Source organism: Delphinus delphis, chromosome 5 (assembly GCF_949987515.2).
Source record: "Delphinus delphis chromosome 5, mDelDel1.2, whole genome shotgun sequence".
NCBI lineage: Eukaryota > Metazoa > Chordata > Mammalia > Artiodactyla > Delphinidae > Delphinus > Delphinus delphis.
The window spans coordinates 139084869-139205687 of NC_082687.1; the positions used below are offsets into that span (position 1 = coordinate 139084869).

The 120819-nt window shown below is 49.0% G+C and overlaps 2 protein-coding genes and 1 long non-coding RNA gene across 8 annotated transcripts; 2 read left to right on the forward strand and 1 right to left on the reverse strand.

The window, feature by feature from the left end:
- The first annotated feature begins 344 nt into the window (after window positions 1-344).
- On the forward strand, window positions 345-2465 carry TMEM271 (transmembrane protein 271). Its single transcript, XM_060011900.1, has one exon. It carries the CDS (start codon window positions 393-395, stop codon window positions 1488-1490), a length of 1098 nt encoding a protein of 365 aa, XP_059867883.1. The 5' UTR covers window positions 345-392; the 3' UTR covers window positions 1491-2465.
- Window positions 2466-23168: 20703 nt separating this feature from the next.
- PIGG (phosphatidylinositol glycan anchor biosynthesis class G (EMM blood group)) lies at window positions 23169-64082 on the reverse strand. Of its 3 annotated transcripts, XM_060013149.1 has the most exons (14): window positions 63812-64082; window positions 62701-62906; window positions 55128-55337; window positions 53635-53823; window positions 52578-52719; window positions 45658-45870; window positions 41679-41896; window positions 41238-41519; window positions 39553-40010; window positions 37069-37260; window positions 31781-32090; window positions 29986-30114; window positions 28048-28211; window positions 23169-24510 (listed from the first exon to the last, which is right to left on the reverse strand). In XM_060013149.1, exons 1-14 carry the CDS (start codon window positions 63963-63965, stop codon window positions 24297-24299), a joined length of 3081 nt encoding a protein of 1026 aa, XP_059869132.1. In that variant the 5' UTR covers window positions 63966-64082; the 3' UTR covers window positions 23169-24296. The 3 variants fall into 3 exon arrangements, with proteins under 3 accessions (XP_059869132.1, XP_059869133.1, XP_059869135.1); XM_060013150.1 differs by lacking the exon at window positions 29986-30114; XM_060013152.1 differs by lacking the exons at window positions 23169-24510; window positions 28048-28211; window positions 29986-30114; ... (3 more) ...; window positions 41238-41519; window positions 41679-41896 and adding exons at window positions 45344-45424; window positions 45500-45542.
- A 77-nt stretch (window positions 64083-64159) lies between these two features.
- On the forward strand, window positions 64160-70036 carry LOC132426232 (uncharacterized). 4 transcript variants are annotated; one of them, XR_011246494.1, is made up of 7 exons: window positions 64160-64461; window positions 64620-64782; window positions 66468-66532; window positions 67521-67651; window positions 68112-68266; window positions 68751-68897; window positions 69696-70036. It is a non-coding gene; the product is annotated as an uncharacterized lncRNA (long non-coding RNA). The 4 variants fall into 4 exon arrangements; XR_009519645.1 differs by lacking the exon at window positions 64160-64461 and having other exon boundaries at window positions 64472-64782; window positions 66468-66536; XR_009519644.1 differs by lacking the exon at window positions 64160-64461 and having other exon boundaries at window positions 64472-64782.
- The last annotated feature ends 50783 nt before the right edge of the window (window positions 70037-120819 follow it).

The window sequence follows — 120819 nt, forward strand, 5'->3', positions numbered from 1 at the left end:
GGGGAGGCGGCAGAGGGGTGTCCTAGGGGCTACGGGGGTTGGGGGGAAGGGGGGAGGGCGGCGCCTGGGCCTGGCGCGCCGGGCCGCGGGTGGTGGTGGGGGAGCTGAACGTCCTGGGAGGGGCGCCGCGGGCTGGGGAGTGGGCGCGCGCGTCCTGCGGTCCTCCGCGTCGCATCGGTTCCCTGCGCGGGGCCGCGGCGGCGGCGGGAGGCGGAGGATGCGGGCTCCGGCGGCGGCGGCGGCGGCGGCGGCGGCGCGGGCCCGGGAGGACGCGGGAGGATGAGGAGGAGGCCGGCGGTCCGGCCGCGCGGCGCCGGGAGGAGGCGCAGGCGGCGGGGGCGGCGGCGGGCGGCGGCGGGCGCGCGGGGTGCGGGCCGGCTCGGGCGCGGAGGATGAAGTGGAGCATCCGCGGGGCCTGCGCCGCGCTCTCCTCCTGCCTCCTGCTCGCCTGCGCGCTCAGTGCCGCCGCCGTCGGCCTCAAGTGCTTCTCGCTGGGCTCGGAGCTGCGCGGGGAGCCGTTCAGGCTGGGGGCGGCCGCCGGCGCCTTCTACTCGGGGCTGCTGCTGGCCGCCGGCCTCTCGCTGCTCGGCGCCGCCCTGCTCTGCTGCGGGCCCCGGGACGCCGCCCTCGCGGGGCCGGGGCCGGGCCCGGCGCTCGGGGGCCCCGCGGCCCCAGCAGGGGCTCCGGAGGCTGCGCCGGGCGAGCCGGGGAGCGCAGCCGGGCCCTCGGGGCGGGTGAACAGCCAGAACCTGCTCCTGCTGGGCGTTCTCGTCTTCATGCTCGGGGTCCTCAGCGCCTTCGCGGGCGCCGTGATCGACGGCGACACCGTGTCCCTAGTGGAACGCAAGTACTCCCACTACTGCCTGCCCCCGCGCGCGCCGGCCGCGGCCCCCGGCCCGGCCCCCGGCGCGCCGCGCGGCCGCAGCACCCTGGACAGCGCCACGTCCGCCAAGTGCCGCCAGCTGAAGGACTACCAGCGCGGCCTGGTGCTTTCCACCGTCTTCAACTCGCTCGAGTGCCTCCTGGGCCTGCTCAGCCTCCTGCTGGTCAAGAACTACAAGTCCTCGCAGGCCCGGCGCGGCCGGCGCGGCCGGCGGAAGGGAGGCCGGGCCCTGGCGCGGCCCCGCGGCGGCCCGGGGTTCCGTGCGCAGCCGCCAGCCTCCCGGGCGCGGCGGGGCCGACGGGGTCGGCGGGGGCGGAGGCTGCAGCAGCGGCCGAGCGAGGCTTCCATCCTGTCCCCGGAGGAGTCGGACTTCGCCGCCCCGGGGGACTGCGCGGGCTTCGCGGCGCACCACGCGGTCTCCTACATCAACGTGGGCGTCTTCCACGCGTTTGACGAGGCGGGCGTGGAGGTGTGCTGCGGGGGGCACCCGTCTGTGGAGCTGCCGGGGTACGCGCCCTCGGACCCCGACCTCAACGCCTCTTACCCCTACTGCTGCCGGCCGCCCTGCGAGGCGGCGCGCCCCTGGGAGCCGAGCCGGGCCTCCTGAGACCCCGGGCCGATCCGGATGTACTGCGGCCGCCTCCCTACCCGCCACCGCAGCGAGGGAGGTCGGGGGCTGGCGGGGCGCAAAGCCAGGCCTCTCCGTGGCGACGCATCTTCAGGGGCGGTCTGGCCCAGCGCCTCTTGGGGCCCCCCCCCGCCACGAGACTGGCCCTCCAGTATGATTATTTCTGTGTCTGGGAGGTTTCTCTTCTTTTCTGTGTCTGTTCGTATCCGGACTCCATTTTAAAGTTTACAATAAATGTTTTGGGGTTGGCTCGCCCCACCGCACTTCTCTTTGGCAAGTCCGTTCCCTGGGCGCGTTCCCTGGGCGCGTTCCCTGGGCGCCCTCCGAGACCCGAGTGAGAGTTCACCCAGAGGGTGATTTCGCGGCCGGAAGAACGCTCGCTGAGAGGACAGAAAGGCAGAGCAGCTGGTCCTTCAGGAATGGAAGTGAAGAAGCACCAACAGCAACACTTTGTACACGGATGTGCCTGCTTTTGTTGACACTTTCTTACTGTAAAGCTCTCCATAAACAGTGAAAATGTTTGGTAAATTTATTGCAATTTAAAATTGGTGCGTTCCTTTATTAAATGATTGCCATGTTATTGGAGATGTTCATCAAATTGGGTTGGAGGATGTCGACACAAATCCGTTTTGGGGGGAAATGATTGAATTTGGTCAGACGAATGTTGAGTTTGAACAGTTGTATTATGCTAGTTGGTTGACTAAATCCAGCCTCTTTCTGAGGCTAAATTTCTGTGTGTGTATCAGGTCCCATACATTTCTTTTTCTGGAAACTGGCGATGGGGTTTTTACAGCAAAGCTGACCTTATTTTGGTTAATACATATGAACAATCCGATCCTATTCTGGAAAATCACAGTCATAGTTTTTCTGGCAAAGATTATTATCCTGTTGATTAACTCATTAATCTGGTGATTTTGAATATTATAGCATTTCATTTGAAATATACCCCTTAAATAGCCTTAATTGATGTGAAGGTCATACTTTCAAATCATTAGGATATGCATGTGTGTGCGTGTTTACACATGCGATATGAAATGCGTCCAGATGATGGTGAAGTGTGTTTCCACCCAGTCTTGCAGGCTGACTGGGAGCCAGGCAGGCTCTGAATCTTGGGAAAAGGTGAGCCGACTCCCATGTGCTGGAACTGTGGTGGCAGGCAGGTGTGCCGCTAATTCTGAACGTGCTCTAAGCAGAGCCCCACCTTGACCCAAATGGTGTATGCCTCCTGCAGGAGGAGTTGAGGATACACTGTGCGCTGCTAGGGTGAGCACAGCACAAGACGCCTGAGGTGACGAAAGCTACGGAAATAACGCGTGATCTCTCTAGAGTGCACAGGGGTCCACTTCTAACTGTGAAAAAGTAGCCACATTTCGCGTTAATGTAGCTTCCAGGTGCGGGCTCTGGGGTGAGACCTCTCCTAAGCTCCCAGGTGCACTGCCTGCAGCTCGAGTTCCCATGCACCCAGGTGACCGAGGCCCACGTCCAGCCGGGACCTGGCCAGACTGCCCAGCGGCAAAGGAAACTGCTAGAGAGAGGAGGCCCTCTTTCTACCGCAGAAGCGCAGACCTGTCACCATTCAGTGGAGGTGGCAAAGCCGTCGTGCTGATGCTTGGACAATTACTTTGCAACCTGGGGATTCTGATCGGAGAGGCCATGGGCAGTGTCTTCTCCTTGTTATGCTGATGCCCCCCGAGGAAAAAGAATCATTCAAAGCCAATCTACTAGGTCCTCATCCACAGACCTCTTCAGATAATGGTCCATATTGGGCCTCGTTCAGCCAGGCTGAGGGCCCAGCCCAACTAGTCCCACTGCCGGTCCTTAAGGCCTGGGGCCCCCTGCCCCCCCACCCCCGGCCCACTGGCCATCAACGTAAGTAGAAAAAGCGATAAGTGGCAGCAAAAGTGACTTGTAAAATACTTAGCCCATCTACCTAAGCCAGATCAATACGGCACCAGGCGTTCCCTGCCCCCTGAGCGAGGCTGCTGCTCTGTCCTGGAGCAGAGCCCTCACTGGCAGCTGCAAGGCTTACCTTCCAGAACTGCACAAGGGGGCAGCCTGGCCAGAGTGTGCCCATTGGCGGGGCACACGGTGGGCTCTTGCGGAAGGCAGCTGGGCAGGGACCCCCGGCACGGAGCAAATACGTGTGCAGCACAGACATCAGATGTCAGACCCTCCCGCATCCTTCCTGTTTTCTGAGGTTCTGTCTTACACGGTCTGTGCAGCTGAAAACGTTAGATGCCTTATGAATCTTTCAAATTTGCAAGCAAAACCAAGTATCAAACTTTCCTTGGGATAGAGCAGAAGGCAGAACGGGGCGGGACAGCAGAGAGCATCTGGGGGTGCAGACAGCGGCTTCTCCCCTGTCAAATGTACGTTTGACCAAGAAGCCAGATGGAATTTTTAAAGATGTGTTTCTAACTCCATGAATATGGTTAAGTCCACGTTATAGAAGCTGATATAATGATGTGGGATACCAGGGTTTTAATTTTTAAAGTTTACTAGAGGAAAGAAAATCTCAAATGTCCCTACACTCAAATTGTTCCAAAGACCAGTACTCGGGGAAACGAGTGGAGAATCGTGAAGCTGCCCAGCTCCTTCTAATTGGGACAAACTTCCCGTGATGGCTCCAGCGCCCTGGAACGTTACCACCGCGCAAGCCCGTCTCATTCACGCTTGTTCTCCTTTTAGAGAGTTTAAGTTAGTCGTTTAGAGTTGATTCTTTATGCTCCTTGGAAAATAGTGCCAGTCCTTGGCGCTTTCTTGAAATATGGGTCTTATTCTATTTCTCAGAATTATAATAAACTCTTGGCCTGCTGGAGGCCAGACCAAGAGTTTATTAGCGTGGTGAAATACCAAAATTAAACTAAACACATTTTAGTGTTTTTACATCACTTAATGCTGAGTTTGTAAGTTACTATTTTAAACATAAAGGTTGTTTACATTTAAAAGAATAATTTAATTAACACACACATGACACAGTCACCAAACAAGCCGTGTTTTCTTGAGACTGATGAACCAGTGATCCCGGAGTGCCTGGGTTTACTGCCTCCTCAGGCAGAGCACGTGCTCTCGGCAACACAAATCGCAACCGCAAAACTGAAGTTTTGACTGATATTCAATTAAACAATCATTTAATTAAAAAAATCAGGCAGATGGTGTTTGTGGTGAAGATGAAACTGCTGGTGAGCAATGTTTTTACTCTTGGCTGGTGTCGTGACACCGAGCAGGTGGGAACCTCCGACGTGCACAGAGGCACACACATACGTGTGTACGCGCACATATGAACGCACACACATGCACAGCTATGTGCGATGCATGCATGCACATAGCGCGCACACACGTCACGTGAGTGCACACGCATAGGAAAGCCCACAACCGCACACGTGTGCACATGCATGCGTGTGTTCATACTCCCGCACATACACTGCTTTGCAAGCACATGCACCGGTGTATGAACACACACACACACACACACACACACACACACAGCCTCCCCGGCGAGGTCTGAGGGCCAGGCCAGTGGCCCTGCCTGGGGCACCCAGGAGGCCAGGTGCAACGTGGCGGGTGGAGTGGCCTGGCCGTGGGCTGCTGCTTCCCTTGACAAGGCATCATGGGAGCAGCGCTTGGAGGGCACCTGTGGGTGCTGAGTGGCACGACATAGACCTGCACGCTCCGTCACGTCCAGGAGTGGCAAGCTGGTGGGACGGCTCCTCACCCAGAAGCCAGCACAGCACAGCCAGCCACAGCAGGGCTACGCCGGGGTCAGGGAGGCTGGGGGCAGGCTGAGTTCCCAGGCTCCCAGGCGGCAGTGTTGCAGAGACACTGCTGGGCTTGGTGGGCACTGACCTCTGGGTGACCTCCGGGCCGGGGGAGGGCTGCACGCAAGCCCTCAGTGTTGTTATTGCCCCAAAGCACTGTTTTCTCACCGAGATATGCATGAAAATTAATAAATGAGAGACGAAGAAAAATGAATTCTGGCATACGAATAAGTAGAAAGTCTTTATATGCCTGTGTACCTGTTTCTATAGGAGACAGAGGCAGCAGCCTAATGTCCATTGGTTTATTTTCTAGATGATCCAATAGCTTTGCTTAATTTGCTACTTTTCAGCCTAGTGATTGACAGGAAAAACCCCACCAAAATGGAAAGAAAATGTAACTTTTGAAAACAGTGTCCGTACATCATTATGTCCCCAGTTTGAATTCTAAGGACTCACTGGGGAGGTGGGAGAAAGCCTGGTGGTTCCTGTTGCTGTTTCATCTAGAGAAGCTGCATGTGAGTTTCATGTAGAGAAGCCAAGATCTCCACTTTACCTTTTTATCTAGTATTGATCCCCAACAGAATGTCAATAGAAATCCCATTACTTTAGGGTCAGTGAGGTCTGTGTTAAAGCACAACACGTTCCGCAAAATGATCGTTTCCTTCCTGTCTCTGTGCGGCGCTTGTCCTGAGCGAGCAGACTGCGCGGTCACGACCACTTGGGCTGCACCAAGGGCAGGAGCTCCCGGGGGGTGCGGGGAATGGGGACGGCTCTGGCACCTGGAGGGGTGCCTTTCTCCCTGACCCCAGGCTGGCTTTGGCCATGCCCTTCCGCTATTCCTGCCTGCCATGCCCTTCCACTATTCCTACACTGCCAGCCTGAGCCCTTTCTCAGCTCCACTCCTGATACAACTTTCTCCTAAAACGTGTGTCAGATCGTGCTGTCCTACCCAGAAACTTTCAAGAACTGCCTTTTCTGAAGAAAAGTAAACCCTCGTGGACCTGGCCCAGCCTGACCCTTCAACCTTCTCTGTGGGCCACAGGGGGCTCCTGTCTGGTGGGACCGAAGTAGGTGTGGCGACCGAGGCTGGTGCGCTTCCTTGGGGAAGCTAACGGAGAGGCGTCGCTGAGTCAGACAGGAGAGAAAGGGGCGCGAGGATGTGGGCCTGGACCTTCTCAGGGGTCTGTGCTGCCTTGGGCGCCTGGACGTTTTAGGAGCTTATCTTAGTTTCCTGGGGCTGCTGTCACAAGGCTTCACAAACCACGTGGATTAAAACAGCAAGTATTTATTCTCTCACAGTCTGGAGGCCATAAGTCTGGGGTCAGGGGTCGGCAGGGTTGGCTCCTTCTGGAAGCTCTGAGGAAGAATCCATTCTGTGCCCCCCTCCAGGCTCCTGGGCGCTGGCAGTCCTAGGCGTGCCTGGGCCTGTGGACTCACCGCTATCTCTGCCAGCCTTTGGTGGCCTCCACCTCTGTGTGTCCTTCTCTGCCTCTTAGAAGGACACCGTTGGCTTTAGGTCCCGCAGACCCTATTTCCAGGTAAGGCCATGTTCTGGGTGAACAAGAATTTGGGGAGGACAGTGTTGAACTATATTGAATCCAATAGAGAACTCCGTCGAGGCTGAGTGGTTTGCTCCTTCCTTCCTACCTGGGGCCAGCTCTGAGGACCCCTGGGGACAGGCACCCCTCCCCTGAACCGGGGCACAGGCATGAAGCTGGTGGAGCCCTTGTCAGCCCTCAGATGAACATTCTAAAAGAAGCTGAAAGAGTAAAATTAATCCCCCGAGGCGAAAAACTTTCTGAAAATAAGTTCCATTTGGTGTATTTGCAAACATTTTCAGATACGAGCCCCGGAGACTGCGATATTTGGTGAATCCAGCCTGGAATGGATCACCCTCCTCTTCTTGGCAGGTCGGGGCGTGGGTGGCCTTGGTGTCAGAGGCTCTCCTCCTGCTGGGATACTCCACTCGTGTTGAGGTGAAAGGCCACGGACTGTGTGCTCCCGGCCCCAGGCTGCTCTGAAAGGGGGCTCTCCCATCTCCAGGCCTCTCTGCCTGGGGCAGCGTGGGACCCTGCTGCGGCCTCGGTGTTGCTCATTTTAAGGGCTTTCTCCCCACCTGCTCTTTCACCTGCCAGCCTTGGTTCCCACAGTCCCCTCAGCGCCTCTGCCCATCCCTGGACCCTTGTCCCCGCCCCATGTCATGGCCCCGCTGGGACGTAGCCTTTGCTGGGAGCGCCCCTCAGGTGCACCTGCTGGACCACCTGCTCCACTGGCCCTTGAGGCAGTGCCCCCTGCCCCTGCCCAGTGGAGCCGCCCACAGCTGTGAGCTCTGCCCCCCTCCCACCTCCCTCACCTCTTGCCATCCCCATCCCTTCCTGGAGGCTGGGAAAAGCTCCAGGGGCTGCCGGAGACCTGGCCCTCACCTGCCCGCGCAACTAGCCTTGACGGAGCCTGCGTGCCAGCCCCCGGGGGCCCACACCCGCCGCCATCTCTGTCAACACAGGCAGCCCCTGATCAACGGCTAACTGTCTTGAGGGCTCACCATGGGCCAGGCCCCCTGTGGCAAGCACTTTGCAGCCACTGCCTCCCCTAATCCTGGAAACGGCACTTTACGGGTGGGAAAACCGAAGCTGAGGGAACGTGCTGTGTGCCCGGGATGGAGCTGGTGTGAGAGCAGCGGTCTGAGCCCAGTGCTGCCTGGTGCCTGGGCCCCTTGCCGGCTGCAGCCACAAGCAGGGCCAAGGTTCTGTTCCCAAGTGGTGTTTGTGGGCATTTGTGGGCCCAGGTGTGGGGCGGGCGGTGTGACAATCTCCAGCTCCCTCCAGACCCCTGTGCCTTCAGCCACCGGCCTTCTCACTGCCCCCTTCAGGGTCTGCCGCGGACCAGCCAGACGAAGAAGACCAAACCGCCCAGAGCCAGAAGGGAAGGGCTCAGGAACGGAAGCAGCGCCGACGAATGGGGTCAGAGGACCAAGACAACTGCTGGCTGCAGGCAGATTGGATTGCACGACAGCCGCAGATTACACAGACTAGAAAAGGGAAGGTTGCCAGACGGTGCCTTACATCATCTAATGGCTGTCTCGGCTCAGGGTTAACTTCCCTGGGAGGAAACCCATAAACCCAGAATCATCAAAAATAACCTGCACGTGCTGGGGGGAGACAGCTTTGCTTGTCTCAGTTTACACTCTTTCTGATCTCTGGGCCCTGGTGATTTATCTCCCATGGAATGGAACAAGGAGGGGAACAAGCAGGGACAGTCCCCTCGGGCAGTGGCATGCCTGGCACGTCCGCAGCCTGCTCTCATGGCTGACTGCTTCCCACAAGGGTCCCTCAGGACCCTAAACTCAGCCTTTTGCCAAAACTCAGCATCTCCCTCTTCCTGGTTGAGGGACTCCATCCCTACGCCCGTCACCAAGCCCTCAGCTCAGCCTCTGCTAATTCATCCCAGTGTTCATTCAACAGCTACCCACTGGGCCAGATGCCGGGAATTCCGGAGGGAGCTGCGCGCTCCCGCCCTGCCGCTTGCCCTGGTGCAAGTGCATGTGCTCACTCTTGGGGGGTAAAGAGACTTTAATATTCTTTTTTTTCCATACTAAGTGCACAAATCTGGTTGTACTTTACACATAAGGCACATCTCAATTTGGACCGGCCACGTTTCAAAGACTCAAGAGCTGCCGTGGCTAGTGGCTGCTGACCAGCCTAACTTCGGACAGTCTCCTCCCCACACGCTTCCTCTATTTTGATCAGTAAAAATGTTAAACACAATGTACCTCAGGTAATATAATACACGCATATCCACTGTTTAGATTCAGTTTACATTGCATCAAAAATAAAACAGAAGGGCTTCCCTGGTGGCGCAGTGGTTGAGAGTCCGCCTGCCGATGCAGGGGACACGGGTTCATGCCCTGGTCCAGGAGGATCCCACATGCCGCGGAGCGGCTGGGCCCATGAGCCACGGCTTCTGAGCCTGCGCATCCGGAGCCTGTGCTCCGCAACGGGAGAGGCCACAACAGTGAGAGGCCCGCGTATCACAAAAAAATAAATAAATAAATAAAACAGAAAACTCTTAACAGTCTAAAATGTCATTCCCCATACTTGGTCCCCATTTCTCTTCTATTTCTAAAGATGTAAAGTGGTACATGGGCAGCCAGGGTGTCCCCCTTATCCTCTGGGTCACCACTCACCTCTTGTTGGTTGTGGGTCATGCCCGGGGTGTTTTCGTGCTTCCACAACAAAAGTGTGTGTCTGTGCATATTATATAGTGCGGCTTTGAATTTTTTTTTAATTGAACTATAGTTGATTTACAATGTTGTGTTAATTTCTGCTGTACAGCAAAGTGATTCAGTTATACATATATATACATTTTTTGATATTCTTTTCCATTATGGTTTATCACAGGATATTGAATATAGTTCCCTGTGCTCTACAGTGGGACCTTGCTTACCCATCCTGTATATACTAGTTTGCATCTGCTCATCCCAAACTCCCACTCCCTCCCCCTTGGCAACCATAAGTCTGTTCTCTATGTCTGTGAGTATGTTTCTGCTTTGTAAATGAGTTCATTTGTGTCATATTTTAGATTCCACATATAAGTGATATCATAGAGTATTTGTCTCTCTCTTTCTGACGTACTTCACTTAGTATGAGAATCTCTAGGTCCAACCGTGTTGCTGCAGATGGCATTATTTCGTTCTATTTTATGGCTGAGTGATATTCCATTGTATATAGTACTACATCTTCTTTATCCATTCCTCTGTCGACGGACATTTAGGTTGCTTCCGTGTCTTGGCTACTGTAAATAGTGCTGCAGTGAACATTGGGGTGCACGTTTTTAAACTTTACATAATGGTGTCATACTGAGAAGAGTTCCTGGACCCAATTTCAAAGACTGTGTGTGGAGGCTTCTTCACACCAAGCAGTTCTTGATGCCAGCGTGGAATCTGAGAATTCCACTCAATTCTGACACTATCAACCCCGAGGTAGAGTCTGATTTTGCCCTCCACTTCAGACACCAAACACAAGTCCAGGTTGTACCTCTGACCGACTGACTATCCATCAGAGGTTCCCATGAGTCCCTCCTCTGGTCGTTCCATTAATTTGCTAGAATGGCTCAGAGAACTCAGGAAAACCTTATGTTTACTCAGTAGTTTAACGATTTATTATTAAAGGATATTAAAGGATATGAATCAACAACCAGATGAAGAGACACACAGGGCCAGGTCCTGAACAGAGGCGCTTCTGTCTTTGTGGAGCTGGGGGCCCAGCACGGTGGCACCAGGAACCTTCCTGGTTCCCTGACATGGAAACTCTCCAAAAAGGGTCAAAAAGAACTCCTTTTTTTGGTTTTTATGGAGGCTTCATTAAACATAGTCATGATTGACTAAGTCATTGGCCAAGAGTGATTGACTCAACCTCAGCCCCTCCCCTCCCCTCCCCAGAAATGAGGGGGTGGGACTGAAAGTTCCAGCCCCCTAATCACCTGGCTGGTTCTCCTGGCAACCAGCCCCCATCCTGGGCTGGGATACAAAAGTCACCTCATTAACATAAACCCAATTGTGATAGAAAGGGCTTGTTACAGATAACAGGACAGCCGCTTCACCTTCATGGCCGTGAAACACTTCCAGAAACTGAAGACAAGAGGCCAAATATTGTAACAAAGGATACTCCCGTTGCTCTCATCGATATGAAAATTCCAAGGGTTTTGGGAACTGGAAGCCAGGAACTGTGGGTGAAGAGCAAATATATCTGCGAAACACATTTTCATCACATGCACATTTTGTAAATGATAATATCGCAGGACACGTAGTGTGTTAACCTCAACATCATGTCTTTGAGATTTGTTTGTGGTCTTACTGGAATTCTCGTTCCCGTATTCTAACTGCTGTGCTGTGTCCGATCGTGTAGCCAACCCTGAGCTCATTTGCCATTTCCCCACTGAGTCACTCCTAGGGGATTTCCTTTTTCCCCTTACAATCCGTGCTGCACAAAACCCCTCACCTGTCTCATTCCCAGGGAAGGCTTCTCTAAGCCCCACACTCAGGTGTGTTCCTGGGGCCTGTGCCTTTCTGCCCTCCCAGGAGCTGCACCATGGGGGCTCTGGGTAGGCGCGTGTAGGGCCTGCCCGCCCTGCAGCTCAGGGTCGTCTCCTGAACCTCCCTCAGAGACCCTCGTGTTTCCTCTTGTTAGTTGCTGTGAAATGGTATCTCACAGTTTTCACCTGCATTTCCACAGTTACTAGTGAGGTATTGACTGCTCTGTAACTCCTACATTCTTATTCTCTAGCATGAAAAAAAATTGCTTGTCTTTTTACTGATTGATTTCTAGACACATACGCTGGGTACATACTCCTTATCCCAGAGCTGAGTTGCCTTTTCGTTTGTTCGGGGTGTCATTTGTCAAAAAGTAAATCACATTTATCAATCCTTTCCTATATGGCTTGTGATAAATAAAGAAAACTCAGATTAAGTCATCAGCCGCTGCAGTGTTGACCGACACGCACCCTGAGAGGAATTTAGGAAGAAAGCAGGATGGGCGATCTGTGCTTTGGACAAGCAGTCTCCTTAGATCATAAGGTGCATGTCTCAGGAAGAATTTTAATGAAGCCAGGCTCTTGCATCTTCCCCTACATAGAAAAGCACTGAAACCTTTAACTTGAGATGCCTGTTCTTTGTGAATAGCAGTAGTCTTTTACCAGGATGTAAGCTTTACTGCGCGTGTTCCCAGGCCAAAGATGATATATAAACTAGGCTTCTCCCCTGACCCCTTCAGAGCAGTCTCTCAGAGCTACTGAGTGGCTGTCTCCCAGGCCGCTGTCCTCCGTAAGGTCCCTGAATAAAACTTAAGCTCACAACACATATGTTGTGCACTTTTCTGTAAGTCGACGCTTGTCTTCTCGTTTCTCGCTTAAGAAATTCTCCCTATCCCGGTGGCTTGTTGTTTTGGGATTTTTTTGTTTTTTTTGGCCCCCCAGACTCTTCGTTGCAGGGCTCGGGCTTCTCTCTAGTTGTAGTGCGCGGGCTAAGTAGTTGCGGTGTGCGGGCGTAGTTGCGGTGCGCTGTCTCAGTTGCCCCGCGGCATGTGGGATCTCAGTTCCCTGACCAGGGATCAACCCGTGGCCCCTGCATTGGAAAGCAGATTCTTGACCACTGGACCACCAGGGAAGTCCCTATCCTGATGTTTTAAAGATATTTTTCCTTTTCTTGTAAAAGTTTTACAGTTTTGCTTTTATATTTAAGTTGTTGGGGCCCAGGGTAGGCTGCCCCAAAATGTGCCTTAATGGCATGTGGATTATTTAGAATTAAAGTTACTTAAGAAATGGCCAATGCAAAAGGGACACTCCGAACGTCCTCAATGTGCCCTGAAAGCAGGAAATAAGTCTCCCATGTGAAGGTGCCCTCCCTGCATCTGGACATAGAAGGACACCCTTATCTCCAGGGACAGGGCATTAGGACTGAGAAGCCCGTCTAAACAAACCTTGTTACTTTTAAAATTTATTCCCCAAGCCCAGACTCTGCTTAAAGCAGATTCTTCACTAATTGAGCACTAAAGCCTAAGTTTTTTTGTCCTCTCAATCCTTCACAAAATTTATAGTTTCTTTGTCTAAAAAGTATAAAACCTGCCTACTTTGGCCACTTCTTAGGTACTATTTCTATGAGACCTCTGTGCACATGTATTAAATTTTGTTTCTTTTTCTCCTGTTAATCTGTCTTGAGTCAGTTTTATTACTAGTCCAGCCACAAGAACTCACGAGGGATAGAGTGAGAAAGTTCCCTCTCCCCAATAAGGCCTTTAATCCATCTGGGAAGTTATCTTTGTTTATAATTTAAGGTAGAGATCTCACTTTCTCCTTTATTATTAGATATAAATGTATGTGTTAACCAACATTTTAGAATCTGAGGTGAGACCTGATTAAAATAAAAAGGTGTTTATTTGGGGTTTGTTAGGTGTTAGGAGACACAAATTCAAGATTACTTGCATTGTGTTCTGCGAGACTACAAAACGGGGGATGCGTATGAAGGCAAAATCAGCAAGGTTACAGTTAGTTAAATGAGTTTTTTCTCAAGAATATAACTGGAGCTGGCAAGAAGTAAGGATGCTAGTTAAGCAAGGATTGATTGGAGTCCGAAATGTTTGCATAGTTAGAAGGGGAGACCTTGAGATCATAAGGTTACAGCTGGCAGTGGCCAGCAGATACTGTCTTGAGAACGGCTGGTGGTGTCCTTGAGTTTAATACGGTTCAGAAAGTTCACGTTCTCAGTGGTGCAGGTAGTGTCTGAGACCAGGTCCTCAGTGGTTGCCTGACTCCATTTTCGTATGCCTTGAGGCAGGAGATAGATGGGCCCCAGGCTGAGCAGCTGGAGTCTGTCCCCTGTGGGCAGATCCTGCCGGATGCAGAGGCGGAGGAGCTGAGCCCCGCCCAGATAAGAGGCCACGTATTTCTCATTCTTGAGGTCAAGGAAACCTTCCCGACTACACACGCACAGAAAGACTCCTTGGAGGTCAAAAAGGGAGTGATGTCAACCTACCCATAGGCCTCCTCACTAGAATCCATCTTGGCTAAGAGATGCACATACATGGGAGGATCCTGAGATAAAACAAATACGGACTCCAAATGAGGCAAAGGAAACCTGGAAGAAATGCCCCATAAAAGTGATTCAAACTACCACGAAGGGGCTTCCCTGGTAGCACAGTGGTTGAGAGTCCGCCTGCCGATGCAGGGGACACGGGTTCGTGCCCCGGTCCGGGAAGATCCCACATGCCGCGGAGCGGCTGGGCCCGTGGGCCATGGCCACTGAGCCTGCGCGTCCGGAGCCTGTGCTCCGCAACGGTAGAGGCCACAGCAGTGAGAGGCCCGCGTACCGCAAAAAAAAAAAACCCCAGGGCTTCCCTGGTGGCTCAGCGGTTGAGAGTCCGCCTGCCGATGCAGGGGACACGGGTTCGTGCCCCGGTCCGGGAAGATCCCACGTGCCGCGGAGCGGCTGGGCCCGTGGGCCATGGCTGTTGAGCCTGCGCGTCCGGAGCCTGTGCTCCGCAACGGGAGAGACCACAGCAGTGAGAGGCCCGTGTACTGCAAAAAAAAAAAAACCAACAAAACAAAACAAAAAAAACCCCAAAAAACCCCCAGAAAACAAAAAAAACTACCACGAAGGCCACTCTCTCTCTGAGCCTCCCCGTGTGCCTATTCACACGTACTCTTTTTCCTCCTAATAAACACTTCACTTATTTCACTACTTTCTGTTTCTTTGTGGAAATTCATTTTCTGCAAAGCCGTACGGGCCAGGGCCTTGTCACTGGCCACTGGTCTAGTGGCTAGGATTCAGCGTTCTCACTGCCGCAGCCTGACTTCAGTCTCTGGCCAGGAATCGAAATCCTGCTTCAAGTCGCTGCAGGCCAAGGCCGCCCAAGATCATAGCCTGAGCTATTGTTGCCGAAAACTTGGCCTCTGTGCACTGGTGCCGAATCAAATCTCAGAGACAGAGTTTTGTGTGAAGTAGAAAAGAAGAGCTTTATTGCTTTGCCAGGCAAAGGGGGCCACAGTGAGCTCATGCCCCTCAAAAACTGTGTGTCCCCACCCGGGAGGATTTGGTGAGGAGTTTTATAATGGTTCAAAGGCAGGTTGCTGGTAAGGATCAGGGTGTGTGCAGGGCCTGCGCTCCTTTAATCTGGCCTCAGGTGGTCTTCTCTGGAATGAAGAATGCTGACGTCTTCCATTTGTTGGGGGTTTTAGTTCTGTAAGAAGCTCAAAGATATTGGTGTTTTAAAAAAATTATTATTTATTTTATTTTTGGCTGCGTTGGGTCTTCGTTGCTGCACGTGGGCTTTCTCAGGTTGCAGCAAGCGGGGGCTACTCTTCGCTGCGGTGCACAGGCTTCTAATTGCGGTGGCTTCTTGTGTTGCAGAGCGTGTGCTCTAGGCGCTTGGGCTTTAGTAGTTGTGGCTCGAGGGCTCAGTAGTTGTGGCGCACAGGCTTGTTGCTCTGCGGCATGTGGGATCTTCCCGGACCAGGGCTCGAACTCATGTCCCTTGCATCGGCAGGCGGATTTTTAACCACTGTGCCACCAGGGAGGCCCAAAGATATTGTTATGTGTATCCCTTGAGGGGAACCAGGACCCTCCCCCAAGGCTGCGCTATTGTTTTTTGGCCACTCCTCCCTTGTCTCTGCATCCCCTCCCTTCCCTGATTAGCAACTATTTGGACCTGCCATTTAGGACTCAGGGAAGGTCATGGAGGCTGGAGTCTGTTCCCTATAAACAAGAAATAGGGGACACAGAAAGGCTTCTGTGTCCAGGAGCCCCACAGGGTCCTCTTCAGTTTCACTATGATTACTCTCTTATGATTTTAACTTGTCATCAGACGTGTGTGTGTATCTCTCTGTCGTCTGTCCATGTATCTCCTTTATCATTTTATCTTTATTGTATGGGTAGCTAATTTTTCTCACACCTTTTCTTTTTTATTTCAGTGCCTTTATTAAATCTATTATTTTTAGGCTGTTTGTAACATCATCTCTCACATAGGGGAACAAAATTTGCCACCCTAAAATGTGTCTCACAGCATATTATTTTAAGCTGGTTATTTTCTAAGAAACAGCAGGACATGGGGAAAACTCTGAAAACCAAGCAGGCATTTCCTTCCCTTTTGTAAGAAACATTTACACTTTTAAGGGAAGTCTCCATTTGTGAGGGCGTCTTCACCTCTGTACCAGGAAGAGGAGGGTGACCAAACCTCTAGAAACTCTTAACAGTGGAGAAGGCACTGACTTAAATCTGCGCCACAATCTTACCCTTGTTTACTGTGCTTTTCCTGTAACCGCCCGTAATTGACTCATCCCACCCTAAACATCCTCTTCTGTCTTTAGCTGAGGATGGTATTAAAGGTGAGGGCTTTGGCCATTTTGGTCAGTTTTCCTGGGTCTCTCCCTGTATACGTATTAGTAAACTTTTGTGAAATAAAACGCATATTTTATGGCAAGACAAGAAAAATTTAAACATAAAAAATTTCCTCTGCCCTTTGGCCTCCTCTCTGCCCTCACCGTGCTTTGTGGATCCGCATTATGCGTCAAGCAAACCTCCCCATTGGCAGGAACACCTGCTCAACCGTAAAGAGCAACGTTCTCCCAGCGCCAACAAGGCAACTCCCTAAAGATAACATTCCGTCTCGATCTTCTAAGGGGTCACATGCCCCATCACGATGCCGCTTAGATCTGGACTATGTGAACTGTCAATAACACATCTTTTGATGTATAGCCCTCTGTCTCAAGAAACGTACGTAACTATGCCTTGACTTCTAACAGGCAGAACGGTTCTCAGTTTTCTGAGATGCTCTTCATGGGTTATAATCCTCAAATTTGGAGCAAATAAAATTTTCCATTTCTTCCTTAGATTGACTAATTAACTTTTCATTGACAGTTTGATTTTCTCCTGTTAATTTGACTCATGTCAATTTAATTGTTAGCCCAGCGGGAAGAACCTAGAAGGGGCAGGAAAATTTCCCTCTCCCCGACACTCACATGTATTGATATTCTATATTTACACAAATTTTCTTCCACGTCATTCATTTTTCTCCATTGAACTGCATGTCCGATGTCTTTCTTCAGAATGTTGCTCTTGGCACTTTCCATGTGCATTTCAGATAAGACCGTCACGTGCCCTGCGTTACCTTGCCAGGGCGCGGGCTAGAATTGCATGGGTTTACACATTACTCTGAGCAGAATGCCATCCTGTAATTTTGAGTCCTTCCATCTTTGAATAGGTCTATCTCTCCACTTATCTGTGTCTTCTTTTATGTTTTTCGATAAAGCTTAATACTTTTCTTTGTAACTGCCTTGCCTGATTTTTGTTAGATTTTCCCTGAGATGCATTTTAGTTTTTGTGGCTATTGTAAATGTTGCCTTTTTAAAAACTTCATGTTCTATTTGGTTATTGCTGGTGGAAAGACTGTTACTGACCTGGTGTACTAATTTTGTAACCAACAACATTGCAAAAATTTCTTTTTAGTTCTAACTATTTGTCCATTTCCAATATCATCTGTGGCTAATAATGTTGTCTTCCGTCTGGTTCTACAAGGGCCAGGTCATTAACCACTGCAGTTGTTAACCTACTGTTACGGAACACAAGTCCACGTGCCCGACGCACAGTGAGGCCAAACAACCAAAACGTCGGAGTTTGGAGCAGAGAAAGGTTTATCGCGGGGCCACGCGAGGAGACGGGTGGCTCAAACTCCCCGATGGGAGTAGTTCCCAGCCAAAAAATCCACATATACTGACTGCTCCCCTACCTCTTCGGAGCAGTTCCTCAGAGCTACCTGAGAGACTGTCTCCTAGGCTATTGTGATCAGTAATGTCCCTGAATAAAACTGAAACTCACAGCTGTCACGTTGTGCATTTAAAAATTTCAGTTGACGTAAATGATGTCCTTGGTTTCCAAACACTCTGCAAGTGATCCAAGTGTTCTTGCTAAGACCTCTGCTGGGGCCCAAGGTAGGTAGAAAAATGTACCTCAATGGCATTTTAGTTAGTTTGAATTAAAGTTACTTAGGAAGTGGCCAACACACGAGAGACACTCTGACATTCCTCTCTGTGCCCTGAAAGCAGGAAATGTCTCCCATGTGAAGGTGCCCTCCCTGCATCTGGACGTAGAAGGACACCCTTATCTCCAGAGACAGGGAATTCAGGGCGAGAAACCTGTCTAAACAAACCTTTACTTCTTTACTACTCAAACCCAAATTTTGCTTACATTCCTTTTTTATTTATTTATTTATTTAGCTGTGTTGAGTCTTAGTTGTGGCACACAAACTCTTAGTTGTGGCATGTGGGATCTAGTTCCCTAACCAGGGATCGAACCCGGGCCCCCTGCATTGGGAGCACGGAGTCTTAACCACTGTGCCAGCAGAGAAGTCCCATAAATTCCTTCCTAGTCAAGCACCCAAACCTAAATTTCTTTGTCCTGTCACTGACTCTCAAATTTATTGCTTCTTTGTCTAAAAAGTCTAAAAGCTGCCTGCTTTGGCCACTTCTTAAGTCCTTTCTAAGAGACCTCTGTGCTCATGAATTAAGTTTCTGTCTTTGTCTCCTGTTAATCTGCCCTGTGTCAATGTTATTAGTCCAGCCACAAAAACTCAAGGTGGGTACAAGGGGAAAGTTTTCCCTCCTGGACATCTCCAACACAAAGTTGAGTAGAGGTGGAATGACAGGCCTCCTCTTCTTTTCTCTGAGCTAAGTCATTAAATATGAGGTTTGCCTGGAATTCTGGTAGATAACTTTTTTAACATTAAGGAAGTTTCTTCTCTTTTTAGTTTGCTAAGAGTTTTTTTGGGGGAATGGATTTGCTTTTTTGTGTGTGTGGTTTTTTTTTCCAATATAAATAAGCATTGAATTTATCTATGTATTTTTCCATCGATTATCATGATCATTTGTTTTGTCAACCAAAGAGGAAAAAAAGCCACATAAGCTTGCAACTAAGGAAAGAGTTTATCTGGGGTCTTAAGAATTATAATTCAGGAGGCACAGATTCAGGTAAAACCAAAAGCGTGTTCCAGGGAACAGAAAGAGGCAGAGGCTGATAAAGCAAAAGCCATGAGGCTGTGCTCTGACGCAAGAAAGAAGCTATTCGTCCTTACGTGACGGCTGTCATCAGGGTGAGGGTCAGATTAGCATCTGGAGTTTCCGGCAGATGCCTTCATTGGGAGCTTAACTGGTCAAAAGGTCAGATTCCATTCAGGTTGGGACCGTATAAGCTCCCGCAGTGGCCCCCAGCTCCATTTCAGAGCTCTCTTAGCAATACTGACTCCATTTTGATTTTCCTTCCACAGTTTTTTCCTGGATTAATCTGTTACTGTGGTAAATTATACTAATCCAGTGTTCAATTTTAAGTCAAGCTAATACTACGTCTAATTTGAAAGTCAATTGTACTGTTGTTTTATCTGTCTATTCATATTTCCACCCCTGTAAGCAACCATTTTCTTTGATAATATGCCTCCATATGTATGGAAAAAATGACTACTGTGCTGGTTATTTCCATTTTAGACGATTACTGATGTCTTTTTTTAAAAATTTTTATTGGAGTATAGTTGATTTACAATGTTGTGTTAGTTTCAGGTGTATGACAAAGTGAATCAGTTATACATATAAATATATTCACTCTTTTTTTTAAGATTCTTTCCCTATATAGGTTATTACAGAGTATTGAGTAGAATTCCCTGTGCTATACAGTTGGTTCTTATTAGTTATCTAGTTTATACATAGTAGTGTGTATATGTCAATCCCAATCTCCCAATTTATCCCTTCCCCCGCTGATTTCTTACTATTGAACATTGGGACTAGTTTTTTATACCCTCCACCTGACACACAACCTTCTCTCCCCAGTAGAGTTTCTGGATTTTTAGGGGTCAAATCAGTATTCTCCTTTATTAAGATCATAAACATTGTCCACAGGTGAGGTAAATGGGGTTCTGCGACTACATTCTCTTTCTTGTTTTTGTTGAAATTAACAGCTAACTGATGTTTTCCATGAACCTGTGGCCATGTCATCCCCAACTTTTAATTTTTTTCTTTTTAATAAATGTATTTAATTAATTAATTTTTATTTTTGGCTGCGTTGGGTCTTTGTTGCTGCGCGTGGGCTTTCTCCGGTTGCGGCAAATGGGGGCTACTCTTCGTTGTGGTATGCGGGCTTCTCATTGCAGTGGCTTCTCTTGTTGCGGAGCACAGGCTCTAGGCGCCGGGTTTCAGTAGTTGTGGCACGCGGGCTCAGTAGTTGTGGCTCGCGGGCTCTAGAGCGCAGTCTCAGTAGTTGCGGCGCACGGGCTTAGTTGCTCTGTGGCATGTGGGATCTTCCCAAACCAGGGCTCGAACCCGTGTCCCCTGCATTGGCAGGTGGATTCCTAACCACTGTGCCACCAGGGAAGCCCCACCCCCAACTTCTGACAGAAGTGAAAACATTCTCTCCATGTGTTCAAATGTTCCAAGTAATCCAGGATTTCTTTTCATACAGACCTCCTTCTTGAGCTCTCATCCCTCCTGACATGGGCTCTGGGTGGGGGGGGTCTCTGCACAGTTAATATCCAGGGACCTCCCTCTGCTCTGCTCAGTTCCCTGCATGCAGCTCTACACTGTGTCCCAAGATCTTGGTGTGTGGCAAGTGGGGCTGAAATCCCACTGAGCACACTAGCCAGTCACAGATGTTTATAGCAACTTTATTCATAGTTGTCAAAACTTGGAAGAACCCAAGAAGTCCTTCAGTAGGTGAATGGATAAACTGTGGTCCATCCAAACAGTGGAATATTATTCAGCACTAAAAGGAAATGAGCTATCAGGCCACAAAGAGACATGGAGGAAACTTACATGCATGTGACTGAGTGAAAAAGGCCAACCTGGGAAAGTTACAGACTGTATGATTCCAGCCATGGAGACAATAAAAAGAGCAGGGGCTCCAGGGAGGGTGTGGAGCACGAGGGATTCTTAGGGCAGTGAAATTATTTTATATGATGATATACCAGTAGATATATGTCATTATACATTTCTCAGAACCAGTAGATATATAAGACAAAGAGTGAACACTAATGTCAACTATGGACTTTAGCTAATAATAATGTATCAATATTGGCTCATCAATTGTAACAAGTGTACCACACTAACGCACAATGTTAATAATAGAGCAAACTGTGTGTGTGTGCAGAGAGGAGACTGTGACATGAGAACTCTCTGTACTTTCCACTGAATTTTTCCATACAACAAAAACTATTCTAAAAGATAGTCTGTTAGTTTAATATAAAGACAATGGTGAAGATAAAATGGAACACTAAAAAGTATTAAATTAACCCAAAGAAGACAAGAAAGGAGACACAGAGGAATGATAACAATGACCAAAAATGAAACAAAGAGAAAAATGGCAGCTCTAAATCCAATTGTATCAATAATTACATTAAATGTAAATGGACTAAATATTTCAATTACAAGGCAGAGATTGTCAGACTGGATAAAAAATCAGGATGCAAATTTTGAGCTTACAAGAGCCACTTTAAACAGAGTCACAGTAGGCTGAAATTAAAAGGATGGAAAAAGATATATGCAAACAGTAATCATAAGAAAGTTGGAGTGGCAGTATTAATATCAGACAAAATAGAATTTAAGACAAGGAGTATTACTGGAGATAAATAGGGATATTTCATGATGATACAAAGTAGATATATAAGGAAAATATAACAAACAGTGTATATGTGTCTAATAACAGTTTTAAAATATATGAAGAAAATCTAACAGATCTAAGAAACACATAAATCCACAATCATAGGTGTGTTTTTCTTCATTGTTTGAAGTATTTACAATTAAAAAATGACAAAAAATACTATTTTTCCTTAAAAAGGTGGGGTGGGGCAGGCCCTAGGAAGGTAAAGGAGGAGGGGGAAGAGGGCAGCAAAAAGAGAAATAAGAAGGTTCAAGGTCAAGAAAACAGTGCAGGAAAGCACAGCTCCATAAACCGTACCACACACGACTGGGCACTGCCTTGTGTGCAGAAGGAGCTGGTGCAGGCTGCAGACTAGGGCATCTGCTGAGGTGAGGGCAGGGCGGCACAGGCCAGGACCAGGAGCTTGGGTTTTGCTCTAAATGAATGAGATGAGCCCTAGAAGGGTTTTGACCAGGGCACTGTTGCCTGGTTTTTACTTTCAAAGATGACCGTGGCCTGCTCTATTCAGAACCCAGGCGAGAGACGCCTGTGACTGAGGCCAGGTGACGGGGTGCATCGATGGGTGGCATATGCCACTGAGGGGTGTGATGGGCACCTGGGGTGGGGGAATGCTGCCATTTCCGACACAGGGCCAGGAGGCGAGGTCTGGAGACTTCTCCTCTCACACCAGGTCGGGGGTGACCCTGAGCGTTCTCACACACTGCCTGCATCCCCAGGTTGCTCCTCCTCTGCATTCCTGCTGTGTGGCTGCTCTGCCCTCCGCTGGCCACTAAGCCCAGAGGGCCACTGACCCTGGACCAGCTCTCTTGCACTTAACTCTTCATCCCACGTCCTTCACCACAGCAGAGCCTCATAGTGTCTGCTCAGACTGTCCACACATTCACTAGCTTTGTGGCCCCAAACAGAATTTTCGGCCTCTACACCTGTTTTTCATCTGTGGTTAGTTCTGGTAATAATAGTCCAGGATGGTGGGAGGGTCACAGGCAAAGGGCCTTGCAGACAGGGCATTGCCTGCTTTCCTCAGCGGCTCCCCCTGGGGCACGTGCCCCTCCAGTACTCTGGTCAGTCCCCCTTTGTCCTGGCTTTGTGGCACTCTTGCAGCAGCAGCTGGCCAGCCCGCTCCATTCCCTCCGTTTGCCCATCTCCCTCAGCTCCTTCCTGCCGCGGGGCTGTGCTGACCTAGGTGTAGCTCGTCCTCGCTTTGTTCAGGGCTCTGCTCAAAGTTGCTTCTTCAGAATAGCTGATTGTGAACACCCTCTCTAAAAACAGCATTTTGGCCACTCTTTACACACTTCCCCTCTTTATTATTTTCTTCTCAGCAGGGAACAATGGATCTGAGTTTTATCTGCCTTCTTCCATTAGAACGTCAGCTCCATGAGGGCAGGGTTTTGCCTGTTTTGTTCAGTAAGGTTCCCCAGAGCTCAGGATGTGCTGGCACCCAGGAAGCAAATACTTGTTCAGGGGCTGAAATCAGGCTCTAATTCCTAGTACCTCAGCAAGAACGATCAGAGGTTCATTCTTTCGAATAAACTCTACAGGCTGCCTGTGATGGGCATCAAGCACATTAAGAACAACAGTGGGTCAAACCGCTATGCCTGTGGTCACGGTGCACCTCCCCGCCGTAGCTCAGCACAGGGGCACCAGGTCCCTTAGGACATGCTGGCAGAAGCGGACCGATCCCCCACGGAAAAGATCCATTCAGGGAGTAAGACAGATCAATGGATTTTAATGAAGCAGAGCATGAAAGTTCAGTGATATGGTTGCAGATTCCACAATGCAACTGATCTGTTCTTTTTTAAAATAACTTTTATTTTGAAAAGTTTAAATCTCACAAGTTATAAAAATATTACTGAGAGGCCCACGTACAATTCACCCAGCTTTCCCCAACAACAGTACCTAACATGGCCACAGTCCTTGTCAAACCTGGCAGCGGACATGGGTGCCAGTCTGTTCACTCAGGTGAGACCTGAGTAGGTCTTCCCCTGTTTTACACACGCTCATCTCTTCTTTCTCCAACTAACCTTTAAGAAACTACCACAGGTCCAATTTTAGTGCAGTATCAAGAAAGAACATCCATGATGATCAGAAAAGGATATTAAAGTACTCTTCCCTTTTCCAATGACATATCTGTGCGACTGCTGCAACCACACACACACACCACAACAGACAGATGCAGAATGCAACCACCTTCAATTAAGTCAGACATTAGATTTACAAAAATGTAAAGCAATGCCACTCTCCTCGCTCAATATTTTTGTTTTGGAAAAAATATTTTTCTTTAAAACGTTATATTAACACACAATGGGTTTATAACCTTACTTTCAAATGAATACATATTTTTGAATGCCTTAGTTTTAATTTTAAATGCCATAAATGCTGACAGACGTAGCCCACATAAACCCAAGCAGCTGGGGACCCCGGTAGTTCCTGAGCTCTGCGAGGGGACCCCGGCAGCAGATGAGCCCTGTCCCACAGAGCCCCCAGGCCCTCCGAGGCTCCCGTGCACTGTGACAAACCTGGAAACTTTTTATTCTTCAGTTTAAACAGATATATTTGGGTAACTTATCCAGAGGAAATTAAAAGTTCAGAAGTTTCTGGAGTGATTGTCAACAGGGGAATACAATTCGTATCCAAACTAAGTATTTCAAAATGACCTTTTTAAACCACTTACTATTTAGCCTAAATTCAAGTACGGTAGTCAAAGAAATGGAAACTATTATCAACATTATAGAATTCACACCTTGTTTTTTTAAGAAGGATCTTGCATTTAAACAGATTTCTTTCATTATACAAATCCATGAAGTAAACAGTAAAGTTTAAAAAATATATTCTTTTTAATAACTTAGTCTAAGACTTTGTGTTGGTTTGCTCCATGGCTGTGAAGAATACACAGACAGCAGCTGTGATGAGTAGATGCATTCCCTCATAGAGAAGTTTTGGAGAAAACACACTCCATATAAATAAATGATAACGCAGGGATGTCACAAAAATGATATATGCAGAAACTGGAATAGAACAAATCAGTGCGTAGCAGAAGCAGGCATGACTCAGCGCCGAACCGCTGTTAATAAAAAGGGAAAGGTGCGTTAGTACACGCCACTTCTGGCTCATGTGAGGCGTGAACACACACACATAATCGATATTTGTACTTTGACTACAGTAATTCCTGTTCCTGGGACTTAGTCTGGTGGGCACTGTGGCGCCCGAGGAGACGACAGCTGCAGACGGGCACCTCCAGTCACTTAGGGCCACCACAATCTGCAAAATAGTTTTGAAAAATGCACCCCCAAATTCTACAGTTATTTATTTTAAAATTATACACGTTATAACATATAAACAATGAAAAGAAAATCACGCAAGGATGAGATACGTGTGGTGGCCAGGGGGTGTCTGGTCTGGTCTGGGGACGTTGGCTCACTCCTGAAATAAGAACAGTCCCCCTCAAGCCACATGCACGCACTGCCTTTGTTTCCAAGCCATCCCCACACATTACATAAATCTAGCCTGTTCTTCAAGGCACCTTCCGGGGACTGTGACCATTTCGGGATGACAAATTCCACCACCCAGGCACCTTTCACTCCTCGTCAACCCACAGATCCTCGGGGGCCAGGCTTTCCAGATTCCGGTCCTGGCGCCTCTCCTCACACCCCGCACGGAGTCTCCGCGACATGCATCGCTGCTGCTAACCCCTCCTGGCGCAGGGACTCCGCCACGCGTGCAGGTGTCCTTGCCTGGCCCTAGCTGGCTCCCCACTGGGGCTTCAGTGCCCGTCCTTCCTGCTGGGCTCTCCAGCTGCCCGTCACCCTCAGTAGGCAGCACGCTCTGCTTCCTTCTTGACGCATCACGCAGCCTCGACGCCCACCTGCAGGCCCTCTTCTGGGATGCCGTCCTGACCCCTCACAGCAGTGCTGTGACTGGCTCATTTCGCCGCTGCCCCACCAGACCACGCGCTCCTGGAGTGACTCCTCATGCCCACGCCTTGGGTCCCACTTGGGATCCAGTCCATCCCGCAGGGGATCCCTGGAGAGCTGGGCCCCGAAGCATTGCCTCCTCCCTCCCCAGGGCCTTTCCCCCAACACCCAGCAAAGGGCACCCTAGGGAAAGGCCTAGTGGATGACGGGCCTCAGCGCGGGCTCTGCTGCCCTCTCCTGGGGCATCAGGGCGTCTGTGCTCAGCTGGGAGCCTGCTGACCCCACTCCCCTCTTGACCAGACAGTGAGGGAGGGGAGCTCAGGACACTCACTTCCTTGTGTTTCGATTTCACACACTCGGAAGACACTGACTGAGGTCCCTTCCAGAGCGACAGCCAGTGGGGTGACAGTTCCCGTAACCTCAACAAATGACAATTTGCGACCTAGGGGATGAACGAAGGACCTGCAGCTTGGACCACTCGGCTGTCCCTGCTGCTGAGCTCCAGACCGGAGGCCAGCTCCCAAAGCAGAGGGGCACGGGCCACCCAGTGCCCAAATTTTAAGCCATTAGAAATATGTTTTCTTTTTCTACCACTTTAATCTGGTTATAGTTTTCTTATTTTACTAGAAAAAGTAGAAACAATGAGTGAAACTTGAGTGAAAATGAAGAAAAACCTTTTCTAAAATAAAGGAGAAACATTCCTTAATTAGGGAAAACGTCATATAACACTCTCCAACCGATTAAAATGCTTCAACTCACTTTAAAGAAATGCTTTCATCTGTCTTTTTTCTCCCCAGTACAAGTGCAATAGAAGAGAAGCGCCAGGAAAATCAAGCTGTGAATTTAGCACCAGGAAGCTGCTCTTCACAGAAGCCCAGGCTCTCACCGTCTGGCCCTCACCCGCCTGGGTCCCCCTGCCCAGCAGACCTGGGGTCTGCAGACGCGGTACACGCAGAGAGCCGTGCTCCAGGGCAGGCAGCCCTCTGGGGCAGCAGTGAGCGCACCTCACCGGCTCACGGCCCCTTGGTCCCCGACATGCAAAGACACCTGTCGGTCAGTTTGGGCCTCTCGACCCCACCAAACCCACCCCCCGGGGCATCTAGGAATCCGCTAATGAAAGAACCCCCAGCTCGGCAGCGATCCTGCGCTGACGTGGGCTCACGTCCAGCACGAAAGCCTGGAAGGGCGTCCTGGGCTCCCCCACAGCGACCCCACGTCCGTCCGCTCCCGCCAGAGGCGCTCGGCTCGCGGGAGACCAGATAGGCAGCGGCTGATCAGAGGGGAGTCTGCCCACAGACACCCCAGAGGCCACACGCAGGCAGTCCTCGTCCTCAGGAAGCCTGCAGCTGGGGAAAGAGAGCCTCTCGCTGGGGAAGCCAAGGCTCAGCCATGGCACTTTGGAGAGCAGGTGGAGCCCACCGGGAGCCGCGGCCTCAGAGCAGAAGCCCACCCTCCTCAGGGGGAGCCGTCCCTTGCTTTCTTGCTCCAAAATCTGACGCTCACCTTCGCCCCGTCCACCGATGTGGACGTGAGCTTGGTGCAGAGGCAGAGGGTCCCGGAGGCCTGTGTCTCAGGAGCTGGTCTGGGGGTGACACGTGGGACTGAGAAGGACCCGTGAAGGGGGCCGAGGAAGCGGGGGCGGGTTCAGTGTGGGGTCAGACGTCACCACAGTGAGGCCTGTGCTGTTAACTCGGGCGGGGAGGTGCGGGCCCCGAGGGGGGCGGGGGCAGAAAGCTCGCCCTCCCCTCAGCTGCAAAGTGTCCTCCTGGGGCCTCCCTGACCCGCCTGACCCCCCGGGGTGCGGAGGGGAGCGTGTTAGGAGTTCAGAGGCACTAAGGGAGCCTCACACCCCGCGGCACCTCACATGGGCCTACAACCCATGGCGGCGACACCATCGCCCGTTTTACAGACCGGGGAGCCAGGGCCCGTGTGGGAAGCGCAGAATCAGGCAGCCACACACCACCTGGGCTGCACTCTGCCAGGTGGGCCCAGGCACCGAGGTCACTGTGTGGGTAGAAGCTGGAGGCCCCTTCCTCACGAAGCCCCCTTTCTGAGGGGAGCGGGTATAAACAAGGAAGGAAGCACTGCATGCGAGGGGAGGGGAATGCTGTGGAGTAAACAGGCAGGGGAGGGGTGGACGGATGGATGTGCTGGGCAGGACAGAGCAGTGGGCTGCCCCGTCAGTCTGCTGGGAAAGGAGCCTTTGGGGCTGGTGACCGTTGGACTTCATGGGGGCAGGACAGGGCAACACAGAGTCGCACCCTCATGGCCAGCCCCTCAGGACTGTCCAGGCTCCTGTCTCCCTCCAGCAGGGATCCTGGAAGTGAGAAGCAGCATCTCCTGTTCTCTTGTTCCAAAGGGAACCCCCCCTCCCCACCGCCATCCCCTCTGCCATCCCCCGCGCCATCCCCCCCTGCCCCGTGCTCCAACCAGGTCACCGGCAAGCAGAGAAAATGAAAAGAGACCTTCCTTCTTGTCCCTCTGGAGACACACCTTGGTATGAGCTGGAGAAAGCCAGCAGGGGTGTCTGAGCCGCCCCCACACAGACCAGCCCTGCCACGCACTGTGGACTGTTCAAGGTCAAGGAAACGGATGAAAATCGAGACCTTTGAGCCCTTGGGGTTCAGGCACCCTGTCTCTGGAACATGAGTTGATCTGCCATCAGATTAAAGACGAAGGAGCCTCACCTGCTGGCTTCTGAGGTCAGGAAGTTTACCAGGTGGCTGGCCCACAGCACAGGCCCCGTGTATGTCGCAAACGTCGTCAGGAGCATGGCTGGGATCTCCACATAGGCGTCCAGGCCCACGAAGCCTGCTGAGATGTCCACGGTGGCGATGTTGTTGGAGTTTCCCTGGACACGGGGAGAAACAGGCTGAGCCGGCTGGTCTCATACCATGGCCACTAGCAACTGTGAGAGCCGGTCACGGTGACCTGGACACACAGGCGCCCCAGCTGCCCGTTCACTCCTGGTTCCGGGGCTGACCTTAGATGCTGTCCCTCCACCTGCCCGCCTCACACCCAGGCAGGAGGAGCAAGTGGAATGTCTTTTACCTTCGAGAGACTATACAAATGTAAGTCTGATGATGAACTATGGAAAATTCCAAACTTCCCCAGATCTATTTACTTCAGACAGACACACCGACCTCCCTCCTCAGGGACCCAGTCTGGGGGCTGCACGTGGCATGGGGGAGCTGAGGGCGGTGTTGCCACACGGCTCGCTCGAGGGTGGACGCCACTGTTAGGTGGCGGAGGGAGGGCGGGCTGGCTGCCTGGCGTACGGCTCAGGTGTCAGATGCAAGATCTGGGCCAGTAACAGGACAGCTTGCCCCACGCAGGGAGGGTGGGGTTTTGACTCCCAGGGAAGGGTCTCACGAGGTTCAGTCCCTCTCCACTCTCAGTCTTTATTGACGCTGGGGGCCTTTTCTGAGACACTCATGATGTTTACGGGTCTGACGGCACAAATGTCTGTCCTAGCCCAGCGAAGGCCCCTCCCGGGAGCTCCTGACCCGACGGCCTGGGACACAAGTCCGGCTGGGTGAAGCCCACCGCCTTCTCCCTCAGCCGTGTGGCACTCCAGGCAGTCACTGGGTCGTGGTGCAGACCGCAAACATCTCAGAGCCGCGCTCTTCCCTCGACAATAACCTCCCTCGTGCAGCTTCCCCCTTGACCCCCTGCTCTGCCCACGTCCGCCTGGGCTTTCCCCCAACTGCACGACTCCCTCCCTGGAGAAGGAGGAGACCCTACAGCTGCTGAGAGGAGCAGGGGAGGGAGAACAAGAGTCCCAAACGCCACGCTGAGGGGAGGTGGGCCGAAGATGGAAAAGCGGGTCCCACACCAGGCAGGTCGCTGGAGGTCCCGCTGAAGCCGATTCAGCCGTCAGAGAGGGTCGACCTAAGGCGCGGCCTGCATGCTCTGGGGCTTTCCTTGCGTTAACTCTCTAGATCCTCAACAGTCCTGACACCGTGCAGGTGAGGAACCGAGGCAGGGAGAGACCCAGGGGCCCGCGGAGAGCTGTGGATGCCAGCTGGGCACCACGCTCCTGACCCCATACCACGAGGAGCTGGTGAGCTGAAGGCCGGAAGAAGGAGCGGAGAGCCTGTGATTCTCCTGCCGGGAAACCCGACAGTGAGAAAAGGGAGACGCCTGAGGGAAGGGCTGTGGGAGGGGAGATGAGCACGGCCCCAGGGGCGCTCTGCTCCCAAGGCCGCACAACTGCTGCTCATCTGGCCTGCTGTGGGGGCCGCCGTGCAAGGGCCGACCTGCGCTGCCCCCGAGGACCTCTAGCACGTCTGACGGCGCCGCTGCAGGGACGCCCGTGGCCGCTGGACTCATGCACTCTGGCTGCCCACGGGCAGCGCCTGAGACGCGCCAGCAACACACGCCGTCACGGAAGCTTCGTGCTCACCCCCGAGGGACGAGGCCACATGCCCCCAGAGGAGCACACCGAACGCCAGAGTCTGCCTCCCTGCTCGGGCGCCACCTGTGCTCAGTCTTCCTGACACTGAGGCCTCAGCGCGGAGCCAGGCTGCCTGAGCAGTAGCCGCCTTCTCCATCTGGGTTCAGAGGGAGACTGTGGGCACCTGCCTGATCAGGCCAGCAGGGTCTGCTGTGCCCCCAGAACGCACCTGCAGCTTGCAGACTGTGTGGGCGCTGCCGGGAGGCGTCCCACGCAGAGCTGTGGGGCTGTGCGCCCCCGGGCAGGGGTGTCCTGTGTTCTTCAGACAGGCCCACGGTTCAGCTGGGCCCTGGGGAGCCTGGAGAAGGCAGAGGGACGAGGCGATCTTCCGATGTGACAGCGTTCCCATTCCCCACCAAGCCACTTGTGCTCAGAGACAGAGTGACCATCATTAACTGACCTCCAGACGGGAGGCAACCCCCAGGAACAGGCCTGCAAGTGACGTCCAGATGAAGAGAGGAAACAGACTGACGTGGGCCATCTGGACATTTCTTGAAATGTGCAGTGAAACCTACAGTCCTTCCGAGGCCACACATGAGCTACGCCAACCGGCCGGCAGGACAGCTCTGACGCAGGCGCGCCTGGAAGAGGCACTCGGCCGCTCTCCTCCCTCCTCCCTCGGGGCCCACGTTCACGCTGGTCCCTTCGCTGTCTTCCCACTCCCGGCTGGTACTCCGCAATTCTGGAAACGCAAGCTCTGCATTTCCCCACATCCATGACGCCTGTGACCTTCTGAGAGGTACGAACAGCTGTGTCCTCGGTGGTAACACAGCATGAGGCACACACAGGAACAGAATCCGCGGGCCAGTGCTCGGCCGTCAGAGAGGGCACCTTCCCGTGACGGGCGGCTCAGACGCCAGGGAGGTGCGGTCCACGCCCTGGGTCCGCAAGGACCCCGGCTGTGGCGTCGCTGCGGGGTCCTGGTGACAACGGTAGGCACTGAAAGTGGGGGTCCTTGGGGCGAGGCTACAGCTGGAGTGAAAGGGAGATGGAAGCAAAGTGGGGCTGGAGGATTGGGGAGGCACAGACAGGGGGAGGGTCAGGTCACATCCCTCCAGGACTTACAGATTTCTAGTACTTTACCCCTGCCCACTTCTGGGCTTCAGGGAACAAAAGGAAAAGCCATGCAACTGTGGTGAGGCTGGAAGCAGCCAGAAACCAGGAGATGAGGAAGAGGCCCCAGGCCAAGCTGCCGGGACACGGGGCACCAGGCAAGCTCCAGGGTCTGGACAGAGGAGGGAGGAAATGCAGATCCTCACTGTACAGACGGGAAAACACACTCAGACGTTCAGTCGGTTTGCAAAGTTCCTTGGCCGGACAGCGCGGAGCGAGATGGGGACTCCGGCGATTGCGCTCCACCCTCAGGGGTGATGCGTGCGGTGCAGGTCGAGGGCGGAGCCACCTGACCCAGGGCGGCGATGCGGGAGGGCTGGGGTGGAACTCGGTCCCTCCAAGGCCGGGAGCTGGATGCTCTGTTCACCTGTCCAGGTGCTTCCCAAGTACACAGCTGCACACTGAGGTCTACCCTGGAGGCGGCTGGACTTGCCTTTATGGGCCCTTCAACACGGGAGAGGACGTGACAAGCACGGGGCCCAAGAGATTAATAACCAAGTGGGGAGCCCCAGAAATGCCTAGTGCTGACAGCCAGGGGAGCAGGTGAGAGCAGTCATCACCCACATCTGATAAAGCCACGGGAACATGATGCGCTGCCCTAACCGCCCGCTGAGAGCAGATCCAGCGCAGCTACTATACACCCCACCAAGGACGTCTGTCTTAACTAACTAAACGTACTTTATGCTATACGTGCAATTTAAGCGTGATTCACCACGCCATACTGACAGTTCTTTCACTAAACATACAGTGTAACTTCCTAGCTTATGGTAAAATTTTCTCAAAGAAAAACCAAAAGATAAACGACATAAAAAGTTAATAGTCTTCTACCCACGATGATGATGAAAGCCTACCTGAAAATAGAAGAACGCTTGACCGAACCAGTAATGCATCACGGTGACCTCAGCTGCGTCGTGCCTCAGGGGCCGCCAGACGAACTGAGTCATGATGGTCTGGATGACGAGGCTCAGGGCTAAGACGGGAAGATTGTGAGGTCTGAGGAGCAGCGCCGCCAGCAGAACTAACCCGCTGTGTATTTCCCAGAGGCCCACGGTCTTGACTGTGAAGTCATCAGCAGTGATCTGAGATTTAAGCAAGCCTTTGGTGCCCGTGAACAGAATGCCAAGGACAAAGACATAAACAAAACGAGCTTCGGTGATGCCCCTAAAGAAAGCAAAAGAAGTCAGATTCATTAGCACCAGCTAGAAAAATTCAAGCACACGTCATCCCATGAAAACCACGTGTCTACTGAGCTGACAGTACAAGCTTCAGGACCCACCCGCCGGGGGAGCTCTGTGGAAGTGAGGGCGTCTGCCTCTGCACATCAGCCTCCCAGGACGCCCCGCCCAGAGGCCGGCAGGCCTGTCCGCTCTGTGCTCACTTCTCTGATGGAGCCGGCTTACAGGAAAACTTGCTCCTGTGGCCCAAGGATCACCTAGGTGTAGGACCAGAGCCATTACTTGTAGCCGAAAGAACTGTCCACCTACTTTGCATAGTTAGTTTGAAAAACCACTGCAGTAGGATAAGGTCCAGCTCTGTCAGGAAATTCCGTAAGTTCATAAATGCTAAGACACAACCGAGCATGTTCACAACCAAGCAGATTTAAGTACGTGCTTGCATGTGTGTACAGACACACACATACAGTGGTGCGGTCCAGACTGCGGGTCTGGAGGAAGGTGGCGCCAGGTCAGTCTGGGCACTGCCACAGACGAGCTCTGCTGTTGGGGCAAGTTAATTACAACTTCTGATGCTCAGCTTCTTATTCATAAAATGAAGAGAAATGGTACCTACACCTCACAAGGCTGTCCTGACAATTAAACAAGAGAACGCACGTAAAGCGCTTGGCACACGGTAAATGTTAAATACTACTGTGGGTTAAGTACTTGAGCACAGTCATCATCTGTAAAGGATACAATTTATGGCACTATACATTCCTAAAACAGATTTCAGATCAATTCATAAATCAAACATTTTATACAGTACTAGAAAAGCTGATTATTTAAAGTGACGCTAAGTAAATCAAATTTTAAATGAAATGTTCACCTTAAGAATGTATCTGGGGACATCCTTGGTGGTGCAGTGGTTAAGAATCCGCCTGCTAATGCAGGGGACACGGGTTCAAGCAAGCCCTGGTCCGGGAAGATCCCACATGCAGCAGAGTCACTAAGCCCATGTGCCGCAACTACTGAGCCTGTGCTCTAGAGACCGTGAGCCACAACTACTGAAGTCCGCGCGCCTAGAGCCCGTGCTCCACAACAAGAGAAGCCACTGCAATGAGAAGCCCACGCACTGCAACAGAGTGGCCCCTGCTCGCCTCAACTAGAGAAAGCTGCACACAGCAATGAAGACCCAATGCAGCCAAAATTAAATAAATAAAGTAAATAAATTAAAAAAAAGAATGTATCTGTGTTGAAAACTGAATTTTCCTATATCAGATTTTCTTAGGAAAAGGTTTATACATTTTAAAAAAATAAACTTATTTATCTTCTTTATTATTTATTTTTGGCTGCGTTGGGTCTTTGTTGCTGCATGCGGGGCTCCCTCTAGTCGCAGTGATCGGGGGCTACTCTTCATTGCCGTGCATGGGCTTCTCACTGTGGTGGCTTCTCTTGCTGCAGAGCATGGGCTCTAGGTGTGCGGGCTTCAGTAGTTGTGGCACGTGGGCTCAGTAGTTGTGGCTCGCGGGCTGTAGAGCACAGGCTCGGTAGTTGTGGCGCACGGGCTCAGTTGCTCGGCGGCATGTGGGATCTTCCCGGACCGGGGATCAAACCCGTGTCCCCTGCACTGGCAGCTGGATTCTCAACCGCTGCGCCACCGGGCAAGCCCAGTTTCTGCGTTTTTAAAAAATGTTTTTTTTTTTTAGGATGATCAGTTTAATGTAAAGAGTGGAGCACTATCTACTGGCAACATGGAGACACGAGAGGCTGATATGAGGCCCGCCATGGGGCTCACCCTGGTGGAGGAGCTGGGGTCAGATGCAACCACGCCAAGGTGTGTGCTAAGCTGAGTGCTGATGACGGACCCACAGGGTCAAAGAGGGGGAAATGAGCAAAGGTCCAAGGAATCAGAGAAGTTTCCAGAAGAAAGGGGCTGGGTTCCGTATCAAGGAGGACTGACTGTGAACAGGAGGGGAGCGCCACCGGACGCCTTTAATGGGTCCACCTCTTGCCCTCACCAGCCAGCTGTGCCTTCACATCCAGAACCACTGAGCGTCGGCTTCTGCTCCAGCCAGGCCTGGGCTTCAGAGCGGAGATGAAAGTCAAGAGCTAAACGTAGAGGATTCTCGAATACTGATGGACAGCAGCGCCTGCGGGGGCTGAAAGGAGAGGAGCTGCTTTCAGGCAGACCTAGAATTAGGGCAGCTTTAGAATTGGGGCAGATCTAGAACCAAGAGGGGTCTAGAATCAGGACAGACCGGGGTGGAGAACGGAAGCGTTCTACGGGACGGATGTGAACCAAGCAGTGCAGGTTAATGAAAGGGTGCACTGGCCTATATTTTGGGCACCAACAAGGTACATGCTGTTCTATCCATGAAAGGTAAGGAAGTCATCGAAGTCTTGAAGTGAAATCAGGTGTATCCGAGAGGAAAGAGGAGTTTATTCATGTGTTGCACTTTGAGATTTAAACAAACACCCCTGGATTGGACGCCCTCACATGTGACATCCAGCCTTGACATCTGCCCAGAGTCTCAGACTTTGAAGTGAACAGTCTTTAAGATGTCTCCCACCATGCCCTCCCCACCTGACCTCCCTGCCTCAGGTGAAGGCCTGCCACTCTGCCGTCGCCTCAGCCAGGCCCTTGGCATCACCTTGACGTCCCACACCAGTTGACAGGTCTTGTTTCCAGGTGTGGCCCTTGTGCCCCTCAGCCACCCAAACAGCCGGGCCATAGCCCTCAGAATTCACCTTGACACCTTTTTAGAGAGTATAACACTTGCTTTTCTTTCTCTGATTAGGAAAGCAATACCAAACATCTAGAGAAGACTTAATACCTATCCTTCTCAAACTATTCGAAAAATTACAGAGGAAGGAATGCTTCCAAACTCATACTATGAGGCCAGCATCACCCTGATACCAAAACCAGACAAAGATATTGCACACAGAAAAATTATAGGCCAATATCACTGATGAACACAGGTAACAAATCCTCAACAAAATATTAGCAAACCGAATTCAGCCAAACATTAAATGGATCACACACCATGATGAAGCAGGATTTATCCCAAGGATGCAAAGATGGTTCAATAGCCACAAATCAATCAGGGTGATTCACAACATTAACAAACTGAAGAATGAAGACCATATGGTCATCTCAATAGATGCAGAAAAAGCAGTTCACAAAATTCAACACCATTTACGATAAAAAGAAAAAACAACTCTCTAGAAAGTGGGTATAGAGGGAACATACCTCAACATAATAAAGGCCACATACGATAAGACCACAGCTAACATCATACTCAGTGGTGAAAAGATCTAGATCAAGAACAAGACAAGGATGCCCACTCTCGCCACTTTTATTCAATATAGTATTGGAAGTCCTAGCCACAGCAATCAGATAAGAGAAAGAAATAAAAGACATCCAAATTGGTAAGGAAGAAATAAAACTGTCACTGTTTGCAGATGCCATGATACTATACATAGAAAATCCTAAAGACAATACCAAAAAACTACTAGAGCTCATCAATGAATTCAGTAAAGTTGCAGGGTACAAAATTAATAAACAGAAGTCTGTTGCATTTCTATAACTAACAACAAACTATCATAAAGAGAAATTAAGAAAACAATCCCACTGACAACTGCATCAAAAGAATAAAATACCTAGAAATAAATCTAACTAAGAGGTAAAAGACCTGTATTTGGAAAACTATAAGACACTGATGAAAGAAACTGAAGACAACACAAACTGATGGAAAGATATCCCATGTTCTTGGATTGGAAGAATTAATACTGTTAAAATGACCATACTATGCAAAGCAATCTACAGATTCAATGTAATCCCTATCAAAATACCCATGGTGTTTTTCACAGAACTAGAACAAAGAATTCTAAAATTTGTAGGGAAACACAAAAGACCCCAAATAGCCAAAACAATCTTGAGAAAGAAGAACAAAGATGGAGGTATCACGTGCCCTAACTTTAAACCATATTACACAGCTACAGTAATCAAAACAGTATGGTAATGCACAAACACACACACACACACATAGATCAATGGAACAGAAGAGAGAGCCCAGATGAACCTACACTTATACGGGCAATTAATCTACAACAAAAGAGGCAACAATATACAATGGGGGAAAGACAGCCTCTTCAATAAATGGTGTTGGGAAAACTACACAGCTACGTTTAAAAGAATCAAACTGGACAACTCTCTTACATCATGCACAAAAATAAATTCAAAATGGATTAAAGACTTAAATGTAAGACCTGAAACCGTAACTCCGAGGCTTACCCACTACTGTTGGCCAACTACCTTGTTTTTTACTCTGTGCAACTGTAAAGTAATGCTTCAGAGAGCATGCCCATATCCCAGTCTCTCGCCTCACCTCTGGTTGTATTTTTGAGATAAATTCTAGAAGAGGACACCCAAGTCAGAGGGTTGGACAAAGTCAAGGTTCTTAACACGTTTTACGAACAGCCCTCCAGAACAGGCTCTGCCCACCCCAGCCCACATCACCATTAAAAACAAAAAAGCTGCCACTTTGACATGCAAAAAGTGGTCCTGACGATTCAATCACCATGAGCCCCCGCTCCAGGAACTCACGTAAGTTACGGGAAAGTTTGGTTTTCTGGCATGCTTCACCCCCCAACTCCTAGGCAGCATCCACTCGTTATTATCCTCATTACTAGTTACTTCTTGATGGAGCAAAACTGAATCCTTTAAATTCTTTATTTTTAAAGAACCCCTTACTAAAAAACAATAAATAAATCTTAGTGACCTTACTTCCAGGTTATTCGTCTCTCTCCTTTCAAAAAAAGAGGCTAACAGAATTGGTTCACTGAGGCATTGTCAGTAACCGTTGACAAAATCACAATTCACAAAGACCAAACTCCAATGTTCTCAAGATTGCATGGCATTTTTTAGTACATAAAACATTAGAACAGATCTAAAAACAAGTGCTTGTGTCTGCCAGTACACTTACTTTGAAATGTCTTTGTTGTTTTGCTGCCAGGGGAACAGCAGATTTCCAATGGCCACCCTGTAGCAATAGATGCCCAGCAGGCCAAACGCCATGGCCACTTTTGATGCCAGGGAGCACCTCTTCTGAACCAACACAAAAATCATGATGAGGGAAACTGCGGCCAGAACAGACAGTTCAGCCTTATGATCAGAGCTGAAATGAAATGTAAAATGCCAACAATTACTACCAAGGATAACTAGCGATATTATGGATTCACACCAAGTGGCTTTCTAAGAACTGTAGTAAAAAGAGCTCATTTTCCTGAAAAGCAAAAAAGAAAATTTTTTGTTTTTTAAATTCAAACAGAGGTTCTTAAAGTGGAACAAATAAAGGGCCGTTAACCCAATCTCTCATTGCTCATTCACAACTGGTAGCTACCATCAGCTCTGCACTGGCCAGGGCAGCGATATATTCAACACTGCCCGCTGGCTGCCCTGGTGCCCCCTTTCTGGGGCAGCCTCATTTCCCCAACCACAGGTGAAGAGGCTGTGTGCAAAGTGCACATCTACCAGCGTGTGCCCGCTCACGGGAGACGCACACATCCTGGCACTGTCCTCTTCCATTCACTCGTCAGTGCACACAGACTCACGCAGGAGCGTCTGCCCCCTCCCAGGCGGGGAGACCTGGTGAAGAGGCTGGGCACGTGGCTGTCACAGGCCCTCTCTCTGCCCGGCCCTTGCCCACCGCTCCCTGCCACCTCGGCGAGCTGAGCCCTGGGAAGGCAGGGCTCTTTCCCGTGCTAGTCACTGCAGCTCACACTCACAAAGCCCACGTGTTCACGGGCCGTTAACCCGAGGCATGTATACGCCACGCGGAAAGACGAACTTGGGAAGATGCAGAGGAAAGGAGGCCAGTGTCAGGGCACGGGTCCCGGGAATGGCAGACGGTGATCGGGGCCACGCTGGGGCCTCTGGTGTTGCTCTGTAAGCTGCATGTTCCATGCAGATCCTGCATTGTCAATTGTCACAAATGGAAAATGGAGCATAGGGACGGTGATTGGGCGTCTCTCAAAGGCTCCGCCCTGGAGGAGGAATCACCGAAACTGCAGCCTCTTTACAAACTGACAGGGAGAATCGTGCTGCAGGAGGGGAGCGCCCTTGATGGAAAGGGGTGGGGGTCCAGTGTGCTGGAGGAGGGTCTAGACCCAGGAGTGGGCACAGCTGCACCCTGGAGAGTGGGCCAGGGGTGGTGGCGGCATCCCTACACACCATGTTAGTGCATCTGTGGGTGGAAATCAGCAGATCTTCCCGCAGTGCTGCAGCTTCCCAGGAAAATAAGAAGTGAGGTCGTTGTGCTGCCCCAGCACGCTCTCATCCTCACGTGCTCTGGCTCTGCCTGGTGCTGCCTCAGCTCCCCTCTGCTTTCACACCCCAAGCGCAGACAGGCCAGCGCCCTCTCTTCAGGGTTGCTGTGAAAATGAAATGAGTGGGCACACAGCAGGAACCTGAAAAACGCTACCTGTGATTACTATGGTTGCCGAAGGTTTGCTAGTACTGTTAACACTTGGTAGAAATTTATCATGAGCATTATTTGGCCAGAGGAATAAACAAGCTTACGGCCTTTGATGTACAATTCCAGGTATCTTCCAAAAGGACTGTGCCAGTGTGTGGCCCCAGGACTCCCCGGTGCTCGCCAAGCCTGGGTTTTTGTCCCCTCCCTCATCACGTATAAAACCGCACATTCTTATCTAACTGAAGTTCCCGAATCACGAGCAGGAGTGAGCACTTCCTGTTCTCTCCTTTGCCACTTCCTCCTTTAGGAACGTGTCTACGACCTTCCTGAGCCCTGCTTCCTGCTGACAATTCTTACAGAAGCTCTTCCCAGCGATCCGACAGTGACCCTTGTCACTCTTGGAAACACTTTTTCATTTCACTGCTCCCATACTTTAGTTTTCTAAGCCTTCACTGACAGAGAGTAAAACTTATGATATGACCAAATGCTGGTCTTTTCTGTCCTAGTTTCTTCTCTGTACTTCAATCCTCTGTATCTGCTATACTTTCTACTTCATTTCCCAGCCACTCGTGAGAGGCCTCAGAGGAGGCTGAAGGCTCACCTACAGGCTCCAGCCAACGCAGCTGCCCTTCCTGGTGGTGGGGAGAGAAGGGCGGAAGCACAGAAGGCAAAGCCACTCTCCCAAGGGCTCCTGGGCACAGGCCCTGCCAGCCCGTCACCCCAGCCTCGCACCAGCGGGGCAGGGCAGCGAGTGACAAACTACATCCTGCTGCAGTGATCATTTTAAAATTCACAGGTTCTCAAACATGAACACTTACAGGGATTCAGCGATAAAAAACCAAACTATCAAGCTAGCCTCAAATAAATTCACCTCTCAATGTCAAATCATGGGTTAGTTTTCTATTTCTTCAGATCTCAAATGCCATTTCTATCCTGAATATGAAAAACAGGCCTACGGAGGGTCTGGCCCGAGGTCACGGCTTTTGCCCTCACCTGGTGAGCCAGTGCCCCAGGTCAGGCCGGTGGGCCCACTGCACACCCGTCTGGTTCAGTGACCGAAGCAGCCGGCAGCAGGTCAGAATCAGCCACGGGCTCGCCAGCACCATCCACCTTTCAGGGCCTCTGAGCGCTCCCAGGGGAGAGGGGTGCCTGGACGCTCTGTCGAGCTCCCACACGTCAGGGCCAGGGCTCTTGCCCTGTGGGGCCGCTGCGACCCCGTCAAAGTCCTCTCCCGCGTGCGGGCAACTCTGAGGCGCACAGTCGTCTCCCAGAAAGCAGTTTCTGTAGATTTCGTGGCACAGAGCTAGACACAGCGTGTTGACGAGGAAGTACCACGTCTGGGGCTCCTCTTCGATGAAGCTGCTTGCGCCCAGACTCAACGTGTGGCCCACGGTCCCCAGCAAGATGAGAAGATCTAACTCCGACCACCTTGAGTTGCACTGAGGTGGATTCTGTAAAAAGGAAAATGTATTTTATATGGGAAAAATCTGAACAGCACATCATCTTCTTGCTGCCCGAGCTTACAGCTTTCGCTCACAGAACCTAACCTGCCGTGACAGACACCTGCTGCCCCTCACGCCCGGCACCCACTACTCCCCGTCCCCCCGAGCACCGCCAGGCGGACGTGGAAACAGCAGGGCGGTCCTCCCCGGACTGCAAGTCCTAAGCTGAGTGACAAGGAGACTGAAGCTGTCTGGACCCAAGCAGTCTCGGCAGTGCCGGAGCCTGCAGCATTGCCCACCAGTCCCAGGCCGGACCCTCCTTGCAGCCTGTCCTTGCCCTCTGAGCCACTGCCTGTTACTGGAAACCAAAGAGCCCCAAGGGTGTATTCCACCGAACCAGACACCTAAGTTCTCCAAGAACTTTCCAGAAATCCAGAGAGTTTCCATTACAGCAGTTGGCATCACAGTACTAGCCCGTAAATACACTAATTTAAAGCATTTAAAGTAAAATGAGGACTCCATGGCCGTCATTCAGTACTACTCAATATTTGTTCTGCTAACTGCGTGCAGCTAGTACATGCCAGAGCTTGATACTGTGAGCCTGCTCAGGCCCTGGAGAATCAGACTGCTCTAGGGAAGCCCATGCTCCAGCGGGGAGACATATGTGTGGTAAACGACACCACACAGGTTGGGGGGGGCGTCTGTGGCCCTGTGACGAGTCACTGCACTGGGTCCCTTGGGCTCTGGGCACTGTGGACCAACTGGGACTGCCCACCTCTCTCTCACCACCCTGCCACCACAAGCAGCTGATGAATGAAGGTGTCAGAGGCCAAAGGCTGCAAGAATTCTAAAGGAGAACATCAGTCTAGCAGAGGAAACTGCATTTTATGAGGCAGGATGAGGGCGGGGTCTGTCTCCTCTTGGCCCCCCGTCAGCCAGCTGCCTGTCCCTCTGTGCCAGCCGCTCTGGACAGTCCCCTGCTTACAGCGCCAGGGACCCTGTCTTTCTAACTGAGAAGGAAGGCATGAGACCTCATAGCACAGGTCTGAGCGTGTCAAGTCGGGATGCCCAGGGACCCGGGAGACCAGCCCCTGTGAGCACGTCCTGTTGGCTCCCATGAAGGGTGGGCCCTTTCCTCGGCTCCCATCAGCACCATGCCTGGTACGCACCAGGGGCTTAACCCGTGTCTCATCAGCTGGAGGAACAAGAACAGCCTATCTGGAAAGCCGGCCTTACCTTACTCAGACGCTTTCCGCCGGCAAACATCCCGGTGAGAGCAGACAGGACTGCGCAGAGCAGTGTGGAAATCAGCACCATCACTCCGCCTGCCGTCAGCCACGGGAGGCTGCACAGGTAGCACGTTCCGCCTGCGGAGGTGCACACGGTGACGTGGAGCGCTACGAGGCCCAGGGGCAGCAGGTAACAGAGCAGAGAGAAGGCGGGCGACGGCAGAGGGACGTCCAGCTCGGCCTTGCCGCTCAGTGCCCGGGGGCTGCTGAGCAGAAGCAGCGCGAGGACCTGCAACAAGAAGCAGCGGTGGCGTCCGCGACTCCACCACGCAGGGGGCTCTCCCTTCGCTTTTCTAGAAACTTTCTACGTCCTTTAAACTACCCAATCCCGGCCAAGCTAGGTGCCCAGTTTAACAGCGGAGCCGCGACACTGCACAGGCAGCCATACCTCCAGGACCAGGACGGTCCCCACCGCCATGGAGTAGACGTCATACTGGGCTGCTTGTCTGCTCAGGGACAGGCTCAGGGCCCTCAGCGCGTACAAGTACTGCCTGCGAACCTTGCTTCCCAGGTTGGAAAGGACTTCTGAGCTATTCTCCTCCAAGTACAGTCTGACCCAGTTCCCGTGCAACCTTTCGGACACTTTAAACTGCTCAAACCCAGGCTCTGCCGAGAAGAAAAGGCAACACACACATATCACCGACACGCACGCACGTGTGTGATTGTAATCTCAGAGTGCTCAGTTATTCACGGCACATGGCAGAGCCTGACACCTAACCAAGATGAACTCCGGGGCTGGGGGTGGCTGCCAACACCTCCGGTAAAACCTCAACAGCGGATGAAGCCAGCCTGTCCTCTGCCGTCCCTCCTGCCCGCCAGCCCTCGGTGCACGCCACGGACAGCAGCGTCTGCCCGCTGCTCAGCCCCGCCTTCTCCGCCTCCCGCTTGCCGCCTCCTCCCCCTTCTCTCTCTCCACTCTTCTTCCTCAAGGTGCAGTACAAAACGTCCCAGGAATGCACTGCATGAGAGCCCTCAGTTCTACAAAATCCTTCCGACCCTCACGCTCTGGGTGAGGACGGGGCAGGCAGGGGCCTGACACCCGCTCCACCGCGTGCCCCTCCCCGAGGCAGGCCGGCCCCTCCTGCCTCTCACTGCCAGAGGCCCTCTTTCACCTGCTTCCCTTCTTCACCAGTCTTCTTTGGGAAGGGGTGGCAGTCTCCCAGCCCTCCTACCACAACGCTGAGCTATGTCTCCCACGCACCACACCGGCTGAATGGTCCACGGCCGACATAAAGCCAGGGCTGCGTGATGGCTCGTGGATGGAGCCCAGCCCCAGCTGCAGGCGGCTCCCCACTGGGGACGACAGTGGCGCGCCGCCCAAGGCCAGGGGTCTTGCCTTCCTTCCTTTCAGGGCTGGACCAGACTCAACTGTAACTCGGCTGGTCGGCTGAGCAAGAACTTCTCTCCCGAGACTCCCTGGTACCTAACATGCTCTTTCAACTTCAAGCAGAGCTGTTCCAAGGTGGTCTGGGCCATGCCTTTCAGGGGCCTTGGCCCAGCCCACCAGCAGTGCCCCCACCCCGCCTTCCCTGATCACAGCCCGGCATCCTCACGGCACAACCCCTGAGCATGGGCCCCGATGCCTGCAGCCCCACCACTGCTGCTGGAGCCAGCTGACCTGTACCAAGTGCTGGTGGCAGGCATGACCCTAAGCCCTCACTCAGGTCCTCTCCCAGTGACCTATGGGACTGGAAAGGTTAGACACCCATTTCAGAGAGGAGGCAACTCAGACACCCGCTCATGGGCAGGCAGGTGAGAGCTGGGGTCTAAGTCTGGATCCAAGCTGGTACCCGTACTTGCTACACCCCAAAGTCAAAGACACGGGGGCACCTGTGTCTGCACCCCACCGCCTAGAGTCCCAGAGACACGGGCGCACCTGTGCATGCGTCCAAACAAAAATGGGCTGAACACTGACTACATGCTAGATGCGTCAGAATAGGTCCTGACAATGTGGGTCTGTGATCCAGCAGGGTTGTCACACATGCATGAAACTACAAATAGTGAAAAATACTACGGAGGGAAAATATACTATAGACGGAATGGTGAGAGACCCTTGGTAACGGAAAGGGAACTGACTTAAGAATGGGGTTGAGTGTGGGGGACAAGGGAGGTCTGACAGTGAAGCTAAAATGTAAAGGATGCCCAAGAACTAACCTGTGGAACAGGTAGAACAGCATCCAATCAGTAGGAAGAGCACACGCAAAGGTCCAAAGGTGATAACAGCCCCCACTACGACCAAAAAGTGGTCAGACGAGCGAGCTGCATCAGACTGGGGTGGATATCATGGCAGGCCTTGACATCCTGGATGGGGGTGTGAAGCCCTGGGGGTGCTTTCTGGTTCCGGGGACTGGCCTCTTTTCATTTCACAGGCTCATTACGGCCACAGCCACTGCAGTGCTCAATCCTCCCTACCCTGCTATCCCTGAAATAAGCAAACGACCCCACCGTTTTCTGGGTTTCATTTTTATTAGTTGTTGGTATAGGAGAAAGGACACACACTACCAACAACAACGGATTTGCAAAAGCTACCAAACTCATACGCTATTTGCCTCTGGTCTGCACTGAAATGTGCACAGCGGTCGGGCCTCACCTTTGACAGAGCTGCTGGCCGGGCTGTCTCACGATCTAAGAGCTTGTGCTCCCCATGCCCTCCTGCCACTCAGGACATCTGGGTCCCAACCACTCCCCGATGGCAGGGTGTGTCTTCCACAACCAACTCAAGGTCAGTTTACATCTCCCCACAAACTCACAGGCGTTCACTCCACTGGGCAGTACCCCACCACTTCAAGTAGGCAGACCTGCCAACATCCCATCAAATGTTGCCTCAAACTGGGAGGTGACCTCCTCTGCATTTCCCAGCGAGCCCCAGCCCCAGCGTCAAACATTAGCCTTGACGTCCCTGGATGGGTCAGAGTAAACTGATTGAAAGTATGGTCCTGGGGAGCTGTCCTACCAAGATATAAACACCCTCAAAAAAAAAAGAGATATAAACACCTCTAGTTTCTCGCAGTCCTTAAAACTAAGGACACACCCCGCTCGGGCCCCATCCACCTCAGATGCCAGACCGTTGCCCTGTCCCTGGTCCTCACCTGCACCCACGCCAGCCAGGCTGTCTCCACGTGAACCGCTCTGTCAGCAAAGTTGCTGAGACCTCACCTGCCGTATGAGCGGACGGTTCTCAGTTCCTCATTTTATTTTTGGCCACGCCGCGTGGCTTGCGGGATCTTAGCTCCCGGACCAGGGATTGAACCCATGCCCCTTGCAGTGGAGGTGTGGAGTTTTAACCCCTGGACCGCCAGGGAAGTCCCCTCAATTCCTCATTTTATTTTACCTCGAACCCCATTCAACACACATGTTCACTCTCTCCTTCTTGAAATTCTTTCTTTATTGGCTTCGTGGACACTGACCCCGCCCCAGCCCCCCAGCATACACACAAGCACCCTGCCTTGCAAGCCCGCTCTTCCCACAGCCTTCCCCACCTCAGTGACGCTCACTGCATCCTTTCACTGTTCAGCTGCAAACCCCAAGTTGTTCCTTATGTCACTGGATTGCTTCACCTCACATCCAGTGCATCAGCCAATCCTACCTTCAAAGCAGATCCAGAACCAACCATTTGTCCCGGATCCCACTGCCTGGGCCCTCGCTCCCTCCCCTTGCACTGAAGTAGCGCACCAGCCTCCTGGCTCTGCTGCAGCACAACACAGCCCTCCACACGGGCACCTGAGAGAGCCTCTGAAAATGCAAGTGGAAGGTTTCAGCTCTGCACAACACCCTGCAGGAGCTCCCCACTTACTCAGAATGGAAGTGAGAACCCCTTCAATGTCCAAAAGGCCCTCAGCCCTCAGCCCTCATCTCCTTCTGCCTTCTGCCAGTTCCAGCCACTCGGGCCCCCGGTCACTCCTTGACTGTGCAGGCACATCCCCACCACAAGACTCTGCGTCTGCCACAAGGCTCCCTCCCAGGCCAACCTGCCCCAGTGGCCCTCGCCCACCTGCATCCTGGTTGAGCCTCTTCCTAAGGTGCCCATCACTATCTGACATCTGTCGTTGCTTTCCTCTCTCCCCCGCTCTGGATGATAAGCTCCACGAGGGCAGAGCTCTCCTCCTGCTGTGTCTCTAGTCCTTCCAACAGCCCCTGGCCAAACAGGAACTTAGTGAAAAAAATTCAGCACTTGCTGAATAAGTAAATCTATGAAAGATTTTGACTTACATGGTTGCATCTGTGGGTGTTGCTAATGGTGATAGTCAGGGTTCTAATGAAAAGGAACACACAGTCAAAGACTGCTGTAGTGCACACCACGGGGACATCAGGCGCGATGGAAACACACACACAGCATGAGAGATGTTAGCAGCTGCTAAGCGGCTTACCTTTTTTATATGATGGAACATTCTCCTGCAACAACTTGCTAAGCTGTACTGTATTTAAATGTAAAAATCTCAGTTGTTCCCTCATTGGCTTTCCTTCTATAACTGGGAATATAAGATTGCCGACGCTGCTCTTTGGAATCGGCAGACCAAGCCCTATCGATAGTGTTGCAGCCAAATCAGTCTGTTGAATATACTTTGGACGTCTGACGTCACCTAGAAAAAAGAAGACAGCTTGAGTGACAGGCCCTAGGACACATGTGATGGTGGTCACTCCTCAATTTGACCTTCTACAAGTAACGTAAGTCAAATCACCCATCTCTTCAAACCGTCCTGTGTAGATTCAGACGGAAACCACATCGTTGTTTTTCACGTCAGTAAAAACACTGCATCCTCATTTTTTGCGGAGCCTGGTGCGTCCCTAAAAAGCAGCACACAATACGCGGGAGAGGCACTAACGCAGGAAACTCAACACCGCGCGTTTCACAGCGTGGGGTGGATGCCGAGGGATGTTCACTTTGGTGAGGTCAATGGTCACCCTGCTGAACGAGGGTGAGGGTGGATCTCTGGCGGCCCTGCTCCGCTGCAGTCAGAGCAGTCCACGCAGCCCCACAGGGAAGCTGATGCAGACTTCTCCACGCATCCTGAGCAGCAGCAGGTGCCTCTACTGGGGAGAGCAGAACAAGGCTGGGTCCAGCCGGGCCAAGTTCCATAACCAACTCTGACAAGCGAGACACCGCCTACCAACAAGTCCAAGGCCAGCAGTGGCTGGCCAGCCTCCGAATTCCTGCCAGGAGAACGGGTGTGACGTCAGGACACTGGGCTCAGGCTCCTGCTGTGCCACCATCCAGTGGGAGGCTTTGGATAAGAAACTCAGAATTTTGTCATCTGTAAAGAGAGCATCTGGCCCACAGACCTCAGAAGCTACAGTGCAGGTCTTGGGGGCTGGGGGGTCACCAGGAGAGTCTACCCGGGACAGGCAGTGCCAGTCAAGTCTCTTAGACACTCTAGTGTGAGTTTATAAAGCTTTTGCTTTGATTGTGGCAATTTCTGGTTGTATACAATTTTTCTTTTTAATTTGATGAGATGTATTAACCTTTTCTTGACCAACCATTCACTGATGGCTTCCGGGTTCACTCAGAAGAACATTTCCACCCAACATTATTATTTGTTTCCTTCTAGAATTTTCTTACATTAGGTGCTTTGATCTGAAACAAAACAAAACCCAAAACAAAAACCCCACCTTAAATTGCTTTTGCTCTGATATTAGCGATGGTGCTGGTCTTGTGCTGAGACCACTGAGGGCCTCACACGATACTCCGTCAGATCCGAGGGTACTGACAATCGGGATTCTAAGCTCGGGAGGAAGACAGCACAGGTGAAAGATCTCAGGAGGTAATTTTACAGCAGTGAAGCGAAGGGCGAGTTATCAATACGAACTCAAGATCAATTTTATTTTAAAGAGATTTCCTCACTTTGTACAGAAATGAGTAAGCCAGTATGCATGAGCACTGCTAGCTGTGAGACGGTGGTCCTCAAAGACCCCTTTCCACTGAAAGGAACCAGGGCATCTTGGAGAAGCAGCTGATTTCAGGTCCAGGGAAGGGCTTGTGCACAAGCGGCTGGGACACCTGCTCAGACTAGACAGCAACAGAGCCCTCAGAGATACTAAGGCCTCTGGGACTGTAAGGTCAGAAGGACTCAGGAGGTCATCTGAAGATGTTCCCAGTTCCCAAAGATGGGACAAATGGAATATTAGATAATATTAAATAGTATCTATAGTGAATTGAAACAAGCTTAAATCCATGAGTTCAAAATGTCCCAAAAATAAAAATAAAAACTAATTGGTCATAGTTGAAGCACGCTAGTGAACTCATAGTGAACTAATTCACTGATTTGAAACTGGGAATTAATTGGGAAGAATAAGCCGTCAGTGACCTCCTCTCTCTTATATAAATGGTAGTGCTGGGTAACCAAAAAGTAGATGGGGGAAGATTCTCTTTACTGAATTATTTTGGCTAATTAGTGAAAAAAAAAAAAAAAAAGGACTTACAGAATTAAAACATCACTATTTGTAAACTCTAGTGAATTAGTGGCCCTAGGTGGGCATCAGTGGCTACTGACATCACCACACAGCAGACAAGTCGGACACTCTGTGCCTCCTGCTAGCAAGAGTCTGGTCCAAACCAACCGAACCAACAGGATCTGAATCTGCTCATGACTCCAGGTCAGGCGGGATTTACCGGATGAGCAAAGGACATGTTAGCAGACAATGCAGAGAGAGACTCCACAGGACAACCGACCAGGTTCTTCAACAGATAATCATAATAAAAGAGGATGGGGATGGAGACATATAAATTAAAAGAGACTTAGAGACGTATCAACAAGAACTGACATTACTTTAAAAAGAATGTGGGGAATTCAAGCCTACGGATGCTCTTGAAAACTATGAAGGTTTTGGAGGTAAGCAACTAAGAGGAAGCTGGAGCTTCATGAGAGCAACAGGTTAAACCACAGGCCAGCTGGAAGTTTACCAGAGAGGATCAGGGAGAAAAGACAGCTAAGAAGGGCTCCCCTGGCATCAGAAGAGACTCAAAGACTGGCCTCGAAATGATTTCTGCAAAGTGGCCCAAATAGGATGAGACCAGACTGCAGAGCACATTGATTATAAATTGTCGAAAACGAGACAGCAATCATCCTGCAATGAGGGGAGCCAACAGCTGGGTGGGTGTGGCAGCAAGAGAGGCAACAACTTAGAGCCGCCACAGAAAGTGACCGTCACAGAGCTCCGCTGGCTCCCAGGGCGCGGCGCCCTCACGGGAACGACAGCAGACTTTACAAGTGGGGGTCAAGGCTTCCCTGGAGCAGTCCAGCCAAGGTACTCAACAAACCAACACGCAAACAATGACGACAGGCCCTTGGAGGGGAGGGGAACAGTAGCTAGAGTTACTGCAATATAGTATTTAATGTTCAGTTTTCATCAAAAACTCCAAGCAATTATGCCAAGAAACAGGAAAGTACAATTCAAAGAGAAGAAAAAGCAGGCAACAGAATCTTCCTGGGAAGGGCCCAGATGTCAGAGTTAACAGACAAAGTCTTCGAAGCAGTCATCGTAAATGTGTTCAAAGGACTAAAGGAAACTATGCGTAAAGAAGTAAAGGAAGGTGTGATGGCAGTGTGCCATCCAATAGAGGTTATCAACAGAGCGGCAGGAATTATAAAGAAGAACCAGAGGGAAACTCTGAAGTTGAGAAATATAATAACTAAAATGAAATATTCACTGTAAAGGCTCAACAGGAGATTTTCAACTGGCAGAAGAATCAGCAAATTTAAAGACAGACTGATAAAAATTATGCAACCTGAGAAACAGACAAAAAATCTTCCAAATTTGATGGGAAACATCAAATTGACACATCTAAGAAGCTCGATGAACTCCAAGTTGGACAAACACAAACTAACGGACATAATAAAAATGTTGAAAGACAAGGAGGGAAAGAAGGGAACCTAATTAGATTAATGATTGATTTCTCATCAGAAACCACAGAGGCCAGAAGGCAGTAGGACAGCACATACAAAGAGCTGAAAGAAAAAGACCAGTCAACCAAGAATCCTACATCCAGCAAAATGACCTTTCAAAAAGTCAAGGTGGGGCTTTCCCTGGTGGCACAGTGGTCGGGAGTCCGCCTGCCGATGCAGGGGACACGGGTTCGTGCCCCGGTCCGGGAAGATCCCACATGCCGCAGAGCGGCTGGGCCCGTGAGCCATGGCCGCTGAGCCTGCGCGTCCGGAGCCTGTGCTCCGCAACGGGAGAGGCCACAACAGTGAGAGGCCCGCGTACCGCAAAAAAAAAAAAAAAAAAAAAGTCAAGGTGAAATGAAGACATCCACAGACTAAAAAAGCAAAAACGACAGTTCATCGCTAGCAAACCTGCCTTACGAGAAACCCTGAAGGAAGCTCTTCAGGCTGAAAGCTAGTGACTCCAGATGGTAATCTGATCCAGTTTAAAAAAAAAAAAAAGCAAAGAGTACCAGAAATTGTAACATAGTTATAAAAGACAGCATGAATACATTTTTTCTCTTAAATTCCAAAGCAATTATATAGAACCATATATATGTGTATATAAAACCACACGTGTGTGCGTGTGTGCGTGTGTGTGTGTGTGTGCGTGTGTGTCTATATATGTTGTCAGCCTACAACATATAGAAATGGAATGTATCTGACAACAACAGCACAGGTGAAGAGTAGCGAAGCTGTACTAGAGAAAGAAAATGACACCATAAGAAAATACATGTCCACACAGAAACTTGTTCATAAACGTTATCTACAGCATCATTCATAATAGCCAAAAAGTAGCAACAACCCAAATATCCATCACCTGATGGACGGATGGATGGACAAATGTGGTGCATCTGTACAATGGAATATTATTCAGCAACAGAAAGGAATGAGGTCCTGACAACTGCTACAATGTGGATGAACCTTGAAAACATTACCCTAGCGAAAGAAGTTGGTCACACAGACCATTTACTACATGGTCCATTTATTAAAAGACCATTTAGACACTACATTTATTACATGGAATGCCCAGAAGAGGCAACTCTGTAGACAGGTAGATGAGTGATTGCCGGTGGCTGGGGTGGGTGTGTTACTGGGTTGGGGGAAGTGGTGGTGACCACTAAAGAGGTGATATGTCCCAAAATTGACAATGACGATGGCTAACCAACTCTGAATGAACTAAAAGGCTCAAAAAATAAGCGTGATGACAAGACAGTATAACTACCCTTAAAGCAAACAAACAAGTAAACAAAATAAGAAAGAGCTCAGACTCACTGTTGGCACTGAGGTCAGCCGCGTGAGTAGCCCATGCAGGCAGTTCCTATGCACAGCCGCCCTGGCCCTTCCTATCTGAAGATGTGTCAGGCCTCCCAGGGAGGAGATCCTTAAATACCCATCTGAGCAATGAAACATCAGCACTTTAGTTAAAAATAACCCTAACATTCCTGTAATAAAAGCATGTCAGCTTAGTTGTCTCTTCTCCCCCCAGGCTATAAGCTCCCTGTCTGTAGTGCCGGCACAGCGCCTAGCCTACCGTGGGCGCTCAGTACCCCTCTGCTGCATGGGTGGACAGATGGATGTGTTTCTGGCCTGGGGCTCTCACTGAGGTAGAGGAGCCCCACGGGACCCTGCTTTGGGCGTGCAGAGCGGGAAAGCTGGGTGTATGGAGGCCAGTGCTCTGATGGGCACTGCGTGCACTCACTGGAAGGCAGGCTCCAGCTGGGCACCCAGGAAAGGCTCAGGTTACAAGAGCCAAAAACTTATACCTTAGGAGGTCAGACACCCAAAGAGGCAGTGCTGTAAAAAGACAAAAGGAAACAGGTGGAGCTTCTTCCCCAACCAACCCCTACTCAAGTGGAAGACTCATTCACTCCATAAATATTTTCAGCGTCCACCAAATGCCAGGCAATGTTGAGACCCAAGGCATACAGTGATGAATAAAACAGACTCTGCTCTGCCCAAGTGTAGCGCACAGCAAGGAGAGAATTGGACGCAACCACACGATTCAGGCTGTGATTACAAACCACGCGAAGGATGACGGCAGAATACACGAGCACTGTGAGACGACCGGAAGGAAGGTGGTTTGGATTTTTGGCTGAGACCAAGGACGAGCGTATGAGCAGGCTGAGGGGCTGAGGAGCACGGGGTCGGGTGCGTGAGGAAGAGTTATCACTTGGAGGACCTGCGGGAGAGGTCAGGATTCAGCGAGTAGTGAAGGATGTGGCTCAACACAAAGCCGTGAGGGAGGCGAGAAGTCTCACGCGGGAGTTTTACTGTATCCGAGGTTCAGCTACTGAAAGGTGGCACATGTGGGCGCTGGGAGCCGGGCGTTTGGGCTCATGCGAGGAGCAGGGAGGGCAGATCGAGGTGGACGCCCACGTTTCCAACTTGAAGAGCCGCGTGAATGGCGCCATCTGTTGACGGGGAAACAGGGAGGGCAGATTGCAGGTGAAGTCACGTTTGCTCTGCCTGTGGAAGATCCAGGCGGAGGCATCAGCAGGCAGTGGAGTAGACAGTCTGGAGGTTGGAAAAGGGGAGACAGCTGGAGGGATAAATCTGACACGTGTGAGCCTATTCATGGCATTTAAAACCATGGGAGTGGATGAGATCATCTCAGGAGTGAACGCAGAATGAAACAAAGGCAGTCCAGAAAAAAGGCCAGGGCAAGGAGGCTAAGCCAGCAAAGACGACTGGACAGCAGAGGGAGAGGGAGAGGGAGACCAGAAACGTGGAGGTCCCAGGACTAGGGGTCAGCACTGCTGAGCGGTGCTGAAGGGTCACCCGAGAGAAGCCAGAGCGTCCAGTGTGGAAACAGCTGGTGAGCTGGCTGCCTGCGTGTGACGACGTGAGGGGGCAGAGGCTGTGCACAGGTCTGTGCTGGTCGAGGGCACCGGCGTGTCTGGGCTGGAGAGCTGCGCTGTGTCTGAGCGCTGAATGCGGGCCCTCAGTCCTACTCAGTCCTGCTCCTGTGGTTCTCGCTGACGTTGCTGTTCAACATATAGTCTCAGATAACGGATACTGCTTCTTAACTTAAAATTTTTATGTTTCTCTCAATTCATACGTGCACTTCAGATGTCTCGAAGCCACTGGCACTCTTTACTAACAGTTCCAGATATCGAGGCGGTGACATTCATGGCACACAATTCCCAAAAAGAACATTTGTATTTTAAGAATCGGCAAGAAACGTAAACTCCAAATCCTGACTGGCCCTTGTCCCATTATTTTTCATTCTCACATCGTTCAGGGTTCTTTTCCAAACTTACACAGCTTCCAAAAATGGTTAAATGGTTTTTAAAATTAAAATCAAACTACAGAAAGCAAAGAAATAAAGTACAGTTTTAAAGTGTTAAACATTCCCAAATTCTCACCAGGTTTCCTTTCAAATGCAGAGCTGATTAAGATCATAGCGGTGTTTACTTCCTCCACAGAAGAGGCTCCGTGACCTCCAGCTTCAGACATGCCATGATCACCACAAAGAACCAGCAGATTGGGTAACAGAGTCTCTCTCTCCTAGAAGGTAAAGGAAATACATTTCAGCTGAACCCAGCCTGGGGAGAAGATCATGTGTTCTCAGATTTCAGCTTTACTTTGTAAATAGTAGCTCTTCCTAAATTTTTCTTTTCTTTTCTATTTAACCTATGAGCTTATAGTCAGATCGAAGGGTCAACGTCGAGTAATGTCATAAATAAAACAAACGGAATCACATGGAGGTCACGGAGCACAGGAGGGTTGTGTTAGGCCTCTCAGGGCAGAGAATCAGGGCTTGGTTTCTGTCTTTGCCGTTTCCAAGCTATGGGCGCCTGGGCACATTGCTCTTCATGCCCTAGTCTCCTTATCTGTCAAACAGAGCTGCCCCTGGCCCCTGGGGCTCTGGCCAGTGGCTTTTGCTGCCCCTGCACGTACCTGACAGGCTCTGACTTGCCCTTGCTGCTTTTGCACCTGGAATACACCTTCACAGATGGCGCGGCGGCACCCCTGCCCTTCAAGTCTCAGCTCACGTCTCCCACGTCTTTAAGGACGACTGCTCTGACCACGCAGTTTAAAATTACAGCCTTTCTCTCAGATGTTGTGCCCTCCCCCTGCCCTACGTTCTGCTACGGCACCGATCACTGTCTAGAATACTTATGTGCTCATTGATTATGCTTCCTGTTCTTCCCTCCTGGCTCGAGATTAAGCTCCACAAATGCCCAGACAACAGCGACAGAGAAGGCCTCCAGGAAACATGAGCTGGATGAACAGGTCGAGATATTAAGAGCCGCTATTCTGCAGGGCTGCTGGGTACGGTGCCCGGCACACAGCACGTGCTCTGTAGGCGAAGGCTGCTTGAGTGATGGTAGGTATGAAGCTCACACAAGGTCACCCCAGTTCACTGTAGAAGCTACATTTCTTCTAGGAAACACTGGCACCTTGACATTCTAGGCCCACCTCTGAGAGCAGCGAGGTGTGGATCTTCATCAGGACGCTGTCCATCTCACTGAGCTTGCGCCCGATCAGCGGGCTGTTGGGCCCAGAAATGTGGCCGATGTGGTCCAGCCCAAGGTAGTGGAGGATTAACACATCCCAATCCCGCCTTTTTAATACTTTATCCAAATGTCTTGTAACATTATCATCCACCTTTAAAGGGAAAAAGAGTGCATATGAATAGCCTCCCTGATTTCCCTGGTGTTCACTCTTCGAGGAAAAGTGATATGGTCATTTAAAACCTACGGGCTCATTTTAGGTACTAGGACTCATGGGAGTTCGAAAAGACCAAAACCAAAACCAAAACCAAAACACCAAACAAAGCAGCCCCCAAAATAAAAACTGTCTTAAAAAATGTTTGCATTAGATTAAGCTTTCACTAATACTGTTTTTATGTCTCTAAGTTATGGATAGAACATATTATAACTTAAACAAACAAAGGCTGTTCTCACAAAACAATTCTTCAGGATCACTACCGGAGCTGAAACTAAAGCTGACCAGATAACCAAGTTAAATGGGTGTCAGGTTGTTATGAGGCAAGTGAGGGCTAAGGCAGTTAGCTAAGACAGGACAGTGCCCAGCGTTCAAGAAACCAGCGGGGTGAAGCTGGGGACGTCTGCCTGTGTCCTACGAGAAGGCTGTTTGGGGAAGAAGGAGGCACACACTCAGCAGTTCCCAGCCACACAGCCCCTGACAGAGCCACTAGCCAGGTCAGCCCTGACCCCTCCCTCCCCCTGGAGAGTCTACTACAAAGACAAGTGCTTCTGAGCCGTCACACACAGGGTGGGCAGTGACTGCTGTGTCTATACGGTCAGCTTTGGCAAAGGGTGTCGGTGTAACAGGACGGCAGGCGCTCCCCCGGGCCAAGCAAACGGGTCCATCCAACTCCAGCTCAGATGGTGCCTTTGCCCTGCGGGCCTCCCTGTGCCCCAGGGCCAACACGGAGCGGGGTGGGGGGGGTGTCTAATCTCCTTGCCGGAGGCTGCACACGCAGCACAGGGCCGATGCCCTCCGCAGCAGGTAGGCTCGCCCAGCTCATGTCTGCCCTCATGCTGCTGCCCTCGCAGGAGAACAGCAGCAAGGCAGGATCCCAGGCAGACCGTGGGGACCTCAGGCTCTGACTCGCAGACTCTGCCACCCCATTCTGTCCACTTGCGAAGGCCCCACTCACCTGTCGAAACTCCGGCTGAGCGGCTCCTCCTGGGAAGCCCTTCCCGACCCCCGGTACCCGTCAGTGGGTGCTCACCCGGTGGGCTTTGGGCTCAGAGAACTATGCTCGCACTTGCATTAGGGTTTATGGTCCTGGCTTGTAGCTGATTATGGGAGGGACAATTTTTTCAATCTCTCCACACGATCCTCAGTATATTGATAAAAGCCACATACAAAACAACATTGCCTCTCACTGTTAGAGGGTAGCAGGCTCTGTCTCATAGAATATATTTTTCTTAAAAACTGACCTCTGTATAATCTGATACAAAAAAAGAGGTTGTTCCGTCATATTCCACAAAATGCTTTGGGAATAACTTCACCCATGTTTCATCTCCGTAAAAGATGATTCTTTTCCCCGCTGCTTTTGCTCGTGTGATCACGTTGTCTTCCAGCAGTGTGGGAGAATTGAGGTTCCTGACGACATCGATGAAGCCGGGGAGGCTCCCCGTCATCAACGCCTGCAGAAGGAAGCATTCAGGGGTCAGACCACAGAGTCCAAGCACAGCATGGGAACAGGCACAGAAGGTGATTCCAACGAATGGAAGAGGCAAGCATAGAGCTAAAGCAACACCAGTGCTGAAGGTTGGGCCAGTATTAGGACAAAGGGGGAAAAGCTACACAGATCCTTGGCAAAACCAGCAAACTCAGTAAGTGAAGAACTGATCATATTTCAGCCGATGAGAGGACAAAGGAGAAGGCCGTGGGGTAGCTAGAGGGCTGTGGTCAAAAAAGCAGTGACGGATGATAAGAAATGAAACAAATGGCAAAGGGTGGTATGCACTCTGTATACCCAAACCCACCATCAGGTCCTCATCTAAGCTTCAGATCTGCTTCATGGGACAAGCAAACTCCGCACACTGATCCTGAAACCCAGTCATTCTACTGTCCACCCCCCCGCCCGAGAGAAAGAGCAGCCTCCCACACACCCAGGGAGGAAAGCGGTCCCTAAACAGGAACTCTGAGGAATCCTCACAGTAAACTCGCCCAGGGATGCTGGTGGGGCCACCTCCCCGCCCCACCCAGCACCGTAATTTCTTGGAGGAGCAGGTGGGTGCGACATGTCTTCACACCTTTCTGCTATAGAACTAAGTCAACCACCTCCCTCATTTTAGCAGAATCTAAATGGGTCGTGGGTCTCCATGATCTGGAGTTTGCTGACAACCTACAACACTGGCATCCAGGGACCTGTGCAATGAAAATAGAGGAATCTGGACAATGCTAACAAGTGTAATAATTTTGCCAAGACTTCTTTAACAGCAAAGTAACGCAAAAAATGAGTTAATCTTGGACTTTGAGAATGAGGAGCTTGGCAAACCCTCTCCCTGAAGAGCAACGATAAAACTGGATAAAACTGTCAAAAACAACCCCTTCAAGACTTTGAACTCAACGAAGATATACACAAATTGAAATGTTCTTATCCAAAACACGTCCGCATTTCGGTAAGAACTGAGAGTATCTGTGGTGTTTTAACCTGGGCTGCTCCCCTCCCGCACACCCAGTTCTGTGATGTGGCAGCCATGAGGACGCGGAGGGGCCTGCCCAATCCAGCACTCCACGGAGAAGCCCCATGCCAGGGACAAAGCGAAAACAGGGAAGGCCAACGTCACAGCTACCTGAGGCTTCAATGCTGGTTGTAGTAAGACACAGCAAAAAGGGGGTCTGCAAAGGGGGTCTGGGGAATGGGACAGATGCGGTAGGCTTCTGTGAGCTCCCACATGGTCCTGGAATCTGGAAGGCTGTGTGCACACACAGGGTGAGTGTACACTCAGGGGAGAACAGAGAGGGCCTAGTTGCCTGGTCCTTCCAGCTGAACACAGGCCCTGCTCAAACAAAGTGAGAGTCAGGGAAGACTCATAAACTGCCTGAAGAGTGGCTGACGGCTGGAGCCACACACAAAGACCCCCTGTAGAGAGTGGAGGCCACACCACAATGTGTTTAAGCACAACCTGTGACCAGTCATTGGCTCACCACTCAGCCATCCCGACCTGGCTGCCCCTCAGGAAGAGTGGCTTAAAAAAAACACCAGGAATTAAAAAAACACAACAAGCAGAGACATCAGTGAGCGTGTATTTCAGGACTTCAGGAGAGACAGACTCTCTAGAAGTAGCCTCAGCAAGTCAGCAAAACAGCGACAGCCACCAGCACTCCCGGGTGGGGATCAGGGCCCAGAGCCGAGGTGGGAGTCGCATGCATGTATATACTCGGTCAATCTCATCAAACTGTACTATGCTGTACTGTATGAAAATTCTACCTCAATGAAGTTATTTTTTTAAATGTGAGCCTTTCACCCCAAAATTCTACTTGCTAAAGGTAACCAGTTACTTTGGGTGAGTATCCTTTCATCCGTATATGTACAATCAGAAATACATAAAGTACGTTTTTTTTTTTTTTTTAACCAAAATGGTAACAAACTATAGATAGTTCTGCAACTTGCTTTTTTCACTTAATGACATATCATGAACCCCTTTCCACAGAAAACATACAGGTATTTCACCTTCTTTTTTAAAAACAGCTACAAAGTACTCCAGTGTTTGGATATACAATGTGTATATCCAAGACGAATTTAATGACAATTGTTTTATTTTTATTTTTGAAAGCAGAAAAGAGAATTTATTTTATGGATACTGAGTACCCACGAGCAGAGAGGAGAGATTTAACTTTTGGAAAGCTAACAGAAACTAAGGCTAGCCGCTCTCTCAGTCACTCAAAGGACACAGTCTCGCATGTGTCCCTTTTATTTCTCTGTATGTCTGTTTTCTTTTTGTCACTCTTCCTCTTTTTTTTTTTTCACATCTTTATTGGAGTATAATTGCTTTACAATGTTGTGTTAGTTTCTGATGTATAACGAAGTGAATCAGCTCTATGCGTACGTGTATCCCCATATCCCCTCCCTCTTGCGTCTCCCTCCCACCCTCTTTAATCCCACCCATGTAGATGGTTGCAAAGCACCGAGCTGATCTCCCTGTGCTATGCAGCTGCTTCCCACTAGCCATGTGTTTTACATTTCGTAGTGTACATATGTCAATGCTACTGTCCACTTCATCCCAGCTTACCCTTCCCCCTCCCCATGTCCTCAAGTCCATTCTCTATGTTTGTGTCTTTATTCCTGTCCTACCCCTAGGTTCATCAGAACCAGTTTTTTTTTTTTTTTAGATTTTTTAGACGTGCTACCATATGGTATTTGTTTTTCTCTTTCTGACTTACTTCACTCTGTATGACAGACTCTAGATCCATCCACCTCATTACAAATAGCTCAATTTCGTTTCTTTTTATGGCTGAGTAATATTCCATTGTATATCTGTGCCACATCTTCTTTATCCATTCCTCTGTCGATGGACACTTAGGTTGCTTCCATGTCCTGGCTATTGTAAATAGTGCTGCAATGAACACTGTGGTACATGACTCTTTTTGAATTATGGTTTTCTCAGGGTATATGCCCAGTAGTGGGATTGCTGGGTCACATGGTAGTTCTACTTTTAGTTTTTTAAGGAACCTCCATACTGTCCTCCATAGTGGCTGTACCAATGTACATTCCCACCAACAGTGCAGGAGGGTTCCCTTTTCTCCACACCCTCTCCAGCATTTACTGTTTGTAGATTTTTTGATGATGGCAATTCTGACCAGTGTGAGGTGATACCTCATTGTAGTTTTGACTTGCATTTCTCTAATGATTAGTGATGTTGGGCATCTTTTCATGTGTTTTTTGGCAATCTGTGTGTCTTCTTTGGAGAAATGTCTATTTAGGTCTTCTGCCCATTTTTTGGATTGGGTTGTTTGTTTTTTTGATATTGAGCTGCATGAGCTGCTTGTAAAATTTGGAGATTAATCCTTTGTCAGTTGCTTTGTTTGTAAATACTTTCTCCCATTCTGAGGGTTGTCTTTTGGTCTTGTTTACGGTTTCCTTTGCAGTGCAAAAGCTTTTAAGTTTCATTAGGTCTCATTTGTTTATTTTTGTTTTTATTTCCATTTCTCTAGGAGGTGGGTCAAAAAGGATCTTGCTGTGATTTATGTCATTGAGTGTTCTGCCTACGTTTTCCTCTATGAGTTTTATAGTGTCTGGCCTTACATTTAGGTCTTTAATCCATTTTGAGTTTATTTTTGTGTATGGTGTTAGAAAATGTTCTAACTTTATTCTTTCACATGTAGCTGTCCATTTTTCCCAGCACCACTTATTGAAGAGGTTTTCTTTTCTCCTTTGTATACTCTTGCCTCCTTTATCAAAGATAAGGTGACCTCATGTGCGTGGGTTTACCTCTGGACTTTCTATCCTGTTCCATTAATCTACATTTCTGTTTTTGTGCCAGTACCATACTGTCTTGATTACTGTAGCTTTGTAGTATAGTAGTCTGGGAGCCTGATTCCTCCAGCTGTTTTTGTTTCTCAAGATTGCTGTGTCTATTCGGAGTCTTTTGTGATTCCATACAAATTGTGCAATTTTTGTTCTAGTTCTGTGAAAAATGTAACGGCAATTGCTTTTAAAAAGCCTCCAGTGGAAGTGCCATTTGAGCTGAGGCGTGAAGGTGGAGTTTTGTCTAGGTGAGGTGAGGTGAGGCTTTCCAGGGCAAAACACAGCAAACTGCAAAAACCCCAAGGTGAAAGGGGGCAGCATACATGGGGAACGGAGCTAGGTGTGATCTGCGTGGATAAACACACAGGAAGAGGGAAATCGGCTCAGATGAGGGTGAAGAGGCAAACGGGGGAAGACCACGCACCCTGAGGCCTGGGTTAGGAGGCAGAGTGTAAGCCACTGGAGGACTGTTGGGACTAGAGCAGAGCAACGTGATCTGTTTGGACAGGTTCTGGGTGAGAAGTGCTGGGATAGTTTTACAGTCCAGGCTCACACCATAGCAGACTGGCCTACAGTGGGGGTAGTGGAGGTGCTGGCTGAGTCCAATTAGTCACATAAACAGTATACAGAGATCTGTTCACCTCATTTCTTGTGAGGAGTGTTATCATCAACCTTTCAATTTTTACAATGTGATAAGACTCTTTAGTTGCCTTTAATCTGATTACCAGTGCAGTTAAGAATCTTTTCCTATGCTTACTGGCATATTTCAATTTCTTTCTATGTGGATTTCTTTATATCCTTTGTCCAGTTGCTCCTGGATTGTTGCCCTTGATTGGATCCTCTTTACATATCATGGGGTTCACATCTTGTTAACTGTAAATAATTTTTCCATTTATTGTCTGTCAGTTGACTTTGTTTATAATGTCTCCCACCACTTGGGGTTGAGTCTACCCACCCTTTCCTCTGGGCTTTTATAAGGTACCTCCCTCCTCTTCACACTAGTTTGGGTTCACACGGACATTTTTAAGAAGGGCAGGGACTACCTGGTATCCCCTTCACCCCAGGAAACATGTAGGCAGCAAAAAAGTTGCAGCTGAGAGCCCAGGAATTTTGAGCGCTTGTCTGTCATCTCCTTGGAGGTTTCCCTGGGGTTGCTGTGGTCTTGGGAACAGCAGTTTCCTGACTTCTGAGAATTAAGGAGGGCTCTGCAGAGACTATTAAAAGAGAATTTGATCTGGTCACCTTATTCTGTGTAACACAGTGTTGCTGTATGACACAGTGTGACCAAGCAACGCTCTGGAACTAGGCAAACATAAGGTTATGCTCGGTTTCTGATGCCAGCTGTGAGATTTCACACTTCAAGCCTGTTTCCTCATCTGGGAAATGGAGAAGAGAGTGGCACCAACATCATGGAGCTTCCATGGGGCTGTGGTAAGAGTGTACAAGACAGTGCCTGCACCACGGGTGCACCACAGCCAGTGGTAACTGCCGCTGTTACAACTATAAATTCCCAGGAAAAGGAAAGGCATTCAAAAATCAGTTACAATGTTTTAGAAGGAAGCTGCTGCAGCATCTTAACATGTGAACATGCTACTAGAGACATTAGTCTTGAAATTTTAAAACTGGTGTCTCGTGGCAATTGTATCAGCACCTCCAGATGAACTAAGTCCCTTCCTAGGTGGAGGCAGGGCAGGGGACACACTCCTTAGCCAACACTACCTGATCCTATCAAATTCCAGAGCAAGGTAACCCTAACTCCAGGATGGACTTCCTGTATACTAGCTCCTCCCTGATAGAGAATGAGGAGCAAGAACCTGCAAAGGATCCAAAACAAAACACTGGTTTGGTAAAATGAAACCAAAGGGAGGGCCACACCGGCCAATGTGCAAGACTGAACAGAACCTGGAGCCACCACGCTCACTTACATTTTTTCTTACAAATCTGCCCAGATTCCTAACAACTCTTTTCTTATCAGAACAAAGGAGGAATGGGTTCCTCCCACACTTCTGACAGGACAGGTAAAGAAAGCAGTGATCCTGGTGGTCAGGAGCCTGGATGCCTTGCTTCCAGCTTCCACAGGACTTGTTTCAGCAGAACGACTGCACCCCTAAAGGCTGTTCCCAAGCATCCTGACTACAGGTGGCCTCCCCGACTCCCCATCACTCTCCATCACATTCTCCTCCTCAATTTCTTCCGTAGCATTTATCACCTCCTGAAACAATTTTGATTATTTATTTGTATACTTACATATTTTCTGTCCCCTCAATTAGAAAGTAAGCTTCATGAGGACAGGACAGTTGCTGTCTTGTTTTTTCACTGAATCCCTCTTATCTAGAACAGCACACAGTACATATAGATCCTCAATAAATATTGAATGAAGGCCAAACCACATCCAAAAGAGGCAGAGAGAATGGGAAACTCAAGAAAAAAAAGTCAGTAAAAGATGCGGCATGAACCCCTTCAATCCCAGACTGCTTTACTCACCCAGTAAACATTTGCTGAGTAACTACTAATGCTGCCCCCAAGCTTTAAATCAAGAAGTGACACCTTCTCACCAACTAATAAGGTGTCACACGATCATCCACAGATGTAAGGTTCAGCCAGAGACTTCTACACCATACCGGCCTGCAGTATATTCACAAACTTTTAAGGTCCTCTGTCCTTTTCTGATCCCACTTCTTTACTCAACCTTCGGGTCTAAGTGTGAATGCAATTTCCTCAGACAGGCTTTTCTGAACCACCCCAGTCTAAACTGAGCCCCCAACCAGCACTGAACATCACGCTCTGTTCTTTTTCATTATGCATTAATCACACTTTGTAACTGCACATTTACTTGTACGTTCATTTGTTTAACGGCTACGTCTCTCATTAGAGACTGAAAGTTCCATGAAGGCAGAGATGTTATTTTCAAAAAAAAACTTGTTTTTGAGCAAATCAATAAAGCTTTACTCTTCTCTTTCCCCACAGTTTTTAAGTAAAGCAGTAAAGCATATGTACTTCAAAGGCACTCCCACTAGCCTGAACACCTGAAGGCGGTTTATAGAGTAAAAACAGGTATCTGTGAGGCCAGATCATGTTGGTTTGGTCACTGTGTATACTAAAATTTTGTACAAGTTATTTAACTTATCTGAATTTGCTTCCTCATTCATAAAGTCAAGTGACTGAACTAGATAACCCTAGAGGCTCCTCCCAGAATTCTAACTGACCCCCTGATGATTAAAGAAGATAGCAGGTTAGCAAGGAGCATGGTATCTCTTGGATTAGATTGGCCTAGATGATCTGGCTCTAAATGTTATGCTTCCCATGAAGCATGAGCTGTTGGCTACCTTTACAGAGGGCATAAATCATGGGTCTTAGTTCCATCCTATCTGGGAGGCTTTTTCAGCATTCTATTGCCCCAGCCAAGTTGACAGCACCAAACTAATTTCCACTTAGTTAAAACTGGGACTCCAAGTAACAGACTACAGAGAGCCCCTCTAAACCTCTGAAAGAGCCAAACCATGACCTATAATACGTTCAGTCAAACTCTTTACCTTGATTCGAGGCATAGTAACTGTAGGTGGCTTTGCTTCAGCCACAAAACTGTGAGATGATCCTTTTTCCACAAGATAAGTTGTGTAGGGCATAAATTTCACACCCTTTGACCCAAACACAAAGTCATCTCTCAAGGCGTCTATCAGCATAATAACAACTTTACTGAAGAGAGGTGGTGGGAGCTTGGTCCAGTTGGAAATGGCTCCTAAGAGTGTTTGAAAAAGAAAAAGAAAATTGAATTTAACCTTTATTTAGCATTCAAGCACCTTATAATCTAGTTTCTGCTTACTTCTCCAGCACATACTCTGTCACACCTACATATCCTGAGCCAAAGAAAAAGGCCTGTTCTTGGGAAACAACGCTGGGATCAGGGGGTGGGCAACAAGTAAGCTCAGGGAGCCCTAATATTATGTAGTGAATTCCCCTTAGCATGATGGGGAGTACTGGCACAGAGGAGTCCCTTCGTGAGTATCCTGGAATGGGACATTAGGGAGATTGCCCTAAAACACAGTGTTGCAGGTAGGGGATGGGCGAGCATTTACAAACTGTCTTTCCATGGTTAGTAGCTGGTATTGTGTGGATTTGATCCAAAACGTGAGTTCCTTTACCTAAGATATACTGTTGGGTAGGTGAGGGCCAGGGAGGGGCCTAGGCAGGGAGGTCTTAACTACTGGAAAAAACGGGGTCTTAGAGGAATGCCATAGAAGAAAACACGAGAGGTCGGCAGCAATCTTATCTGTTGTGTCTTCCTGAGCAAAAAGGGTGCCTGGAACAGGCAGTGACCCAAACATCTGCTCAGGTAAGGGGGTTGGGGTGTCACTGGATGAGTAGAGCTGGGGAGACGCTTACTCTTTACGGGTATGGAGATCTTACTTTGCGGTGACCAGGGAGGAGGCTCTTAGTAGGGCTGGTAGTGGTGCTTGCCACAAACTTGTAGGATACATAAAAGGAGGCTGGAACGGTAAGAAGGGGACCCTAGGGGGTGGGGACCAGAATGGAAGAGACCACCCGGGAGCCGCGGGAAGATGTCCAAGAGGCGAGGCTCATAAAGAGGGTCCTCCGGGAAGAGTGGGGCCCGGGGAGCAGAGACGCCCGGGGAGCGGTCCATACCAGCCGAGGGTTCGGGCGCTGGGGACTCTGTTTGGTGCTCCGTCCCGGAAAAGGAACAAACGGGAGCCGGGAAGAATCCTCGGAGGAAGAGCGCGACCCCGAGCACCTCGATCACTACGCAGCAGGCGGCGAAGGTCCCGGAGCCCAGCCGCATCGTGCCCACCCGCCCGGCCGGGATCCGGGTTCCCGGACTCCAAGTCACGTCTCGCCCAAAAGCACCGGCTTCCGCCTCCAGGGAGCCGCCTCCGAGCAAGCGCGAACGGGAGGTCAGGACAGGTGCCCGGCGTTCCCGCGTCTGCCGTCGCGCCGGAAATACGCGCCAGGGTCCGGGCGCTTCCGGGGCGGGGCGGCCCTGAGCTCACGGGTGTCTCGTGTACTTCTGGGGCGTCAGCCGGCAAGGCACCGCCAGCCCCGTGTTACGGTCTGAGCCCCTCCGGCTGTCTCGGGTTTATGGAGTCTATGCTGTGTGCCGTGCCTCCTGCCAGGAGCTGTCACGCATTTTGCCGCGTTTGCTCTTCGGCAGCCTGCTGAGTCAGGTGCCGTCGCCCTGAGAGCCCTCGTGTGTCTTGGGCAGGTCTGTGCAGAGGACGCCGTCTCCGACCACGGCTTCGAGTTGGGCTGCCGTTACCTCGCTAAGTGACCTCCAGAAGGCAAGCAGACTTCCTGGGTCTGGGTGTCCCTGTGCGGGATTGGACCTCGGGACTTTCTTGGGGCCGCATCCAGACCCCTTTACTGCCTGGTGCCTCCATCTCCGGCTTCTGGGTGTGCTGGGGGCCAACAGCTCACAGCCGCCCCCTTCTCTGAATAGTTAATTGTCCTTGGGGAACTGCTGCGCCCTGGAAGTTACCACTCCCCAAACGCCTGGAGCTCATGGCTGCCTGGGGTTGCAGTATAAAGGCCCAGCTCCTTTGCCTCCAAGAGAGTTGACTCGTGCTATTCGTGCTCCGAGCTCCTCTGGAATGAAGTTGAAGGTAGTCTTAAGCTAAGACCACATCCCTGCTGCTTTCTCCTGTTTTCTTCACATCCTCCTCCCCAGAGCCTTCCCTTGTTAAGGCTTATGCACCCGACCTCCCTTCTAAGGCTCTCCTTTAAGGAGACTAGGCCCAAGGCAGACTCCAAGGTGTGTCTCCGAGCCTTAAATGTGATGAGTCTATAACGAGTCAGTTTTCCCAAGCTCTGACGATGACAGTCTAAGCTTCTACCACCTTCTCACCAGTACACAGTAACCATGCGCGTTGATAATAACCATTTAATGACAGCTGAGGTTTATCTAGTTTATCACCTGCCGGGCACTAGATCAAGCCCTTTAAATGGGCTATTTTATTTGGTTAACACAACAACACTTTGAAGTAGGTAGTTTTATTATTTTTTATTGCAGACAAAGAAATGATGTCAGAATGTAAAGTAGCATATCCAAAGTAACACAGCTAAACAGCCACAGAGCCAAGATTCAGAGCTATCAGTCTGACTCTGAGCCTGAGCTTTGAATCTCCACACTTTGCTAACATCTCAGAAAAACAAAAAACATCTTCTCCCTTCCAGTGGTTCTTGTTATGGGCTCAATTGGGTGCTCCCCAAAATTCATATATTGAAGGCCTAACCCTCAGTAGGTCATAATGTGATTTTATTTGGAGACAGTGCTTTTAAAGATATAATTAAGTCAAAATGAGGTCATTTGGGTGGGCTCTAATCCTATGTGACTGGTGTCCTTAGAAAAGAGATTGGGACGCACAGGCACGGAGGGAAGACCATGTGCACACATGGTGAGAAGGTGGCCATCTAGGAGCCAAGGAGAAAGGCCTGAGGAGAAACAAACACTACCAACACCTTGATCTTGGACTTCTGGCCTTTGGAACTGTCAGAAAGTAAATTTCTGTTGCTTAAACCACCCAATCTGTGGTACTTTATTATGGCAGCCCTAGCAAATAAATGCAGTCTGTATTAGATTTATATCTCTTCATAACAAATACCACAAACTTAGTAACTTAAAACTAAGTTTTATGATTTATGATCTCAGTGTCTGTGGGTGAGGAGCCTGGGCATAGCTTGGTGGGTCCTCTGCAAGGTTGCATTCGAGGTATTGGCTAGGGCTGTGTTTGCATCTGGAGTCTCGACTGGGGAAGGATCCAGTTCCACTCTCACTCAGGTTGTTGACAGAATTCATTTCCTTGCAGCAGTAGGACTGAGGCCCTGGCTTCCTGCTAGCCGCTAGCCAGAGGCCACCCTTGACTCCTAGACACATAGGCCTCCCTAAATAGCCTTGGACGTTTCTGTGAATTAAAACTATGATATTCTAGGTTTATGTATAAAATAGATAACTAGTGAGAACCGACTGTATAGCACAGAGAACTCTACTTGGTGTTCTGTGGTGACCTGGATGGGAAGGACGTCCAGGAGGGAGGGGATGTATGTGTGCGTAAGGCTGATTCACTTTTCTGTACAGCAGAAGCTAACACAACGTTGTAGAGCAACTATACTCCAGAAACAAACAAACAAACAAAACTCCTAGGTGACACAGAATCAGTGATCCCTGGGAATCCCTCTGGCAGTGTGTCGTTATTCAGCTGGGCATGGCTGGGGGAGATGCAGACACTGGGTGGGGGTCAGACCTTACAGGGGTGCTGAACATCTCTGTTCCTTTTCCTTTCTGGTCCAGGAGTGAGAATCCAGAATAATGAGAGGACAGCCAGCAGGGGAAGGAAGTCCCCGGGAGGCGAGTTGGTCTGTTCGTATTTTCCTTATTTTAACATGCCTTTTGTTATTGTGTGCTTTTGCTAGGAAATCACCAATTTCCTGTGGATTTCCAGTTTGATGCAATAGGTTTCTCTTATTTGAGTTTTAATTTTTCCTCTTTCTCTAGTTTTCAACAGAATTGTCACAATTACGAACAAATATGGGTACCTTATTGTTAACTAAAATCCATATTTTATTTGGGTTCCCTTCGTTCTTCCATTTTGTGTCCTAGGATCCCATCCAGGGTATCCCATGGCATTGAGTCATAATGTCACTTTAGTATGTTTTCGGCTTTGATATTTTCTCACACTGTCCTTCACTCTATGACCTCAGCAGTGTTGAGGTGGACTAGTCAGGTATTTCGTAGATTGTCCCACATTGGGATTTACTTGGTGTTTTTCTTGTGATTAAAATGGGGTCACGGGTTTTGAGGAAGCAGATCACAGGGGTAAAGTGCTTTCTTATGACTTTATATCGTGGGAACATACATCAGGGCAACTTATCACTGTTCATGTTAGCGTTGCCCTTCTGGCTCAGGTAGTGTTTGTCAGATTTTCCCCACTGTGAAGTTCCTTTTTCCCTAAGTCTGTACTGCGTGTCTTCTTTAGGATGAAGCCACTGTGTGGCACCCACACTTCAGGAGAGGGGAGTATTTTATTTACCGCTGCTGTGTACTAACATTTGAAATTGGGCAGTGTGACCCTCCAACTTTGAATTTCTTGTGAAAAATTGTTTTAGCTCTTTGGGGTCTCTAGAAATTCCGTATTTTGGCGTTTCACATTTTGCTCCCCTTCACATGGATGTACCCCAGTTTCCTTATGCATCCATCTACTGAAGACATCCTGATTCCATTTAGGTTTAGACATTATGAGTAGAGTTTCCGTGCACAATAGCATCCTTGTTTTTGTTTGGATAGAGTTTTACAAAGCAGTTGTGTAATTATTGAAGGTGTGAGAAGTTGTGTAATTATCTCAAGGTGTGAGACTTGTTTGGCTTTGGAAAATCCTGCCAAACTGTATCTCAAGGCCGTCTACGCGTTCCATCGGCGATGCAGGAGAGCTGTTGTTCCCCACCCTCCAGTGATCAGGGTCGTCCTTGTGGGAGGAGGTTAGTAGTTCTCATAGGTCCGTATCGCTGTCTTACTTTACTTTGTGATTCCCTAATGGTATATGATGTTGATCATGTTTTTGTCCACTTATTATCTGTTTATCTTCTTTGGCCAGACATCTATTCAGATCTTCACCCATTTTTAATGCAGTTGTTTGTTTTACAGTTCTTTGTATAATTTGAGTACAAATTATCAGATATGTGTTTTGCAAATATTTTTCTCCCAGTTTATTGCTTGTTTTTCAGTTTTCTGGAAAAGGCATTTCACCGAGTAGAAATTTTTAATTTTATAAAGAACACGTTACTGGGATAAACCATAATGGAAAAGAATGTATATATGTGTATAATAACTGAGTCACTTTGCTGTATAGCAGAAATTAACACAACATTGTATGTTTTTTTTTTTTTTGCGGTGCGCGGGCCCCTCACTGTTGTGGCCTCTCCCGTTGCGGAGCAACAGGCTTCGGACGCGCAGGCTCAGCGGCCATGGCTCACGGGTCACAGCCGCTCCGCGGCATGTGGGATCTTCACAGACCGGGGCACGAACCTGCGTCCCCTGCATCGGCAGGCGGACTCTCAACCACTGCGCCACCAGGGAAGCCCTAACACAACATTGTAAATCAACTATACTTCAATAAAAAAAATTACTTTACAAAGAACATGTTACTAACTTTTTTCCTTTTGTGCATTGGCTTTTTGTGTTGTGTGTTAAAAGCCAAGCCTCATGATCTATGTGCCCAAGCCCATGGTCATGTAGATTTTCTTCTATGTTTTCTTTTATAGTTTTTATAGTTTTATATTTTAAATTTGTCTGTGGACACCTTGGAATGACTTTTGGTGTAAGTTGCAAAGTCTGTGTCTACATTCATTTCATTGCATATGGTTTCTGTTTGTTCTATACCTATTTTTCAAGAAGTCATGGCATATTTGCTGCCATATGTTTGAATTTCCAAACATTAGTGGATTCAGCAGGACGGCCAGCAGGGAACTCGGTCTCCTCTGAACTGGGAGTGGGTGCAGCCTGCATTTCCCACTTTGCCAGCACAGGGTGACAAGCCCACTCCTCTTACCAGTGCGCACCTGCCTTTTCTGCACACAGGGCTGGCCCTGTGCACAGCTGACAGGAGCCTGGCCTCCTCAGGAACCTCCAAGGATTTGGCTTCGGGACAGTGCAGGGCTGCATCCACGTTGAGACGAGCTCGGTTTCCTCAGGACTGGCTGGGAGGTGCCTCCCTGGGAGAAAAAGGTGAGGAAAAGGTGGGGAGAAGCTTGCTGTGCTGACTGCCTGGCTGACTGCCTGGGGTGGGTGTCTGTTTCCAGAGGACCCAGCAGAGGAGGGGCTTGATGTGGAAAACTGTGGGTTTTAGTGAGTTTTGTGTGTGCTGCAGTGTCCCGTGTCCTCCTTTGGCTTGTGATGTTCCATTTTCCAGGCAGTTTATTGAGGGGACTGTCCTTTCCCTGGGGTATGTCCTTGGCAGCTTTGGCATAAATTAACTGACCACATGTGTGTGGGCTTATTCTTGGGCTCTCTATTCTATTCTTATGGCCCCTTTGTCTTTTCCTGTGTCATTTCTACACTGTTTGGTTACTGTAGCTTCGTAATATGGTTTGAAGTCAGGGAGTGAGTTTCCTCCAGCTGCTGTTCTCCTTTCTCAGGATCCCCTTGGCTGTTCGGGGTCCTTTGTGTTTCCATACAAATGTCAGGACTGTTTGTTCAGTTTCTGGGAAAAATGCCCTTGGCATTTTTGTAGGAATTGCATTGAATGTGTATATTTGGGTAGAATGAACATTTTAGCACTACTAATTCTTTCTGTCCACAAGCACAGGGTATCTTTCCATTTATTTACGTCTTCAATTTCTTCATCAATGTCATAACATTTTCAGTGTGCAGGTCTTTCACATCTTTGGGTAAGTTTAATCCTAGGTATTTTGTTCTTCTGATGTTACGGTAAATGGGGTTGTTTTCTTAATTTCTCTAATAGATTTTTGGTGGGTTGATGTGGAAAACTGGAATTAGAAATCCCACTGTTTCTACCACATCCAGGTCATCGAGAACACCCAAGATGGGACTTCCCTGGTGGTGCAGTGGTTAAGAGTCCACCTGCCAATGCACGGGACGTGGGTTCGATCCCTGGTCCACGAAGATCCCACATGCCGCGGGGCAACTAAGCCCGTGAGCCACAACTACTGAGCCCGCGTGCGGCAACTACTGAAGCCCGTGCACCTAGAGCCCGTGCTCCTCAACAAGAGAAGCCACCGCAATGAGAAGCCCACGCACGGCAACGAAGAGTAGCCCCCGCTTTCCGCAACTAGAGAAAGCCTGCGTGCAGCAACGAAGACCCAACGCAACCATAAATAAATAAATTAATTAATTAAAAAAAAAAACTAGACTGTCTTTTCTAATCTGCATGTGTTCAGTGTACAATTCTTGTACACCTTTTCCCTCACCTCTATTGGAGGCTGATTCAGAACACATACAACCTCCTGGAGAAACTTGCCCCAACCCTGCTATGTACTGCCACCTAGCTGGCCTGGTACTGAGTCACCAAAAACTTTTGTTCTTTACTTGATTCTTAATTCCTTTAGAATTCATTACTTTACTGTTATAAATGTTTATTGTCCTTGTAATAAATCTTTTAATAAATCATTTTTATTTTAAAAATAAAATATTGTACTTTAATTACTCCATAGATGAGTGATGAATGGATCACACTTGACATATGATTGTAATCTTTTTATAATTATTAAAGTAATACACACATGTTATAAAAAATTGAAATATGACCTAAAGAAAAGAGGTTTGCCAACCCCGCCCCCAGAGGTGGCCATCTTGAACGGTGTGGTGCATCTCTCTCAGGGTCTGTCTGTCTCTGTCTGTCTCTGTCTCTCACACACAAGCAGATTTGTTTACATTTCTGTTGATTTCACATCTGTGTGGTCTTACAGATGGGATCCTGGATGCAGATGGTTGGTCCTCGTGCTTCCCACCTGAAGTCTCCCCTGGAATCAGGGGAGTGGGGGCATTTGAGGGCATTTCCCTCAAAGTATGCCTTAGTGACATTGATTATTTTGAATTAATGTTACTTAAGAAAAGAGCCATGCAAGAGAGACACTTTTTACCTCTTTTTTCTTTTTAGGAAGAAATAAATCTCTCCTGTGAAAGGTACCCCCCTGGGGGCTGAGACCTGAGGGCAGACGGCTGCAGGCATGCTGGCCCCTGCAAATCAATTCATTTTGGGAACCTTCTGTCGAGACTACTGAGGTGCCAGTTAGCTTTGTGGTGACCAAAGGCAACTCCTGTCTCTGCCTGTTTCTGAGAAAAGGCCTGAGCCTGAGCCATTATAGATTCTCTGGATTTCTTGGCATATGGACTGACCTGCACCCTCTCATCCTGACAGACCCCTTGTAGAAACACCTTCACTTTAAGAGTTCTTTCACCTCATCCAGAAAATAAACAAATTCCCCATCCCCATACCCAACAAACAAGGAGACAGATATCCATCTGCTTTCCTACCTCAGTCACTTCAGAGAGTCGCTCTCTTGGAAATACCTTAAGCTCAATGACATACCGCCGTCTCCCTTTCTCTGGCACCATGCCAACCCCGGGTGAGCCCCGTCTTATGTGGGCACGACGGCACCACTCAGGTGAGCCGGAGACAGTACCCCAAAGTGGCCTGGTGGTACCACCGTACATTGAAAATGACCTACACACCAAATCGGCCTTAAACATGGTGGTCCAGAGACCAGGGGTGTGCATGTGCCTCTGATGAAATCACTGCTCAGGAGACCCCAGCATCTATCATCCGTCTTCTCCACGTTCTTCTGACCTTTGCTCTTCCTCTTTTCAGCTGATATCTTGCTAGATTGTTCATGGACAAATTAGATCCCATCTGGCAAAAGCAGAATCATCTTCCCAACACATGAGAACAGGCACGGGCCCGCACCCATCTTATCCCTCCTTGCTTGCCCCGCCTGTCATGTCAGAAACGTGTCCCTCCTCCTGTCAGAAGCCAGACGCCAGGTAAAGGACTTAGATGTAAAGGAAACCAGAATATTGTCTTGAGCTACTGACACTTCAAAAAAACAAAGCAAAAACAACTCCCCCCCCCCCCACAATACAGCAGGTGCAGAAGGGCGTTCTGAACCTTCTCCTCTTCCTTCCTGGAAGCAGCAGATAACATGTCCCCCCCCCCCCCCCGCCACTGCACCCCCACCCCCAGAGGAAGACGCCTTCCCTCTGCTGGAAGGAGAGTGACATTGCGATCGTCAAGGGCAGACAGTGGAGAGTGAGAGAATTCTGTACAAACAGACCTTGTTCAACATAATTCTCAACCTCCTTGCCTCCCCACATAGTGTAGGTCCTTTTCCACAATCGTCTCTCTGTGTTCAACCCAACAGAAAAGAATTTAGGTTTCGCCACTTCTCTGGGTCTTTCTTCATTTCCTTAGGAGGGCGCCCTGGGTCAGGGAAAACTTGTGGGAAATAAATGTGTATGGTTCCGTCCTGTGAGTCTGTTTCACGCCCATTTAATTCTCAGGACCAGCCGTCAGCTCTAAGAGGGTGGAGGTCAGGTTCGGTCTCGGCCACATCTTCCCTGCCGGCATCTTTGAATTCTACCTCCTTCCTTGGCTTGACTCCTCAGCATGCGGACATGCTCTCAGCGACCATCTTCAGAAGCTCTGTGAACGTGGGCTCTGTCTTTCAAAATGAAACGCATTCTTCCTCTACGATCCAGCCCTCAAACTCCTTGGTACTGATGGACCTAAATGAGTCGAATGCTTCCATCTACACAGAAACCTGCGCCCGGACGTTTACGGCAGCTTTATTCATAACTGCCAGAACTTGGAAGCAACCAAGATGTCCTTCGGGGGGTGAATGGACAGATAGACGGGGCTCCATCCATGCAGCAGAATGTTCTTCGCACTGAAAAGAAAAATGAGAGAGAGAGGGAGCCACGGGGTGACAGGTGGGGCACCTTAACTGCATGTCACTCACTGAAAGAAGCCAATCTGGAAAGGTGCCACAGCTGAGGGTACCAACTACCTATGACATTTGGGAAAAGGCGAACCACGGAAAGGGTGGGTTGCTAGGGGTTTGTGGCGGGGTTAAGGGGTGGGGTATGATAAACAGCTCAAGCACAGAGGATTTTCAAGGCAGTGAAACTATTCATTGTGATACATTCATGGCGAGATACGTTTGTCAAAACCCATAGAATGTACAACACCAGCAGTGAACCCTAGTGTAAACTCTGGACTCTGATGACCATGATGTGTCCATGTAGATTCAGCGATAATGACCAACACACAGAATGTTGATAGGATAGTTGGGGAGAGGGAAACTCTGAGCACCTGTGTGGGTGGGGGGGAGGGGGTGGATGGAGAGAGCAGTAACAGCAGAGCAGGGGGCACGTGGCACCTCTCTGTACTCTGCCCAATTTTGCTGTGAATTCAAAACTTCTTTAAAAAAATAAACCCCATTTAAACAAAGAAACAAATGAACATTCCAGTAGCATCACATGACTCCTCCTCTTCAAGTCCTCAGTTTGCCTGGGCCACTTGAGAGTCAAACTGCAGGAGGCACTTGGCCTTTCAATCAGCATCCTTTCAAAGTTTCATCTGACGCCCGCTCTTTATCTCACTACACTCTTTTTTACACATTCTTAATTAAAAAAATTTTTTTTGCCTGCAGCGTGCAGCTTGCCGGATGTTAGTTCCCTGACCAGGGATTGAACCTGCGCCCTCAGCAGTGAAAGCACAGAGTCCTAACCACTGGACCACCAGGGAATTCCCCAACACTTTTTTAAAAATATATTTACTTATATATTTGGTTGCATTGGGTCTTAGTTGCAGCATGTGGCCTTCTTAGTTGTGGCATGCGAACTCTTAGTTGTGGCATGCATGTGGGTTCTAGTTCCCTGACCAGGGATCAAGCCCCGGCCCCCTGCATTGGGAGCACAGAGTCTTATCCACTGCGCCACCAGGGAAGTTCCCCCTCCTCTTTTTAAGATAGTATTTTTTCTTCTTTTTTAAAATTGGTGTATACTTGACAGGCAATATTATATATTAGTTTTCTGGAACACAACATAGTGACTTGATATTTTTATACTCTACAAAATGATCACCAAGATAAGTCTAGTTACAATTTGTCACCATACAATGTTATTACAGGATTATGGACTCTATTCCCTATGCTGTAAATCACACCCCAGGACTTTTGTTTTATAACTGGAATTTGGAACTTCTCAATCTTTCTCAACTATTGCACTCATCCCTCCACTCCCTCCCATCTGGCAGCCACCAGCGTGTTCTTGGCATCTATGAGTCCATTTCTGTTTTGTGGTGTTTGTTCATTTGTTTTGTTTTGTTTTTTAGATTCTACATATAAGTGATATCGTAAGGTAATTGTCTTTCTCTGTCTGCTACATCTCACTTAGCATAATGCCCTCTAGGTCCATTCATGTTGCCATAAGATTTCATTCTTTTTATGGCTGAGTAATATTCCAGTGTGTGTGTGTGTGTCCAGTTTTCATACATATATATGAAAACTTCTTTATCCAATTGTCTATTGATGGACACTTTGGTGGCTTCCACATCTTGACTATTGCCAATAAAGCTGCCATGAACATAAGGCTGCATGTATCTTTCTGAATTTGTGTTTTGGTTTCCTTCAGAAAGATACCCCCAAGTGTAATTCCTGCATCATATGGTAGGTCTATTTTTAATTACTTGAGGAACCTCCATACTGTTTTCCATAGTGGTTGTACCAATGAACATTCCCAACAAAAGTGCATGAGGGTTCCCTTTTGTCCACATCCTGAGCAAGACTTGTTATTTGTTGTCTTTTAGATGGTAGCCATTCTTTGAGGTGTGAGCTGATAATCTCACTGTGGTTTGGATGTGCATTTCCCTGATGATGAGTGATGCTGACCATCTTTTCGTGTGTCTTTTGGTCGACTGTATATATTCTTTGGAAACATGTTTGGTCTTCTGCCAATTTTTTATTTGGGTTTTTGTTTTTTGGGAGGCTAACTTGTGTAAGTGAGTTCTTGGTCTATTTTGTGTATGAACCACTTACCAGATATATTGTTTGTAAATATTTCTCACATTCAGTAGGCTGCCCTTTTTGTTTTGTGGATGGTTTCCTTTGCCATTGAAAAACTTTTCAGTTGGATGGAGTCCCATTGCTTTATTTTGCCTTTGTTTCCCTTGCTTGAGGAGACAGGTCCAAAAAGTATTGCTAAGACTGATGTCAAAGAGTGTACTGCCTATGTTTTCTTCTAGGAGTTTTATGGCTTCATGTCTTGTTCTAGTTCTCCTAAAAATTCCATTGGTATTTTTCTAGAAATGGCATTGAATCTCTAGATAGCCTTGGGGTGTGGAATCATTTTAACAATACGAATTCTTCTAATCCATGAGCATGGTATGTCTTTCCATTTGTTTGTGTCGTCTTCAGTCTCTTTCATCAATGTCTTCCAGTTTTCTGAGTATAGGTCTTTCACCTCCTCGGTTAGATGTATTCCTAGGCATTTTATCTTTGTTAATGTCACTGTCCATGGGGTTGTTTTCTTAATTTCTCCTTCTGGCATTTTGTTGTGAGTGTATAGAGATGCAGCCGATTTCTGTAGATTGATTTTGTGTGCTGCAACTTAACTGTGTTTCCTGATGAGTTCTATTTGGTTTTGGGTGTCATCTTCAAGGTTTTCTGTATAGAGCACCATGTCATCTGCAAACAGTGACAGTTTTACTTTTTCTTCTGCTATGAGATTCCTTTTATTTTTATTTTTTAAAATCTCATTACTATGACTAGGACTTCTTAGACCATGTTAAATGAAAGTGGCTGGAATGGTCAGGGTTAGAGTTAGGTTTAAGCATAACTGGCCCTCTTCCCCTTCCTCTCTCTCCATGTCTCTGACACCTCCATGAAGGACAGGACTAGTCCACAGTCACAAATGGCTCAGGGAGTTGAGCTGGACCATTGTTTTTCTGCCCCGTAGTCCTGGGCATAGTTTTGTGTACTGTCTGTGTATCTTCTTTGGCCAGGTGTCCATTCAGATCTTTCCCTATTTTAATTGGGTTGTTTGTGTTAGAGTTATTTGTATTTTGAGACAAAACCTTTATTAGATATGTGTTTGCAAATATTTTTCTCCTGGTTTGTGACTTGCCTTTTGATTTTCTGAGTAAGGTCATTCACAGAGTACAAATCTTTAATTAAGTCCATGTTATTGCTTGTTTTCATTTTTAGATTGCCTTTTTGTGTTGTGTGTTAAAACTCCAAAGCTCATGATTTACATGGGCAAACCCAAGCTCATGTCAATTTTCTTCTATAGTTTTGAATAGTTTTGTATTTAAAATTTGTCTGTGGGGACTCCCCTGGTGGTGCAGTGGTTAAGAGTCCGCCTGCCAATGCAGGGGACATGGGCTCGAACCCTGGTCCGGGAAGATCCCACATGCTGCAGAGCAGCTAAGCCTGCGCTGCGCAACTACTGAAGCCTGCGCGCCTAGAGCCTGTGCTCCCCAGCAAGAGAAGCCACCGCAATGAGAAACCCGTGCACCACAACGAAAAGTAGCCCCGCTCGATGCAACTAGAGAAAGCCCACGTGCAGCAACGAAGACCCAACGCAGCCAAAAATAAATTATAAAATAAAATAAAATTTGCCTCTGAATAACCTTGAGTGAATTTGGTATAAGTTGTAAAGTTTGCATCTACATTCATTTCATTCCAAATGGTTTCCAGTTAATTGTTCCTCAACTAATTTTAGAAAACTTTTGGGATAGAGACTCCACTTCAGTTTGAATTTCCAGTTTAATGGATTCCGTAGTTCTGTCAGTAGAGGCCGCTGTCTCCAGTGACCTGTGAGGGAGGCGCTGCGTGCACTTCCTGAACTGACCACATGGTGGCGCCAAGCTCCCCTCTATGACGCACAGCGTATGCCCGTTCCCTGCGGACTCGATTCTGAGCGCAGCTGAGAGGAGTTGTGCCTCCTCAGGCGCGGGGGCGGGGGCTTCGGGTGGGACGCCCGGCTCAGCGTCTCTGCTGAGAGGAGCTCGGTCTCCGTCGCCTTAGGACTCGCTGGGGTTTCGGCTTCAGGACAAAGTGGGGCTGCGTCCACGCTGACTAGGGAACAGGTTACCTGAGGACCCAGGTGATGCCTGAGGGAAAGGTGAAGAGACAGTGAGGAAAAGTGGGGAGAAGCTTCCTGTGGGCGACTGACGGCTGAGGGGGTCCCTCTTCATGTGACCGAGGCAGGGCTTGGTGTGCAAAGCTGGGTTTTGGGTCAGGTTTGTGTGCAGGGTAGCCAGCATGAGTTATGGGGTGTCCAGTTTTCCCAGCACCATTTACTGTGGGGAGTGTCGTGCTCCGTGGTGTGTCCTTGGTCTCTGTGTCGTGAATTAACTGACCCCGTCCGTGTGGGCTGAATTCTGGCTCTCTGTCCTGTTCCTATGGTCCCTGTGCCTGTTTTGAGCCACTTCCACACTGTTTTGGTGACTGTAGCTTCGTGATGAAGTGTGAAGTCAGGGAGGGAGATGCCTCCAGCCTGTTCTCTTTTCTCAGGGTCGCTTTGGCTATTTGGGGTCCTTTGTGGCTCCACAGAGATACTAGGAGGATTTGCTCTATTTTGGGGGAAAATACCGTGGAATTTTGGGAGGGATTGCATTCACTGTGTACATTGCTTTGGGTAGAATGGGTATTTTAACAATATTAATTGTTCCATTCCCTGAGAACAGGATGTCTTTCCATTTATTCGTGTGTTTTTCAATTTCTTCATCAATGTCTTAAAGTTTTCAGTGTGCAGGTCTTTCACATCCTTGGTTAACTTTATTCCCAGGTATTTTGTTCTTTTTGATGCAGTTGTAAATAGGGTTGCCTTCTTTCTCTTTCTGATGGTTCATTATTAGTGTTTAGAAATGCAACTGATTTCTGTGTATTGATTTTGCAAGTTTACTGAATTCATTTATTAGTTCTAATAGCTTTTTTGTGGAATGAAATGGAAAATTGGAATTCAAAAATCCCACTGTTTCTACCGTATCCAGGTCGTCCACAACACGGAGGACAGTGGCTCCTAATATAACCTTCCCCCAGTGCCTCTAAATGACATGTGGACTTTGGGTGAACTGGATCTGGGTAAAGCTTGGCTTCTATATGGAAGTTTGATGTTTTCTCTGCTTTTCTGGCGTGCTATTGGCCTACATGATGTTTTGAAAAGTAATTTACTTTCCAGTAATTTCAAACATACAACTTTACATACATAAAACAAGTCTTGTACCTTGATTAAATATACTCCTAAATATTGATGTTGACATTATTTAAAACGGAATTGTTCTCATAAATTCTTTTTCAGATTATTTTTTGCTAGCGTATACATATAAGACAGATTTTCATGAATTGATATTTTGTTCTATAACTTTGCTTAATTAGTTGATTAGCTCAAATAATTTCTTTGCTGATTATAGGTAGTTTTATATTTAAGATGATGTGACCTATGTTCTGTGAAGAGACACAGTTTTAATTTTTCCATTCACCCACGGATGCCTTTCATTTTTTCCTCAAGAGTCTGGGTAGAACTTCCAGTCACTACTGAGTAACGGTGATGGAGGCCAGCTTCCTGGCCTTGCTCCTGATTTCAGGAGTAAATGTTTCAGTCTTCAGCATTGAGCATGACGTTTGCTGTGGCTTTTTGTACCACTCTTTTCCATATTGAACAAATTTCCTTTTAGTCCTGCTTTCTTGAGTGTTTGTCATGAAATAACACTGGATTTTCACTGTAGTTTTTTTGCATTAATTGATATTATTGTGCTTTAATACATTGCTTACTTTTAATATGTTGAGCAACCTGAAACTTCTGGTGTAGAGATACTTGCTTATGGCATTATCCATGTAAAGTTCTGTTGGTTTCATGTTGCTATAATTTTGTGATAGATTTTTACATTCATATTTATAAGTTATATTGGGGTAGTTTTTTTTTTCTTTCTTTCTTTCTTTTTTATTTTATTTTGTTTTTGCGGTACGCAGGCCTCTCACTGTTGTGGCCTCTCCCGTTGCGGAGCACAGGCTCCGGACGCGCAGGCTCAGCGGCCATGGCTCACGGGCCCAGCCACTCCATGGCATGCGGGATCTTCCCGGTCCAGGACAGGAACCCGTGTCCCCTGCATCGGAAGGCGGACTCTCAACCACTGTGCCACCAGGGAAGCCCGGGATTTTTTTTTTTAATTCTTTTTCTGATGGTTCATTATCAGTGTATAGAATCACAAATGATTTTTGTGTATTGATTTTTCTTTTTGTTTTTGTATCCTGCAGCTTTACTGAATTCATTTTTTAGATGTAACAGTTATTTGGTGGTTGAATGTGGAAAACTAGAATTCAGAAATCCCACTGTTTCATCTACATCCAGGTCATCCACAGCACCCAAGGCATAGTGGCTCCCAATATAATCTTCCCATGGTGCCTCTTGTGGTATGTGGACTCCTACAAGGGTGGTTAGCATCCCCACAGTGGGTGAACTGGATCTGGGTAGGGCTCGGCCTCTATAACTGAGTTTGATGTCTGTATTTCTGGCATCGTATGACATGGTTGTTTTGATAAGTACTTTATTTTCTAGTAAATTTCAAGTGTATAAAAAACTTTAAATAGCAGTATAAAGTTTTCCACCTTCACAAAATACTCCAGTGTGTTTTACCCTGTGAGAGTGGGAGGGCCACTCTCCCAGGGAACCAGCACATAACCCCATAATGAGGAATAATTAAGGTTTCCACATTATAATCCTATCCACAGACCCGCTTCAACTTTCACCAGCTGCCCCAGCTTTGTGGAAATGTATTTTTCTACTCAAATCCAGTTTTCTCTTCTTGGAACCATCAGTGGGGCTTTCCCTCACTTTAAAAACCTTGCTGGATTGAAAGTGTACAAGATGAGCATGATCTGGGTGGTTTTCTGTATGGCTTCTTTCACTTGGGATGTTTCTCTGTTTATCCGCATTGTAACATTGATCACTATTTCATTCATTTTTTCCATTGTGGTTAAAAACACATAACATTTACCATTTAAACCATTTTTTACAAGCTTTTTAAAAAACTTATTTTATTTTATTTTCTATTTCTTGGCTGTGTCGGGTCTTTGCTGCTGCACGCAGGCTTTCTCTAATTGCGGCCAGCGGGGGCTACTCTTCATTGTCGTGTGCAGGCTCCTCATTGCGGTGGCTTCTCTCGTTACGGAGCACGGGCTCTAGGCGCACGGGTTTCAGTAGTTGTGGCACGAGGGCTCAATAGTTGTGGCTCACGAGCTTAGTTGCTCTGCGGCATGCAGGATCTTCCAGGACCAGCGCTTGAACCCGTGCCCCCTGCAATTGGCAGGCGGATTCTTAACCAGTGTGCCACGAGGAAAGCCCCATTTCAACCATTTGTAAGTATCCAGTCCTGTGGCCTTAAGTACATTCGCATTGTTGTAAAAATATCCTCACCATCCATCTCCAGAACTTTATTTTCCCCATGTGAAACCGTAGCCATTAAACACTAACTCCCCTCAACCCCTGGCAACCTTATTCTACTTTGTTTTTGGATTTGACTTATCTGCATACCTCATACTAGTGGAATCATAGAACGTTTGTCCTTTTCGTGTCTGGCTGGTTTCACTTAGCATAATGACTTCAAGGTTCATCCACATTGTAGCATGTTGAGAATTACCTTAGTTTTAAAGGTTGAATCATATTCCATTGTGTATATGCTACACTGAACTTATCCATTCATCTGTTGAAGGATGTGTTGTGTTGCTTCCACCTTTTGGCTATTGTGAATAGTGTTGCTGTGAATATGGGGTACAGATATCTGTTCCAGTCCTTGCTTTCTAATATTCTGGTTGTACACCCTGGAGTGGAATCAAGGGATCATACGTTTTCCATGTTTCTGAGGAGCCACCATACAGTTTTCCACAGCAGCTGTATAATCTTACTTTATTCCTTTATATGACAGAATAATGCAGCTTCTGGATCTACCTTATTTTGCTTATCCATTTACCTGCTGATGGACATTTAAATCTTTTCTACCCTGGGCTATTGTGAACAGTGCTGCTATGAATAACTGGTGTACAAATTTTTGTTTGAATGCCTGTTTTCCATTTTTTTGGTATATATCTAGGAGTGGAGTTGTTGAACCACATGGTAATTATATTTTTGAGTAAATGCTAAAGGTTTGTGCACATAGACTGCACCATTGTACATATCCACAAGTAACTTTTTTTTTTTTTTTTTTTTTGCGGTACACGGGCCTCTCACTGTTGTGGCCTCTCCCGTTGCGGAGCACAGACTCCGGATGCGCAGGCTCAGCGGCCATGACTCACGGGCCCAGCCGCTCCGCAGCATGTGGGATCTTCCTGGACCGGGGCACGAACCCGCGTCCCCTGCATCAGCAGGCGGACTCCCAACCACTGCGCCACCAGGGAAGCCCCACAAGTAACTTTTAAGGGTTCCAATTTCTCTGCATTGTTGCCAACATTTGTTATTTTTATTTACATATTTTAAAATTTATTTGAAAATTTATTTTTATTCTCCTGTGTGTGAAGGGGCATCACACTGTGGCTTTAATTTGCATTTTCATCATGACTCCTGACATTTGCCATCTTTTCATGTCCTTGTTGACCATTTGTGTGTCTTGCCTGGAGAGCAGTCCATGCAAGTTATTTGTCTGTTTCAAAAATTGTACTGTTTGTCTTTCTGTTGATGAGTTGGAAAAGTCCCGGGTATATTCTAGGTAAAGAGTCTTATGAGATATATCATGTGCCCATATTGTCTTCCATTCTGTGGGCTGTCTCTTTACTTTCTGGATAGCCTCTTTTGATGCACAAAGGTTTGTAATTTTGAGGAAATCCAATGTATCTATTTTTTCCTTCCATTTCTTATGCTTTACTGTCAAATCTAAGAAACCATTGCTAAATTCGTGGTCGGGAAGATTTAATTCCTTGGTTTATTTGAGAGTTCATAGGGTCCTTTCTCAGTACCCACTATGCCAGGCTTTAGGCCTGGGGCTGAGTCAGTGTGAGGGTTCAGCGGTCACGGTTTAGGGTTATGGGTTATTGTTGGAGAGTCATGGTAGAGGGTTGTGGTTAAAGGATCAGGGATTAGAGTTTAGGGGTCCGTGGCGAGGGTCTAGGGGTCTGGGGCTAGGGTTGTTAGGGGGTTACGGTTGGAGGTTACGGTTCTTAGGGTAAAGGTTAGAGTTAGGTTTAAACACAATTGGCCCTCATTGCCCTCCCCTCTCCTTCTCTCTGAAGCCTCCAGAATGGATAGGACTTGCCCAGGGTCAAACAGGAGTCAGGGAGCTGAGGTGAAGAACTGTTTTTCTGGCCTCCCTTCCGCCAGTCCTGGGCTCTGAGAGAAGAATGAAATGTCTGTTCTTGTCTTGGACTGTTTCTTATCCACCTCAACCTCTGTCAAGGATTGGGGAGGGTGTCAGAAGTCATGCATGGTTTCCTGCTGCCCTCCTACCTGGGAAGGGTGATGCTGGCCCTACTGTGCCTGGGCAGCCCCAGGTTCCAGCACAGCCCAGACTGGAGGGCACTCAGTGGACATGTGTGGATTTATACAGGACTGGGTGCAGTGACCTGCCAGCCCCCAGATGCTGCCTTCTTGAGGGCTGCTGGGCCCCTCCTGGCACTGGAGGCATCCTTTGTCCCATCTGAGTGGGCATGAATAGATGATCAAGTCTCAGGCAGGACAGTCCCCGACCTCTGACTATCCAGGCAGGCATCTGCGGTCCTCTAGCTCAGTCCAGCCTGGGCATTGTCAGGCCCTCATGCACAGCTACGGAGCTGACCATGATGCCGGGCAATTCAAGAGGTACCTGGGCAGTGTAGACATTCCTTTGAGAAGTTTCAACCACCAACATGCATGTGGCTGAGAAGAAGGCCTCCCGCTCACGGCCTCACAGGCTGCCAAGAGAGGTAATAATCCTCTAGACATTGGAGTGTGGCCCTGACACAACACCCATACAGCAGACCATGGCCCTGCAATCCTCTGTCTTTTCAGTCGTTAGTAACTTTTGACATTCATATTCCTTAAGAATCAAAGATATGGGAGCAACTGGACCTCCCAGTGTGAGGTTTACACTGCCACTGCCATTGTCTTGGAGAGCCATATGCATCCATGTGGCCTCTGGAAGGCCTGCCAACTATGGGTTCCATGGCATGGAATAATTCTCGAGCCTCCCGTTACTTCATTGCACAAGGGTTTCCTTACCACCCTAGCATTTGGTTTCTTCCTCTTAGTAAAGGAGAGAGAAGAAACTGGAAAAGGAGCAGTATTGTTTTTCAGGGATGGGCAATTAATATGGCCAGGGAGACGGCATAACTCAGGGCTCCCACCTCTTAGGGGCAGGAATGAGGTGTGTGTGTCTTCTGAGGGCACATGGGCTGTTCTGGGCCAGCCTCTGAGATGTGAGGACCTGATGCGCAAGGAAAGAGACTAGAGTTTACCACCACCAATGATCCTGACTTTTCAGCAAGTGAAAGAACTTGCAGTCTTGGGAGGGACAGTAAGAGCACTGGATGAGTCGCTGCAGCCCCTGACCCTAAGTGAACCCCTTTCTTTCTTTTGTGTCAGATTCTGTGCTGTGCAGTGAGCTGTCATTGACATAGAATCTGTTGCTTTCTCCCAGCCAGCATCTGTTCTCAGGCCCAAGGGCCTCAGTTTTCCTTTGGGAATTACATCTCACCTGCTTCCAGTCCAAACAGTTGCAGAAGGATGACCCCATGTTCCACCCAGCTCGAAGATGGGTTTACAACCCACATCTAGCCAGTCCCATTTTCCATCTTCTGGTGATGGGTCAAGGATGAGAGTGCAACCCAAGCCAGATCAAAGGCATTTAAAACCATGACTTTCTTGGAATCCAAGAAAAGGAGAAACTCTTTCTCGGAAAATGGATGGTGAGTGGTTGTCAGCCTAGAACTGCTGTTGGCCCAAGTGCAGTGAGAGAGCCTGCCTGTGAATGGGGTCCCCCAAAGGCACTGAGCGGGACAAAGGTTTGGAGAGAAGCAAGGTCACACGGAGACAGTGTGAGCCACTGGACCTGCCAGGTCCAAACCCATTCTTCAACTTGCCACTTGCAAGTATTAATGTATTTCTACCCTTACAATAAATACTAATTTATTTTACTTCCGTAAGTGTGTCCAGTCGCTGGGAAAAGAAAAAGTCCTGGTTGATACATCTGAGTCAATAATCCCTGACCCTTCCTCAGGTGTCCTCACTGGGTAGGCATGGCTGGGGGAGGTGAAGACACTGGGTGGGGTCATATACTAGGGGAGCTGCCAAACAGCTCTGTCCCTGCTCCTTCCCTGTCCTGGGAGAGGGAAAGCCTGGAACAGTGATAGGATAGCCAGTAGGGGAAGAGGTTCCTCAGTGGTTAATTGGCCTTTTTGTGTTTTCCTTAATTTAGGGTCCATTTGGGTAATGTGTTTTTACAAAGAAATCCCCCTTTTCCTCTAGATTTCCAGTTTGTTACAGTAGGTTTCTCTTATTTGACGTTTAATTTTTCCTGTCTAATTTTCTACAGAATCATGACAAATAATGAACAAATACTCGTACTTTACTATTAACTGAAGCCCCTATTCACGTTCCCTTTGTTATACCTTTCCTTGTTCCAGGATCTGAGAGGACATGCGGTCATCATGTCTGCTTAGACTGTTCTGGGCTCTGACAGTTGCTCAGACTCTCCTTGTTTCCATGACCTTGACAGCGTGGAGGAGGGCTGCTCAGGTATTGTATAGACTGCCGGGCGCTGGGATTTGCTTGGTGGTTTTGTCGTGGTTAGACTTGGCTTTGAAAAAGCAGACCACAGAGGTGAAGTGCTTCCTCTTCACTATATATCAAGAGGACAGGCTCTTAAGGGAACTTCTCCCTTATATTCTTAATTTTGGTCACCTAGCTGAGGTAATGTTTGTCAAGTTTTCCCACAGTGAGGTTAATTTTTTCCCATGTCCATCCTGTGTGTCTTATATAGGAGGAAGTCATAATGCAGAAGCCACACTTGAGGAGAGAGGGGTTAGCTTCACATCCGGATGGACAGCTGAGTGGCTATATACGTTGTTTAGAAGCTTTCTGCACAGGAGATTTCTGTTTAACACCATTCATCAAAAACTATGTAATTTATTTATACCAGTTGGGACACGTGAATAATTATTGTAAACTTTTGGTTATGATCCAGCACTACATTATTAGACTGCTTAGTTCATTCTTGCTTTGGCTGTTGAGAGCTTTTTCCATTTGCTCTTGTTTTCATTTTACATAATTTTCCTTTTGTGGGTTTTAAAAATTTTTGGTACTTCTTTACTTTCTGATTTTTTTTTTTTTTTTTTTTTTGCTGTATGTGGGCCTCTCACTATTGTGGCCTCTCCCGTTGTGGAGCACAGGCTCCGGATGCGCAGGCTCAGTGGCCACGGCTCACGGGCTCAGCCACTCCGCGGCATGTGGGATGTTCCCGGACTGGGGCACGAACCTGTGTCCCCTGCATCGGCAGGCGGACTCTCAACCACTGCGCCACCAGGGAAGCCCAACTTTCTGATATTTTAAGATTATCCTGCTTCATATATTTACTGTCTCAGTCCTAGCATCAGCCCTTTCTTCAAAGAGGCCTTGTTCCTTTTATTAGAGAATGGTATTAAAAACTTACATGTGGGAGCTAAATATGCTCAGCTGACAGTACATAGAAATATATGCATGTATCCCAGCCTATGCACATACACATAATTATAAAGGTTTCCATGTGGAACTATGTGCAGGCTAAAGAGAGTTTATACTGATATCTCCAACTGGATCTGTTATGACATGGATATTGTAAACTTCTCCCTTTGTTTGACTGTAACATCCAACTCCAGTGGTAAGAAACCTGGCTTCCACCATTTGTCATTTATTAAATTCAGTGCTTGTTCCATTTGGCGACTGATATCGTAGTTTCAGTACTGTTAGCTGCTGCCCCTCCCGGGAAAGAACATAGAGTCCCCTGTGTGTGTATGGCACATTTTGTCTTTGGCCTACAGATTCTGTACCTTTCCAAAGTTAACTTAGGTCAGCCCATTTGTCCCACTACCAACAGCGAGTTTTTTCATACATTTCTGAATCAGTTAGATTCTTCGTTACCTTCTGTATTCCAGTCTTTGACACTCCCATATCCTAAGTAGCTAAGTTTGGATAGATTGTAACTTACTTGTTGGGTTGTAACAATCTGTGGGTGTAGCCAAATGCAGTGACAGGTATTCACCACTGAAGTATCATATGGACTGTTTCAGCCACATATTCCGTAAACTGTTTACCATGTCAGTTTTGCGTTTTCTAGAATGTCATATGAAGGAGGTCATACAGTGTGTAGCTCTTCAGGCTGGATTCTTTCACTCAGCAATGTGAGTGTTAGGTGCATCTATTGTTTTTTTTTTTTGCACGGATTCATGGTCGTCCATTCCTTTGTATCTCTGAATACTATCGCACTGCATGTATATGAGAGGGAAAATAATTTTCCCTCTACACTTCTATGTTCTTTATTGAGATCCCCCTTGTAATGAAAAAGAGATGAACTGGAGAAAAAAACCAGAAGTTTAATATATACCATGCGTACCTCCTGTATACTTGAAAGATACCCAGGAAAACTGAGTCACTCCCTGAAATGGCCCAAGCCATTACCTTAAATGCTATCTTCAGAACAAAAGCAAGATGTTAGGGAATGGAGGCAGCCATTTAAGGGATGTTATTAGTCAAAGCCCAGTAAACAAGGGTATGGTTGTTACACAGATTTACATCCAGGTCTATTTCATTGACAAGCTTTTTTTAATTTTTTAAACATTTATTTATTTGGCTGCGCTGGGTCTTAGTTGCGGCCTGTGGAATCTTGAGTTGCGGCATGCGGGCTCTTAATTGCAGCATGCGGGATCTAGTTCCCTGACCAGGGATTGAACCCTGGTCCCCTGCATTGGGAGCATGGAGTCTTAACCACTGGACCAGCAGGGGAGTCCCAACAAGCTTTTCTTGATATTTAGTCATCATTCAATTCCTGGTCCAGAGAGGGACATACCCTTACAAATGGAGATATCCCTAATAAATGCAAATGCACCTCCTAAAAGGGCATTTTCCACTTGGTTTTGAAAGATTCTCCTGGGTCTGCTGCTTCTTAAATTACTCAGTCCAAAATAATCGTTTTGTCAAATGGGCATATTTTGGGGTGGTGTATTCTGCACCCCTTGACATGTGTGTGCCCTAATTTGCTTATGAATTCATCTACAGAAGGACATCCTGATATCTTTAAGTTTTTAGCCATTGTGAATAGAGCTGCTGTGCATTACTTGATGCTAGTTTTGGTTTGAATACAGTTTTTCAAAGCAGTTGTCTAAATACAAGAGGTACACTTCTTGGATCCTAAGGTGAGACTTTTTAGATTTGGAAAAAACTGCCAAAGTGTCTTCCAAAGCTGGTTGTACATGCATTCCACCAGCATCTTGAGTTTATTCTTGTATGCTTATTTACTGCCTGTTTATCTTCTTGGGGCAGGTGTGTGTTTCTACCTTTACCAAATTTTAATGGCGTTGTTGGCATAATTTGAGTGCAAATCCTTTATCAGACATGTGTTTTGGAAACAGTTTCTTGCAGTTTGTGGTTTGTCTTCCAGTTTTCTGAATAAGGTCACCAGACCCAAAGTCATGTAGATTATCTTTTTTTTCCCTAGGATTTTTATAGTTTGGTAATTTAAATTTGTCTATGGACATTTTGAGTGAATTTTGGGTTAAGTCGTAAAGTTTGTGTCTACATTCATTTCATTACATATGGTTTGTAATTAATTGCTCCTTAACCCTCTTTTGAGAAGATACAGTGAGATACTTGGCTCCATTTCAGTTTCGATTTCCAAACAGTATATACAGCAGAACTGCCTCCCAGATGAGGCCTCTGGGTTTGTGAGTGCGGCACTCCCGGCACTTTTCTCACATCCCACAGGGGGCGCCGAACCCACCTGTGTGACCCTGGGGGCACAGGTGCACCCTGCCCACAGACTTTGCTCTGTGAAAAGCAGACAGGAGCTTTGTCTCCTGTCAGGGCTTAGGTTTCTGGACCATGAGGCATTCTCCACACTGACGAGCTGGGTTTTCTCAGGAACCACTGGTGAGGAGACTCCACAAGAGGAAAAAATGAGCAAGTGTGGAGAATCCTCCTGTGCAGCTGACCGCTGGGTGGGCGGGGTGCATCTTCAGGAAACTCAGGAGAGAAAGGGTTTAATGTGGAATACTGTGCGCTTTTAGTTAGTTTTATGTGCAGCGTACATGGTGACCAGTGTCGTTCTTTGGAGACTGGTGTCTAGTTTTCCTGGCACTGTTTGTTGATGGTTTTAGGTAGAATAAATTTTTTTTTTTACATCTTTATTGGAGTATAATTGCTTTACAATGGTGTGTTAGTTTCTGCTTTATAAAAAAGTAAATCAGTTATATATATGTTCCCATATCTCTTCCCTCTTGCATCTCCCTCCCTCCCACCCTCCCTATCCCACCCCTCTAGGTGGTCACAAAGCACCGAGCTGATCTCCCTATGCTATGCGGCTGCTTCCCACTAGCTATCTATTTTACGTTTGGTAGTGTATATATGTCCATGCCACTCTCTCATTTTGTCACAGCTTACCCTTCCCCCTCCCCATATCCTCAAGTTCATTCTCTAGAAGGTCTGTGTCTTTATTCCTGTCTTACCCCTAGGTTCTTAACAACATTTTTTTCCCTTAAGTTCCATATATATGTGTCAGCATATGGTATTTGTCTTTCTCTTTCTGACTTAATTCACTCTGTATGACAGACTCTAGGTCTATCCACCTCATTACAAATAGCTGAATTTCGTTTCTTTTTATGGCTGAGTAGTATTCCATTGTATATATGTGCCACATCTTCTTTATCCATTCATCTGATGATGGGCACTTAGGTTGTTTCCATCTCCGGGCTATTGTAAATAGAGCTGCAATGAACATTTTGGTACATGACTCTTTTTGAATTATGGTTTTCTCAGGGTATATGCCCAGTAGTGGGGTTGCTGGGTCATATGGTAGTTCTATTTGTAGTTTTTTAAGGAACCTCCATACTGTTCTCCATAGAGGCTGTACCAATTCACATTCCCACCAGCAGTGCAAGAGTGTTCCCTTCTCTCCACACCCTCTCCAGCATTTATTGTTTCTAGATTTTTTGATGATGGCCATTCTGACTGGTGTGAGATGATATCTCATTGTAGTTTTGATTTGCATTTGTCTAATGATTAATGATGTTGAGCATTCTTTCATGTGTTTGTTGGCAGTCTGTATATCTTCTTTGGAGAAATGTCTCTTTAGGTCTTCTGCCCATTTTTGGATTGGGTTGTTTGTTTTTTTTTGATATTGAGCTGCATGAGCTGCTTGTAAATTTTGGAGATTAATCCTTTGTCAGTTGCTTCGTTTGCAAATATTTTCTCCCATTCTGAGGGTTGTCTTTTCATCTTTTTTATGGTTTCCTTTTCTGTGCAAAAGCTTTTACGTTTCATTAGGTCCCATTTGTTTATTTTTGTTTTTATTTCCATTTCTCTAGAAGGTGGGTCAAAAAGGATCTTGCTGTGATTTATGTCATAGAGTGTCCTGCCTATGTTTTCCTCTAAGACTTTGATAGTTTCTGGCCTTACATTTAGGTCTTTAATCGTTTTGAGCTTATTTTTGTGTATGGTGTTAGGGAGTGATGTAATCTCATACTTTTACATGTACCCTTCCAGTTTTCCCAGCACCACTTATTGAAGAGGCTGTCCTTTCTCTTCTGTACATTCCTGCCTCCTTTATCAAAGATAAGATGACCATATGTGCATGGGTTTATCTCTGGGCTTTCTATCCTGTTCCATTGATCTATATTTCTGTTTTTGTGCCAGTACCATACTGTCTTGATTACTGTAGCTTTGTAGTATAGTCTGAAGTCAGGGAGCCTGATTCCTCCAGCTCCGTTTTTCGTTCTCAAGATTGCTTTGGCTGTTCGGGGTCTTTTGTGTTTCCATACAAATTGTGAAATTTTTTGATCTAGTTCTGTGAAAAATGCCAGTGGTAGTTTGATAGGGATTGCATTGAATATGTAGCTTGATTTGGGTAGTAGAATCATTTTCACAATGTTGATTCTTCCAATCCAAGAACATGGCATACCTCTCCATCTCTTTGTATCATCCTTAATTTCTTTCATCAGTGTCTTATAATTTTCTGCATACAGGTCGTTTGTCTCCTTAGGTAGGTTTATTCCTAGATATTTTATTCTTTTTGTTGCAATGGTAAATGGAAGTGTTTTCTTGATTTCACTTTCAGATCTTTCATCATTAGTGTATAGGAATGGCAGAGATTTCTGTGCATTAATTTTGTAACCTGCTAATTTACCAAATTCATTGATTAGCTCTTGTAGTTTTCTGGTAGCATCTTTAGGATTCTCTATGTATAGTATCATGTCATCTGCAAACAGTGACAGCTTTACTTCTTCTTTTCCGATTTGGATTCGTTTTATTTCCTTTTCTTCTCTGATTGCTGTGGCTAAAACTTCCAAAACTATGTTGAATAGGAGTGGTGAGAGTGGGCAGCCTTGTCTTGTTCCTGATCTTAGTGGAAATGCTTTCAGTTTTTCACCATTGAGGATGATGTTGGCTGTGGTTTGTCATATATGGTCTTTATTATGTTGAGGAAAGTTCCCTCTATGGCTACTTTCTGGAGGGTTTTTATCATAAATGGGTGTTGAATTTTGTCGAAAGCTTTGTCTGCATCTATTGAGATGACCATATGGTTTTTCTCCTTCAATTTGTTAATATGGTGTATCACATTGATTGATTTGTGTATATTGAAGAATCCTTGCATTCCTGGAATAAACCCCACTTGATCATGGTGTATGATCCTTTTAATGTGCTGTTGGATTCTGTTTGCTAGTATTTTGTTGAGGATTTTTGCATCTATGTTCATCAGTGATATTGGCCTGTAGTTTTCTTTCTTTGTGACATCCTTGTGTGTTTTTGGTTTCAGGGTGATGGTGGCTTCGTAGAATGAGTTTGGAAGTGTTCCTCCCTCTGCTATATTTTGGAAGAGTTTGAGAAGGATAGGTGTTAGCTCTTCTCTAAATGTCTGATGGAATTCGCCTGTGAAGCCATCTGGTCCTGGGCTTTTGTTTGTTGGAAGATTTTTAATCACAGTTTCAATTTCAGTGCTTGTGATTGGTCTGTTCATAGTTTCTATTTCTTCCTGATTCAGCCTTGGCAGGTTGTGCATTTCTAAGAATTTGTCCATTTCTTCCAGGTTGTCCATTTTATTGGCATAGAGTTGTTTGTAGTAATCTCTCATGATCTTTTGTATTTCTGCAGTGTCAGTTGTTACTTCTCCTTTTTCATTTCTAATTCTGTTGATTTGAGTCTTCTCCCTTTTTTCCTTGATGAATCTGGCTAACGGTTTATCAATTTTGTTTATCTTCTCAAAGAACCAGCTTTTAGTTTTATTGATCTTTGCTATCGTTTCCTTCATTTCTTTTTCATTTATTTCTGATCTGATCTTTATGATTTCTTTCCTTCTGCTAACTTTGCGGGTTTTTTGTTCTTCTTTCTCTAATTTCTTTAGATGCAAGGTTAGGTTGTTTATTCGAGATGTTTCCTGTTTCTTAAGGTAGGATTGTATTGCTATAAACTTCCCTCTTAGAATGGCTTTTGCTGCATCCCATAGGTTTTGGGTCGTCGTGTCTCCATTGTCATTTGTTTCTAGGCATTTTTTGATTTCCTCTTTGATTTCTTCAGTGATCACTTCGTTATTAAGTCGTGTATTGTTTAGCCTCCATGTGTTTGTATTTTTTAACAGATCTTTTCCTGTAATTGATGTCTAGTCTCATAGCGTTGTGGTCAGAAAAAGATACTTGATACAATTTCAATTTTCTTAAATTTACCGAGCCTTGGTTTGTGACCCAAGATATGATCTATCCTGGAGCATGTTCCAGGAGCACTTGAGAAAAATGTATATTCTGTTGTTTTTGGATGGAATATCCTATAAATATCAATTAAGTCCATCTTGTTTAATGTATCATTTAAAGCTTGTGTTTCCTTATTTATTTTCATTTTGGATGATCTGTCTATTGGTGAAAGTGGAGTGTTAAAGTCCCCTACTATGAGTGTGTTACTGTTGATTTCCCCTTTTATGGCTGTTAGTATTTGCCTTGTGTATTGAGGTGCCTCTATGTTGGGTGCATAAATATTTACAATTGTTATATTTTCTTCTTGGATCAATCCCTTGATCATTATGTAGTGTCCTTATTTGTCTCTAGTAATAGTATTTATTTTAAAGTCTATTTTGTCTGATATGAGAATTGCTACTCCAGCTTTCTTTTGGTTTCCATTTGCATGGAATATCTTTTTCCATACCCTCACTTTCAGTCTGTATGTGTCTCTAGGTCTGAAGTGGGTGTCTAGTAGACAGCATATATATGGGTGTTGTTTTTGTATCCATTCAGCCAGTTTGTGTCTTTTGGTGGGAGCATTTAATCCATTTACATTTAAGGTAATTATTGATATGTATGTTCCTATTACCATTTTCTTAATTGTTTTGGGTTTGTTATTATAGGTCTTTTCCTTCTCTTGTGTTTCTTGCCTAGAGAAGATTCTTTAGCATTTGTTGTAAAGCTGGTTTGGTGGTGCTGAACTCTCTCAGCTCTTGCTTATCTGTAAAGGTTTTAATTTCTCCATCAAATCTTAATGAGATCCTTGCTGGGTAGAGTAATCTTGGTTGTAGTTTTTTCTCCTTCATCAGTTTAAATATGTCCTGCTAGTCCCTTCTGGCTTGCAGAGTTTCTGCTGAAAGATCAACTGTTAAATTTATAGGGATTTCCTTGTGTGTTATTTGTTGTTTTTCCCTTGCTGCTTTTTTTTTTTTTTTTTTGCAGTACGTGGGCCTCTCACTGTTGTGGTGTCTCCCGTTTTGGAGCACAGGCTCCGGACACGCAGGCTCAGCGGCCATGGCTCACAGGCCCAGCCACTCCGCGGCATGTGGGATCTTCCCGGACTGGGGCACAAACCCGTGTCCCTTGCATCAGCAGGTGGACTCTCAACCCCTGCACCACCAGGGATGCCCTCCCTTGCTGCTTTTAATATGTTTTCTTTGTATTTAATTTTTGACAGTTTGATTAATATGTGTCTTGGCATATTTCTCCTTTGATTTATCCTGTATGGGACTCTCTGTGCTTCCTGGACTTGATTAACTATTTCCTTTCCCATATTAGGGAAGTTTTCAACTATAATCTCTTCCAATATTTTGTCAGTCCCTTTCTTTTTCTCTTCTTCTTCTGGAACCCCTACAATTCGAATGTTGGTGTGTTTAATGTTGTCCTAGAGGTCTCAGACTGTCCTCAGTTCTTTTCATTCTTTATTCTTTATTCTGCTCTGCAGTAGTTATTTCCACTTTTTTATCTTCCAGGTCAGTTATCCATTCTTCTGCCTCAGTTATTCTGCTATTGCTCCCATCTAGAGTATTTTTAATTTCATTTATTGTGTTGTTCATCGTTGTTTGTTTCATCTTTAGTTCTTCTAGGTCCTTGTTAAATGTTTCTTGCATTTTGTCCATTCTATTTCCAAGATTTTGGATCATCTTTACTATCATTATTCTGAATTCTTTTTCAGGTAGACTGTCTATTTCCTCTTCATTTGTTAGGTCTGGTGGGTTTTTATCTTGCTCCTTCATCTGCTGCGTGTTTTTCTGTCTTCTCATTTTGCTTATCTTACTGTGTTTGGGGTCTCCTTTTTGCAGGCTTCAGATTCGTAGTTCCCATTGTTTTTGGTGTCTGTCCCCAGTGGCTAAGTTTGGTTCAGTGGGTTGTGTAGGATTCCTGGTGGAGGGGACTAGTGCCTGTGTTCTGGTGGATGAGGCTTGATCTTGTCTTTCTGGTGGGCAGGTCCACGTCTGGTGGTGTGTTTTGGGGTGTCTGTGAACTTATTATGATTTTAGGCAGTCTCTCTGCTAATGGGTGGGGTTGTGTTCCTCTCTTGCTAGTTTTTTGGCATAGGGTGTCCAGCACTGTAGCTTGCTGGTCGTTGAGTGAAGCTGGGTGCTGGTGTTGAGATGGATATCTCTGGGAGATTTTAGCAGTTTGATATTATGTGGAGCTGGGAGGTCTTTTGTGGACCAGTGTCCTGAAGTTGGCTCTCCCACCTCAGAGGCACCGCACTGACTCCTGGCTGCAGCACCAAGAGCCTTTCATCCACATGGCTCAGAATAAAAGGGAGAAAAAGTAGAAAGAAAGAATTAGTAGAAGTAGAAAGAAAGAAAGAAGGAAAGAAGGAAAGAAAGAAAGGAGGGAGGGAGGGAGGGAGGAAGGAAGAAAGGAGGGAAGGAAGGAATAAAAGAAAGAAAGAAAGAAGATCAAGTAAAATAAAATAGAGTAAGATAAAATATAATAAAGTTATTAAATTAAAAAATAATTATTAAGAAAAATTTTTTTTAAAAAAACCCCCAAAAACACAAAAAATACAAAACCGGATGGATAGAACCCTAGGACAAATGGTGGAAGCAAAGCTATACAGACAAAATCTCACACAGAAGCATACACATACACACTCACAAAAAGAGGAAAAGGGGAAAAAATCATAAACCTTGCTCTCAAAGTCCACCTCTTCAATTTGGGATGATTCGTTGTCTATTCATGTATTCCACAGGTGCAGGGTACATCAAGCTGATTGTGGAGCTTTAATCCGCTACTTCTGAGGCTGCTGGGAGAGATTTCCCTTTCTCTTCTTTGTTCTCACAGCTCCCAGGGGCTCAGCTTTGGATTTGGCCCCGCCTCTGCGTGTAGGTCGCGGGAGGGCATCTGTTTGTTTGCTCAGACAGGACGGGGTTAAAGGAGCCGCTGATTCGGGGGCTCTGGCTCACTCAGGCCGGGGGGGAGGGAGGGGCACGGAGTGTGGGGCGGGCCTGCGGCAGCAGAGGCCAGCGTGATGTTGCAGTAGCCTGCGTTCTCCTGGGGAAGTTGTCCCTGGATCCCGGGACCCTGGCAGTGGCGGGCTGCACAGGCTCCCCGGAAGGGAGGTGTGGCGAGTGACCTGTGCTCGCACACAGGCTTCTTGTTGGTGGCAGCAGCAGCCTTAGCGTCTCATGCCCGTCTCTGGGGTCCGCGCTGTTAGCCGCGGCTCGCGCCGTCTCTGGAGCTCCTTTAAGCAGCGCTCTTAATCTCCTCTCCTCACGCACCAGGAAACAAAGAGGGAAGAAAAAGTCTCTTGCCTCTTCGGCAGGTCCAGACTTTTCCCCGGACTCCCTCCCGGCCAGCCGTGGCGCACTAACCCCCTGCAGGCTGTGTTCACGCCGCCACCCCCAGTCTTCTCCCTGCGCTCCTCAACTCCTCTCCCTGCGCTCCTCAACTCCCAGCCCCGCCCGCCCCGGTGGGTGAGCAGACAAGCCTCTCGGGCTGGTGAGTGCAGGTTGGCACCGATCCTCTGTGCGGGAATCTCCCTGCTTTGCCCTCCGCACCCCTGTTGCTGCGCTCTCCTCCGCGGCTCCGAAGCTTCCACCTCCGCCCCCGCAGTCTCCGCCCGTGAAGGGGCTTCTAGGGTGTGGAAACCTTTCCTTCTTCACAGCTCCCTCCCACTGGTGCAGGGCCCGTCCCTATGCTTTTGTCTCTGTTTATTCTTTTTTCTTTTGTCCTACCCAGGTACGTGGGGACTTTCTTGCCTTTTGGGAGTTCTGAGGTCTTCTGCCAGCATTCAGTAGGTGTTCTGTAGGAGTTGTTCCACGTGTGGATGTATTTCTGGTGTATTTGTGGGGAGGAAGGTGATCTCCGCGTCTTACTCTTCCGCCATCTTCCCCCTCTCCCAAACACTTTAATAATAGTAATTTTTGAGATGCATGAGCATGGAATATTGTTTTCTATTGTGTCTTCAGTTTCTTTATCAATGCTTTATAGTTTTCTGAGTATAGGTCTTCCATGTCCTAGGTTAAATTTATTGCTAAATAGTTCGTTCTTTTTGATGGAATTGTTTTCTTAATTTTTCTTGCTGGTGGATCATTATTAGTGTATAGAAACAAAACTGATTTGTGTATACTGATTCCATATTTTGCAACTTTACTGAATTTATTTTTTAACATATTTTTTGAAGTAATGTGAAAAATTTAAATACTAAAATCTCACAGTTTCTACTGCACCCCAGGTAGTCCACAGGACCCAAGAGATGGTAGCTACTAATATACTCTTCCCACGGTGCCTCTTCATACCATGCGGACTCCGCCAAGGGAAATAAGTATCACAACTTTGGTTGAACATGGTCTGGGTAAGTCTTGGCCTCTATAACAAAATTTGATGTCTGTCTTATCTGAGTTTCTGGCATGATACTGACATGGTTGTCTAGAAAAGTAATTTACTTTCCAGTAATTTAAAATGTACAGAAAAGTTGCAATAATGGCAAAAAGTACTCACATTTGCCACTTCACACAAAATGCTCAGTGTGTTTTGCCCACGGAACCAGCACATAACCCCTAAATGAAGAAATCCTGATGTCCACATTATAATTTAATACTCAGCCCCACTTCAACTTTCACCTACTGTCCCAACTGTATGAAAATGTCTTTTTCCATCCTGATCCGGTTTTCTTTTTCTGGACCCATTACTGAGTTTCCCCCTCATTTGGACAACCGTGATGGATTTGAAGCAGACAAGATGAATATGGGATCTAGGTGGCCTTTTCTGTATGGCTTTTTTCACTAAGAATGTTTTTAATGTTCATTTTTGTAACAAATATCAGCGCTGCACTTTTTTTTCATTGTCATTAAAAATACAAAACACGAGTTTAGCATTTAATTCACTTTACGTATACAGTTTTGTGGTATTAACTACCTTCATATAGTTGCACAGCAAGGTAACTAACATGGGTACCTCCTGTGTGCATGGCAGATACCCAGGAAATTGAGTAACACCCTGAAACGGCCCAAGACATCACCTTAAATACCATCTTCATCTAAAATGCAAAAAAAGGAAGGCTATAGTCGTTTCTGTCTACATTCATTTGATTGTATATGGTTTCCAGTTGATGTTGTATAACTAGTTGTGGAGAAGTCATGGGGTAGGTGGCTTCATTTCAGTTTGAATTTCCAAATTTAGTGGATTCTGCAGGCTTGATACAAGGTTTACAAACTTTATATTGGATCAGGACATCCCATGGTGTAACTGGTATTCATGGTTTGTTCAACAGTTAAAGTTCTGTGTGATATGAGTTCATCCCGGAGTAATCCAGGTTATTACTGGAGGTAAACAAATGTTTCTGTTACACATTTGTCCCAGGATGAAAGGACAAGAGAAATAAGACCTAATTTATAAAAGTGCCTTCAAACTAATTGATACTGAAGTATAGTTGACCTACAATGTCGTGTTAATTTCTACTGTACAGCAAAGTGATTCATATATACATACATACATATATATATATATATATATATTTTTGCAGTACGCGGGCCTCTCACTGTTGTGGCCTCTCCCGTTGCGGAGCACAGGCTCCAGACGTGCAGGCTCAGCGGCCATGGCTCACGGGCCCAGCCGCTCCGCGGCACGTGGGATCTTCCTGGACCGGGGCACGAACCCGTGTCCCTTGCTTCGGCAGGGTTAGGGCCAGTATCAGAGCCTCAGAGATAACTTGAAGACAGTTCAGGCTGTTAAGGACATTGTCAGAGATGCGCTTAGGGACATGTTCAGGGCCTTAGTTATGGACAGGATCAGGGCATTATTTAGTGACAGCTTAGACTATAAGGGACAGCATCAGGGCCTAAGTTAGGGGCAGTGTCAGTGCTTCAGTTAGAGATAACGTGAGAGCCTTAGTTAGGCACAGTTCAGGCTGTTACTTAGGGATATCTTCAGGGCCTTAGAGCAGCATCATGGCCATAATTAGAACCAGTGTCAGGGCGTCCGTTAGGGCCAAAACTAGGGTGTTAGTTAGGGAACGGGTCAGGTCATTAGTTACAGACAGTGTCAGGGTTTTAGGCAGGGACAGCAGCAAGTCCTTAGTTAAGAAGAGTGTCGGGGCCTCACTTAGGGGCAGCGTCAGGATGTTCGTTAGGGAGAGTCAGGACATTAGAATTTCAGATTCTGAGGTGGAGACAGCATCAGGGCCTTAGTTAGGGACAGCGTCAGAGACTTACCTAGGGAAATATTCAGGGCCTTATTTATGGACAGGATCAGGGTGATACAGAGGAACACCTAAGGGTATTAGGGACATCTTCAGGGCCTCAATTAGGGATAGCCTCAGGGTATTAGTTAGGGAAAGAGGCCATTATTATAGATAGTGTCAGTGCCTTAGGTAGAGAGAGCATCAGGGCCTTAGTTAAGGACAGCGTCAGAGACATACTTAGGGACATATTCAGGGCCTTGGTTATGGACAGGATCAGGGCATTATTGAGAGGTACATGAGGCTATTAGGGAGAGCATCAGCGTGTTAGGGAAAGAGTCGGCCGTTATTATAGACAGTGACAGTGCCTCAGGTAGAGACATCATCACAGCCTTAGTTAGGAAGAGGGTCAGGGCCTTGGTGAGGGACAGGGTCAGGCCAACAGTGAGGGACATCTAAGGCTATTAGGGACATCGTCAAGGCCTTAGATTGGGCCAGCATCAGGGCTGTAGTATTGACCAGTGTCAGGGCATTAATGAGGGACAAAATTAGGGTGTTAGGGAAAGAGGTCATTAGTTACAGACAGTTTTAGGGCCTCAGGTAGAATCGGCATCAAGGCCTTAGTTAGGAAGAGCATCGGGACGTTAGTTAGGGCCAGCAACAGGGCCTTAGTTAGGGAAAGTGTTGTCAGGCCCTCAGCGATCACTTGAGGGCCTTCGTAAGAGACAGTGTAGGCCGTTAGTTAGGGACACTTCAGAGACTTTCTTAGGGATATATTCAGGGCCTTAGGAACAGAATCAGCGTGTTATTTTGTGACCGCTTAGGCACTAAGGGACAGCATCAAAGTCTAAGTTAGGGAGGATGTCACAGTCTTGGGGATAGTGTTAGGGACTTTGTAAATTATAGCTTAGGCCATTAGCTAGGGACAATGTCAGAGGCGTATTAAGGGCAGTGTCAGAGACAGAATGAGGGACATCTTCAGGGCCTTAGTTATGGACAGGATCAGGTCCAATACTTGGGACCAGTGTCAGGCCGTTATTTAGGGGCAGTGTCAGGGCCTTCTGTAGAGACAGCATCAAGACCCTTAGTTAGGAAGAGGGTCAGGGCCTTAGGACAGGGTCAGAGACGTCCTCAGGCACATATTCAGGGCCTTAGTAATGGACAGGATCAGGACCCCAGTGAGGGACATCTGAGTCTATGAGGGACATCGTCAGGGCCTTAGATAGGGTCAGCGTCAGGGCCGTAGTTAGGACCAGTGTCAGGGCGTTATTTAGGGACAAAATTAGGATGTTAGTTAAGGAAAAAGTCAGGAAATTAGTTACAGACAGTGTCAGCTTCTCAGGTAGAGACTTCAAGGTCTTAGTGAGAGCATCAGCATCTCAGGTAGGAGCTGTATCAGGCCATTACTTACAGACAGTGTCAAGGCCTTAATTAGGGAGAGTGTCAGGGCCTCAGAGAAAAACTTGAGGGCCTTAGTAAGAGACACTTCAGGCTGTTCGTTAGGGACATCATCAGGGCGTTAGTTATGGACAGGGTCAGGGTATTAGTGAAAGACAGCTCAGGCAATTAGGCACACCGTCAGGGCCTTGGGTAGGGGCAGCGTCAGGGAGTAGTTGGGGGAAAGAGTGAGGCTGTTAGGTAAAGCCAGACTCAGGGCCTTAGTTAGAGACAGTGTCAGGTTCTTCATTAGGGACACTGTCATGGCCTCAGTTAAAGATAACTTGAGGGTCTTAGAGATACTGTCAGGGACTTAGTTATGGACATAATTAGGGCCTCAGAGGTAATTTGAGGGCCTTAGTAAGAGACATTTTGGGTCATTAGTGACATTGTCTGGACCTTAATGCCGTCTTCAGTACATCATTTATGGGCCACATCAGGGCATTAATGAGGGACAGCTCAAGTTATAGGGACCGTATCAGGGTCTTAGTTAGGGATTGTGTCAGGACCTTTGTTAGGGAAAGAGTGAGGCCACTAGTTAAAGACAGACTCAGGGCCTTAGTTAGAGACAGCCTCAGTCCTTAATTAGGGAGAGTGTCAGGGCCTCAGTTAAAGATAAGTTGAGGGCCTTTGTTAAGGACAGCCTCCAGGCCTCAGTTAGGGACAGGTTCACGGCCTCGGGACTAAATTCAGGGCCTTAGTTAGGGACAGCATCAGGGATTTAGTTAGCATAAGAGACTTGACATTAGCTAAAGACAAGGTTAGGTTAAGGTCTAGGGATAGTGTCAGGACATGACCTAGGGATAGTGTCAAGACAATAGCTACTTAGAGCATCATTGCCTAATTTAGGACCAGTGTCAGGGCTTCAGGTAGGGACAGCGTCAGAGCCTGACTTAGGGAGAGCGACAGGACCTGAGTGAGGCCTAGCGTCAGGCCCTTAGCTGGGAACACTGTCAGGGCATGATGTAGGAGCAGATTAAGGGCCTTTGTTGGATCAGCAATAGGGTCTTAGTTAAAGACATGATCAGGGTCTGAGGTAGTCACAGCGACAAGGCCTCAGGTAGGCATAGCTTCAGGGCCTGAGTTAGGCACAGCCTCAGGCCTTCACTTACGGACAGCGACAGGGCTTTCTTAGGGACAGTGTCAGGACCTTGGTTAGGAATGGGTCAGGATATTAGCTCAGGATAGTGTCCGGATTTTAGTTATTGCCGGTAGCAGGGCCTATATTAGGGACAGATTCCGGGCCTTAGTTAGAGACAGTGTCAGGGCCTTAGTTAGGACTAGTCTGGGCCTTAGTTAGGGAGAGCATTAAGGCTTCAGTGAGGATAAGAGGCAGGAAATTAGCTCGGGACAGAGTCAGCTTCCAGGCCAGGGATAGTGTCAGGAAGTGAGCTAGGGATAGCGTGATGATGTTAGTTACTGAGAGCATCAGGGCCTTAGCTGGGGCCAGTGTCAGGGCCTTAATCAGGACCAGTGTCAGGGCTTGATGTAGGGGTAGCGTCAGAGCATAACTATGGTACGGCAACAGGGCCTAAGTGAGGCCTATCTCTAGGGCCTGAGTGAGGGACAGTGTCAGGGCATGACGTAGGAGTAGTACAAGGGCCTCTGTAGGATCAGCATTAGGGTCTTCGTTAAAGACATTCTCAGGGCCTCTGTTAGGGACAGCCTCAGGGCCTCACTTAGGGACAGGGTCAGGGCTTATTTTGGGACAGTTTCAGGACCTTGGTAAGACATGTGTCAGGTTATTAGCTCAGGATAATGTCAGGACTTTAGATATTGATGGCAGCAGGGTCTTAGAGACAGTGTCAGGACCTGACTTAGGACGAGCATCAGACCCTTTGTAAGGTACAGTGTCAGGGACTGAGTTAGGTGTTGTGTCAGGGCCTGAGTTAGGACGAGCCTCCAGGCCTCAGTTAGGGACAGGTTCACGGCCTTGGGACCAATTTCGGGGCCTTAGTTAGGGACAGCGTCAGGGATATAGTTGGTATAAGAGACTCGACCTTAGTTAAAGGCAAGGTTAGGTTAAGGTCTAGGGATAGTGTCAGGACATGACCTAGGGATAGTGCCAAGACCTTAGTTACTTAGAGCATCAGGGCCGAATTCAGGACCAGTGTCAGGGCTTCAGGTAGGGACAGCGTCACAGCCAGACTTAGGAAGAGTGACAGGGCTTGAGTGAGGCCTAGTGTCAGGGCCTTAGCTAGGGATAGTGTCAGGGCATGACTTAGGAGCAGCATAAGGGCCTCGGTAGCATCAGCCTCAGGAGCTTTGGTAAAGCCATTATCAGGGCCTCAGTTAGGGACAGCCTCAGGGCTTCACTTAGGGACAGCGTTAGGGCTTACTTAGGGACAGTTTCAGGACCTTGGTAAGAGATTGGTCAGGAAATTAGTTCAGGATAGCGTCAGGACATTAGATATTGAGGGCAGCAGGGCCTTAGTTAGAGACAGTGTCAGGGCCTGCGTTAGGGCTAGCATCAGAGCCTCTGTTAGGTACTGTGTCAGGGCCTGAGTTAGGAATAGTGTTAGGGCATTAGTGAGGGACAGTTCTGGGCCGGATTTGGGACGAGCATCTAGGCCTTAGTTAGGGACAGTGTCATGGCCTTGGGCCTAAATTCAGGGTCAGTGTTAGGCACAGAGTAAGTGTTTCAGTTAGCATAAGAGGCAGGACATTTGCTAGGGACAGGGTTAGGGTAAAGTTTATGGATCGTGTCAGGAAATGACCTAGGGATAGTGTCCAGACCTTAGTCACTGAGAGTATCAGGGCCTTATTTAGGACCAGTATCATGGCTTCAGGTAGGGACAGCGTCAGTGCCTGAGTTAGGGAGAGTGACATGGCCTGAGTGAGGCCTAGCGTCAGGCCCTTAGCTGGGAACACTGTCAGAGCATGATGTAGGAGCTGCCTCAGGGCCTTTGTTGGATCAACAATAGGGTCTTAGTTAAAGACATGATGAGGGCCTGAGGTAGTCACAGCAACAAGGCCTCAGGTAGGCATAGCTTCAGGGCCTGAGTTAGGCACAGCCTCAGGCCTTCACTTAGGGACAGCGACAGGGCTTTCTTAGGGACAGTGTCAGGCCCTTGGTTAGGAATGGGTCAGGATATTAGCTCAGGATAGTGTCCGGATTTTAGTTATTGCCGGTAGCAGGGCCTATATTAGGGACAGATTCCGGGCCTTAGAGACAGTGTCAGGGCCTTAGTTAGGAGTTGTCAGGGCCTTAGTTAGGGAGACCATTAGGGCTTCAGTGAGGATAAGAGACAGGAAATTAGCTCGGGACAGAGTCAGCTTCCAGGCCACAGATAGTGTCAGGAAATGAGCTAGGGATAGCGTGAAGACATTGGTTACTGAGAGCATCAGGGCCTTAATCAGGACCAGTGTCAGGGCTTGATGTAGGGATAGCGTCAGAGCCTAACTAAGGTATGGCAACAGGGCCTAAGTGAGGCCTAGGTTTAGGGCCTGAGTTAGGGACAGTGTCATGGCCTTGGGACTAAATTCAGGGCCTGACGTATTCACAGCATAAGGGCTTCCGTTAGCTTAAGAGGCAGGACATTTGCTGGGGACAGGGTTAGGGTAAAGTTTATGGATCGTGTCAGGAAATGACCTAGGGATAGTGCCAAGACCTTAGTTACTGATAGTATCAGGGCCTTATTTAGGAGCAGTGTCAGAGCTTCAGGTAGGGACAACGTCAGTGCCTGACATAGGGAGAGCAACAGGGCCTGAGTGAGGCCTAGCGTCAGGCCCTTAGCTGGGAACACTGTCAGGGCATGATGTAGGAGCTGCATCAGGGCCTTTGTTGGGTCAGCAATAGGGTCTTAAAGACATGATGAGGGCCTGAGGTAGTCACAGTGACAAAGCCTCAGTTAGGCATAGCTTCAGGGCCTGAGTTAGGCACAGCCTCAGGCCTTCACTTAGGGACAGCAACAGGGCTTTCTTAGGGACAGTGTCAGGACCTTGGAAAGACATGGGTCAGGATATTAGCTCAGGACGTTAGGACTTTAGATATTGAATGCCACAGGGCCTTAAGGCAGTGTCAGGGCCTGACTTAGGATGAGCATCTGAGCCTTTGTAAGGTACAGTGTCAGGGACTGAGTTAGGTGTAGTGTCAGGGCCTGAGTTCGGACGAGCCTCCAGGCCTCAGTTAGGGACAGCGTCATGGCCTCGGGACTAATTTCAGGGCCTTAGTTAAGGGCAGCATCAGGGATTTAGTTAGCATAAGGGGCTCGACTTTAGTTAAAGACAAGGTTAGGTTAAGGTCTAGGGATAGTGTCAGGACATGACCTAGGGATAGTGCCAAGACAATAGTTACTTAGAGCGTCAGGGCCTAATTTAGGACCAGTGTGAAGGTTTCAGGTAGGGGCAGCATCAGAGCCTGACTTAGGGAGAGTGACAGGGCCTGATTGAGGCCTAGCGTCGGGCCCTTAGCTGGGGACACTGTCAGGGCATGATGTAGCAGCAGCATCAGGGCCTTTGTTGGATCAACAATAGGGTCTTAGTTAAAGACATGATCAGGGCCTGAGGTAGTCACAGTGTCAAGTCCTCAGGTAGGCATAGCTTCAGGGCCTGAGTTAGGCACAGCCTCAGGCCTTCACTTAGGGACAGCGACAGGGCTTTCTTAGGGACAGTGTCAGGACCTTGGTTAGAAATGAGTCAGGATATTAGCTCAGGTTAGTGTCCGGATTTTAGTTATTGCCGGTAGCAGGGCCTATATTAGGGACAGATTCTGGGCCTTAGAGACAGTGTCAGGACCTTTGTTAATACTAGTCTGGGTCTTAGTTATGGAGAGCATTAGGGCTTGAGTGAGGTTAAGAGGCAGGAAATTAGCTCAGGACAGAGTCAGCTTCCAGGCCAGGGATAGTGTCAGGAAATGAGCTAGTGATAGCGTGAAGACCTTAGTTATTGAGAGCATCAGGGCCTTAGCTGGGGCCAGTGTCAGGGCCTTAATCAGGACCAGTGTCATGTCTTGATGTAGGGACAGCATCAGAGCCTAATTAAGGTACGGCAACAGGGCCCAGTGAGGCCTGTCTTTAGGGCCTGAGTGAGGGACAGTGTCAGGGCATGACGTAGGAGTAGTATAAGGGCCTCTGTAGGATCAGCATTAGGGTCTTCGTAAAAGACATTCTCAGGGCCTCTGTTAGGGACAGTTTCAGGACCTTGTTAAGAGATGGGTCAGGAAATGGGCTCAGGATAGTGTTAGGACATTAGATATTGAAGGCAGCAGGGCCTTAGTTAGAGACAGTGTCAGGGCCTGCGTTAGGACTAGCATCAGAGCCTCTGTTAGGTACTGTGTCAGGGCCTGAGTTAGGAATAGTGTTAGGGCATTAGTGAGGGACAGTTCTGGGCTGGATTTAGGACGAGCATCTAGGCCTTAGTTAGTGACAGTGTCCTGGCCTTGGGCCTAAATTCAGTGTCTGTGTTAGGCACAGAGTAAGGGCTTCAGTTAGCATAAGAGGCAGGACATTTGCTACGGATAGGTTTAGGGTAAAGTTTATGGATCGTGTCGGGAAATGACCTAGGGATAGTGTCCAGACCTTAGTCACTGAGAGTATCTGGCCCTTAATTAGAACCAGTATCAAGGATTCAGGTAGGGACAGCGTCAGAGCCTGACTTAGGGAGAGTGACAGGGTCTGAGTGAGGCCTAGCGTCAGGCCCTTAGCTGGGGACACTGTCAGGGCATGATGTAGCAGCAGCATCAGGGCCTTTGTTGGATCAGCAGCAGGGTCTTAGTTGCTAAGCAACATCCAGGCCCATAGCCCTTCGGAGTCACCCTGTGTAGGCCGCGTGTAGTGCAACACACTGCACTGTGTTTTGGGACAGCTTGATTTACCCAATACTCCCACACGTTCGCGAACACCTTTCTAGCATGTCCAATATGCCGTGTAAGTCTGACTCATTGCCCTAGTCTGAGCTGCACTAAGAGAAACACTTGGCTTCGCATTCCATCTAAGACCTCCTACCTGAAGTCACCCTGCCTCCAAGAATAAGTCGGCTTGCGTTCCTACTGCAACTGAAGCCCAGTTCTTCGAGTAACACTGCAGGCTTTTGAAGAGGCACAGGCCCGAATTCCTGCCTAGGACGTTCCTTGGTTGACGTAGTTCACTAGATGCAGAACACCTTGCTTGGAGAAGTTGGTTCAGGGAAGGAACCAGTTGTAATCTGTGTCTCTTTTGACTTGTTAGAAAGCACAGGGATGTATGCTGCGTGTGCCCATGGAAATGGAGGCCTGATGGAACTAGCCTTGCTTTCCCATTTTGAAAGTTCCATTCATGCTGCCTTGAAGCTACCTGAAATTCACTGCTGTTGACAGCCCTCTAGCCACTGTAGGCCTGGTTCTGGGAAGAAAATGATTTTCCTCTCTCTATACCAGGTGCTTCCATGGCCGGGGTGGAGCTCAGCTTGCCATGCTCTAGAACTAAAGGAAACTCAACCTGACTACTTGCCTCGAGGGAAGGCCCTGAGTATCTGGACAGAAGGGAGGCATGCAGCTGTTTCCATGAGGTCTAAGTCGCTGTACTGCTGTATTTTAAAGGAACTACCCTTTTCAGGACTCCTAGGCCCCTCGGGTGTGCATCATTTCTCTCCAGGATCACTGAGTATCTCCAGACCCCTGTGGGCCTACTGAGCAAAACCGAGGCCCATAGGACGGTCCCTCAGAGGCCCTCTGTGTTTGCTGAGTGATGGGCAGCACACTGCATGTTCATTAAGGAGAGCTACATTTCCAGAATTCTCGAACTGCCTCAGGACCATATTTCTGGTCAGTCCGACGTGCCATGGAAGTCTTCGTCATGGCCGTCGTCTGAGCTGCCATGGGAAAACATTTTGCTTACAATTCTTCCAGGACCTCATACCTGAAGTCACTCCGCTCGAGGAGAAATTCACCCTCCTACTATGCTGTGTTGCTGACGGGACACTCAGTGTGAGCACTGGCCTCAAGGTAAGGCTCTGAATTGCCGTGCAGAAGCGGAGGCGTGCAGCAGTTTCAATGAGGCCGTAGCCACTGCTCCGCGTTATCTTAATGGCAGTACACTTTTCAGGACACCTAGGATCCTCGCGTGGGCACCCTATTCCCGGCAGGAATAGTGAGTACCCCCAGGGCCCACTGAGCCTGTTAAGCCACTTCCAGGCCCGTAGCCCTTCGGAGCCACACTGTGTATGCCGAGTATAGGGCAACACACTGCACTCCTTCATGAGACAGCATGAAATCCCCAGCACTCCCAGAATTTCGTGAACACTGTTCTAGCACGTCCAACATGACGCTGAAGTCGGATTCATTGCCTTAGTCTGAGTTACACTGAGAAAACCCTCGGCTTTGCATTGCATCTAGGATCTCCTGCCTGAAGTCACCCTGCCTCCAGGAGAAAGTCGGCTTTTGTTCCGAATGCCACCAAAGCCCAGTTCTTCATGTAAAACTGCAGGCTATGAAGAGCCGCAGGCCCGGAGACATAGCTAGGGCGTACTTTGGTTGAGGCAGTTGGCTAGATGCAGAACACCCTCCTTCGAGGAGTTGATCCAGGGAAGGAACCCCTGGGTAAGCTGTGTCTCTTTTGACTTGTTAGAAACCACAGGGATGTGTGCTGCGTGTGCCCGTGGAAATGGGGGCTGATGGATCTAGCCTTGCTTTCCCATTGTGAAAGCTCCATTCGTGCTGCCTTGAAGCGACCTGAAATTCACCGCTGTTGACTGGCCTCTAGCCACTGTACGCCTGGCTCTGGGAAGAAAATAAGTTTTCTCTAGCTAAACTTGGTGCTTCCATGGCCAGGGTGGAGCTCATCCTGCCATTCTCTAGATATAAAGGGAAACGCAACGTGAGTACTTGCCTGAGGAAAGTCCCTGAGTATTCGTACAGAAAGGGAGGCATGCAGCTGTTTCCATGAGGTCTTAGTCGCTGTTCTGCTGTATTTTAAAGGAAGTACCCTTTTCAGGGCTACTAGGCCCCTCGGGTGTGCATCATTTCCCTCCAGGATCACTGAGTAGCTCCAGACCCCTGTGGGCCTGCTGAGTAACATCAAGGCCCATAGGTCGGTCCCTCGGAGGCCCTCTGTGTATGCCGGGTTATGGGCAACACACTGCATGTTCCATAAGGAGAACTACATTTCCAGAGCCCTCAAAAAGCGTCAGGATCATATTTCTTGCCAGTCCGACGTGCCATGGAAGACTTTGTCAAGGCCATTGTCGGAGCTGCCATGGGAAAGCATTCTGCTTACAATTCTTCGAGGACCCCGTACCTGAAATCTCTCTGATCGAGAAGAAATTCACCATCCGACCATGCTGTGTCGCTAACGGGACACTCAGCGTGAGCACTTGCCTGTAGGTTAATCCTTGAATTTCCGTGCGGAAGCGGAGGCGTGCAGCAGTTTCCCTGAGGCTGTAGCTCTGCTGTGCATTATCTTAACAGCAGTACGCTTTTCAGGACACCTAGGAGTTTCACGTGGGCACCGTGTTCCCGGCAGGAACAGTGAGTCGCCCCAGGCCCCCCCGGGCCTGCTAAGCCACTTGCAGGCCCGTAGCCCTTTGGAGCCACCCTGTGTATGCCATGTACAGGGCAACACACTGCACTCCTTCCTGGGACAGGTTGAAATCCCCAGCACTCCCACAGGTTCACGAACACGGTTCTAGCTCGTCCAACATGCCCTGGAAGTCTGACTCATAGCCCTAGTCTGAGCTGCACTGAGAAAAACCCTCGGCTTCGAATTTCATCTAGAACCTCCTGCCTGAAGTCACCATGCCTCCAGGAGAAACTCGGCTTGCGTTCCGACTGCCACTAAAGCCAGGCTATGTATGCCGATTATAGGGCAACACACTGCACTCCTTCATGGGATGACTTGAAATCCCCAGCACTCCCAGAGTTCCACAAACACTGTTCTAGAAAATCCAACATGCCAGGGAAGTCTGACTCATTGCCCTAGTCTGAGCTGCACTGAGAAAATCCCTCGGCTTCGCATTCCATCTAGGACCTCGTGCCTGAAGTCACCCTGCCTCCAGGAGAAGGTCGGCTTGCGTTCCGACTGCCACTAAAGCCCAGGTCTTCGTGTAACGCTGCAGGCTTTTCAAGAGCCACAGGCCCGAGGCCTAGCTAGGGCGTACCTTGGTTGAGGCAGTTTGCTAGATGCAGAACACCCGGCTTCGAGGAGTTGATTCAGGGAAGCAACCGCTGGGTAACGTGTGTCTCTTTTGACTTTTTAGAAACCACAAGGATGTGTGCTGCGTGTGCCCATGGAAATGGTGGCCTGATGGAACTAGCCTTGCTTTCCCATTTTGAAAGCTCCTTTCATGCTGCCTTGAAGCTACTTAAAATTCACTTTTGTTGACAGGCCTCTAGCCAGTTATAGGCCTGGCTCTGGGAAGAAAATGAGTTTCCTCTATCTAAACCGGGTGCTTCCATGGCCGGTGTAGAGCTCAGCCTGCCATGCTCTAGAGCTAAACGGAAACTCCACGTGAGTACCTGCCTCAAAGAAAGGCCTAGAGTATCCATACAGAAAGGGAGGCATGCAGCTGTTTCCATGAGGTCTTAGTTGCTGTTCTGCTTTATTTTAAAGGAAGTACGCTTTTCAGGACACCTAGGAGTCTCGCGTGGGCACCGTATTTCCCGCAGGAACACTGAGTACCCCTAGGCCCCCCTGGGCCTGCGAAATAACTTCCATGCCCGTTGCCCTTCGGAGCCACTCTGTGTATGCCGAGCGTAGGGCCACACACTCCACTGCTGCTTGGGACAGCTTGAAATCCCCAGCACTCTCATAGGTTTACAAACACTGTTCTAGCACGTCCAACGTGCCGGGGAAGTCTGACTCATTGGCCTAGTCTGAGCTGCACTGGGAAACACTCTCGGCTTCGCTTTCCATCTAGGACCTCCTGCCTGAAGGCACCCTGCCTCCTGGAGAAAGTCGGCTTGCGTTCTGACTGCCACGAAAGCCCAGTTCTTTGTGTCACACGGCATGCTTTTGAAGAGGCACAGCCCCGGAGGCCTAGCTAGGGCATGCCTTGGTTGAGGCAGTTCACTACATGCCGAACACCCTGCTTAGAGGATTTGATTTGATTCAGGGAAGGAACCACTTGGCAACCTGTGTCTCTTTTGACTTGTTGTAAAGCACAGGGTTGTATGGTGCGTGTGCTCATGGAAATGGTGTCCTGATGGAACTAACCTTGCTTTCCCATTTTGAAAGCTCCATTCATGCTGCCTTAAAGGTACGTGAAATTCACTGCTGTGGACAGGACTCTAGCCACTATACGCCTGGCTATGAGAAGAACATGAGTTTCCTGTATCTAAACCAGGTGCTTCTATGACCGGGGTGGAGCTCAGCCTGCCACGCTCTAGAGCTAAAGGGAAACTCAATGTGAGTACTTGCCTCGAGGTATGGCCCTGAGTATCCATGCAGAAAGGGAGGCATGCAGGTGTTTCCATGAGGTCTTAGTCGCTGTTCTGCTTTATTTCATCGGGAGTACCCTTTTTAGGACTCCTGGGCCCCTCGGGTTTGCATAATTTTCCCTCCAAGATTACTGAGTACCTCCAGATCCCTGTGGGGCTGCTGAGCAATATCGAGGCCCATAGGTTGGAACCTCGGAGGCCCTCTGTTTATTGAGTGATGGGCAACACACTGCACCTAACTTAAGGGGAGCTGCCGTGAGAAAACCTGCTTACAATTCTTCGAGGACCTCGTACCTGAAGTCACTCTGCTGGGGGAGAAATTTACCATCCTACCATGCTGTGTCGCTAACTGGAAACTCAGCAAGAACACTTGCCTGTAGGTAATGCCCCGTATTGCCCTGCAGAAGCAGAGGCGTGCAGCAGTTTCCATCAGGCTGCAGCTGCTGCTCTGCATTATCTTAACCGCAGTACCCTTTTTAGGTTACCTAAGAGACTCGGGTCGGCACCATATTCCCGGCCAGAAGCCTGAGTACCCACAGGCCTCCCTGGGCCTGTTAAGCAACATCCAGTCCCGTAGCCCTTCGGAGTCACTCTGTGTATGTTGCGTGTAGGGCAACAGCTTGCAGTCTTTCTTGGGACAGCTTGAAATGCCCAGCACTCCCACAGGTTCCCGAACACTGTTCTGGTACGTCCAGCATGCCGTGGAAGTCTGACTCATTGCCCTAGTCTGAGCTGAACCGACAAAAACCCTTGGATTTGCATTCCATCTAGGATCTCTTGTCTGAATTCACCCTGCCTCCAGGAGAAAGTCGGCTTGCTTCCAACTCTATCTAAAGCCTAGTTCTTCGTGTAACACTGCAGGCTTTTGAAGAGCCACAGGCCCGGAGGCCTAGCTAGGGTGTTCCTTGGTTGATACAGTTCGCTAGATGCAGAACACCCTGCTTCGAGGAGTTGATTCCGGGAAGGAACCACTGGGTAACCTGTGTCTCTTTGGACTTGTTAGAAACCACAGGGATGTATGCTGCGTATGCCCATGGCAATGGGGGCCTGATGGAACGAGCCTTGCTTTCCCATTTTGAAAGCTCCATTCATGCTGCCTTGATGCTACCTGAAATTTCTGCTGTTGAGAGGCCTCTAGCCATTGTAGGCCTGGCTCTGGGAAGGTAATGAGTTTCCTCTAGCTAAACCGGGTGCTTCCATGGCCGGGGTGGAGCTCAGCCTGCCATGCTCTACAGCTAAAGGGAAACTCATCGTGAGTATGTGCGTGAGGAAAGGCCCTGAGTAGCCGTGCAGAAAGGGAGGCGTGCCGCTGTTTCCATGAGGTCTTACTCGCTGTCTGCTGTATTTTAGGGGAACTACCCTTTTTAGGACTCCTAGGACCCTCGGGTGTGCATCCTTTTCCCCTGAAGATCACTGAGTACCTCCAGACCGCTGTGGGCCTGCTGAGCAACATCGGGGCCCATAGGTCGGTCGCTCAGAGTCCCCCTGCGTATGCTGAGTGATGGGAAACACACTGCACGTTCCTTAAGGAGAGCTACATTCCCATATCTGCGAACATCCTTCAGGGCCACGTTTCTGGCCAGTCCGACCTGCCATGGAAGTCTTCGTCATGGCCATCATCTGAGCTGTCATGGGAAAACACTCTGCTCAGGATTCTTCGAGGACCTCGTACCTGAAGTCACTCTGCTCGAGGAGGAATCCAGCGTCCTACCAGCTGCGTCACAGCCGGGACACTCAGCGTGAGCACTTGCCTCAAGGTAAGGCCCTGAATTGCCGTGCAGAAGCCGAGTCGTACAGCAGTTTCCATGAGGCCGAAGCCGCTGCTCTGCATTATCTTAACTGCAGTACACTTTTCAGGACACCTAGGAGCCCAGCGTGGGCACCCTACTCCCGGCAGGAACAGTGAGTCGCCCCATTTCCCCCTGGGCCTGCTAAGCAACTTCCAGGCCCGTGGCCCTTCACAGCCACTCTGTATATGCCGTGTGTAGGGCAACACCCTGGAGTCCTTCTTGGGTCATCTTGAAATCCCCAGCTCTCCCAGAGTGTCACCAACACTGGTCTAGCACGTCCAACATGCCAGGGAAGGCTGACTCATTGCCCTAGTCTGAGCTGCACTGAGAGAAACCCTCGGCTTCCATACCATCTAGGACCTCCTGCCTGAAGTCACCCTGCCTCCAGGAGAATGTCGTCTTGCGTTCCTACTGCATCTAAAACCCAGTTCTTCATGTAACACTGCAGGCTTCTGCAGAGCCACAGGCCCGGAAGCCTAGCTAGGGCGTACCTTGGTTGAGGCAGTTAAGTAGATGCAGAACACTCTGCTTCGAGGAGCTGATACGGGGAAGGAAACACTGGGTAACCTGTGTCCCTTTTGACTTGTTAGAAACCACAGGGATGTATGCCGCTTGTGCCCATGGAAAAGGGGGACTGATGGAAGTAGCCTTGCTTTCCCATTTTGAAAGCGCCATGCACGGTGCCTTGAGGGACCTGAAATTCACTGCTGTTGACAGACCACTACCCACTGTAGGCCTGGTTCTGGGAAGAAAATGAGTTTCCTCTATCTAAAGCGGGTGCTTCTATGGCCGGGGTGGAGCTCAGCCTGCCATGCTCTATTGCTAAAGGGAAACGCAACGTGAGTACTTGCCTCGAGGAAAGGCCTTGAGTATCCGTACAGAAAGGGAGACATGCAGCTGTTTCCATGAAGTGTTAGTCGCTGGTCCTCTTTATTTTAAAGGAAGTACCCTTTTCAGGACTCCTAGGCCCCTCTGATGTGCATCATTTCCCTCCAGGATCACTGAGTACCTCCAGACCCCTGTGGGCCTGCTGACCAACATCGAGGCCCATAGGTCGGTCCCTCGGAGGCCCTCTGCGTATGCCGAGTGATGGGCAACACACTGCACGTTCCTTAAGGAGAGCTACATTTCCATAGCCCACGAATAGCCTTCAGGACCACATTTCTGGCTAGTCTGATGTGACATGGAAGTCTTTGTCATGGCCCTCGTCTGAGCTGCCATGATAAAACACTCTGCTTAGAATTCTTCAAGGACCTCGTACCTGAAGTCACCCTTCTCAAGGAGAAAGCATGCTACCATGCTGTTTCACTAACGGGACGCTCAGCGTGCGCACTTGCCTCGAGGTAATGCCTACTGCGTGCTGTGACCCATATCACCTGTGAGGACACAAGCCACAAGCATATGTTAGGTCCTGTTAGCTTCCCAGCCAGTCCCTGAAGGTGAGGGCGGCCCTGTAGACCCCAGCCCTCTCCACCACGCCTAGTCGGTGGAAGACCCACTTCTCCTTGCCATTACAGAAGTGGTTCTGGGGCTGTCCTGGGAGGGCTTCTGGGGTTACGCAGGCTGAGCCCCTGTTGCTAAGTCCCCACTTCCCCACAAGAGCCTCCAGAGCAAGCTGTTTGCCCTGTTGCCTGAATGACCGCCCACCAGTTTTCTCAGGAAAGAATCAGGGGTTTCTGTAGCAGCGTCTGCAGGCAGCTGCGCATCTGGGCCCACGTTCACATCTTCTGTGTAAACACCGAGAACCTTCTCTGACACGTGCCCCCGGCTGACCCCCTCCGCATGTCGACCACAGGCCCCAGTGTGGGCGTCAGACTGGCCACCCGTCTCAGCCTCCTGTTGTTGCCAGAGCTGCTCCAGGCTCTGCTCAGGACCCGTGTACCCTCTTTTCACAGGGCTGTCCTGCACCCCCACCTTCAGCAGGAGTTCCCCTAAGTATTTAAGTTAAGGGGTCCAGAGATAAGAAAGGAAGCTACAAACAAACAAAGAGATGGACCCAGCTGGGACCAAGATGGCAACGAATGTGACCTCCAACTGACCCTGAGTCTCATCACATGTTGAATTTACTATATCAGCATATTAAGTGACACACCCACCTGCGGCCATGGCTGGACATGAAGGACCAGAAACGGGTAAAAGGAGGTGGTACCCCAGCGCCTTGGAAGAAGCCCCGCCCCTTCCCCGGAAGGCCTCTTCATCCCATCACTAGCCTCCCTCCTCCTCCCTTTGTCTTTACTCTTTAAAATTAAACCTCTCTCTCCAGGAGGGCGAGAAGGTGATCTGTGAACTCAGTTCCCGCTTCTCCATTCTTTGGCCACTGAGTAGAGCCTGTGCTGTGTTGGTCTCGGCTTTGGTTCTGTTATTTGCCTACTTGAACCCACGTGGGAAAAGGAAACCTTCCCCGCTGAGGCAGAGCGCCTCGCAGGCTGGGGCCCGAGCAGGGTCCACATGACTTCACCTGGTAACAGTCTGTAAGGGGACGGTGGTCTCTGCCCATGTGGTGGGGAGGGCACACCTACAGCCACAGCACCGGCTCCGTGGACGGCACGGCGCCTCATGGGCCTGGACTGTGTGCTCTCGTCCCCCCACGCCTGACATCCCCTGACAGTCTTGACGTGGTGACACTGGCTGCTGGGTGTCCAGTCAGGGGGGACCAGAGGCAGCACCTGGTGCCAGGTGAGATGTGCCTTTTCACGGGCAGGGGACATAGGAGATATTAGGACTTTGTGTCTAGAAAGCAAACCAAACGGCTAGAAGGTGATCTGAGCTGTGGACTTGAAACCCACGTGCGAGGTGAGGGCTCCCACTGGACACTGGCTTGGGAGCTTCTGCACAGGCGAGACCACACCCGTGCTTCCCGCCCGACCCCTCCAGGCCTCCCTGTGGGCACAGCTGGACCTGCACCCCTCAGGCTCCCCGACCCAGAGCCTGGAGGGCTGATGCTGCTAGGGCCTGGGGACGCGAGGGGTCCCTCCACCAACGCTGCTCGGCCCCTCCTGCCCAGTGACCAGGGGAGGGAAGCCCCGTGGAGTCTGAGGCCCGGCACAGGCGAAGCTCGTACCTCCCCCCACCCGAACGCCAGCCCCGCCCTGCTTCCTCAGGCCCACCGCCTGTCCCTCCCGGTGCCCGCGTCCCACCGACCCACATTCCCGGTGTGGACGTCCACGTGCACAAGCTGCTCTGTGTCCTCTTCCCATATGGGACACCCCCATCCCTGCTTCTCCCTAATGACGGCCCGGACCCCGAATGTTCTGGGCAGGAAGAGAGCTCAGGAGGACGCTGGCCTGTCCCGTCTGCCTCCCGGGGGCCCAGACACAGGGTTCGGGGGCTGCTGGGCCTTGAGGTCTGGATGCTCCCAGGTGTGGGATGAACCTGCCACTGCCCGCTGGAGCTGCTCCTTCCGAGATTCGGGAACCAGGGGGACCCACCAAATGGAGCCCATCCCCAGGCTCTGCTGCAAGTCTGCTCGGCTTTGCTCTCCCGATCCTGAAGACAGACCTGCGGGAAGCAGGGCCTGTGATTCCCACACTGACGGTGTTCTGTGGAATTTCCACTAGACCCCTTCCTACCCTGTTGTGAGCAAATTACTAGTCAGTCCATCCTACCATCACCCCATGAGCAGACCAGGAAGCTGAGGCTCCGAGAAGCCAAGTAATCCAGCTGGAAGCACAGCTGTGGGACCACGGAGTGGGGTCTGCACCCGCCGCCCGCCCAGGGGGACTGCCCACTCCTCACAGCTTCCACGCCTGTTCCCTTCACCCCCTCCCCGGGCCAGCTCACAGAGCCTCCTCCTGGGGGGACTCACTTACCTTCTTCTAACAGGATCCGTCTCACTGTCCTGTTCTGGGATCACCTGGAAGGCTTGTCACTGAAGCAGAATCAGCCTCATGTCACCAGGGCAGCTTTCTTGGATCACACGCACCACCTGCACGTCCACTCTCAGCTCAGACCCAGAAAGGCCCCCTCGGCCCTGAGCCCCATGGCTCTGCCTGGGCTCCCACATCCTCCTGCCTGGTCTGTCCCTCTCATGTCCCCTGCAGGGTCACCAGGAGCTCCCACCTGCCCCAGGCAGGCTGTGTGCTCTGTCCTGGGGAGGCCTCCGTGGTGTCAGGTGGAAGACATAAGAGGTACCCATGGGGCCTCCCTCACGCAGCCCAGTGGCCAGCACCCACCTACTCACCTCATCACTCTGGATGGACGGGTTCAGGGGACCCATGGCATCTCCCGGTTCTCATTTCATCCCAGCACTGTCCACAGGGAATTTGTTAAGCAACTCTGTGCCGGCTGCACAGAGAGGGCGCTCATACACATGCCCTACACCCAGCACACAGGACTCTTATGGCCAGGCCCCTCCCAGGATATGGAGCTCACCTGGGCAGGATCCCAGCAGCCCACGGGGCTCTCGTGGTCAGGCCCCTCCCAGGATACGGAGATCATCTGGACAGGCACCCAGCAGCCCACGGGGCAGTCATGGTCAGGCCCCTCCCTGGATATGGAGCTCACTCGGGCAGGCACCCAGCAGCCCCTGGGGCCCTCATGGCCAGGCCCCTCCCCAGGTATGGAGCTTACCTGGGCAGGCACCCAGCAAGGCTGGGCACACAGGAACCGTGCATGTAGCCCTCATTGCAGAGCACCCCCAGCTCACCTGTCGCTCAGAGCTGACCCTGAGCACCTCAGAGCAGGACCTGAACTAACAAACAGCAGCTCCGACAGGTCTGTGACCCTGGGCTTCACTCTGTGCGGCCTCCTTCCACCGGGTCTTCCAGAGGCTTGCACTGCAGCTGGGGCACCAGGTCTCTGTCTCCACCCACCACCCCTCCTCTCCCTGACTCCTGGGTTCCTTTCATTAGGAGAGGGTCTTGAAGTTGTCTCCCACTCATGGGCCAGAGAAAACGATTAGAAAACAAGCACGGCTGCAGCCCCGTGTCTATCCTGACTCTCAGGACCCCACACCTGTTCCTTGGACCTGGCCAGTACAGGAAGGCCCGTTTTCTGCAGCTATGAGCCCCTGAGGGGCGAGGATTGGGTGACCTGGGCAGCCTGACCCGGCCCGCCAGCCCTCCCCAGGTGTGCCTGGGTTGAGACCAATATAAACACCGCTCCAGGCAGCAAGAGCCCCTGCAGCTGTGCCTGACGCCATATTCTCTGCTCCGTCAGCAGTCTCGGGGCTGGGCTGGTGGGAGGGAGTAGGGCCCACGGCTCTGTGGGTGGCCCGGTGTGAGTGGGGCTCTGCTGGACTTTCTGCAGGAGTTGCCGGGCTGCCACCTGCTAAAGAAGAGGATGTGTCACCCATACCTGCTGCTGGAATTTCTCCCCGGGCAGAGGTGAGGAAGGAGAAAAGCAGTGGGGGCCTGGACAGGAGGGGTTCCTCAGGCAGGGAAATGGAAAGCTTCCAGAAGAGCGCCCGGGACCAGGACCATCCTGGCTGGCCTGCAGGCACCAACTCGGCCGGCGTGCTGTGGCTGGGGTGGCTCCAAGCCCTTTCCTCTAGGCTTTAAAGTCTTTGCACACATTCAGGTGTTTTACCTGGGAAGGGTGGGAACAGTTCAGCAGCAGCTGGCCTGGGGCTCAGCTCACGTTTACTCACAGACGCCTCAGCACCGTCCCCCAGCCCTGCAATGAGAACGCTCCTTGCAGCGGGGGGCTTCTGGCTGCATGGGAGACGATTCCCCATGTCTGTTGGTCAGAATTGTTTATCACTGGGGCAAGTGTTCTGATAGGGTTTTCATCTGTGTAACTAGTGGGTTCTTAATTAGCAACGTGAACGGTGACTTCAGAGGTCCTGAATCAGGATGGAAATACTTATCCCCAACATGTACAGGCGTAAAAACCTGGGGAGGGGGCTTCCCTGGTGGCTCAGTGGTTGAGAGTCCGTCTGCCGATGCAGGGGACACGGGTTCGTGACCCGGTCCGGGAGGATACCACATGCTGCAGAGCGGCTGGGCCCGTGAGCCATGGCTGCTGAGCCTGTGTGTCCGGAGCCTGTGCGCTGCAACGGGAGAGGCTGCAACAGTGAGAGGCCCATGTACCACAAAAAAAAAAAAAAAAAAAAAGAAAAGAAAAAACCTGGGGAGGCTGTGTGCAGCCGGCACCCTTAGGGATTGGCTGTCGACTGACCCCTCAACATTCTGGTGTCCAGCCACTGCTTTAGGATTTCTGGGGCCCAATGCTGACCCTATGGGTTCTGCAATCCAGCCTCTGTCGGCCTTTAATGAGACCCGCACTTCCAGGATCCCACAGAGCAGGGTCTGTGTGACTGTTCTGTGGCTTCTATAAAAAATGACCACAAGCTGGGTGGTTTAGAACAACAGGAATTCATCCTCCCCCAGTCTTGGAGACCAGACATCTGAGATCAAGGTGTTGCAGGACGGAAGTCTCTCCAGAGGCTCCAGGATAGGGTTCTTCCTGCCTTTTCCAGCTTCTGGGGTCTCCAGGCGTCCCCAGGCTTGCGGCTGCATCCCTCCCGTCTCTGTCTCTGTCTTCACGTGGTTTCTCCTCTATGTCTGTGTTTCTCCTCTTTCGTCTCTCATAAGGACTCTCAGTTGGATTGAGGGTCACCCTAACCCAAGATGACCTCACCTCTAGATCCTTAACTACATATACAAAGACCCTTTTCCCAGATATGGTCCTGTTCACGTGTTCTGGGGGGACACATCTTTTGGGGCCAGCATTCAACCCATTACCTGTGTATAAAATAACACTCTTTTAGGAGATTACCAAGGTCCCGTATGGACTGGCAAAGACAGTAGCCATGTAGGTGGTGAACGTGGGGCCGTTGGTGGTCTGGGGAGAATGAGGACCCTGGAATCACCTGTAAAGGATGAAGTCCTGGCTGCATTAGGTGAGCTCTTCCACCATGGGGCCCGTGGAAACAGTCACTCCACTCGGTCCGTGGAAAGGGACCCAGTGCCGAGTCCAGAAGTGGTTATGTTGCAAAGCTGGCTCTTCCGGGATCTCATCATCAATAGCATCATGTAACCAATAACTACGGGCTTGGGGGAATCGGTTTCTGGCACATGATGACAGCACTGTCACTTTAGGCTCATCCAGCCTAGAATAGGAATGTTTGAAGGAGAAGAGCTTGGGAGATTGCAAAGCTTGGTTGTCAAGGCAAGTGAGCAGGTTTGTCAAGGTTGTCAAAGAAACTTCCTCCTTAAACTGAAGGCAGGGCTGGGAGAGCTGAACTCCAGGGGTCTTTTAACGGGGCTGCTCTGAAGCACCATCACCTAAGAGGAGGTCTCAGCGTGAGCTGGGGTTTGAGAAAAGTGTGATGAGATTAAGCCTGACTTTCTGTGACAGCTGGGGAGGGGTTTGTAAAGCACCTTGGCTTTTAAGGCAAAGTTTGTTGCTGGAACAAAGTGTCTCCCAAAACTGGGCTGAAGCTCAAGATGTCTCTGTCCCTTTCTTGTGAGAGTTCAGGGCAGGTGGGTGTCAGGTCCCAGGCTCTGTCCTCGTTGCTTCTCCTCTGTGCTTCCAGGTGAGGGCTCCAACCAGCAGGGTGGGGTGACCAGGTGGGCATCATGCCCTCCATCCTAGGATGCAGGCTGGCCAAGGCCCTCACCACCTCCACCCCTTCCCCTTGCTAACACGAGACACTACGCCCCAGCTGTAAGGGGTGGGAAGGCTGGGAGGTGCAGGGTAGCTGTGAACAGGAAAAAGGGAAATGGGTTCTGATGGGCAGCTGTGCGGCCCTGCTGTGAGGGTCACCTGGATGGTAGTGCACAGACTCTGGGGCCTGTGAAGCTTTGATGCTTTGTAGTTCTGGAAATCCTATAGGAGACAGTCCACAGCAGGTGAAGCTAATGCTCTCAGTGGAGCTGGTGAAGCCCAAGATCTGCAGTTCAGACTGAAGGTGCCGATGTACATAGAGGGCAAAACCATCTCGTGTGAATGTAGTTCAGGCACGTTTCACATGAATGCAGCCATGTTAATGCCTAGCAGCTTCTATCTTGTGCCTCCCCTCAGGGACCCCCTCCTCAGTTCCTGGGGTTCCTGTAACTCACATACAGGGGGATGGAGAGTGGGCTCTGTCCAGTCTGAGCCCTGAGCTACGCTGCGTGTGAGTCTGCTCAGCACCGCCGTAACAAATAGCACAGACAGGGCAGCTTGGGTAACAGACCTATCTCCCAGTCCTGGATGCTGTCGGAGATCAAGGTGTGTGCACGCTGGCTTCTCCTGAGGCCTCTCTCCTTGGTGGTTAGACAGCCATCTTCTCCCCAGGTCCTCACATGGTCTCCCCCTGTGCCTATCTGTGTCCTAATCTCTTCTTGTAGGACATCAATCCTATTGGATTAGGATCCACCCTGTGACCTCATTTTTACCTTGATCACCTCTTTAAAAATCCCATCTCCAAATACAGCCACATCCTGGGGTCCTGGGGGTTAGGGATTCAGCATGTGAATTTGGGGGGACGTGCCTGAGCCTATACCATCCTCCTTAGGAACCAAGTGTGCTTCGGTCCTTCCTTCCCTCAAGTCACACGAGGTGATGTAATGGCTCAAGGAGAGGCCACTCGTGCAGAGTTTGTGTCCCAGCTGGGGAACCCTTCTCTGCTGTCTCTGATCAGGCCGTGGCAGTGCCGGCCCAGTCCTGAGGTGAGCAGTTCTGGGGTTTCCTGCTGTGTCTCCCAGCCTGCTGAGGTGCACATTGTCAGGGAACTCAGGAGCCAGCAGCCTAGTGGGGATGCCGGGGACGCTCAGGGCCTTGGCAGATGTCTCTTCCGGCAGATACCCTAGCGAAAGTGGGGAAACATTTGGGGGATTACAGGTGGGAGAGAGTCAGTCTCGTTTATGCTTCAGAAAGAGCACATTGGGGTGGGATGTGAGACGCACCGTGGGGCAGGGAGCTTTGTCAGGCCTGATGGAGGAACCAGGCAGCAGATCGGGCTTGGGCCAGGGCTGTGGGCGTAGAGGGGAATTAGTGTGGGAACTGGCCACAGACTGTTGTCGAAATCTCGGCTTATCTGTGCACCGAGGCTGAACAGAAATACGGAGACGGGTTTTGGAGGAAGAGAGAGATGGCTTTATTTTTCTGCCAGGCAGTAGGGAAGACACAGCTGGCAAGTGCCTCAAGAACTGGGCACCCCCCCACCCCCGCTCCTTGAGAATCAGGGAAGATTTTATATGTGCGGCTCTCGCAGTCCGGGGTATAGGATAAGGATCAAAGTAGTGACGGTCTTGCATTCCTCCTTTCCTTTGCATTATTTCAAAACAGTCACAGTTGGCATCAGGCCGCCCGGTAATTGGGGTCCAGTAGTCTGGTAATTGCGTCCGTTTGCCTCTGGTTTATCGGTGGTGACCTTGTTTCTGAAATGCAAAAACTATAGGGGGTGATTTGTTATGAGGGGCGTGTAGAATGTAAGTGCTGGACATAATAAGGTTAGGGAATGAGAGGCAGGGGATGTAACTCACACAGAGTCAGGGGTGATGGGTGCCGAATGTAAATTACATAGTGTCAGGGAGTGAGGTTAGCTTTGTAAAGTACAAATCTAGTCACTACA

Coding starts and splice junctions, on each gene's coding strand:
- TMEM271 (XM_060011900.1), top strand. CDS start 393: ATGAAGTGGAGCATCCGCGGGGCCTGCGCCGCGCTCTCCTCCTGCCTC.
- PIGG (XM_060013149.1), bottom strand. CDS start 63,965: ATGCGGCTGGGCTCCGGGACCTTCGCCGCCTGCTGCGTAGTGATCGAG. Junction 53,824..55,127: donor TTGTATCAGATTATACAGAG/GTCAGTTTTTAA, acceptor TTCCCTTTAAAG/GTGGATGATAATGTTACAAG. Junction 37,261..39,552: donor CTGGGGCACTGGCTCACCAG/GTGAGGGCAAAA, acceptor ATTTCATTTCAG/CTCTGATCATAAGGCTGAAC.